General features: G+C 37.3%; 9 protein-coding genes across 11 annotated transcripts; 5 read left to right on the plus strand and 4 right to left on the minus strand.

The window, feature by feature from the left end:
- Positions 1–33,788: 33,788 nt before the first annotated feature.
- LOC145036256 (putative arabinosyltransferase ARAD1) lies at positions 33,789–35,874 on the minus strand. The gene has a single exon (XM_078984712.1). The coding sequence runs from the start codon at positions 35,405–35,407 to the stop codon at positions 33,995–33,997; it is 1,413 nt and encodes a 470-aa protein (XP_078840838.1). The 5' UTR covers positions 35,408–35,874; the 3' UTR covers positions 33,789–33,994.
- A 7,750-nt stretch (positions 35,875–43,624) lies between these two features.
- Positions 43,625–45,801, plus strand: LOC144998221 (F-box/LRR-repeat protein At2g42720-like). Its single transcript, XM_078958037.1, has 2 exons — positions 43,625–43,694; positions 44,106–45,801. Exon 2 carries the CDS (start codon positions 44,116–44,118, stop codon positions 45,691–45,693), a length of 1,578 nt encoding a protein of 525 aa, XP_078814163.1. The 5' UTR covers positions 43,625–43,694; positions 44,106–44,115; the 3' UTR covers positions 45,694–45,801.
- A 1,588-nt stretch (positions 45,802–47,389) lies between these two features.
- On the minus strand, positions 47,390–62,446 carry LOC144998229 (uncharacterized). The gene is made up of 5 exons (XM_078958045.1): positions 62,242–62,446; positions 49,169–49,930; positions 48,959–49,090; positions 48,391–48,860; positions 47,390–48,111 (listed from the first exon to the last, which is right to left on the minus strand). The coding sequence occupies exons 2-5, from the start codon at positions 49,614–49,616 to the stop codon at positions 47,479–47,481; spliced, it is 1,683 nt and encodes a 560-aa protein (XP_078814171.1). The 5' UTR covers positions 49,617–49,930; positions 62,242–62,446; the 3' UTR covers positions 47,390–47,478.
- Positions 62,447–80,726: 18,280 nt separating this feature from the next.
- LOC145036262 (putative nucleolar protein 5-2) lies at positions 80,727–83,432 on the plus strand. The gene is made up of 9 exons (XM_078984719.1): positions 80,727–80,862; positions 80,975–81,078; positions 81,166–81,207; positions 81,299–81,478; positions 81,573–81,737; positions 81,825–82,025; positions 82,100–82,597; positions 82,679–82,813; positions 82,907–83,432. Exons 2-9 carry the CDS (start codon positions 81,001–81,003, stop codon positions 83,243–83,245), a joined length of 1,638 nt encoding a protein of 545 aa, XP_078840845.1. The 5' UTR covers positions 80,727–80,862; positions 80,975–81,000; the 3' UTR covers positions 83,246–83,432.
- A 4,553-nt stretch (positions 83,433–87,985) lies between these two features.
- Positions 87,986–88,994, plus strand: LOC145036270 (large ribosomal subunit protein P2B-like). 2 transcript variants are annotated; one of them, XM_078984726.1, is made up of 4 exons: positions 87,986–88,107; positions 88,221–88,309; positions 88,469–88,695; positions 88,796–88,994. In XM_078984726.1, exons 2-4 carry the CDS (start codon positions 88,222–88,224, stop codon positions 88,823–88,825), a joined length of 345 nt encoding a protein of 114 aa, XP_078840852.1. In that variant the 5' UTR covers positions 87,986–88,107; position 88,221; the 3' UTR covers positions 88,826–88,994. The 2 variants fall into 2 exon arrangements, with proteins under 2 accessions (XP_078840852.1, XP_078840854.1); XM_078984728.1 differs by having other exon boundaries at positions 88,020–88,107; positions 88,218–88,309.
- Positions 88,995–94,178: 5,184 nt separating this feature from the next.
- On the plus strand, positions 94,179–95,741 carry LOC145036287 (uncharacterized). Its single transcript, XM_078984737.1, has 5 exons — positions 94,179–94,612; positions 94,755–94,890; positions 94,988–95,055; positions 95,144–95,230; positions 95,546–95,741. Exons 1-5 carry the CDS (start codon positions 94,247–94,249, stop codon positions 95,612–95,614), a joined length of 726 nt encoding a protein of 241 aa, XP_078840863.1. The 5' UTR covers positions 94,179–94,246; the 3' UTR covers positions 95,615–95,741.
- A 49-nt stretch (positions 95,742–95,790) lies between these two features.
- On the minus strand, positions 95,791–98,642 carry HDA9 (histone deacetylase 9). Its single transcript, XM_078984732.1, has 13 exons — positions 98,423–98,642; positions 98,034–98,146; positions 97,824–97,941; positions 97,669–97,743; positions 97,319–97,602; positions 97,123–97,215; positions 96,944–97,052; positions 96,825–96,874; positions 96,657–96,747; positions 96,486–96,556; positions 96,287–96,385; positions 96,133–96,199; positions 95,791–96,043 (listed from the first exon to the last, which is right to left on the minus strand). The coding sequence occupies exons 1-13, from the start codon at positions 98,457–98,459 to the stop codon at positions 95,958–95,960; spliced, it is 1,293 nt and encodes a 430-aa protein (XP_078840858.1). The 5' UTR covers positions 98,460–98,642; the 3' UTR covers positions 95,791–95,957.
- Positions 98,643–100,800: 2,158 nt separating this feature from the next.
- Positions 100,801–101,802, minus strand: LOC145036289 (uncharacterized). Its single transcript, XM_078984741.1, has 3 exons — positions 101,685–101,802; positions 101,121–101,280; positions 100,801–101,034 (listed from the first exon to the last, which is right to left on the minus strand). Exons 2-3 carry the CDS (start codon positions 101,277–101,279, stop codon positions 100,987–100,989), a joined length of 207 nt encoding a protein of 68 aa, XP_078840867.1. The 5' UTR covers position 101,280; positions 101,685–101,802; the 3' UTR covers positions 100,801–100,986.
- A 5,576-nt stretch (positions 101,803–107,378) lies between these two features.
- On the plus strand, positions 107,379–110,139 carry IPT2 (tRNAisopentenyltransferase 2). Of its 2 annotated transcripts, none has more exons than XR_013678436.1 (11): positions 107,379–107,699; positions 107,790–107,844; positions 107,970–108,049; positions 108,180–108,248; positions 108,357–108,429; positions 108,511–108,632; positions 108,722–108,796; positions 108,984–109,358; positions 109,442–109,537; positions 109,620–109,786; positions 109,862–110,139. XR_013678436.1 is itself a non-coding variant. In XM_078984749.1 (11 exons), the coding sequence occupies exons 1-11, from the start codon at positions 107,511–107,513 to the stop codon at positions 109,979–109,981; spliced, it is 1,401 nt and encodes a 466-aa protein (XP_078840875.1). In that variant the 5' UTR covers positions 107,386–107,510; the 3' UTR covers positions 109,982–110,139. The 2 variants fall into 2 exon arrangements, 1 of the variants encoding a protein (XP_078840875.1); XM_078984749.1 differs by having other exon boundaries at positions 107,386–107,699; positions 109,442–109,517.
- Positions 110,140–144,179: the final 34,040 nt, after the last annotated feature.

Raw genomic sequence — 144,179 nt, forward strand, 5'->3', positions numbered from 1 at the left:
CTTGGTCAATGACATCGGCTTAGGAATGGATTGAAAAGATTATCTTTCGTATGACATGTTGACTATGATGTCTTTACATTTGACTCACTATCAAATGTGTTGGAACTTACTGAGTATGTGTAATGTGATCTTGTGTAAATTTGGGATCCATACTCAAGGTAAGTTCACCGAAAGTCACAAGAAACTTCATAAGGACCATCAATGATTGAATTTCAACAGAGATGTCACTAACGAATCTCTTTTAGTCACATTGTCTTCTTTGCAATTTAACCAACTGCAACATATTCTAAGGTTGCAAATCCATGATGGTGTTATACTTGGTACTCTTCCAAGCTAAAACTTCACCATTCAAAGAAGCACCAAATCCGACTGTAAACAGAATCATCTCTATTGTTATGGAAATTAGCATCAATGTAACTCTTACAATGATCTCTTCCATACTATCAAGATCATACCTCTTGTACTCCAAGGATACTTAAGAATGTTCTTGATCTTCGTTCATTGATTCATGCCAAATTGACCTAATCCAACTTGTGATGCACGAAGCATACAAGTCATTAGATGTGGTACATTTCATGACATGTATGATTGATCCCATAGCAGAAGCATGTGGGACTCGAATCAGTTGCTTTAGCTCAATAGTAGAACAAGAACATTAGCATTGCTCAATGTCATGCCAGTCTAAACTCCTTTTTGAGTTCTGCATATCGAGTTTCCTCAACATTCCATGTACTTTGGCTTAATCCAATGGATCACTTTGATCTATCTCCATAGATACTTATTATTTACGTGTTTTGTATCTCCCATGTATATCATAGTGAAACGATTCTCATACCAAGACAAGTTTTTACACTTGCTAAGTTAGAATATAGTTTCTTATGAATTGTACATTATCTATGTACAATACACGGATGACTAAAGTGCTCCTACTAGCACTAACATATATATGGCTTATCTGTGTTTCTCGAAATTCAAACTCCTTGAACTTTTCTCATTGAAACAAAGATTCCAATTACTCCCACTAGCTTTAACATATATATGGCTTATCTTTATTTCTCAAAATTCAAACTCCTTGAACTTTCTCATTGAAATAATGATCCCACTTGCGAGATGCTTATTTCGGTCCATAAATGTACTTATTAAGCTTACACATCATTCAAAGCCTATCTTGGTTTAATTATGTGTTTGTTCCTATCCATGATTTTCTTTAATTGAAGACCCACTTGCACCTAAGGGTTAAGGTCAGGTGCTAGGTCTACCAAATAACAACATACATGGATTGAATCTCGCTTTCCAATTCCTCTTTCTATGTTGTTGCTACCATAGCTTCCGATAGTTGGTACACTCTGATTGCTATCTACTAATGACTCAAATACCTTAGCAATATAAACTCTAATATAACTAGGTCCATGATGTCTTCCATCAGATCTATAAGGAAAAATGGAAATAAGTCAGTTTCCTTAATAGCTCTTTCAATTCCAAATTGAATGCTATGTCCAACTTTAGGCTCTTCGTTGGTTGACTCTTGAATCTTATCAAGATCAGTATGGCTCCCACTAGCCGTTTTGGAAACCAGCTCCCTCTCTTGGAAGACTGCCCTTTGAGCAACATACACTTTGTTCTTAGAAGGTTGTTAAACAATTATCCAAAATGCTTGATGGCCTCTCCAACGAGATAACACATCTTTAATCAAGGTCCTAGATTTTCGAGCGCTTCACGACAAGTGTTAGCCTAATAATTGTAGACTTACATATATGGCAGTGAGGATAGAATCCCACTTCACATATCATAGAGTGTTTTAGGAACCTACTTAGTTGGCACAAGAACAAAGGACTTCTTGTAACACTATTCATGGTACAATCCACGAATTGTTAGAAAACACAGTGCGACTCATCTAGTACAAAATCAATGAACGATTTGTTTCTATATCCAACTAACACTTCCTAGTGGTAGTGTTTTAGGCGGATATAGATCATGAAACTCTTTCATGATCACTTAGATGTTCGATAAAGTTTGGACTAAGATGATGGGTTTTGTACATAAGAACATTCCTAAGTGCGCATACAAACCCTAATGCTCGGATCTAGGTTTCTCTATTAAACATGCTTTCAATCCAAGGCTTCTAATGACTTATTAGGTGTAAGAACAACACAAAAACAGATCTAGAAACATACCTTTGATTCTCGTGTTTGATCTTGTTGTCTTGGAGCTCTAGAGTCACAATTGTCACTCCTCTAATGGCTTACAAACACCAACTAGCAAAGAGGATGATTTGAGAGAGAGGAGAGGGGATGGAATTCGACTAGAGTATCCTTACTTTAGAAGATGTGTCGAATTCCTTCAGCCATAGGGTCTATTTATACTTGTAGACTCCTTAAGGGTTACAGCTTAAACCCTAGTTGGATAACTTAGACTTTAAGTTAATCCATATCCTTACCTTAGATATCCTTTGGACGATTTTGGCTTATCCAAGCCCTAGAAATCGTCCACCCTATCTCCCATAAGGATTTACAGTCTAAAGTGTAACTATAAAACAACTGATAGTTTATACCCTCTTATTTAATTAATCTCCTTAAGTCACCAAATTAATACTAATTAATCTATGACTTATATTAATCAAATAACTATATTATTATTCCTTATATTATTTTAATAATATCTATTCTCTCATAATAAATCATCCTACCAAGTTGCTATGGTGAAGGCAACCCAAAAGGACCATGCACAATCGGGTCAAATACTTGCATAATATAGTTGCAGCCTTAGACACTATTCCAACATGAGATTCTCACTATGACTGTCTCATCCTATTGCAACTTCGCTAAATGAGAACTCTAAACACCTAAGAGGTTTCAGACTCACATTCATACGAAGTTAGTCTCACTATGTATCATGGTTAATCTGAACTGTCCATTAGTGTGAACTAATTCCAACAGATACTCACATCACCCAGTGATGCATTCATCATCTTTCTTGATAAACAATATTTTCATTTATCATAATACTCGAGGTCAAATGTAACGCCCGTAGATCCGGGCTAGTCAATTTAGAGGTAATAGGGGTCGAAACCAACATTTTGACAAAATATTATTTAGAATAAGTAATCTTAACCAAGTTGTAGAATATGTTACAAGGTTTCCGTACATCTAAAGAACGCCGAAATCCGAGTTATAACGAAGAAGTTATGACCCATTGAAGTTTCGTGACAGAACCAGCACGATACCGGGAAACGTAAATAGTGAATTAACGATAGAGCGAGATTTAGCCTTATCGATCTAAATGAAAGTTGTATAATATGTTAAACTAAGAACATCGATAAAAAGAATGCCCAAATCTGACTTCGTATGAAGAAGTTATGATTTTTCGAAGTTTCGGATTAGCATTGTACAGCCCGAAATTCGAATGTTAGATTGAGCGGTTTTTAGCCGACACGACCTAAACGAGAATCGATGAACTCGTTAAGAGTAGCGTAACAAGAAAAAGATGGGAGAAAACGGACATCGGATGAAGAAGTTATGAGAATTTAACGGACCAATCCTGTCCCGACCTGTTAATAATATAAAATTTAAAATCAAGTCAAAATTAGCCAACGAAGTCTAAACGAAAGTTGTAGAGTACATTCCAACCTTCGCGTGGATATAAAGAACGTCGAAAACGGAGCTCGTATGCGAAATTTACGAATTTTTAAAGTTAGAAAGTGAAATTTGCGAAGCTGATGCATGGACTGATGACGTGGCTTAATCTTGACCGTCGCTTGCTGATCACGGCTTGCTTCGGATGGCCGACATGTGGTCCTCGCATACACCCCACGTCTGGAGTCGGACGCCCTGCGTACCCTCGCCTTACCTCTTCCGATGTTGCAAGCCAGCTGGTGCGAAGCTGGCACCCTTATCCGAACTTACACCCAGCGTAAGGCTTCGGTACGCCCAACGTAAGTCCAAAGTCTGGGCTATAAATAGAAGGCCAAGGCTGCCATTCTTCTTCACTCCAAAATCTATTCTTTCTCTCACTAATTTCTCTCTCTACAACCCCAAGCCCCCCCCCCTAAACCCTAGGAAACCCCCTTAGCTCCCGAGGGAAGCCCCGAGGCTCCCGGAGTCCTGAGATAAAGAGCCTTTCGGTTTCGAAACGCTGCTTCAATTAAGTTCCGGTTTTCGATAAAATTCGCTGTAAGTTTGCTACCCTTACGCAATTTTTAATATAGCTTTCAAATAATTATAGGAATGTTATTAGGTCCTTAAAATAATTATTTGGGCTATTATTATGAGTTATATTGAGTGTTATTAACGCTTATATAATAATAATAATAATAGTCAGACTAATTAAATTGTCGCGGTTATCGTTAGACTAAACCCTAGTGGCATTGGTACTAGGTTTTATCGAAGGAAAATCGTTTTGAGAGTATCGAAGCACTGTTCGAGTGCTGAGTCACCACCTTTCAAGTGAGTGCATAGTTACTTTCAGCTTACACATAGATATGAAGTATTTTATATAAATTACGTGCTATGTGTGCATATTATCCGAATACTTGCTATCTACGCTGGGTGAACAATTTTATACATGTTTTAAATGATTTAAACTGTATATGTATTTTATATCTACAGATATGTTGGGATAAAACATGGGTAGATGAAATAGTTTGTGTGTGACAAAAATAAAATGAGGAAGAGGTAATATAGACCATGAGGTAAGGGTGAGAGGTGAACCATGACAGAAGCCTTTTTCCCAATTGATGGCCCCGTCATCCAGCAGAGTATGGATGACAACCACGGACTATTCTAGACAGTCCAGTGGACACTAGCTGGCTCGCAACCTGTAGGTGTTTTGAACTGTGTATTCACCAGGTGTACTCTAAAAACCCATCAACATGTATTACGAGTAGAGTCTCGAAAATGATACCGTCGATAAACGAGATAAAACCCATTGACCTGTATTGCGAGAGGAGTCTCGGAAACGATACTGTCAATAAACGAGATAAACCTTGGGAACTATGGATTTAGTACCCGTTGAGTAAACTTTGGCAACGATGGATTTCGTGTCTATTCCTTAGGATAACCCTTAGGAATAAATAAATGAGGAATAGCTGAATTCTTAGAGTAGAATAAAGAAGAGAATGGGGATGGGTAATTGGATTGATTGCTTAAATATTTAAACATAATAATTTATATTATTGTGGGTTGAAAACCCTATGTACTCACCAGGTTTCCCAACCTGACCCACTCAATTTATTTACATCACAGGTATTGATATGAAGTCACATTACACTGAGAGATTAAAGAGATGTAGATCACTAGTGTAAATAAATGTAAGTTCCGTTTATGCTTATGTTTCTGTATTGACGATGACATCCCAAACGTTTTAACATAAATAAAAATACGTTTCTTCGAAAATGTTTTGATAACGTGTTTATCGTATTTTTCTGGGAACAAATTCCGCAACATTTTTAGTCCTTTTCTCGTTTTAGAAACAAGCAGCTATCAGAACATGTTTTAGAATAAGCCTTCCTTTGTCCTAGGTATTAGGGCCAAGATTAGGTATACCAATCGCCTTTTAACCATGGGTAATTGGCTTTCTTCAACTTGACACTTCTATTCATGGGAGTGTTTTGAAGTATGAGTTTCTATGATTGTCCACGCTGGTTTCAAAAGGAAACCTCAACATGCTACAAAACTCCTTAATGGACATTCCAAGTTGTTTATATCAAAATCATAATGAACTGATCATATGTTCATGTTAGCTAGTCGACTAACCATAGTCAACTCCTAACTCAAGGAAATTCCATTTTAATTCAATATGTCAATTTACAACGTACATTTGATAATTGCTCTTTCTAACAATTTAGAATGCAATGTTTGAAGCAACCTACGAAGAGCAAAGGCATGATCTTTCCTTTTGTTTATGAGAACTATTCCCAAACTATGAATTTGACAAGATTGATCATCCTCATAGCTAATCCTCTCAAAGGTTTATAGCAGTAGATTTTAGTGGATAAGGTTATAGGCATCATTCAATGACAAATTCCATTACAGTTTGTTTTACTTATCCTTAGAAAATAATCACCCTAAATTATTTTAGAAGGCTAGGATCCATATTTGGCTCCATGATGTGTAAAGGGATGTCGTAAACACACCATAAAGTTATTTAGGTAGGCAAAGCCCTTTGCCAATTTCAATCACTACGAAACTCCTAAATCTTTGAGATTCATTGACTATCAATGGCATGTTAATCTCGGATTATGTTCATCTCAAATTCAATGACGGAGTCGCCGCAGTTCACTGAACAGATGGTGAATCGACCATACAAAATCACGTCGTCCGTGGCTCAAGTTACGCTTGAGATTCGCGAGTTCCACATCATTCTCTACTTATACTCTCAAATTGGCGTGTCGGTTAACCACGCGAGCTCCATCAACAAGTTATAAAGAGAATGTGCAATTTTTATGGATAACATAAGATTCACATTAAATAGATTGAGAGTTAACCTTGCAAAATCGCATGGTCGTCGGCTCAAGTTACGCTTGAGATTCGCGAGTTCCATATCATTTTCGACTATATTCTAGATTGATGTGCCAGTTAACCACACGAGGTCCACCAACAGAATATAAAGAGAATGTGCAATTTTCATTGATAATATAAACTCACATTCTATTAATGAAATGGGATTTTGTTTTATACTTGTATATAGAATACTTTTAGATTGACCATTATCACTATTAAACCTTTTCGGTAACTCCATTCTCAAAATGCAATAGGGCAGTGAGGGTGGTAAGCGCGGAACATATTAAAAATCGACCTCATTAAGAATCATAGAGACCTCATTAAACCCCTACATTAGAATGGGTGAGCCTAGTCGAGGTAAGACTAACAATGTTAATATTTAAACATGCGAGGGCGCATGTTGTAACTTTCTTATACATATAGTAGACACGATTCTAATATATATATATATATATATATATATATATATATATATATATATATATATATATATATATATATATATATATATATATATATATATATATATATATATATATATATATATATATAAATTCAAGGGGTAAATTTAAAACTTTTTCAATTTAGTTTTCTATTATTAATTCTAATTAAGTACGAGGACGCAATGTAACAATTAATAAATCATGAGGGGTTAATATTCAAATTTATGATTCTCTATTACAATTAATATTAAATATTAAAATTCACTTAAATAATAATAAATATTCAAATTTAAAATATGATTAAATAATATTTATCCATAAATATTCAAATTTAAATAAACACATTTAAATAGTATTTAATTTTCCAGATTTAATCCAATTAGATATTTATCCATGTAAGATAAAGGTTGAATTTGAAAAATAAGCAAGATTAAAATTCGATAATCCTGATCTACTGAGTTCACGTCGTGAACTACTAGTTCACGTCATGAACCCAAATCATGGTTTCATCACATTACAAATTTTCCAATTAAACTTTCTTCATTCAGTTCCAAAATAATATTTTCAGAAAACATGGATGTAGGGTGAGGGTAACCATGAACCAATGGCTCTGATACCACTGTTGGGTTTTCTATGCATCAAATACACTCTAAAACTAGGTAGCGAAAAAATCAAAACAACGATATACCTAAGTGTACATGCATCCTATGGATCTATGGCTTCATTCTAATTACATCAACCCTAGAAAACTAAAACCTAAGTAAGAAAACATACCTCTTATGTATTCGTTGATCTCCATGCTCGAGATCTTGAACCTCCACAAAGTTACTTGGATGAAAGGACCCAAACCAAAATCCCTCTAATGGTATCACATCCAATGACACCAAAGAGTGGAATAAAAATAACTAGGAGAAGGGTCAATTTCACAAACCCAAATGGGTTAGAAATCATCCCTAAGAGGGGAGGGATAAGGGTTGGTGAATACTTCAAGCCAATGTTCAAGGAGGAATGAAATCCCTAAGGCCCTATTTATAGCCTTGGATGTCTCCTAGGATTTAGTACTCCTTCCCATGTGGGATGGAGGCCTAACCACGAAATTTCACTCCTTTCCCATGTGGGATGGAGTGATTTTCATCCAACCCTAATTTCATAAGGTTCTGGAACATTCCTGATTAACCAACTATCGATTAATGAACATTCAACCCTTTAATTAACTAAACTGTTAATTAATTCCCATAATATACTTCTAAAATATAATTCCAATTAGTTTCTAATTAATTATTAACCATAATAATTAATAAACTAATTTCTCCTTTAGTTATTCTACTCAATTTGGGTCTTGAGGGCAACCCAAAAGGACCCTGCTATTATTATAAATTTTACCAATAGTTAATGACCTTGGATACTATTCCAACACCATGTTCTCGATCGCAAGCCAACAATCAAACAAGAACATGACAAGAGACCGAGTCCATGTCCCTAACCCCACCATTTTTGTAACATCCCAATTTTCATGTATAAATTTAAAAGCTCATATATGTATTTCAGGGCAACTCGACGAGTTGGAAGGCTCCAACTCGTCGTGTAGAGTATTTAATGTTTGCGTATATTTCAAGGTGTACTCGATGAGTTGGAAGGCCCCACCTTGACGAGTTGAGGGCTGAACATGAAACCCTAATTTTCAGGGTTTTGTGCCCTATTTAAAGACCTTATAACCCATTGTTACCGTCCCTCATCGTCCTCTCAGTCCATAGAAAACCCTAATCGTGCCTCTTTCCCCATTTTGAGTGTGTGAAAGCTTAAAGAGCGTTCGTTGGTTCTTTTCTTGAAGGAGTGTGAAGTTGGTGGTGAAAAGTTGAAGGGTGAAGCTTTAGATCTGGGATTTTCAGTGTTATTGCAACCATTTGGAGGTATAAAGTCATTATCTTGATCATCCCTTTGGTAGATCTTTTCTTTTGAGAGTTTATGGCTAATATTAGCTTATTTTGGGACCATTTTAAGATTTCAGCATGTTATGAAGCAATGGTTTCAGATCTAGACATCCCATGGCCTCCATGGACTTAAAGTCGCCAACTTTATCAAGTATTGGCCATCCTTCATGTCCTATGTCCCTTGATAAGCCTTATTTGAGTGTTTTAGACCTTTTGATGCCATGCATGGATGTAAAGTTAGAAACTTTACATGGTATCTCAGTCCTAGGGGACCAAATCTATAGTTTGGGGATTGGTTTCGCTTGGAAGTGTCTGAATGCATTAAGACATGGAAAACTCAACGAGTTGCTCTACCAACTCGGCGAGTTGGTTAGGGTTTTCCCGCTTGAAGAACTCGACGAGTTGCTATGGTAACTCGGCGAGTTGCCTCGAGCTTTTCACGATTCTCTGAACACTATAGGAATTTGAAAAGTTGCTAGATGCACTCGACGAGCTGGGTCAACGTGGACAGTTGACCTTGACTATTGATTGTTGACTGTTGACTTTGACCATGGTTGACCAATCTGAATTTAAGGGTATTTTGGTAATTCGGGATTTTGATGAGGTTAGTCACTTGGTGATTGTAGGCAGTTGAGTTGGAGCTGTGAGTTGGGATTGATATTACCGGTTCAACGCTACCTTTGAGGTGATTTTTCATCACTATACTATTAGGGTTGAAGGCACCAAGGCCAACCCTTTTGGATTGTTATCTTGTTTTATTACTGTTGTGATATGTTAGATCGGTATCCTGGTAGATAGGATGTTTCTATGTGGTTATTATATGTTACGTTGGTATCCCGGTAGATAGGATGTTGCTATGCTTAGTGATCTGTACATCGGTTTGACTGTCTGTAGACTGGTTATGTGCTTAATTGTTATTTTTATGTCGACATGTATGTGTGTGTGGTTGGGTTAAGGAAGTCCTGCTTTGTGTTGTAGGCCAACGGACCTTGGGTGGTCCGGATAGACAATTATAGGCCCTGTGAGGCGATGCAGTCAGGCCGAAGGCCCGACGAGCGGTTGTGACATCCCCAATTTCACGGCCAGAAAAGACCAATTTGTTTATGCTTTGTTTTTAAAATCAGAGTAATCGTTTAAAGAAAATTGTTGCGAAATTTGTCCCCAAAACAAAATATGATAAGAATTTATCAAAGCACTTCTTAAAGAAAAGTATTTTCATTATATAACAAAATCTCGGGATGTCATGTTCCGATACAGACACATGAGCATAAACAGAACTTACATTTATTTACACTAATGATTTACATCTCCTTTAATCTCTCAGTGAAATATGTCTTCGTATTGATACATGTGATACAAAGAAAATTGAGTGGGTCAGGCTTGGGAGCCTAATATAGGGTTTTCAACTGTGACATCCCCAATTTCACAGCCAGAAAAGAACAATTTGTTTATGCTTTGTTTTTATAAAATCAAAGTAATCCTTTGATTAAAAGAGTTGCAGAATTTGTTCCCAAAATAAAATATGATAAAATAAAATTTATCAAAGCATTTCTTAAAGAAATCTATTTTCATTAAATAACAAAATCTCGGGATGTCATGTCCCGATACCGACCAAAAGTATAAACAATATAAAATAGACCTTACAACAGTTATTTATAACTACTGATCTATAATCCAAAATCTCTCGTCAGGTCCACCAACTGATACTCTTGTGCCATTACATGTAATGCAAAGAAAACTGAGTGGGTTAAGCTTGCGAGCCTGGTGAGCATATAGGGTTTTCAACCCACAATAATACATTTATTATATTCAATTATCAAACAATCAACCCAAATACCCATCTTCATATCTCCTTTATTTTCTCACGGGTTTATCCTAAGAATCCACTATCCTTCTTTCATTTATTCCTAAGGATTTACCTAAGGAATTGGCATAAAGTCCATTTGCTACCACGGTTTATACAACATGCACTACGTCACATAGTCACCAGGGTTCATACAATAGGCACTACGTCTCATAGTCACCAAGGTTTACACAATAGGCACTACATCGCATAGTCACCAGGGTCTACACAACGGGCACGAAGTCACATCGTCACCAAGGTTTATCAAATAGGCACGAAGTCGCATCGTCACCAAGGCTTACTCAATAGGCACGACGTCACATCGTCACCAACTATTTTATCTACCCATGTTCTACCCAACATTTGTGTAGATATAAATACAAATGCAGTTTAAATCATTTAAAACCCGTATAAAAACATCAATTCCAAGCCCATCTTAAATAGACAAATCATATATAACACATAGCACATATTTCATAGCTAATACTTTATATTTATGTGTTAGAAGAAAGTAACTATACACTCATTTGATCAGAAGATGATCGGACAGCACTACGGCTTGTAAAAGTAGTATTCTTCGGTAGATCTGGAAGATCTTCACAAAAACCTTGCTCCTCGCGGGCAGACCTTCGGCTTGGGAATTTCACTTCTCGGGATCTTCGAGGCTTTGGGACTTGCTTCGGGTCTCAGGAATGATATCGGGGCTTCGGGATATTTCTTGCACGAAAAATGATGCAAAAACGCGAGCAAAATGGAAGAAATAAGCAAAGAACTCGGCTGCCTTCGCATCCCTTTTATAGGTGCTGAACCACTGAATTACGTTGGGCGTAATTATGGTTACGCTGGGCGTAACCTGGATAAGCTCGCTGACTCCCCCCCTTTGGATAATATCGGAAATTTATATTTAAATTTAATATCGAATATATTTAATAAAGTTCAAAAATTCATATCTCCCTCATACGAGCTCCGTTTTCGATGTTCTTTATATCCCCGCGTAGGTGAGACTACGCTTTACAACTTTCGTTTAGACTCCGTCGGCTAATTTTGAATTTATTTTTTATTATTTATTTTTAGTAGGCCGGGATAGGAAAACTCCGTTATAAATTCATAACTTCTTCATCCGGCGTCCGTTTTCGCCTATCTTTTTATCGTTTCACTATTATTAACGAGATCTTCAATTCTAGTTTAGATTGTTTCGGCTAAAAACCGCTCGATCTCAAATCGAGTATTCGGGCTGCATACCGCTAAGTCGAAACTTAGAAAAATCATAAGTTCCTCATATGAAGTCGGATTTGGACGTTCTTTTTATGCATGCTCACGGTTTAACGTATTCTACGACTTTCATTTAGATCGCTAAGGCTAAATATCACCCTAATGTAAATTCACTTTTTACGTCGCACTGTGTCGTGTCGGTTTTGTCGCGAAACTTCGACAGGTCATAACTTCTTCGTTATAACTCGGATTTCGGCGTTCTTTATATGTACGGAATCCTTGTAACATATACTATAACTTAGTTAAGATTACTCATTATAAATAATCTTTCATCAAAAAGTTATTTTTGACGCTTATCGTCTCTAAATTGACTAGCCCTGATCTACGGCCGTTACATCAACCCACAATAATACATTTATTATATTCAATCATTAAACAATCAACCCAAATACCCATCCCCATTATCTCCTTTGTTTCTTAAGGTTTTACCCTAAGAACTAATTATCCTTTATTCATTCGTTCCTAAGGATTTACCTAAGAAATTGGCCCGAAGTCCATTGCTGCCAAAAATTTATCCATCAAATGCTAAATCCATAGCTATCCGGCGCTAACTCCGTAGTCACCAAGGTTTATTCAACAGGCACGAAGTCACATCGTCACCAAAGCTTACTCAATAGGCACGAAGTCGCATCGTCACCAAGGCTTTACTCAATAGGTACGAAGTCACATCGTCACCAAGGTTTATCAAATAGGCACGAAGTCGCATCATCACCAAAGCTTACTCTATAGGCACGAAGTCGCATCATCACCAAGGCTTTACTCAATAGACACGAATTCGCATCGTCACCAACTATTCCATCTGCCCATGTTCTACCCAACATTTTTGTAGATATAAATACAAACACAGTTTAAATCATTTAACACCCGTATAAGAACATCAACTCCAAGCCTATCTCAAATAGACAAATAATATATAATACATAGCACGTATTTCATAGCTAATACATTATATTTATGTGTTAGAAGAAAGTAACTATACACTCACTTGATCAGAAGATGATCGGATAGCACTACGACTTGTAGAAGTAGTATTCTTGGGTAGATCCGGAAGATCTTCAAAAAAACCGGGCTTCTTGCGGGTAGAGCTTCGGTTTGGAAATTTCACTTCTCGGGATCTTCGGGGTTTCGGGACTTGCTTCAGGCTCGGGAATGGTATTGGGGCTTCAGGATATTTCTTACATGAAAATCAAGGCAAAATGGGAGAGAGAGGGAGAGAGAGAGAGAGAGAGAGAGAGAGAGAGAGAGAGAGAGAAGAGAAAATGAGCAAAGGAATCGGCTACCCTCGCATTCTATTTATAGGGTGTTGAATCTGGGATTACGTTGGGCGTAAATCTTGGTACGTTGGGCGTACTTAGTACGCTAGGCATACTAAGCCTTACGCTAGGCGTACGTGAGGTCATTGCATGCGTATGCACTTGAGTGACATCATTGCATGAGTAACTGAGGCGGTTCCAAGTACGCTGGGCGTACTCCAAAATTACGTTGGGCGTACTCGATTAAGCAGACTTCAAACTTGCGTAACTTTTTCATATGAGCTCTGTTTTTGACGTGCGTTATATCCACGTGTAGGTGAGACTAAGCTCTACAACTTTCATTTAGACTCCGTCAGCTAATTTTGAATTTATTTTTATTATTATATTTTCAACAGGCCGGGATAGGAAGTGTCCGTTAAAAATTCATAACTTCTTCCTCCGACATATGTTTTCATCTGTCTTTTCACCATTGCACTAGTAATAACAAGATCTTCGATTCTCATTTTGATTGCTTCGGCTAGAACTCACTCGATCTCATAATCGAACTTCGGGTTGCACACTGCAAAGCTGAAACTTAGAAAAATCATAACTTCCTCATACGAAGTCATATTTGGACGTTCTTTTTATGCACGCTCTCAGTTTAACGACCTCTACGTGTAACATCCGGATTCCCAGGTATATTATTTATTCATAAATTTTTTTAGAGTTTGTGGAGGAACTCGGCGAGTTGGAGCCAAGACTCGCCGAGTAGGGACGCGGATGTTCATTCTAGTTCATGCTCGGACTCGGCGAGTCCATTTGTGGACTCGTCGAGTCCACGCAGTTTAGTGAATCCCTAATTTCCAGGGCTTGGGACTTATTTAAAGGCCCTTATGGCCGTCCATTTTGGCTACTACCCCCCAAAGAGAGAGTCTCAGATCGTTTGAGAAGCAAGGAGTGACCATTGTTGATCTTTGTGGTATCATTTAGTAAGAAGAAGGAGGCTCTAGCCAAGGGAAAGCAAAGGAGGTTGCTATTCTAAGAACTAAAAGCTAAGATCATTCATTTGAGGTATTATTTCGACTCTTCTTCTATTTTGGGAAGGATATGTGGTTTTAGGGTTTCTTGTACCCTTGACTAAGTTGTTTTGAGGTCCAAATAGTCCCTTCTAAAGATAAGGCTTTGTACCTGGACCCATAGAGGTCCAGAGAGCCTTATTCTTCAAGCTTTATGAAGAATAATGGAGGTCATGACCTTGGGTTAAGGTATTTGGGACAAAATCACCATTTGATGCCTATTGGTTGAGTTATAAGCATCAAGATTCAGACTTTACGTGACATTTATGCTTGGGAAGGCCAGATCTATGGATTAGGGGCACAAATCTGACCACAGAAGGTCAATAGAGTTTGTGCATGGCATGAACTCGCCGAGTTGTTCTTAGGACTCGGCGAGTAGGGTTAAGGTCCACGCAGATCACTCAGTGAGTAGACTTGCTAAGTTGGGTGATAACTCAGTGAGTCAGAAGGGGGTTAAAAGACTGGAGTTCAAGGCGATACTCGCCGAGTTGTTCTTGAGACTCGACGAGTTGAGTCGAGGTAGCCCCGCGATTCATGCCAGGTGTGACTCGTCGAGCACAGGGTAGGACTCGATGTACCAAGAGGGACAGATAGTTAGTGGACATGTGTGTACTCGCCGAGTCATCGGAGTGCACTCGGCGAGTTGGGTCGAAATTGATCGTTGACTTTTGTTGCTTTTAGGGTTTGGTCAACAATGGGGTCCTTGAGTCAAGAGGGGGGTAAAATAGTCTTTTACCCTTCTGAGGGTGAAAATAGAGGGTCGAGTCTAGCCTCGAGTATTATGTTTATGCGGGTATTTACCTTCTGTGACTAGGCGGAGGCTAGGCAATACTTCTGCCGAGTCAGAGATTTACGAGACGTCTGAGGTGAGTCTTCTCACTATGCCTTACCCGATGGGGTAATTATATGTGACCGGAGGGTCTTATATGTATGATGTATATGTGATGTAATTTATATGTGATATGTTATGTGATATGAGCATGACGTGGGCCAGAAGGTCAAGATGATACGGACCGGAAGGTCAACAGAGTCTGGGATGGAAATCCCCTGAGACACTTGGATCGGAAGGTCCTATGGCCTAGAAAGGCGTATGTGATATATGTGGTATTTTGGGGAACTCACTAAGCATTTATGCTTACAGTGTTATGTGATATGTGTTTCAGGTACTAGCGATGATCGCGGGAAGGCGCCGCCATGACTCGTACACATGCATATTGGAGAATAAACATTTTGATCTTGGGGTTTTGTACTGATACAATGTTGATACAAGGTTTTTATTTATGAATGCAAACTATATTTCATGGTTTTTCAAAAGTGAAAAATTGTTCAAATTTTTACGGTGTTACAAGTTAGTATCAAAGCCTTGGTTTGAGGGATTCGGATACATCTTCGGGCGTATCTGAACTCAAAGTGGGGATTTGAAGAATTTTTTTTATAATAAAGTAAAATTTTTGAAAAAGAGAAAAAAGGTTTTGAGATAAACGGAGCAGAGCCGTGTGTACAATCAGCCAGCGCCCGAACGGTGATTTCCCAAAATACTCTCATAATAAGTGTTATCAGATATGCTATGTTATGCTATATGATGAATTACGATATGCATGCTAGAGTAGACTAGGTATTCTTATTAGGACTAGAGTGGCCTGATATATGATGCCTTAGTCTAGTGGTTTTGTTGCTAGAAATGCTTAAGAGTGTTTAGGTAGCAGCGAGGTGCTTATAAGAGAATTGCTAGCGAGTAGCACGTGATAGTAAGAGTAGAGCACTTGGGATTTGGGGCTCAAGGAGGAGGACATGGGATGAATGCCGATGCGGTATGGACGGTAGTATTGGGCCCGTACTACTGAAGATACCGGGTTGGTGTGCAGTCCAAGTAAGAATCCTTAGGGCACTAAGGAACCAGTGGAGTGGAGTTATCGAGTGTGATTATACTCGAGTAGGTCCCTAATATTCTTATGTTGTATTTCAGAGGGAGATCATGGTTGGGACGCGCCACACACCAGAGGTCAACGGGACGAGTGATGAGGAGATCCGTAGGATCATCCACGAGGAGGTGGTTGCGGCCATCAGGGCTGAGATTCCAAAGATGTTCAGGTTTATTAAGACCACTTTGATTGAGACTTTTGATGAGCGGTATGCTGCTCTTTCTGATGCTGCTATTGCTGCAACCACTGCGACCGTTGCTGTTGCCAGGCCGCAAGGGGGTGACTCGTTGTTGTAACGAGAGTTCAGCAATATGAAGCCACCAGAATTTGATGGAACTTAGGATCTGATAGCCGCGATGAGGTGGGTTTCTGACATAGAGGGGTGCTTTTACACATGTTCCGGTCCGGAGCATCTGAGATTTCGGTTCGCGCTGAACCAGCTTCGCTTGGGAGCGAAGGACTGGTGGAAGTTTGTGACGGAACACTACACCCCTGCTGAGCTTGTTGCAGTAACCTAGGAGAGGTTCACTACTATGTTCCGAGATGAGTACGTTCCCTAGGTGGAGAGGGAGCGATTGGCACAGAAGTTTCTAACCCTTAAGCAGGGTACTGAGTGAGTTGCAGAGATTACACGGAGGTTTCACGAGAGGGTGATGTTCTGCCCTGAGCACGTGTCGACCGAGCAGGCACGTATGTGTCGATATCTAATCATTTTGAGGAGAGACATCCGTGAGTTTGTGGCAAACTCATCATACCGGACATTTGCTGAGCTTCAGGAAAATGCCCGGAAGAGGGAGATCGAATTGGAGACGCAGGCCAAGGAGCAGGCTGAGTCTCAGAGGATGGATCGGTGGCCGGTACAGTCTCAACCGGCAGCCAAGCGGGCCAAGCCCGCCGATTCGAGGACTGGGGGTCAAAAGGGTCTCACTTACGGAAAGTGCGGCAAGGGTCGTGATGGAGTTTGTAGGGTTGGTGCTTGCTACAAGTGTGGTAAGGAGGGGCATATCACCAAGGATTGCCCCAAGGGATTCATGGTCTGTTTTCAATGCAACCAAACCGGGCACCGAAAGGCGGAATGTCCACAGTTGTGAGGGACGGCGCAAGGAGCACCTCAGGAATCTGCCCCTACTATTGCAAGAGCTAGTGAGAGTCGGCCTATGAAGCCGAGGTGCCAAAGGCGCGAGGGAGAGCATTTCAGCTGATAGCGGAGGAGGTCCGTACAGCACCTGACGTCATGGTTGGTATGTATGTTATCATGTATTCATTTTATGTTGAGATATTGTGCTCATATTATGTTATGCGTAGGTACTTTTCTTGTGAATTCCGTACCTGCTCTAGTGTTATTTGACTTGGGTGCGAGTCGATCTTTTGTGTCGTTGGCATTTAGCGGACACATCAGTATGAGTAGAGAGGCATTGAGTCAACCTCTGAGAGTTTCCATAGCGGATGAGAGAGCAGTCTATGCCACCGAGGTGATTCGAGGTTGTGTGCTTGAGATTTTCGGGGTTAAGTTTTTGATCAATTTGGTCCCCATTGCGATGGGGGATGTCTGTGTCATCGTGGGCATGGACTGGTTGAGCAGATTTGGAGCGACCATCAACTGCGAGCGGCAGCTGGTGACCATGCGAGACCCTAGTGGGGGAGTTCTTATAGTGTACGTCGAAGGTACACGTTCTAGGTCGGCGTTTTGTTCAGCCGCCAGGGCGAGACAAAGTCTTCAGCGGGGATGTAAGGGATTTATAGCGTATGTGATGGACGCGAGGGTTGATTCAGAGAGACCGAGGTCAGTGGAAGAGGTCCTGATAGTGCATGAGTTCCCAGATGTATTTCCGAAGGAGTTGTCGGGTGTGCCTCCCGCGAGGCAGGTAGAGTTTAGTATCGATCTGGTCCCGGGGGCTGCGCCTATCGCCAAGACGCCCTATCGCCTTACGCCTCCCGAGATGCAGGAGTTGTCCTCGTAGCTTCAGGAGTTGTTGGGGAAGGTATTTATTCGGTCGAGTAGTTCGCCGTGGGGAGCACCGATCCTCTTCGTCAAGAAAAAGGATGGTTCACACCGGATGTGCGTAGATTACCAGGAGTAGAACAAGTTGATAGTCAAGAACCATTATTCGTTGCCGAGGATTGATGATTTGTTCGATCAGTTGCAGGGAGCATCTTGGTTCTCCAAGATCGATTTGAGGTCTGGATATCATCAGGTAAGGGTGCGGGATGAGGATATCCAGAAGATGTCGTTCAAGACTCGTTACGGGCATTACGCGTTTGTGGTGATGCCTTTCGGGCTCACCAACGCACCATCGGTGTTCATGGATCTAATGAACAGGGTGTTCAGACCGATGTTGGATCGCTAGGTGATCATATTCATTGATGACATTTTGGTGTATTTGAGATCTAGACAGCAGCATGAGGAGCATTTGAGGGAGGTCCTCGGGATTTTGAGATCGGAGATGCTTTATGCCAAATTCTCCAAGTGTGATTTCTGGTTGCGAGAGGTCCTGTTCCTGGGACATCTCGTTAACCAGAAAGGGATATTGGTCGACCCGGCCAAGATTGAGGCGGTGATGAGTTGGGAGGTGCCGAGGTCACCAACGGAGATCAGGAGTTTCCTAGGACTGGCAGGCTATTATCAGAGGTTTATCATGGATTTCTCTAAGATCGTCGTTCCACTCACTAAATTGACCCGGAAGGGTGTAGCTTTTGCTTGTGGTCCAGAGCAGCAGGCCTCCTTCGAGACACTTCGTCAGACGCTATGCGAAGCCCCGGTGTTAGCCCTTCCGGAGGGAATGGAGGATTTTGTGGTATATTGTGACATGTCGATATCAGGGTTGGGAGCAGTGCTTATGCAGAGGGGGCATGTGATAGCGTATGCATCAAGGCAGCTGAAGCCTCATGAGGCGAGGTATCCTACCCACGATTTGGAGTTGGGGGGCAGTAGTTTTCTCCCTCAAGATCTGGCATCACTATCTGTATGGAGTCTGATGTACCATTTGTTGGGTTTTGAGCAATCTAACACTTCCTAAGTGTGCATGCAACCCTAATAAACCTTGGATCTATGTTTGTCTAAATACATGCAAAATAATAATTTTCCAAGGTTTATAACATATCTAACATGGCATGGGGAACATTTCAACATAAAAGAGTTAGAAGAGATTACATACCTTTTGGTGAGTTTGGTTCTAAGGAGTTTGAGGGCCAAGCACCAATAGTGTGAATACCTCAAATGGAATCACAAAACACCACAAACTCTTGGAAAACTTTGAGAGAGTATACACCCTTGTATAAAATCGGCCACACACATGCATACACACACACTAGTTCACTAGTTTTCTCTTAGGCTCCATTTCATGCTCCATAAGCATGCTTATATAGTGTGCATGGTTAGGGTGAAACCCTAATAACCCATGTCTTTTCCTTTCCAAGGATCCATGGGTTAAAAGCTCCATGGATCATCCATGGACTTCCATACAAGCCTAGCCCATTAACAAATGAGTATTAGCCCACACTATATAAAACAAATAGCCCATAATCTAATTAGTCTTCCTTTTAATCTCTAAATTAATTCATAATTAATTTAAGACTAAAACTAATTAAATAACGTAACTTCATATTAATATATTATAACTCATAATATATTAATAAACATATGTGTATAACTCTCATAAAATTATCCATAATAGTTTGGATGAGATGCAACCCAAATGGACCATGCCGGTCGGGTCAAGTATATACCAAATAAGTTATGGACTTAGACACCTTATCCAACAGACTCCCACTTGGATAAGTCTAATAACTATATTTGCCTATAACTTCAGGAACCAACCAGCAATCGTAGCTCTCGAAAACTCCCTCGAACTATGAAGACTTTGTTGAACTATGAAGCGCCATTTTAGATAAGTGATCACATAATCCTCTGTTCTCATGATATCAGCCGGACAAACACATGGAACTATGTCTTGCTTATTGTCTAGCAGTTGTTTCTCGATTTTCCGATTTGTTTGACGAAGAACTTCACTGAACACATCGGTTTAGTTCTGACCAGGCCTGGTACATGGATCAACACAAAATCATCGAGGGGCCCAGATATCGCTTCTATTTCTAGAAGGAACATATAAACTTCGACTGATATGCTTGTTCTACTACTTATTGAATTGTACACAAAGGCACGTTTTATAACATCAAGTTACTAATGCGTTTACGTGCAATCAATGCACAACCAACTCATAGGTAACAACTCATATCTCTAGGTTTAAAGATTTATATGATGTTATCGTCTCACGATCACTCAAGATAAATTCCATGAAGTGATACAAGTGAGCGTGGGTTTATACCAATACTCATAACTTATGAGTACTCATGAATGTTGCAGCAACCATTGCTATGTCTAAACACCTTTAAGGCATCTACAAACCCAATTCATGACAATCTTGATTCATACCTACTTCCGACGTATGATCGATTGTGGAGGTTTGAATAAATTAATTATTCTGGAAGTCAAAACATGCAAAACTGAAACAATAGTAAATAATTGACAATGATAGTAAAATTTTACTCATAAATAAATCACAAATTTTATTCATCATCAAATGTCGATTACATTTTACAAGTTTCAGGAAAACTATCTAATCTGAAAAACTAATATCGTCCCTCAGCCCGATGCGTCTCGCATGCTGAAAATGCTTAACCCTCGTCAGTCCCTTCGTAAGGGGATCTGCAGGATTCTCATCCGACGATATCCTCCTTGTCACAAGGAGTCCTTCTTCAATCTTGTGTCTTATGAAGTGATATTTTCTGTCAATGTGTCGGGATCTGCCATGATCTCTTGGTTCCTTGGCTAAGGTAACCGCACTATTGTTGTCACAGAAAATCTCTATAGGTTCCTTAATAGCTGGTACAACTCCAAGGTCTCCGATGAAGTTCTTTAGCCATATCGCCTCTTCTGCTGCTTCACTCGCTGCTATATACTCTGATTCACAAGTAGAATCAGCCACCGTCTCCTGCTTGGAACTCTTCCAAGAAATTGCCCCTCCATTTAAGGTAAAGATCCAGCCCGACTGAGAGCGGAAATTATCCCTATCAGTCTGAAAACCAGCATCACTATACCCTAATACTTTCAAGTCATCACTGCCACCAAGGTTAAGGACCCAATCCTTAGTCCTCCACAGGTACTTGAGAATGTTCTTTACCGTGGTCCACTGAGCCTTGCCAGGGTTCCCCTGATACCTGCTGACCATGCTCAGAGTAAATGCCACATCAGGACGGGTACAAGTCATAGCATACATGACCGAGCCAACTGCGGAAGCATACGGTAATTGGCTCATCTCAGCTATCTCTGCCTCTGTACTCGGACTCTGAGTCTTACTCAGTTTGGTATTGCTTTGGATTGGTAAATCTCCTTTCTTGGAATTCTCCATGTTGAACCTTTTCAACACCTTGTCCAAGTAGATACTCTGACTAAGTCCAATTAGTCTTCTACTCCTTTCTCTTAATATCCTTATCCCTAGGATATAGGTAGCCTCCCCTAGGTCCTTCATAGCAAAGCACTTCCCAAGCCAGGACTTAACCTCCTGCAAGGTTGGGATGTCATTTCCTATGAGTAGTATGTCATCCATATACAGTACCAAGAAGCTAACTATACTCCCACTAGCTCTGACATACACGCAAGACTCATCTTCGCTTCTCGAGAAGCCAAACTCTTTTACCTTCTTATCAAAATAAAGATTCCAGGTACGAGATGCTTGTTTTAATCCATAAATGGATTTCTCAAGCTTGTATACTCTATTAGGGTACTCTGCACTGACAAAACCCTCTGGCTTATTCATGTACACATCCTCAGCCAACTTTCCATTAAGGAAAGCGGTTTTGACATCCATTTGCCATATTTCATAATCATGAAATGCTGCAATGGCTAACATAACCCTAATAGACTTAATCTTTGCTACCGGCGAGAAGGTTTCATCATAATCAATACCTTGAGATTGAGTAAAACCCTTCGCAACCAGTCGAGCCTTATAAGTATGCACTTTTCCTTCCATGTATGTCTTCTTCTTGAAGATCCATTTGCACCCGACTGTTTTACGGCCTGGTACATGGTCAACCAAGTTCCAAACTTGATTGTCATACATGGATTGCATCTCGCTGTCCATAGCCTCCTTCCATTTAGCAGACTTCGGGCCTGCCATGGCTTCCTTAACACTGCTAGGTTCATCCAAATTTACCAGTGTACTATCACTGATGAACGTATCACCTTCCGTAGTAATATGAAAGCCATAATAAAACGAAGTTGTGCTCCTAACCCGTGTGGAACGCCTCGGAGGTACAGACTCGTCAGCTGGATCAACAGGAGTTTCCTCCTCAGGTTGATTGCTAGTGTCTGAGGTTCCTTCACCAATTGATTCTTGAATTTCTTCAAGATCAATCCGCCTCCCACTGTCTCCTTGGCTTATAAATTCTTTCTCGCGAAAGATCCCTCTTCGTGCTACAAAGACCACAATCTCACTGGGTCTGTAGAAGAGGTAGCCGAAGGATTTCTGTGGGTAGCCGATGAAAATACACCTTTCACTTCGGGGTTCAAGCTTATCATGAGTTTCACGCCTCACGAAAGCTTCGCAACCCCAAATTTTGATGTGGTCCAAATTGGGAACCTTCCCAGTCCACATCTCATGAGGTGTTTTGGTAACCTTCTTTGTAGGGACTAGATTAAGGATATGGGCGGCAGTCTCTAAGGCATACCCCCAAAAAGAGATTGGTAACGAAACTTGACTCATCATAGAGCGAACCATGTCCAACAAGGTTCGATTATGCCTCTCAGCTACACCATTCAGCTGTGGTGTCCTGGGAGGAGTCAATTGTGAGACAATCCCACACTCCTTAAGATAGTCAAGGAACTCGGTACTAAGATACTCACCACCTCGATCGGATCGAAGCATCTTAATGTTCCTGCACAATTGATTTTCTACTTCCTGTTTGAATTCCTTAAACCTTTCAAAGGTTTCTGACTTATGTTTGATTAAGTAGACATACCCATATCTACTAAAATCATCAATAAAAGTCACATAATACCGATTAGCATCCCTTGTGGCGGTTTTGAATGGCCCACATACATCAGTATGTATTAGGTCCAACAAACCCTCACCCCTCTCACAAGTTCCAGTGAAGGGTAATTTTGTCATCTTTCCAAGTAGACAAGATTCACAATTATCATCCGATTTAAGGTCAAATGATTCCAAGACTCCACTCTTTTGGAGTTGGCCTATGCGTTTCTTGTTTACATGTCCAAGACGACAATGCCACAATGATGCTTTATCTAGGCTTGTAGAAGAATCAATATACAACACATTATTTCCTAAGTTGTCTACAATCGACACAGTTTCATACACACCATCACAAGGTAATGCTTTAAAATAAAACACATTATTAAAGAAAGCATTAATACCACCACATTCATTATCAAACGAAAAGGTAAAACCTTGTTTGTACAAAGCATGAAAAGAAATAATATTCCTCGCCATTTCAGACGAGTACACACATTTATTCAAATCTAATTTTAACCCATTATTAAGCAACAAAGTATAAACTCCAATCTTGGAAACAGGTGAAGCCTTCCTATTCCCCATGATTAAGTTTATCTTCCCGTGCTCCACATCCTCACTTCTTCTTAGGCCCTGCAAATCAGAACATATGTGAATACCACATCATGTATCAAGTACCCCAAGAGTTAGAATATGTTGAGTAATTAGACAATACAGTGTAAATACCTGCATGGGTGGGTTTCACTTTCCCATCCTTTAGATCCTGTAAGTACTTAGGGTAGTTTCGCTTCCAGTGTGCCTTTTCATGGCAATAAAAGCATTCAGCATCCTTGGGAATGGCAGAAGGAGTGACAGAACCGCTCTTGGTCTTTGATGAGGAGCCTTCAAGAGCCTTTCCCTTGGTACCCTTCGAAGGGTGCTTCCTCTTCTTCCCTTTGCCTTGCCCAATAGCTAAAACAGGGGTAGATGTTAGAGTAGGAGTAGTAGAGGTAACAACCGCCTTACCCTTAAGACCGGATTCCGCGGTCTTCAAGAGTCCTTGAAGCTTGCTGAGGATAACTTCCTCCTTGTTCATATGATATGTCATTCGAAAATGATCATAACAAGAAGGCAAGGAGTGCAAAATGATGTCAATTGCCAACTCCTCAGGGATGTTAACATTCAGCTTCAGCAAACGGTCCACATACCTTTGCATCTTTTGCATGTGGCCCGTGACGGATTCACCGTCCTTCATGCGGGTAGTTATTATGGAGGAGATTATTTCATACCGCTCCTGACGAGCACTCTGATGGTACCTTTCCATCAGGTCTTGGTGCATCTCAAAAGGGTAGAAATCTTCATACGACTTTTGGAGCTCGGCTGTCATCGTGGCCATCATGATACATGCCACCTTAGTAGCATCTCTCTCATGAGTCCTGAATTCAGCGATCTCCTCAGGAGTAGCAGTAGACTTATCAAGTTCTTTTAACTCCTTATCGAGGATATATTCTTTGTCCTCATAATGAGTAACCATCCTGATGTTCCTAATCCAATCCATGAAGTTGGAACCATCAAAGATGACCCTCCCACAAAGATTCATGAGAGAGAAAGAACCAGTTGGGTTAGAGCCTGAAGCATTAGTGTTGGAAGACATCTAAAAAAGAGAGTAAGTTTAGATTAGATATATAGAATCCTTAATAAGACACCCAAATGTAATATTGAGGCTAGGATCCAATCAAAATATATTACACTTAGAAGAGGGATGCCGTAATCTAAGTAATAATATATTTGAAAGGTAGGTGAATGGCGATTCACCAATTTCCACCATGAAAACGAAATGATTTATTAGGTTTAATTGAATTTGAAATTCCTAGATTCTTTTGAGATTCATTGAACTTTTCAATGGCATGTCTCAATCTCGATTGTGCCCTTCAAGTTTTGTGACTGGGATGCCGATGATCACAAAACAAGGTGTGAATAACCATGCTAATTCACTTGGTACCCTTAATATTATCACCTAATCAATGTGCCGGTTAACCACACACGCTCCATTGATCTATGACAAACATTAAGTCACCCTTCGTGATCCTTACTAGTCCTAGTTAGTGTGTCTGTTAACCACACACGCTCCACCAACGACTTGGTAAGGTACAAAGTGTGAATTCCATGGACTAGCACCATGTTCACATTTTCTTAAAATAACTAAGATTGGGAATTAAAAGAGTTTAGTTATTTTATAATATTCATTATACTTTTAATGAGGATTTAAAGTCATTTTTCTACCCATTCGGCTAACGACCCTCCACCGATCAAGCAAGCGGTGGGTGAGAGTATACACCCATTAAGTCGCCATTTTATAGGCAACAACCTTATACCCACCTTATAGACCGGCTTCGTGAATGAGGCCTACTAACGGTAAAACGACTTGTTCTTATACATATATATAATAATTAACCATTAATGTTATAAATAGCATAAGGGTTGAATTTTAACTATTAAAACTCTAAGGGTTGGAATTAAAGTTTATTAAAGTGTGTGAAACTTTACAAATTCCAAAACTTGAGGGCAAGTTTTGTAACTTTGCAAAACTCTTCATTTCATAACTTATGAATTAAAGGTTCATAAAAATGAAGACTCTTCATTTTCATGTAACTTATGTGTTTTAAGTGTGTGTTAAATAAGAGTGACCTTTGGAAATCCATAACTTGAGGACAAATTATGGACTCCATTAAACACATAAATGATTAAGAATTAATTCTAAACAATTTAGCAAATAATTCCTATCATTTTCTAAATTCATAAGAACATGAACATGATCATCAAAAATTCAAGAATTATATGAACACATAAAATCATGGAATTTTGATATATGCTATTGCAAATGGATTAGAACAACCATTACACCAACTAAAATAAGTTTTATAACACCAAAACAGTTTAGGGTAATGTTTCTAGTCCATTTCCAGCAGCAAAAGTCGAAAAACTACACTCTTTCGATCCTACTCGTCGAGTGCATGAACTTACTCGTCGAGTAGGTTGAAGTTTGCCTTGGACTCGTCGAGTCCACCATGTAGACAGCAATGATTTCGACTTTTTTCACTATTTTGCATCAAGTATCAAACAAGCAAGCCTAGGCTCTGATACCACTGTTGGGTTTTGAGCAATCTAACACTTCCTAAGTGTGCATGCAACCCTAATAAACCTTGGATCTATGTTTGTCTAAATACATGCAAAATAATAATTTTCCAAGGTTTATAACCTATCTAACATGGCATGGGGAACATTTCAACATAAAAGAGTTAGAAGAGATTACATACCTTTTGGTGAGTTTGGTTCTAAGGAGTTTGAGGGCCAAGCACCAATAGTGTGAATGCCTCAAATGGAATCACAAAACACCACAAACTCTTGGAAAACTTTGAGAGAGTATACACCCTTGTAGAAAATCGGCCACACACATGCACACACACACTAGTTCACTAGTTTTCTCTTAGGCTCCATTTCATGCTCCATAAGCATGCTTATATAGTGTGCATGGTTAGGGTGAAACCCTAATAACCCATGTCTTTTCCTTTCCAAGGATCCATGGGTTAAAAGCTCCATGGATCATCCATGGACTTCCATACAAGCCTAGCCCATTAACAAATGAGTATAGCCCACACTATATAAAACAAATAGCCCATAATCTAATTAGTCTTCCTTTTAATCTCTAAATTAATTCATAATTAATTTAAGACTAAAACTAATTAAATAACGTAACTTCATATTAATATATTATAACTCATAATATATTAATAAACATATGTGTATAACTCTCATAAAATTATCCATAATAGTTTGGATGAGATGCAACCCAAATGGACCATGCCGGTCAGGTCAAGTATATACCAAATAAGTTATGGACTTAGACACCTTATCCAACACCATTTACACGGATCATAAGATCCTGAAGTACTTGATGGATCAGCCCAACCTGAATATGCGTCAGGGGAGATGGCTGGATGTGGTAAAGGATTATGATTGCGAGATCCTGTATCACCCGGGTAAGGCTAACGTGGTAGCCGATGCCCTGAGTCGTAGGGTGGAGAGCGTTCTGATGCAAGACGTTTGTATGAGATTGACAGTGATGACTCCGGTGTTGGACACCATCCGAGGAGCCCAGGCCGAGGCCGTGAGACCGGAAAACCAGAAGAGGTAGCGAGTGATCGGTCATGTATCGAAGTTCGTTACCGATAACCGAGGGCTTATGACTTTTCAGGGACGGATTTGGGTACCGTTTGTGGGCAGAACGCGTACCGTTTTGATGGAGGAGGCACATAGAACGAAGTTCTCAATCCATTCCGGTGCCACTAAGATGTACTTGGATATGAAGAGGGAATATTGGTGGCCCTATATGAAGAGGGACGTCGCGTGGTTCGTTGAGAGGTGCCTAACTTGTCGCAAGGTTAAGGCTGAGCACCAGTGTCCACATGGCAAGTTGCATCCATTGGAGGTTCCCGAGTGGAAGTGGGAACAAATCACCATGGATTTTATCACCAAGTTTTCGAGGACTGCTAGGGGTGCCGATGCAATTTGGGTGATTATGGACAGGTTGACGAAGAGCGCTCACTTCCTTTCCATCAGTGAGAGCTCTTCTGCTAAGAGGCTGGCAGAATTGTATGTGAGAGAGGTGGTCTCGCGACATGGAGTGTCAATCTCGATTGTCTCAAATCGAGATGTGCGTTTCACTTCCAGATTTTGGAAGAAATTCCATGAGGAGTTGGGTACGAGGTTGCATTTTAGTACCGCATACCACCCGTAGACTGACGGATAGAGTGAGCGGATGATTTAGACGCTCAAGGACATGCTTCGAGCATGTGTGCTAGATTTCGGCGGGTGTTGGGACACGTATTTGCCCTTAGCGGAGTTTTCCTACAACAACAGCCATCATTCGAGCATTGGTATGCCACCCTTTGAGCTGTTGTATGGGAGGAGGTGTCGGACCCCCATTTACTGGGGAGAAGTAGGGCAGCGTGTGATGGGAAGTACAGAGATCGTGCTTCAGACGACTGAGAAGATTCAGTAGGTTTGGCAGAGGTTGCTAACCGCTCAGAGTCACCAGAAGATTTATGCGGATAGGCGACGATCTGAGTTCGAGTTTCAGGTTGGTGACTTCGTGCTCCTGAAGGTAGGGTAGCGTATCGTTTGGAGTTACCTGCGGAGTTGGACCAAATTCATGATACCTTCCATGTGTCGCAGCTGTGAAAGTGTATAGCTGACGAGTCGACGGTGGTGCCATTAGAGGATATTCAGGTGGATGTGGGCCTGAACTACATTGAGAAACCAGTGGCGATGCGGGATCGAAAGATCAAGGTCCTGAGGAACAAGGAAGTGCCTCTTGTGTAGGTCCAGTGGCAGCATCGGAAAGGGTTAGAGATTACTTGGGAGCCGCAGCGTGAGATGCGTGAGCAGCATCCAAAGTTGTTTTCAGAGTGAGACTTCGAGGGCAAAGTCTGATTCTAGTGGGGGAGAATTGTAACATCCAGATTCCCAGGTATATTATTTATTCATTAATTTTTTAGAGTTTGTGGAGGAACTCGGCGAGTTGGCACCAAGACTCACCGAATAGGGACACGGATGTTCATTCTAGTTCATGCCCAAACTCGGCGAGTCCATTCGTGGACTCGGCTAGTCCACGTTGTTTAGTGAATCCCTAATTTCCAGGGCTTGGGACCTATTTAAAGACCCTTATGGCCATCCATTTTGGCTACTACCCCCCAAAGAGAGAGTCTCAGATCGTTTGAGAAGCAAGGAGTGACCATTGTTGATCTTTGTGGTGTCATTTAGTAAGAAGAAGGAGGCTCTAGCCAAGGGAAAGCAAAGGAGGTTGCTATTCTAAGGACTAAAAGCTAAGATCATTCATTTGAGGTATTATTTCGACTCTTCTTCTATTTTGGGAAGGATATGTGGTTTTAGGGTTTCTTGTACCCTTGACTAAGTTGTTTTGAGGTCTAAATAGTCCCTTCTAGAGATAAGGCTTTGTACCTGGACCCATAGAGGTCTAGAGAGCCTTATTCTTCAAGATTTATGAAGAATAATGGAGGTCATGACCTTGGGTTAAGGTATTTGGGACAAAATCACCATTTGATGCCTATTGGTTGAGTTATAAGCATCAAGATTCAGACTTTACATGACATTTATGCTTGGGAAGGCCAGATCTATGGATTAGGGGCAAAAATCTGACCACAGGAGGTCAATAGAGTTTGTGCATGGCATGAACTCGGCGAGTAGGGTTAAGGTCCACGTAGATCACTCATTGAGCAGACCTGCCGAGTTGGGGGATAACTCAGTGAGTCAGAAGGGGGTTAAAAGACTGGAGTTCAAGGCGGTACTCGCCGATTTGTTCTTGAGACTCGACGAGTTGAGTTGAGGTAGCCCCGCGATTCATGCCAGGTGTGACTCGTCGAGCACAGGGTAGGACTCGACGTACCAAGAGGGGCAAAGAGTTAGTGGACATGTGTGTACTCGTCGAGTCACCAGAGTGCACTCGGTGAGTTGGGTCAAAGTTGATCGTTGACTTTTAGGGTTTGGTCAACAATGGGGTCCTTTAGTCAAGAGGGGGGTAAAATAGTCTTTTACCCTTCTGAGGGTGACAATAGAGGGTCGAGTCTAGCCTCGAGTGTTATGTTTATGAGGGTATTTACCTTGTGTGACTAGGCGGAGGCTAGGCAATACTTCTACCGAGTTAGAGATTTACGAGACGTCTGAGGTGAGTCTTCTCATTATGCCTTACCCGATGGGGTAATTATATGTGACCGAAGGGTCTTATATGTATGATGTATATGTGATGTAAGTTATATGTGATATGTTATGTGATATGAGCATGATGTGGGCCGGAAGGTCAAGATGATACGTACCGAAAAGTCAACAGAGTCTGGGATGGAAATCCCCTGAGACACTTGGATCGGAAGGTCCTATGGCCTGGAAAGGCGTATGGCTATATGTGGTATTTTGGGGAACTCACTAAGCATTCATGCTTACAGTGTTATGTGATATGTGTTTCAGGTACTAGCGATGATCGCGGGAAGTCACCGGCATGACTCGTACACATGCCTATTGGAGAATAAACATTTTGATCTTGGGGTTTTGTACTGATACAATGTTGATATAATGTTTTTATTTATGAATGCAAACTATATTTCATGGTTTTTCAAAAGTGAAAAATTGTTCAAATTTTTACAGTGTTACACTACGACTTTCGTTTAGATCACTAAGGCTAGATATCGCTCTAACATAAATTCACATTTTACGTCATTCAGCATCGCGATAGGTCATAACTTCTTCATTATAACTCGAATTTCGGCATTCTTTATATGCATGGAAACCTTGTGACATATACTACAACTTAGTTAAGATTATTCATTCTAAATAATCTTCTATCAACAAGTCATTTTTGACGCTTATCGTCTCTAAATTGACTAGCCCTAATCTACGGGCGTTACAGCGGTCCAGATAGGTTGTAGGCCCTGCGAGGCTGTATAGTCATGTCGAAGGCTCGGGAGCAGTCTAGATAGGCTGATGGCCTGCGTGGCGGTCCAGTCAGGCTAAAGGCTCATTATGCATGTTGTTATTGGTTATGTTATGTGGTGGTATCTTGGGTAAGACTCACTAAGCTTTGGGCTTACAATTTTTGGTTATGTTTCAGGTACTTTAGATGATCGCAGGAAGGCGATGACTTGATTATGCACCTCCTTATACTTTATGTTATGATTTCTAGGATTTTCTCTGATGTTAAACTATTTTGAAAACAATTGTAAGCAATGGATGGTTTTGGAAAGTTTGAAAAGTTTAAAATTTTTATGAATTTTATGGATCTTATACTTTTATTATAAATTTCTCTGTCAAAAACGGTGTGTAAAAAATTCTCAGATCTTAGTTTGAGTTTCGATTCACACAAGTGTTCCTCGAAATCCCTCAAACCAGGGCTCTGATACCAACTTGTAACATCTCATTTTCACATCAAAATTTTTCATTTTTAATTGAGGTAAAACTACTCATTTTTAAAATACAAGTTAAGAAAACCATTTTTTCCAAGGTACATTATTTAAAATCAAGTATTATAGTAAACGCGAAATCTTCATTGTTGCAGATGCATGTGTATAGTCATGCATTCATCTCCCCACGATAATTGATGATACCGGAAAACAATAACAACTGGGTAAGTGCAAAGCTTAGTGAGTTATCCCAAAATACCACACACAATAGAACATATACAAACATGCATATTGATCCCACAATCATCGGACTAGATTACCTCGGGTATGTTGGCCTACCACCTGAAACTAACCACTCTTCCCGAGCCTCCATGCCTATGGCTTACATCTGGCCCACACCTGGTATCTTGTCCTACAACATACAACATGTAACAATCATCAATTTCTGGTCAAGTCAAAGTTAAACAAAGTCAATGAGTCAAATCGGTAAACTCAACTAGTTCTTGTATGATAGGACTCACTCTATGTTTACTAATGTACAAACTCTTTATCTTAATATAAAGTATCACTTGGAAGTTTCATATGTTCATAAATTCTAAACCCTAACCAGGGTGAGTGATGTAACAACTCTATAAAGCACGATTATGTACCCTTCGGGGGTGTGAAACACTCATAACAAAGCATAATAATAGGGTTTACGAACCTTGCCTTATAGGGCCAAATTAAATCAAAGGCTACAGACAAAATCTCTCAAAATCTCTCCCACTCTATCTCTATCTCTCGCAAAAATCTCTCCAAATCTCTCTCAAATTTCTTGGTAATAAAAATCACCTTTTCCAATGTGTATATGAACATTCATGCCATCTCGAACCTCCCCTTAGTCGAAAACAACTTAAAACGAAAGAAGAAAGTCAAAAAGAGGCTTGAAGGTTCGCAGGTTACTGTTCACCTGCTAACCTTCGTAGGCATTCACAACCTCCTTGCCCAAGTTCGTTTTTGGTAAGAGGTTCACTTCTAGACGAGAGGTTTCTCTTCTGACCCTCTCGCAAGCAAAGTCGGGCACATTGGCACCCTACCCGATTCCATTCGTTTCTGGTCGGCATCGTTCGCATCTTCTCGACTAGGTTCGCATCGGACACTCTCACAGAGAGCCTCACCTTCGCTAAAACAAGTAAGGAAGCTGTGGAGTACACACTTGTTTAAGTTTGATCAAGTTTTCAAAGTACATTATCATTTAGTGGTAAAGCCGCTAAACGAACGGGGGTCCGGGGCAGCGCCCCTGGGAGCGGGGTCCAAGGGCCGACAGCTCCTGGCGGGGTCCAACGGGCAGAGCCCTTGAGCGGGGTCCAAGGGACAGTTTTCTGACAAAGATCCTAAAGTAAATTTTTGTCTCATTTCTCGTATATACGAAACTATCATCAAAACATTCTAAATTCTTATCTCTCTGAGTCTTGTCCAATCAAAGATTAGGGAGTGCCACCCCCAATACTTTGATTTGATAGTGAAATCACAATTCGCAGAATTTCCAAGGCTATTATTATCCTATTTTTCTAACAAAAAATTGGGTTGATTTTGTGTGTGTATTTGTAGGGGAAGGTAGTTGGTAATGGTTTCAGAATAAATGGTTGAAGTTCACCAATGATAGAAAGTAGAAAATGGTTGAAGTTCATCAATGATAGAAAGTGGGGGAGTGAAAGGGGTATGAGGGGGTGATCTTTCTCAAATCCATCAAAAAAGAAGTGGGAAACTCAACAGTAAGTTCATTAAGGGGTTGGACATGGTTAGGGCAAGGTGGGCAAGGTAATGTGTGATCGTTTGTTATTGAATAGTAACATATTTTTAATTAAATGATAAAATGGTAAAAAAAAGTTTTAGCTAATACAAAATTGTCATTTTTATATATAGGGGGGTGTTAGATTGGGATAATATGTGGCCGTTTGTTATTGAATACCAACATATTTTTAATTAAATGATAAAATGGTAAGAAAAAGTTTAGCTAATACCAAATAGTCATTTTTATATTACATACTATAAGCCAAAACCACAACAAACTTATACTCTAAAGATATTTTTGCAAAAAAAATAAAAATAAATAACTAAAATAAATAAATAAAACTTTTTTGGACGTAAGATTGTCGGTACAACCCTTAATGATGATTTATACATGAGATTGTATAAGATGTACAGTTTGGGTATCTTTGTTTGTTAGAAGTTGTTAGTCAAAAGATGTAAAGTAAGAAATTAAAAGCTCTAAAAATCAACTTGAATAGTTTTGGATTAAGTGTATATTTGACAAAAACTAGTTTATTGTCTTTATTATATGAGTGTTTAATAAAATAAAATGAAAGCTTTTAAAATGTAAAATTACAAAAATAGAAACAACAGTTTAAAAGCTATATATGAAACATAATAAATAGAAGGGTGATTATAAAAATTGATTAAAAAGTTTAAGAGGCTTTTTTCTTAAACGTTACATAAAATAACTTTTAGATTTTTGAACGTTTCGTTTAAACTAAAAATTAAAAACATGCATTGACAAATAAAGTTTTTTTGTTTAAATCGAACATTTTATCAAAAGCTAACTAAAAGCGACCTCAAACGTTTCGTACAAAACTCGTTCTATGAGTTTTTGTTTTAAATAAAGGATTATTATCATGCAAACTAACAACCGTCATAAGCTAAACATCATATCAAATTACAAAACTGTGAACGATTCATGAATTCCTAAACACTTTTCCATCTACAAATTCTATTTGTATTCCTTATATTCTAACAATTCTATCTTCTAACTCCAACGTCTTCTTTCAAACTGTTAAATTTCTAGGCAATTGGAAAAACTTCCGGTCCGGTTTTCCAAATCTTGAAAACCGGTTTGCAACATGTAACCGCCTCTTTATAACCGGAACTTTCTTCAAAACCCCTCTCCATATCATCTGCACTGCATCACCTTTCACAGAAGGATACCGATAGTCAAAATAATGTTTGACTTCTTGAAGCTTCTTCCATTTTCGAGTCCACTCATCTCTCCCAATACTTCTAATAAAATTGATCAAAAACCCCTCTTTTATAGCATCAGACGTCTTCACAAAAACACAAAACTCCGAGTAATCAAGAACATCTTCAAATGGTAGTTCAATTTCATCGCTAATAATCACAGGAACACAGTGGCTAACAATGGCGTCAAACAAACGGTTGGAAGACGGGGTGTCACCTGCGATGTTTAAACAGAATTTTGAAGATCGCATTCCTTTTGTAGCAGAAGGAACCCCTTGCTTTTGAACACTTCCGAATTTGAAATGAACGTCTTTTTCTTTCTGTAAAAGGTAGAAGATTTCTTGACGGATGAAACCTCCGTCTTTTCTGTAAATGGCGCCTTGGAAGAACAGTAAAATGGGCCGGGTATCGAAAGTTGATGAATCGTTGGTGTAGCTTTTGATTATGTGTTTGTAAGGTGCGATTAGATCTTTATCGATGTTTGCAATAGTTGGTGGATACCTTCCGAAATCTGAAAGGATAAACATGGCGGGCCATAGCTGATATCTCGCATCGAGTAAGCTGTTGGGATGATGAGCGACAATAATGTGGTCTATGCCGCCGGATCTTTTCCATTCGGGTTGACCCGTTAGGTATTTGACTAACTTCTGTTGTAGTTCTTTGTTCCTGTTGGTTTTTTGATGAGGGTTTAACCTAGAAAATCGATTGAAGCATACGGAAGAGAAGAAGGGGACGAAGATGACGTCAGCTTCACTCGAGTTATAAACTCTAATGGCGGTTTGAGTGTTTGAGGATAAAAGGTCTAGAGTGAGCCAGTACGCTACGCTATGTTGCAGGTTTAATCCGCCGGGGTACTCCGGCACTTTTGAACGGAGATCCGGCCATATATTCTTACCCTCTGGTTTCCAGTACAGGATCTCGAAATGGAATTCTGGTGGTAAATCGTACATGAAGACTCTAAGAATTTCTGGTTGTTGATGATGGATTGATTGTGCATTGTGGGTCGGAGAATTTGGGGTGGGATTGTGATTGTCGATGGTGGAATGTTGCCTTGAATGGGGTAATAGATTGTGATCGATGAGTCGAGATCGGCCGTCGGAGGTTAAGAGTAAGAACCATGATAACACGAACACCATTAATGCAATTGACAACAAACCGAATAATGATTTCATTGATAGAAACCCAGTTGAAGACGAAGAAGAACCTGTATTTCTTTCAGCCATTTCGTTGAACAGGTTCTGGGAAATAACATGTAGCGTTACTTCATGTTGAATTCGATCTCGAGGGGTCAAAGATTGAAGAAAGTTCAACCCCAAGAACCGAAGAAGATTAAAAAGCCTCCATCGATGGTTTACATTGACGATAATACTTTTGAATTTTCGTCAACCAGGGTTCAGAATCTGAAATAAACATAAACCCTTTTGAAATTGGAGGAAAAAATGGAGAAATCGAAAGAAACCCAGTTGAAAATTTGAATCAAATTTCAATGCCCAACAATGAAGGAAAGAATCAAAGAGCGAAAAGGAGGAAACAAAACAGATTGTTGCTTGATGCAATGCAACTTCTTTCTTTCTCCAATTTTCTCTCTCTCTTTCTTTTTCTCTCCGAATCTCACTATGTCTTTGCCTTCTCACCCTCCAACCAAGTCTGGCAAAAATTCAAGTCGGCTGAAAATGGGGGGATCCATCCTTTTTTTTTCACTTTTTATTATTGTTGCAACTCATTTTCCCTTTCTTTTAAATAAATATCATATATTTTAAATATTTGAATTATATAATTAATTGTGTTGGACTTTTAGATATTACAAAAGTAACATGTACTCGATTGGTGTGATCGGACAATCCTCTGGTTTACCGGAAATTCCTAGTCACCACTTACCAAAACTAGAAATGGGCCAAGCTTTTGGGTCCCAACTCCCAACCCTAAAAGGATATTTAATAGTTAATACATTGTAGGGCTTGCCCTAGGCCCTAAGGTGGATGTAACTTGTAAGTTTATATTGTACTATCTTACTAAAAGTGTGTTAAAAAAGAGTTATTTACTAAAATTGATCTTAGTTGTTAATTACTAAAAATCGAGAAAATTGTAAATGTAGCAAAATATGTTAATTATTTTGTAGAAAATACCCCAAAAAAAAAAACTTCAATTATACTTTAAATCATCAAAATCGTAGATGAACTAAGCTCATCTGCGAACGTAGAAGTCGCTAATGCATAATCATATGCTTTAGTGATTTGTACGTTCGTAGATGGCTGTTTTATTTTTTTATTTTTTATTTTTTTATTTTTGTTGTATAAATACTTGTTTTGAATGCTTAAAATCATAGATGAACTAAGTTCATTTGCGATTTCCTTTGGTTCCAACTGTGATTTTTGGATTTTTTTATTATTATTATTTTGATTACGAAATTGATAGGGTTTGATTACGAAAAAATTTAATTATATATAAAGTTTGTAAAATATTATCACTTTAGTTATTTCTTTGGAAAAAAAATTTTAAACCTCTCTAATAAAATGAATGAATATTTAGTTTGCATTATAACTAGTGGGAGATGGAAAGTTATGGAAACAAATCTTGAATATGTATATCCACAGGAAGGTATCTTTGAAGTCACTTGGATATTTTCTGAGTATATTAGTTATATTGAGTCTGTATCTTTGGTGAGAAGGAAAACCGGTTTGTTAGACAAATATAAAATTAATCTTCATTTACATCATCCTGAATTGAATCATTATATAGCCATAGTTGAATACATGAATGTTAAAATGTTGATCAATGTAATCAAATCGATTGGAGGAAGGGATGTGAAAGTCTTTGTAGTGGCTGATGAAGCTGATGCGGTTATTGTTAGGGTCAGGATCCTTACAATTTTCAGGATCCCCAAAATATCCAGGATCCTCGGCTACATCAGGATCCCGGTTAATTACCGTTATTATTTTTATTAATATTTAACCATCATATTTTGTCTATAACTAATACGTGTGCAGAAGTAGTCAAGAGAAGACCAATTATCACCGAAGAACCATCTCAACTATGTTAAAGACCCGAAATACTTTGTCAAATAATGTTTATGAAGCTGGTCATAGAGGATCCCGGAAATATCGGACATCTTGTTGGCTAGATTAGACTATAAATTGACACTTGTAATCCGCACATAACACACTGTTCTCTAGTCTAAGCTCACCTTATGAAATTCTATACTCATTCTTACTAAGAACTCGTTGTAATTTTTATTTTATATCACTAAAATCATCAAGGCAGGTGATCATTATCACCTCCCAAGGTTTTATGCCGGAGATCCTAACAAGGATCAAGGGTTTTCCTTGCAAAACATTGTGTAATTTTTCTTTTACTACTTGATATTACACAATCTGAACATCGCCTCTTATTCAATTTGGTTTATTAGTACTTGTGTAATTATTGACCAAAACAGTTTGGCACCCACCGTGGGGCAGTGGTGTTCAAAATTTTCGAAAAAATCATGTCTACAAAACCGATCCTCTCTTCGTTCTCTGCTCCTTCCATTACAACCAAAAACCTACCACCTCCTCCGAGTGGACCCCTTACTTAGACGAAAACGCCTGACACTTCCATGAAAAGCACCCGCTCAATCGTTAATCCATGAAGTTTGGGATCCTCAAGACTCCATGATTTAACTGCCTCGGTCACCATTACAGATGTCTTCACTATGATGAGGAAAATGACGCAACAGGTGACCCAACATCAGGAGGAGAATAGAGCACTACTCAAAGAAGTGGAGATGATGAAGGCGGAATTCTAGAAATCCCAGGAAACTACGCCCACTGTTGTGCAACCAAGGATCCTGGGCTTAATGCAGGATCCTCGGAAAATCGCCAAAAGGACGTGATTCCTACCACTGTGTCGTCACCCTGGGGGGGGGGGGGGAGGGGACTATGGAAAACTGAGCGTACATGATCAATGATCTCAATGAGCCCTTCAACACTCTAGAAACCTTGATTCAGGTAACTTCTTAAACAAGAATACTATTAATACTAACTCTGCTAACGTTGATGCAGGAATAAACCCAAACATGGCCAAGGAACTTCTACAATTAAGACAAATGATCTCTAGTGTACCCAGACTGGTCCAACCAATACTAGAAGCATCTCCTACAAGCCACAGGAACTCAAGATTTTCTCTCACGATAGCCGATACCGAAGTTCCTAAACGTTTCCAAACTCCCATCATGAAGCTATACGATGAAACCACGTACAGATCCTGAAGAGCATATAGCCCGATACAAAGAAAGGATAGAGATCATTCCAATCTCAGGGCATTTGAAGGAAGCTTGCCTATGCAAAGGCTCTGGTTCAACCCTTATAGGATTATCCCTCAAATGGCTACTAAACGTTCCGCCATACTCTATTACTTCTTTTGCACACTTAGTTATGTAACATCCCGAAATAGCAAGAGTTGTGTGGAAGGGCTAAAAGTGTAATTTGGGAAAGAGTGACTCGTCGAGTCCATGGATGGACTCGGCGAGTAGAGTCGCGACTTGGTTGCGTGTTAAATAGCCGACTCGGCGAGTCATTGAGATGGACTCGGCGAGTAGGCGCTGAGTGGAGAAAACCCTAATTCCCGGGGTTGAGCCCTATATAAAGAGCCTTATGTTTCCTCCCCAGCCTCTTTATCACCCCTTTGAGTCCTTGAAGCCCTAAAATCGTGGAGAAGCACCATTGTTGAGTGGATTGGAGCTTGGAGAAGTAATTGTTGAGGAAAGTTTGGAAGTTTGAAGGTGTGGAGCAAGGGGTTTTGCTTGGATTCGAGTTTCCTTGCAGTTTAGGGCACCCTTTGAAGGTAAAATCTCGTTCTTAAGCTGCTTTTGTCTTGTCTCTTCATTTTGGGGTTTGGGGGGAAACTTATCTTGGGTTATTTTGGAGTCTAAAGGTTGGATCTGAGGTTGCTACCTCAGATCTGGAATGGAGGAGGGTTAGAATGCAGGAAAGCCCTTGTATTGAGTGTTAGATGAAGCTATCTTGTCCCAAACCTTAGCCCTAATGTGCAAAATGCATAGATCTCTGTGGATTCACGTAAAGATTGCCACTTTACGTGATGGATGAGTTGTATGTCACACCCCAAAACCAAGAATGGCGGAAACGTTCTGGGGCGGAGGACGTCATGTAAAGTATCACAACACAGTAAATGTAAATAAGCAAACAACATCATCCATTGCATTAAATATAAAATTTTAATACAAACGTGTTCCGTACAGTTTTAGACACCAAAAATATAATTTAAATCAAAATAGTATGATGAGTCTTGAATGCGCTCCATCTTCTCAAAAGCTAGCATCGGTACCTGACTACTGATGACCTGAGAATACAAGTTATTTTGAAAGAGTTTATCAGCATTAAGCTGGTGAATTCATAAATATTTTAGTGTCAAGGTTTGTTATCAAAACGTTTGAACCTGTTGCCAATATGAGTTGTAAATGTATGTAAGTGTTTGTAAAAGTTTGAATCTCTCAGAAAAACCTATATTTTCTGTTAAAGTAGCCCTCTACCAAGGCTTAACTGTTTTGTATGCTCGTTTGATGTAAAAGTGTGTAATTTCCCAAGTGTAACTATCATTTAACAAAATATAGCTTGTACATTAAAGTTTAAGTGAGGTTATCACCAAAATGTAATGGGTAAATTATTGTAGTACGGTAGTTTTGTTTTATATGAACTACTGCTGTACTAACTACCTTAAACCGGGTTTATATTAAGGTATCGTGTGATAAATTGCACCATACTATCGACTGGTAACATCGACAACGTATAGTCGAAAAATAAGGTATGACGTTTGGCACCCGCAGACCTATCGGTCCCACTGTAGCTAACAACGAGGTGTAGGATAGTCAATCCAGTATAGATCTATACGCAAACTCACGCTCTCCCTCCAAGAGACTCTGGCTACAACTCGGGTCATGACAATTAAGACATGCTCCCATACAGTGGATCACAATTGTTAACGTATTCGTGTATATGCAATAAAATGTTACTTGTTCTAGTATCGTTGTATATGTTCTCTTAGTAATAAGTATTGACTCCTAAATGAACTGACTCGTTGATCTAGAAATTATAGTAGTATGATCCCGTGTTACCCCGATGGTAACTTACTAACGAGGTGCTGATAAGTATGAATATGGAAGTACTTTTATGTCAATACATGTATATATGATATATAACTAATATTGAAACGACCCTCAGATGGTCACCCAAAATTCCACCAGACCACATCCAAATCGAGGAAAAGGAAATAGGACAGGTGGCTTTCCTAAGCCCTTTAAACATTATTTATACAGCTATACATATATGGGCATGCAAATTTATAGGTAGTAAAACAAAGTTTACAATAAAGCATTTGATAAGTAAAAGAGTTTGTAAAACATTTTGAAGTAAAACAGTTTGAACAGTGATAAAATCATTGGTTTCCTAGTTATTAATCACATGTGATTAATGCAATCACATGTGATCGAAGCAATAACTATAAGTGTTTAACGTGTATTTCCCCCCCCCCCCCCATAAAGTATTTAAAACATTTAAAAGCATTTCAAAGGTTGAATAAAGGGGTATGGTCCATTTGGGTTGCATGGCATTGCAACGTTTGGATAGACTAAATGAGAGAAAGGACACTTAAGGATTATTAATATATTATAAGTTCTAATATATTAATAATATTATTTAATTAGTATTGATCAAAGAATTAATTTGGAATTAATTAAGTGATCAAAATGAGACTAATTAAATATATAGGGTTGATTGTGTAAATGATCTATTCTTGTATAGTGGGCTGATGATCCATGGTTTGTATGGATTGGGTTAAAACCCATAAGGTGCTCCATGGATAGTCCATGGAGATTACAAACTCATGGATCATGGAATATGGAAATCCATGGCAATTAGGGTCTACATGGTGTAACCTTACTCGTGTCACAACTATAGTCGATTTTGAGGTGTTAGTGAACTTCTCTCAAGGTTATTCCAAGTATTGTGGTGTTGTGTGAGGCATTTGAGGCATCACACTTGAGGTGCTAGGCTCACAAGGTTCTCAAGGAATCCAAACAACAAAATGTATGTTCTTCTTCTAGCATTTATGTTTAAAAGTTCCCCATGTTATGCTAGATAAGTTAAGAACCTTGGAAAAACAATTTTGCATGTATCTTAGTAAAACATAGATCCAAGGTTTATAGGGTTGCATGTGCGCCTTAGGAGTGTTAGAATTCTCAAAACCCTTCAATAATACACCTGAATAATGCATTTTATCCTCAAACACCAGGAGTGTACACTACAATATGTTAATCATCAGGACCAAGGGCTTTCACCTCTTTTCCAACCTCTTGAACCCCACCATTATAATCAATTGATAACATTTTTGCCACCACAATTAAGGAATGAGCCACAACCAATTAAAAAAATTACTTATTGATTCTTTCTTTCTCAGATGAAAGAAGTTATTACACTGCTTACGTCGTGAGACGAGGCTTCTCACGTCGTGAACTCGGTTATAATCCATATTGGACACAGACTCTAGCCTCCGGGTGCTTATCTTCTGGAAAGTTATCACTTACGTCGTGAGATATGGTTCCTCACGTCGTGAGGTCGTCTTTTGGCTGAAAAATTCATCTTTTAAGCTCCAATTGTCCAAAGTTATGATCATTAATTGTCGCTTTTTGTCCTTATTCCTCAAGATTGCTCATTTTTGGCGGCACATAACAATTAAATCTTATAAGTGCCATATAACTTTGCAAATAACCATATATTAATAAAAATGTATTAAAATATTGCCTGAAAATATGTTTAAATGTGGCAATATCAAAGAAGTTTATTAAAGCAAAAAATAGTAAGTAAGGTATGTAACTTACATCAGTCAAATTCCTTTTTCTCTTCAATCTTCTCCTCTTTCTTTACCTAAGCATCTGAATATCTGAACTGTGTATATGATGAGAAAACGTCAGCAACTTAGATTTTAAATCAACCATGGTTATCTTCTTTTGCTTGTTAGTTTCCATGAAATGAAATCTTTGATTTATCCCCACTAGTTGTTCCACAGTTAAAATTCACTAATTATCTAGATTCAAGATATACAACATTTAAAATGTTTAAAAAGAAAACCTAAAGTTTTTCATCTTTATATAATTGTACCATAATGCACCACCATCTATCTATACATAATAACAGAGGCGGACATAAAAGTGTCACATACATGAGTGGACACCACACCGGCAACCACATTACAACACTCCAAAACAACATACAACATCAAACAACTAAAACATTAGCTATCACATTGTTATATGTTTTTTTGACCAATTTACATAAAAAAAAAATCAAATTCAAACGTAGAATATATTATCACCTGCTATATCAAATTTGGTAAAATTTTCATAAAAATACCTTGGAAAACAAACCATCAAACATTTGTAGCATCAGTTGATTACGGTTCTATAATAGAAATTCCAAAGAGAAACTACATACCATCGATACCTGAAATAGTTAAGCCCAAAATTGAAGAAAAGAAACCATGGTGGAGGGAAAGCAACTGGAATTTTAAGGGGTTTGGTAGGAGAATCGGTGAGGAACGATAGTAAAGACTATAATATGTACTAACCATCTCTAAGAAATCGATTTCCCTCATCGGTGAGGAATGATGTTATTCAAAACCCTACATTTGAAAAATAGGAGAAGGTGGAAGCAGACCAGAAGAAAAGTGGTACAAGGAGATAAAATCAATCGTTTTCAGAATCGATGGTGCATGGTGGTTCGCCGACTTCTTCCGACGCAGGAGGCGACGACCTATGTGCACCGGTTCCCAGACAGCCATGATTCCTCAAAAATGACAGTACTTTGTCTTCTGTTTCCCAAACCGATGATACATGGTATGCTTCATGATGGGTGGTGGTATTAGACCAGTGAAGGTGGAACATAATAGAAAGGAGAAGGAAAGCGGTTGAAGAAACAAAGTAAAATGAGTTTTGAGGTATTGAGGCGATGTATTGTATGTTCTATGCGTCTGATTGGAAGCATTGGGCGGTGGCATCAGACCAGTGAACAGTGGAACATAACACATATCCAGAACGTGGGAGGCAGTGGAGACATTTGAGGCGGTGGATGGGTGTGTGTAGAAACATAACACGTAGCCAACACTGATAACACGTAGCCAACACTTACCGATAATAAAAAATAAAATAAAAAAATAAAAAAATTGGTTTTGGTCCAACAGAAAAAATATTGTTCCTAAGGAAACATATATATATATATATATATATATATATATATATATATATATATATATATATATATATATATATATATATATATATATATATTATTTAAAGAAGTTTATTAACTATATATATTTTATTTAAAGAAGTTTATTAACTATATAAAAAAAAATCTAACACTAAAATCTACAAACGAGGAATATAAAGGTACGTATCTCACCGTCTGCCTGCCTGCCTGCCGCTAGCCTTACCCTATCGCTTGTATCTCGATCTTTGTTATCAAGGTAAATCCTAGTATCTGTTTTGCATGTTATTGAGTAGATGTAAATCGTCCATATGAACAATCGAAAGCGAAGCACAACCCTAGATTTGAAGAATGTGTGGGGGCGGTATTTGGAAGAAATATAAAAAGTATTCGGGGGATGAAATTCATTGTGTAAATTTGAGTAACTGTGCAGCCAAACATGATTGCAAGCTGTGTGTAATGTAGGATTTTATTTATATGGTGGAGGTATTGTTGACAAAACCCCTAAATCTGTTCGTCATTCTATGTATATGGATGGATTTGCAAATCAGTATTAGTTATTGAAGTTGAAAATCCATATCGACATGCAAAATTTTAGGCATCGTTTGGATTCGTTTTTTCTTGTTAAATTGTTAGAATGAAATCTAATATTGTTATGATTATGAATCAGGCAGTTGGCGATGAGGAGTGTAGAAGACGTCGAGGAGTTGATGCAGCATATACAATCGCGGTTGCCGATAGAAGAGGCAGCACGCACGAGCGTGTTGTCAAAGCCATGGCTACACGCTTGGTCAACCCTCCCTACCCTCAGGTTTCATGTCGACGAAACAAAGCATTTAAACATGGTCGACCTCACCCTGAGCAGGTATCTCCGTGACAACATACCGATCGAAAGGTTAGAGCTTGATATATACATTAATGACGTGGAGTCGTCTTCTCTTGCTGAAAAGTGGATCCGGTCAGTAGTGACAAGTAGTAGCCTTAAAGAACTTTCCCTCTCAGTCTCACTTACGGGGGCCTCGCTTACATTGCCAGATGAGATACTCTCCGCCGCTAAAAACCTAAGTAAGTTAAGGGTTACTTCAGCTTCTAGGCAGGGGGTCCATTCTGTTTGGATGAAGAGCAATAGCATCATGAATTGTGTCTGTGTGTCTCTACGAGAAGTTGTGTTGAGTGGTGTGCGCTTAAGTCAAGAGGTACTTGATGCCATATTCTCGTCTTGCAGCTTTCTCGAGAAAATAGATCTTTATCTTGATAAGCAGGAGGAGGGCCGGGGTCGCAGCATTATCAAGATCAAAAACCTTGCTCGTCTTCACGAAATAAGAATATATTCACACGATGGAGACTCGACTGATTTGGAAATCAGTGATCTTCGGTTGTTTAGATGCAACTTGTTTTTTGGGCAGTTTGGACGACCGGACCCTCGTCCATTCAGCGCGTATTCAATATCATTAGGAAGCAGCGTGACTGAATTATGGTTAGGGGGTCTCATCACAGACGAGTCATCTCTAGAGATGATCAAGTCGGGGTTTCCTTTTCTTGAGAGTTTGACCCTTGATATGAGATGTTGGACATTGGGAATCTTCCATTTCACATGTGAGTCTCTCAAGACGTTGTCCCTTATGTGGTCATCCCCACGCAGGCAGATCATCGACATACAAATTTATGCTCCAAAGTTACTTGATTTCGTCTTCGTTGGCTACACATTGCCTAGCTTTAAGTTTCCGGACTCTACTCTCCTTGTTCAAACCAAGTTCGTGCTCACACTCGACACACCCCTTGATGCATCCTTTTTTCTTAAGATGAGGGAAGCACTCACGTTATCGGCCAAGTGCCATGTTAGTATAACAATTAAGAACTATAAGCCATCATTGGATATCGACCTTGATGATCTAAGAACAAGGCTCCTGTTTCCCCCTGCTAACAATGTGCAACAGCTGGAGTTTCAAATGGTTGAGGTTGAGGATGAATGCCGCTCCCCGTTTTTCGATGCATTTTTTGAAATTTGCCATCCCAAGCACGTATTTGCAAAGCCAGAGGTGGCTTCTGGACACACCAACCACTTCTTTCTGCTCATGCTCAGGGAGGTCTTGGAGAAGAAGAAGAAGAAGACGACAACAACAACCAGAAGAGGCCCGTATTGGCCTCGTTACCTCAAACATGTTCGGATAAGACGTCATCATCAATGGGAAACCCTCACAAATTCCCACCGGACGTTTCTGGACAAGCCCACCCACTTCAAACTCAACTGGCGCTAATCCTTACTTATTTTCCTTTTTGCTTATCTTTTTCTTTTTATTGTTTAAAGTATGTTTATGAATATGTCATGTTTTATCTTTATGTGTTGCTACAAACATACAATAATCATGAATGCAAGTTTATTTGAATAAACATATAATACTCCTAACGCTTTCACCAAGTGAGAGTTTTGCTGGCGTGATCATACTCATTGGCCATGTGAGGTTATTCCCACTCAAATGATCAAATCTAACTCATTTAACACCAACGAATCATCTTTCAGAAGATCAGTCGGAATAAAACCCAAAAACTTGTTGTTTGAGAGCTTAAGAACTTGAAGATCACAGGGGAAATTAAAACTTGGAATTGTAGCTCAAATCAACATAACTGATTAAGCTTGTAAATCAAACATAACTAAGCTGATTGTAAAAGAATTTTAACAATTGAAACTAGGAACCTAAAAATGGAATCTGCATTCCAGATGATTGTAAAAGAATTTGAACAATCGAACAAGTCCTTGGTAGTTGATCGATGTATACACGATTGGTTGATCGATCTAATTGATAAAGGGGCTGGATTGGTGGCAGTGAAAAATCGAATGTACATTATGTATATATGAAGCCTAGCTAGAAATAACGTTCAAAGATTCAAATTGAATATTATATGTGGGTTAGACGCTTAAGATAATCGGCTAAAGAAAAAAAAATTACTCTTTAAAGTGTCTAAAAAACTACCAAGGATGAAAAACGGGTCAAGAAAAATACCTTTTAGGATTCAATAAAATCTAATCAGTTGCTGTTTTTTTTTTTTTTTTAATCTTAATAACGTTTTGAGATGAACGCAAAAACAATCGAAATAACACCGGGAGATAAAGTGGACAACCATAATCCGGAAAAACACGAAGTGCACTATATTTCAAATTTGGGAGAATTTCATATATGTCCTTCTTAAACCTCAAAATATCATATTTGTCCAGCTTAATTTCTTAATATCATATTTACCCTTCATAAACCTTCAAAATATCATATTTGCCCAAATCCTTTTTTATAATGTTTTTAATATTTTATAATCATTTTTTATAACTTAAAATTACTATAATAATTAAAAAATTTAACGATATTATCCTTACGTCTATGATAATGGAATGTAAACTTCTAAATTGTTGGAATGTCGTCCTCTTGACAAACAAAAATATTCATCTTCAACCCTCTCTATGGAATGTATATTTTGATTGTTTAGTTTTTTTGTTGATTATGTTGTAGATGAAGAATATTTTAGATATTACCACTGATATTTTGATGTTTAAAAAGTACATATACGATATTTTGATATTTAAGAAGGGTATATATGATATTATGATGTTTAAAAAGGACATATATGATATTTTGAAATTTTATGAATGGTAAATATGATATTTAAAAATTTTATGAAGGGTAAATATGATATTTAGAAATTAAGTTGGATAAATATGATATTTTGATGTTTAAGAAGGGCATATATGAAATTCTCCCTTAAAATTTCGTAAATTCTTGAAATGGCTATGGAAGACCGGAAGAGACAGAAAATAAAAACGGTAATCTAATATATATCCCCAATATATACTAATCAAAATAACATTGCAACAGCTCTGGTGACATATTTAGAAAGACTGCAAAACGTCAAAATCTCATTCATGCATTTGAGGTTTGGAGCATATTCAACTCAACAAATACCATAAATACATACTTTAACAATAACTACATGATCATGAAAAATATCTTTAAACTGAACTTGAAATTAAGAACTAAACACAAACCAACAACTAGCTAGAACCTTGGATTATGATAGTAAAGCATTTGTTCCTTCGGCCTAAAGAGAAACTTGGAACCATAAGTCGAGCGAAATGCATCCTTCAAAAGAGGGTATTGAAGATAAGCATATGAAACGATAGGTATAATGGCAACTAAGCTAACAAAGATTGCTAACGTGATAAAACGGTGACGATACAACACGAAGAAACTGACACTAAAAGAAATCATCATGGTCACTATGGAGAGGAAAAGCATTGAGAGACCTACCAATAGTTTTTCAGGTAATGAATTTCTGAAATCCTCTTGAGTGTAACGACAAGTAAGTATGGATAGGAATACAAGGATTGAAATCGAAGACAAGATAAAAGAAATGGCATCTAACACAACAAACAGTAGGAAGGGTCCATTGTGAAGGAACATAGGAAACCCATCATTTTGGTCATAGCCACCTGGTATTGTATAAGCGACTGCAAATACAATGGTGGCTATTAATGTAGCAACCAATGTGCATTTACTAGCGGTTCCTTTCATCCATTTTTCACCATCGATAACTGAAGTTGTGTGGTTGAGAGTGAATAGTTCATACGGTGTTAAGCCACTTGTGTTCTTCTGCTCCTTGTAAAGAGGGGGGATCATAGACTCTACTTCCTACAACACAACATTTGAGATTATTAATATCCTCCCTTACAAGCATTATGAAAGGCATAATGTTCTATGTGGCATAAAATAGCTACTTGTGTGCTTAGTTGATTCTTACAGAATATTGTTTTGACTCGATAACCAAACTATAATCTAATCATTGGTCACCTAACTCGAGTAATGCACATAATCAATTCATGGACAAAAGAAAGGAAGGAAACATATAGAAGATAATCAAGATATAATTAATTAAAGAAATGTGCACATGTGTTTAAGAGATTAATGTACCTTGAACCATATTAAATCAAGTTGCATCTGGAAGACTACCCCCGACACATCTTGATCTCGGCGTTTCTCTGCCTTCTTTCCAACCAAATGCAACATATTATTGCCATCTTTATCTGCCAGAGAAATTATTAAAGCCTTCATTGAGCCTATCTCATATAACAGATTATAGATATCCTCATGACGATGAGACACAGCAACGTGGAAAATACTTTGATTATTCTCATTTTTCTTCCACATAAGATCAGGGTATCTAGAAATGAGCTCGACCAAAAATTTAGTGTTGCCCATTTCTGCAGCAACAAATAGTATTCTTGATGGGTATGTTTGAATTCCATCTTTAAGAACCTTGGGGCCTCTAAGTATTTTATCTATTTCAGCCTTGGGTTTTTCCTCGATCCTTGTCCAAATCTTTCTTAGTATTTGCATGGCTTTACTATCTGTTTCAACATGTTCCCTTTTCAAACAAATGACTACAAAAAGAAAAAAAATTCGTCAAGTAGATGAACCACAAGGACACTTATAACAAAATCAAAATGTTAAAGTGTGAAAAATGTAGAATGAAGTATACTTGGATTGATGATTCTCCAGATGCAATGTTGTTTTGATTCATTAAATGCGGAAGGCTTTCGAGCCAAAGCACCGAGTGCACTCCCACATTGAGCTAGGAGTGGGTAGTCTTTTAATATTTTTAGTGCGAAATCTGAAAAAGATTGATTGAGAATTATATAATGAATTAATAATGAAATCTATGTACAACAACTCCCAACAAAATACCTACCCCAGAGATCAAGTTCAATGCACCTTAAGAAAACCCACTTCCTATCTTTAGGTGTCCAATCAGGAGCACCCATTCGCTGAGATTGGTGATAGAGATAATTTACCATTTCGTGGTGTCTAAATAACACAACAATAAACAATGGTCTCATTGCTTCGCCATTAGCGATTGTGGGTAAGTCCTTGTTACTTTTCACCATAATTTTAGCAATTTCAACATTTCCAGCTGCTGCTGCTAAGCAAAGGGCAGTGTTACCCTGTCTATTTTGAAGTTGCAAGTCTGCCTTTTCCATCTTTCCAACAAGATGTTGCACGAAGTTGATGCTTTTTGTGTTCCTTTGAGCTGCCGCTGCAATGTGAACTGCTGTTTCACAATTTTCAGTGATACTATAACGTACTAGATGTTCCTGACAATTGAGGATGGATTTTGCAGTTTTCCAATCTCCTTTCATCGATGCTTTACTTAGAGGAACACAAATATTGATGAAGTCCCTTCTTTTGTTATCTAAAGTATTTCAAAGGGATGTTAATGCAGTGTCAACTTCCTAACTAGTAAAGAGAAGTTTTCAGGGCTGTGAAGTTCAAATTGTGTGCTTGAATCACCAATCGTACAGGAGAGTTTTGATGTAAAGATTGTACTTACCATCAAGTAGATCTTGAACAGGAAGATTGTAAATTGATGGTGACAACGATATTGGATGAAACTGGTCTATGTCATTTGGCTCACCCATTAGAACTTAGTTATGTTGTCCGACTTCTTAGTGCCCTGTGCAATAAATTTAGTAACTACTGAGTGTAAATATGATAGCTTGCATGATTGAAAATAAAAAATAAAAGAATATAAATAACAATATATAATGGGCCTTAAGCTAAACCCTATACACTTTTAAACTTCACATACCAACATCCCATACAGTTTTATCGGGAGGACCTGGATGATTAAATTTATTGGGTATCTAACTTTTTTTTGTATATGTGTATGTGTTTATTTCTTGTTTTTAATTGTGTGTATAAGATATTAGGATATATTTTTCAGTCATGGATCCGGAGAGTTTTTTATTCTATTTATAGATGTATAGGTTGAAGATAAGTGATGAAAATGCAGGTGCTTGAAAATGATGGTGGTGGTGGGCGACATGGGGTGGGGTGGGGTATGTATGTTGGGGTGTAACACTCGTTTTTAGGTATGAACGTTAATTATTAATTCAAGATTTGGGGGTGACCACGGCATGGTGAATACATCACTATGACATAGCAAAATCAATTGGCACACGCCGATCATTAAGGTCACCATGGTGTGGTCATGTGTAGGTCACGACGTGACGACATCTTTTTGAAGAAACCCTAATTTTTGGTCCTTGAACCCTATTTAAGGGAAGTGATTGTTGAGATTTCTTCTATTTTCATCCTCCATTGCTCTCCAAACTCATAAACCAAAACCATAGCCTCCCTTTGAAGTTCTTGATTTATTTTGGTGTTTTTGTGGTCTTGGAAGGAAGAAGTAGGAACTCTTGTGTATAGATCAAGCAAGCCACTCATCTCTACTCCTTGTGTGTATCTTTTGGACCATTTGTAAGCTCTTAAGTTCTCATCTTGTTGATGTCTTCCTTATAGATCAAGATTCATGGCATGTTTTAGTCCTTATTGAATTTTTGGATGGTTGAAAGAGATAAAGTTTGCAACTTTGTGGCTCATATTGGCCTTTTCGTCATTATATCTCCTGGATCTAGGAGTTGGTATTGTTTTGGTATCCATGCATGAGTTTTAGGTCACTTTTCCCATATTTTGACCTAGTTTTAAGGAGGACATGCATGGTTCATGCATGTCCATAAAGTTTGGATTTTTATGGACCATTAGGGTCCCAATAAGCTTATCGAAAAGTATGAGCAAGGATCTTTTCGGATAAAGTACTCAATCCATTGAGTTGTTCATGTGCAGTAGCCACAGTGCGGCTGGATGGATGCCACAACATAGCGAAGGAGAATCTCACAACTGTTTTGTATGGACTCAACCACTATATGGTAGCTATTTTAGATCGCAACTAAGTTGGATGGCCACTATATGGTAGCTATTTTAGATCGCAACTAAGTTGGATGGCCACAACGTGGTGGTTACATGAGTTGACTTTGACTTGACTTTGTATGTTGGCTTTTTGACTTTTGGTTGGAATGCTAGTTTTAGAAGGTAGACTAAGGTTTTACCATGAATGTTTCGATAGGTGGGGCGTAACACTAGTTTCTCGTCTCTACAAGCAGTTGTATTCGATATCGAGTGTGAGGTGAGTCTTCTCACTATACTATGTAGGATGCTAGATTGTCTTTGTGACTCTTGCATGTATGTTGGGAGAGGCTCGTTTTGTATGTTGGGTGAGGCCCGTTGGGTGAGATCCATATTAATTATTGGGCGAGGCTCGTTTATATACTTGTGGGCGAGGCTCGTTTATATACTTGTGGGCAAGGCTCGTTATATATATATGGTATGTAGTATTCTGGGAACACACTAAGCTTTATTTTTACGGTTTTATGTCTAAATGCTCAGGTACTTCTGGTTCCAAAGGGAAGGTCCCGACTTGATCGCACTGCATCCCCTGGAGTTTTATTCCGCTGTATCTTTTTATGTTTCACTCTGATGTTTTGAGAATACATTACGCTTGATTATCCTTTGAAGCAATGAATGAATGATTTTGGTTGAATTAATAATGAAATTTGTACTTAGTATTTTCATGACGTTACAAGTTGGTATTAGAGTCTTGGCTTGAGAGAGTCGGACACGTGTTATGGTTTGTTTGAACTCAAAATGAGGACTAATAAAATCTTTTAAAAAGAAAATAAATTTTCTAAAAAAAGTATTACAAGGAAAGGGGTGCGATGCGTGCAATCAGTCGAGCTCACGTAAGTATTCCCAAAATACTCATACATGAATGTTATTCTTTAGTATGTTATGATATGAGGTGCATGGTACAATAGGAATAAGGATCTTCTCAGGATTACATGATTAGAATGCTTGTTAGGAGAAATGCCTTTCATGCCTATTATGGGTATTACTATAAATGCATGATAGAGAATGGATAGGGATCTTCAGGGACTGTTTGTCAGGATTGCCTGATCTTCTTGATACCTTAGTGCTTAGTAGTTTCACTGCTCGAATGTTTCTTTCTTTGTGTTATGTGAAATATATATTGAATTTAATTTACTATTAAAAATACATTAGTTTGCATGCCACAAGGATTAAATAGTCTTAGAATGCTTGATTTGGCTCTATTACGCAGCTCTTGTTTGAGTCTAACCGTTCTAGTGTTGGATCTTTCGGTCGAAATATTATTTGATGTTTGTTGCATGTGATTGTATTTGTAAGGAAATTGGTCGACATTGGTAGAAGTTTCTTACGCAACTGATGGCAGTGTGGGATGGGAATTCCTAGTGACTAAGGAAGTATTTTAGTAGTATGTTGTTTTGTGTTATAACTCGTGTTAAGAAAGTTTGTAAGAGAGTACCTTACAAGATTTGGGACGATTCTTGATGAAATTACGGATAATCGTAGATGGTAGTATGGGCTCATATTACTGGAATCACAGGATCTATACTCAAAATAAGGAAAGTCACGGAAATTCTAAGGAGCTTGTAGTATATGGGATTTTCAGGTATGTTCTAATATCATGTTTGTTGTTTTCAGCATGGTGGTGATTACCCATAATGGTGGTATCGAAGGATCTGGGTTTGTTTCCGGTTCAGGGTCCGGCGCTGAGTCAATCGATGAAAGGCTACATCAGTATATTGCAACTGAGATTTAGTGTGGTATCTTGGATTCAACTCCTTTAATGTTCAGTACCATTAAGAAAGGGATTATGGAGTTCTTGGAAAAGTGCTTCACAGCCTTTCACTTGGAGTTGACAGCTAGCCAACGAGGAGCACACATTGTTGCCTACAAGGATGTTCGTGCTTGTGGAGCTCCCGAGTTCTTCGGGAAGAAAGACACTATTTCTATTCGACAGTGGACCGCTAATATGGAGAGTGCTTTTCGGACTAGATCATGTACGAAAGGGTCGAAGATGATGTTTGTTGTCGATCTTCTAAGAGGGATAGCTCGTGATTGGTGGGCAGAGATTGACCATGCTCTGGGTGAGCCAAGCATTGAGGCTAAGACCTCGCCAGACATTGTTACAAGAATCAAGACTGATTTCATAACTATGATTGAGGTACATCAGCTTGCAAGGGAGTTTTAAGACCTCCGGAAGACGAAGAAGACCGTGGTGGAGATTACCACCAACTTCAAGGAGAGGGCTTTGGTGGTTCCACTGTATGTGGCGGTCGAGGAGATGAAGAGGACAAGATATCATGATATGTTGAGAGATGACATTGGGGAGTTTGTTAGCATTTCAGCTTGCCGGACCCTACATGATATGACTAACAGAGCCCATGAGCGATAGATTGATTTGGAGCTTCTAAGGAAGTGGAGGCGAGTTCAACTCCATGCATTGGAGGGTCCGACGAAGAGACCCAAGATTTTTTATTTTTAATCCAGAGGCCAGCAGGGCTGGAGCCGGTTTGGAAAATCTGGTAGGGTACACAATGGGGATTGTTATGTGGGTGGATATGGTTGCTTTAAGTGCAGATAGATAGGACACATTAGTAAAGATTGCACTCATCTATCATTGATATGCTTCCACTACAATCAGATTAACCACAAGAAGGCCGATTTTCCTAGTTTTTCAGGAAGATCAGTGAGGATGCCTACTCTAGCTACATTAAGGATCCTTGATTTCTGCCAGGATAAATCTGAGGATCCTGTGTTAAGGAGCTGAGCATTCTAGTTGACGGCTAGGAGACCCGAGCAGCACCAAATGTGGTTAACAATATGTATTCTTTTTATCATTTTGTTACTGCTTTCGTTATTTATGATTATGATTCATATGATTATGTTTAGGGATGTTTTTAGTGAATGGTGTATCTTCTCTTGTTCTTTTCAATTTGGGTACTACTCGATCATTTGTATCTCTTGCGCTTAGCGAGATGTTGACTCTTCGGGAGTGTTGGATTTCCCATTGGATGTAGAGATTGTAGATGATTGCACGGTTAGTTCTTCGAGAGTTCACTAGGGTTGCATTCTTAATATGTTCTATGAGAGGTATCCATTTGATCTATTCCTATTTCCTTACAAGAGACAAAGATCATTATGGGTATGGATGTGTTGATCCGATATGGGGTGATGATTGATTGTGAGCATCAGCTGGTGAGAGTTTGTACCCCAAGTGGGGGAGAACTAGTTATACGCGGTGAGGCTGCACAACATGGACCGACTATCTGTTCAGTTGCTAGAGCTAGGAGATATCTTTAGCATGAGTGCATGTTGTAGATACTTGTGATGTAGAAGAAGATTGTAGATGGTGTACCTATCGTTCGAGAGTTCCCTAATGTGTTTCCTGAGGACTTGTCAGGAGTGCCTCCTGAGAGGCAGGTAGAGTTTCAGATCGAATTGGTTCTGGGTACAGTTTTGATAGCTAAGGCACCATATTGCCTATCACCACCAGAGATACAAGAGTTGTCTACATAGTTGCAAGATATGTTAGACAATGAATATATCAGGCCAATCAGTTCATCGTGGGGAGCATTGATTTTGTTTGTGAAAAAAGAAGGACGGTTCACATAGGATGTATTGATTACTGAGAGTTGAACAAGTTAATGGCGAAGAACCGTTATCCACTTCCAAGGATCGATGACTTATTAGATCAACTTCAGGGGAATCTTGGTTTTCCAAGATTGATTTGCAATTGGGCTATAATCATATGAGGGTTAGGGATGAGGATGTAACAAAGACATATTTCAGAACTTTTTATGGTCATTATGAGTTTGTGGTGATGCCTTTTATGCTCACCAATGCATCGACAGTGTTCATGGATCTCATGAACTGAGTCTGCAGGCCGATGTTGGATCTATAATTGTGTTTATTGATGAAATCTTGATTTATTCCAAGACCAAGGAGAAGCATGGGAAGCACTTACAAGAGGTTTTGGAGATCTTGAGGAGGGAGAGGTTGTATGCCAAGTTCCCCAAGTGCAAATTCTGGTTGCGTGAGGTGCGATTTCTGGGTCACCTTGTCAACCAGGACGGTATATTGGTTGATCCAGCCAAGATCTAGGTCATGATGCAATGGGAGGTTTCAAAGTTTCCATTTGAGATTCATAGTTTCTTGGGATTAGCATGTTATTACCGGAGATTCATTTAGGACTTCTCGAAGACTCTTGTACCCTTGACTCACCTAACGAAGAAGAGTGTCACTTTCCATTAGGAGCCTGATCAATATGCAACGTTTGAGGTATTGAGACAAAAGTTGTGTGAAGCACCGATACTAACCCTACCCGAGGGTGTGGATGATTTTGAGGCTTACTGTGATGTATCGATTATATGTTTGGGGTCATGCTTATACAAAAAGGCAACATGATTACTTACGCTTCGAGGTAGCTGAAGCCTCATGAGGAGAATTATCCTACACATGATTTGGAGTTGGGGCTGTAGTTTTTTCCCTCAAGAATTGGTGTCACTACCTATATAGAGTTCGGTGCACTATTTTCATGGATCCCAAGAGCTTGAAATACTTTATCGATCATCCAAACTTGAATATACGATAACGCATGTGGCTCAAAGTTGTGAAAGATTATAAATGTGAGATCTTATATCATCTAAGTAAGGCCAATGTCATGGACGACACCTTAAGTCACAAGTCAACTAGTACTCCTATCTAAGATTGACAGTTGTTACTCCACTTATGGAGCGGATCAGAGGGGTTCAGGTTGAGGAAATGAAGGAGAAGAATCGAAAGAGTGAATGGATTATGGGTCAGACATCCTTTTTTAATTATGATAGTTGGGGTTTATTGACTCTGCATAGGATGGTTTAGGTTTCTTATCTGGGAGGAACTCGGAAGACATTGATGGATTAAGGGCACAAGTTGAAGTTTTCGATTCATCCTGGTGTGACGAAGATGTACAGGGATCTCATAATGGATTATTGATGTCCCTGCATGAAGCAATATGTGGCTTGGTATGTGGAGAGGTGCTTGACTTGTCAGAAAGTCAAGGTCGAACATCAGATACCTGACGACTTTTTGCAACCGTTAGATATTACATGTGGAAATGGGAACAAATCGTCATGGATTTCATCACCGGGATATTGAGGACAATTTGTGGGGTTGATTTGATATGGTTCATTGATGATAGATTGATCAAGAGTGTTTATTTCATCCCTATTCAGGAAAGCATTTCCGCTGAGAAATTACCTGATATTTACATCAGGGAGATAGTTGGATGACATGGTGTGCCTGTTTCAGTTATTTTTTATAGAGATGTTTGTTTCACTTCTAGGTTTTGAAAGAAGTTTCATGAGGAGTTAGGAACTTAACTGCATTTCAGTATGACTTATCACCCTTAGACGAACAGGCAGAGCGAGAGGACTATTCAGATGCTTGAGGATATGGTTAGGGCATGCATGTTAGATTTTGGTAGGAGTTGGGATGCTTATATTCCACTGGAAAAGTTCTCCTATAACAATAGTTACCACACCAGTATTGATTGACGTTTATTTGAGATACTCTATGGGAGAAAGTGTAGGACCCCGATTTGTTGGGGCCAGATCGAATAGCGACTAATGGGGAGTACTAAGGTAGTACTCAAGACAACTGAGTTGATTCAACAGGTGTGTGGTAGGCTCTAGACCATGCAAATTCGCCGGAAAAATTATGTTGATAAGCAACATTTCGATCTCAAGTTTCGTGTTGGGTATTTTGTGCATTTGAAGGTATCACCTTGGAAAGGTGTCATTTGATTTCGGAAGCAGGGAAAGTTGGGTCCTTGTAACAGCCCGGAATTTCAGGTATTACTTTAAATTAATTTGGGGAATATTTAGGGGGGGGACTCGGCGAGTTGATGCCTGACTCGCCGAGTAGGACCACGGTCTTGGTCACAGATTCGCGACTGGACTCGACGAGTCCATTAGGGACTCGGCGAGTCGACGCTGTTCAGCTGAAACCCTAGCCGTTTTGATTCTGGATCGTATATAATGTCTTTAGGGCCGTCATGTCTCGTCTTTTGGCCGATTGAAGATAACCTAAAAGTCTGGGAACATCTGGAGCGAGGGTGAAGGCTAGTGGAAGCTTGAAGAGGTTGTTAGGCAAGAAGAGGCAAGGTTGTGGTCAAAGGAGGATCAAGGGGATTGAGCTCTGAAGGTTGGGGACGCAGGGAAACGTTTTCCAGGTAATCCTTGGATCATTTCTGTAGTTTTGGTGTTGTACACGAATTTAGGGTTTAGGAAACCCATTTAATGATTAGTTAGGTTATAGTGTTGTTACAAGTGTTTAAATCCCAGTAGCAGTATGTGTAAAGGTCCAGGAAGTCCCATATTTATATATTACGGAACCATGCGAATTACAGGAGGCAGTTGATTGACTGCATGGCGTGGACTCGCCGAGTCCAATGATCAGACTCGGCGAGTAGCTTGAAGATCCGCTTGGACTCGCCGAGTTGTTCGTCAGACTCGGCGAGTAGCCTGAAGATTTACTAGGACTCGCCGAGTTGTTCTTCAGACTCGGCGAGTAGCTTGAAGACTTACTGGGACTCGTCGAGTCGTTCTTTAGACTCGGCGAGTGGAGTTGGGGTGGCCCCGCGATTCTTTCACAAGGACCTCGTCGAGTCAAGGGGGGGTACTCGACGGGTAGAAAGGGAATAACAGGGATGTTGGGGAGGACGTCTAGACTCGACGAGTCCGGTCAAGTTGACCGTTGACCTGTATGTAATTTCGTAGGGTCAGTGTCTTGTTTGATAAGATCATTAATAAAGGTATGTGGTATTATGGGAGTCTACAGATTAACGGATCGAGTACGAGTAGCTCCAAGGGTTTATAGCTTGCATACTACGAGGTGAGTTTTCTCACTATACTTCACCCGGAAGGGTTTGACTGTGTGACCGGAAGGTCGTATGTGATATATGTGATTTATGCTATAACTGGAAAGGTAGATGCTATACATGTTATGTATGTTTAACCGGGCCGGAAGGCAATATGTTATGTGATATCAGGAACAGGTATGATGTATGATATATGTGCTATGTGTGTTATGATATATGTGTTATGCTTTGTAAATGTTATGGGACGGAAGGCAATATACTATGGGCCGGAAGGCAATATAATACGGGCCGGAAGGCGATAAGTTATGGGCCGGAAGGCAATTATGTTACGGGCCGGAAGGTAATGTTATATGGACCGGAAGGTCAGGGCCTGGAAAGGCGTATGTGTGTAAGTCGTATACTGGGGAACTCAATAAGCATTTATGCTTACTAGTTGTGTTTATGTGTTTCAGGTACTAGTGATGACCGTGGGAAGGCGCCGGCGTGACACGTACACACTGCCATGGTTGGAGATCTTGGGGATTTGTTATTTGTATTTTTGAAATGAACTTGGAATAAATGCTTTTGTCGAATAATGTTGTTCTATTTTAAATGAAAATTTTATTTGAAAATTTGAGCTGTTACAGTCCTAAATTCATTGGTTCGTTCAGAGTGTTATCCCGGGTGGGTAAGGTTGCAACTGCAGCACTAGAAGGGTTCCGAATGGACTTGGGAACCCGAGGAGCATACGAGGAAGAATTATCCCGAGTTGTTTGCAGTGGCAGATTTCGATGATAAAATCTTATTCAAGTGGGGGAGAATTGTAACACCCGTTTTTAGCTATGAACTTTAATTATTAATTTGAGATTTAGGGGTGGCCACGGCATGGAGAAGGCATCACCATGGCGTGGCAAAATCAATTGGCACGTACTAATCATTAAGGTCACCATGGTGGGGTCGTGTGTTGGCCACGACATGGCAACGTCTTTATGGAGAAACCCTAATTCCAGGCCTTGGGCCTTATTAAAAGGAAGTGATAGTTGAGATTTCATCCACTCTCATCCTTCATCACTTTCCAAACTCATAAACCAAAACCTTAGCTTCCCTTTTGAAGTTCTTGACTCATTTTGGTGTTTTATGGTCTTAGAAGAAGGAACAAGGAACTCTTGTACGTAGATCAAGCAAGCTACTCATTTCTACTCCTTATGTATCTTCTGGATCATTTGTAAGCTCTAAAGTTCTCATCTTGTTGATGTATTCCTTATGGATCTAGCTTTATTGGCATGTTTTAGTCCTTAGTGAATCTTTGGATGGTTGAAAGAGATAAAGTTTGCAATTTTATGGTTCACCTTGGTCCCTTGGTCATTATATCTTCTGGATCTTAGAGTTGGTATAGTTTTGGTAGACATGCATGAGTTTTAGGTCACTTTTCCCATATTTTAACCTAGTTTGAAGGAGGACATGCATGGGTTCTGCATGTCCATAAAGTTTGTATTTTTATGGAGTATTATGGTCCCAATAAGCTTACTGGAAAGTACGAGCAAAGAGATTTTCAGATTAAGGACTCAATCCATTAAATTGTTCAAGTACAATAGCCACGACATGAGATTATGGATGCCACGACGTGGCAAAGGAGAATCTCATGACTGTTTTGCATGGACTCTACCACGACGTGGTAGCAGTTTTAGATCATAATTGGGTTTGATGGCCACAACGTGCATGGTGGTCACTTGAGTTGACTTTAACCATTGACTTTGATTGTTGAATTTTTGAATTTTGGTCAGAATAAGGTTGTATAATAAGGTTTTAGTTTTAGATTGTATAATAAGGTTCTACCTTGTATGTGTCGATAGGTGGGGCATAGCACCAGTTTTTCATCTCTATGAGTGATTGTATTTGATATCGAGTGTGAGGTAAGTCTTCTCACTATACTGTGTAGGATGTTAGACTGTCTTTGTGACTCTTGCATGTATGTTGGATGAGGATCATTTTATATGTTGGGTGAGGCTCGTTGAGTAAGACTCATATTATTGGGTGAGGCTAGTTAATAGCTATTTGGGTAAGGCCCGTGGCGAGGCTTATTTATATACTTGTGGGTGATACTTGTTTTATGTATGGTATGTGGTATTTTGGAGAACTAATTAAGCTTAGTGCTTACGGTTTTATGTTTAAGTGTTCAAGTGCTTTGGGTTCCAAAGGAAATGACCCAGCTTGATCACACTGCATCCCCTAAGTTTTATTCCACATGATATTTTTTATGTTTCACTGTGATGTTTTGAGAATACATTACACTTGATTATCCTTTGAAAGTAATGAATGAATGATTTTGGTTTAATTAAAAATAAAATTTTTACTTAGTATTTTTAGGAAGTTAAATGGGGCATTTTTAACTGTTTTTTTTTTTGAAAAAAAAAATGATGAAAAGAGTATAAAGGATATTTTACATGGATTAAGGACCAACTATGTAAGAAATTAAACATGCCATTACAAAAAGACTAAACAAATCACTTTTTGTAAAACGCATAAACTTATCCTGATATTTTGTCTTAACATGATTAATAAAAAAAAATCAAATAAACTGCAAAATTATCATTCTGTCTAAAATCTTTTCAGTCTAATCATTCCAAAACTAAAAAAAATAATAAATATGATAATATGATGGATCTATTGAGACTAGGATTGAGACTATTGATCCAAAAACTAAAACTTTTTAGTGACAATATGATGGGTGTATTGGTACCCATGTGTAAGTGGATGATGTATGTTTGATCTTTTATTAGTATGAGGTATATAGGATATAGCACCTTTAAAATAATTCAATAGATAAATTAAAATGGCAAAAAGTTATTTTCAAAATTTTCAAGAGTCAAAACCAAAATAATAATAATAATAATAATAATAATAATTTTCAAACCAATTGTGCAAGTTGAAAAATCTCATTCATAGTTTTTTCTGTTAAAACTTGGACCAATCTGTGTACCAAGTTATTAACACTAAATTTGGATTTTACTAGAGTAATTAGTTGTATGAATGTTTAAAGTAAAGTTAACCTCGAAAATATAGGAAATACTAAACCTAAAAAAATTGCGTGAAAGAAAGAACTTTATAACACACTTATATCTTAAAAGACTTACATATTTATAAACTTTGGTTTGCAAGAAATTTATGAAAATACCAAATAAATAATATTAATTGGGACTTTTATATATATATATATATATAAAAGACTGGAGGGAGTGGTATCATACTCCCTCATTTTAACATATATTTTTACCACATATAAGGAGTGGTATTCCATGTGTGTGTGAGAGAGAAGAAAAAACGCTTCAATTTTCTATGGCACACCCCAAACCGCATAAGGGGACGGTGCTCACTACGGTTTCACATGCCATATAAACCGAAACCCACTCTACTCCTTCTGATCTAATATTTTAGTCGGTTAACTATTTTCATAGTTAACTATTTTCATCACCAAGATAATAGATAATTAATTGACTAGATCGTTTTTAATAAATTATGTCATGTCTTTTTGTATTTATCTTTTGGTATCGGAACAGATAACGAAGTTTTTTAATAAGCTTAACAAACGTAATGATTAATCATCAATTCATAGAAGTTAATTAGATGGAAATTTTTGACATAAATGGTATGCAAAATTTCATAAAACAGTAGTTATTAATTTGTTTTGAAAAAATATTTTTCTGTTTTAAACATTAATTTTTTTGTGTGTGTTTTTTTAAACGGAATACGAGTCTTTTGTAATGAATTGCAAAGAGAGAAGTTGGAAACAAAGGGTAGAAGTTGGAAAAAAAAAAAAAAAAACAAAGTTATTGTACTTCAAAATGATCTGCATCTTAAACAGCCAAATATAACTAGTATTTAAAGCAAAATAAGACAAAATAACAAATCTAAACCATCAAAAGTGTGGGTCACTTAAATCAGATCTGCAGAAGTGAAGGCAGAAATAGTTTTTTAATTGTTGTTGACTTTAAAGTTTAATCATCACAAATACACAAAGTAACCTAAGACACCATTTGCGGTTGTATGTTGCAGTGTATAACACTGGCCACACCCACTGATCTAGTGATCAACCTAAATCAAGATCTTGCTCAAATGGTTGAATTGTATATTTTGTCTTCATTCATTTAAATAAAACATTCAATCATAATTTGGATTCGGTTACAGCAAATTTAACGAACACATACCTTGTCAAAAGTCAAAACCCGGTAGATGTTGTTTTGCTGGTCTTCCGGTGTTTAATGTTGAGCCTCGCCACAAACGAAGAAGTCAACAATCAACAAAGAAGCTTCATGAAAAGCTGGAATGCGAGGAATATGGTGAGAGGAACATCGAGAAGAATCAATTGCATTACAAAAGTAGAAGTGGCTAATGAAGAACAAAGAAATAAAGTTTCACTATGCGACTGAAAATCAAGAAGATCAATCGAGGCAACCTTGCATAAATATGGTCGACCTGATTTATTATTAAAAGGGGGGTGGGCCCTATGTTTCATATACAAAATGACACAAATGGTCCTATACGAGAAAAAATGACTGATATGGCCCCTCTTTCACAAAATTAAAATTGTCTAAATAAAATTACATAAATTGTTAGAAAACAACGGAATTATAGAAATAAGACAAAATTGCAAGAATGATTATTGTTGTTAGGTGGAAATTATCACTTTAGGTCAAAAATATTTAGACTAAAGTTTTTTATTTTCTTGTCTCTTTAATCCAATTTACTTTAAACTTTTTATAATGACGATTTTGCCTCATGTTTTAGTTTTTTTAATCTATTTTAATACTTTTATAATTAAATGAAAATACCTCTCACTCAAAATCTTTCATCCACTTCTTCTTCTTCCCAGATTTCTATGCTTTCTCTCACTACCGACATTCCCCTTCTTTACTGATCCATTCTTGGTTGTTCTTAAACATAAACACACACCCGGTTTTACATAAAAACACACGCCATATGAACCAAAATGAATATGAACACAATATATCTTACAAACATGAAACCAAATGTTCAAGAACTCAAGAACTTGGATTCAAGATGTTTGTTCTTTAAGGATTTTGTAGATTTCGACTTTGATCATAAACACAAAAAAAATACATACAACCCATATCTAACGTAGAACGACACCTCTTTCACCGTCTCTCTTACAAATAGGGTTTCAGATCCTGAAACTAAAACGTAACCCTAACAATGCATTGTCGCCATTCGACGAACGTTAGGATTTCCGAAGACATCGATGTTCAGAAAAGTAGGCCTCCACCCATGCGATCACAAGTTGTTTCGTTCATGATCATCATCTCATCGCCGTCTCAATCTCGAATCCATAGAAAAACAAACCAGTGAAAAAGTTTTTACCAATTAAATCTAGTAATCGGTTGGTCCCTTTACTCGAAAGTTATAAGTCCAGATCCACTTTGGGGGAATTGGACAGCTAGTGCCATAAATGCCAATTAAACCTAAGAACATTACCCAGATTTGAAGCTAAAAAGTCCCAAGTAGCGATCTTCATCTAAACTGAAGCTCATAAAGGAGGAAATGTAGACGAAAAGGAGAGAATAGCGAAAGGTTACAAGAAGCAACCATGAATTGGAAACTTTTGAGGGTATAATCTTTGCTCTCGATGAGAAAATTATAGAATCAAGGGGTTTACATTCTCAACTGAGATATATATATATATATATATATATATATATATATATATATATATATATATATATATATATATATACGTATTTTCTTTTTTATTTTTCTTTTAATTATAAAAGTTTTAAATAAATAAATAATTTGAAAAGGCACAAACCAATTGCAAAATTGTCATTACAAAAGAAGTTTAAAGTAAATTGGACCGAAGTGGCAAGAAAATAAAAACATTTTGATCATGAGTGCTAGTCCAAACTTTTTTGGCCCAAACTAGCAATTTACACCTAACCACAGGGACTATTCTTACAATTTTGTCTAGAAATAATTACTATGTAATACAAAGGAAACGATCCTACTAACAAAGTTATGGAAATAGTTCATATATAAGACAAACTTACATAAATGATCTACATATGTAAAACAAAATTTAAAAAAAATGGTCCATGTTTAACAAAATTATCGAATGGTTTCACTTACTACAACATGAAGGCTTAAAACTCTCATTATCTTACAAAGGCCAAAGTGGAAAGCATCCCACATCAATAGAAAACTAAAGTGGGAGGCATTTAAGAATTTTATTAACACAAAGGAAATGCATATCAATTAAGAAAAGAAAGGCATGAATTTAGGATATTATGGATGCTTTAACATCCAAATTTTCATTTTTAAAATAATAGAAAAACAGTTTTCATAATAACCATCCCAAGAAAAGTCATAATATCAAATACAATTCCAAAAGGATGGACTTTTGGAATCATTTGACCTAAAGTCAAATGATAGTTGTGAATCATGCTTACTTGGAAAAATGACAAAGTCACCCTTCACTGGTTCTTGTGAGAGGGGTGAAGGTTTGTTGAATCTTGTACACACAGATGTATGTGGACCCTTCAAAACAGCCACAAGGGATGCTAATCGTTATTATGTGACTTTCACAGATGATTATAGTAGATATGGATATGTCTACTTAATCAAGAATAAGTCAGAGACTTTTGAAAGGTTTAAAGAGTTTAAACAGGAAGCCGAGAATCAATTGGACATGAACATTAAGATGCTTCGATCTGATCGTGGTGGTGAGTATCTTAGTACTGAGTTCATCAACTATCTAAGGGAATGTGGGGTTGTCTCACAATTGACACCTCCCAGGACACCACTGTTGAATGGTGTAGCTGAGAGGCGTAATCGAACCTTGTTGGACATGGTTCGTTCCATGATGAGTCGAACTATACTACCAATCTCATTTTGGGGGTATGCCTTAGAGACTGCCACCCATATCCTTAATCTGGTCCTTACAAAGAAGGTTGCCAAAACACCTCACGAGATGTGGACTGGAAAAGTTCCTAGTCTATCCCACATCAAGGTTTGGGGTTGCGAGGCTTTCGTGAGATGCGAAACTCATGACAAGCTCGAACCTTGAAGTGAGAGGTGTATTTTCATCTGCTACCCACAAAAATTCTTTGGTTACCTCTTCTACAGACCTAGTGAGAATGTGGTCTTTGTAGCAAGGAGGGCTATCTTTTGAGAGAGAGAGAGAGTTCATAAGCCAAGGAGACAGTGGGATGCTAATTGACCTTGAAAAACTTCAAGAGTCAAGTGGTGAAGGAACCTCAAACCCTAGCAGTCAACTTGAGGAGGAAACTCCTGTTGATCCAATTATACCTCCAATTGTACCTCTAAGGCGTTCCACAAGGGTTAGGAATGAACTTGAGCATTACTATGGTTTCTATATTACTACGGAAGGTGAGACACTTATAAGTGATGGGACACTGGTAAGTCTGGATGAACCTAACAACTATGTGGAAGCCATGGCAGGCCCCGAGTCTACTAAATGGAAAGAGGCAATGGATAGCGAGATACAATCCATGTATGACAATCAGGTCTGGGACCTGGTTGTCAATGTTCCAGGTCGTAAGACAGTTGGGTGCAAATGGATCTTCAAGAAGAAGACCGACATGGATGGTAATGTACACACTTATAAGGCACGATTGGTTGCAAAGGGCTTTTCTCAAACTTCAGGAGTTGATTATGATGAGACCTTTTCACCAGTAGCCAAGATTAAGTATATTAGGGTATTGTTAGCCATAGTTGCATTTCATGACTATGAAATATGGCAAATGGATGTCAAAATCGCTTTCCTTAATGGAAAGTTTGTTGAGGATGTTTACATGAATCAGCCAGAGGGTTTTGTCAGCACATAATACCCTAATAGAGTGTGTAAGCTTGAGAAATCCATCTATGGATTAAAGTAAGCACCTCGCAGATGGAATCTTTGCTTTGATGAGAAGGTCAAAGAGTTTGGCTTTTCTAGGAGTGAAGATGAATCTTGTGTATATGTCAAGGCTACTGGGAGTATAGTTAGCTTTTTGGTGTTGTATGTGGATGACATACTACTCATAGAAAATGACATCCCAACTCTGTAGGAAGTTAAGTCTCGTGTAGCACCTGGTTTCCGGTATGTGAATTTTATTTGAGCATTGCCCTAATTTAGCCTTGGACTCGGCGAGTCATAGGGTCCGACTCGCCGAGTAGGGACGAGACTCAGGACACGTTTTAAGTAGGCGACTCGGCGAGTCCACATCCTGGACTCGGCGAGTCACTGCTGCTGGATGAAACCCTAAGTTTCAAGGGTTTGCACCCTATTTAAACTCTCATTCCGCCCCAACTCGTCCCCATTCACCCCCAGAACTCCCCCAACATCGTTTTCCCTTGTTTCCTTGAGAGATTGAGGTGTTCTTGGTGTGTTCTTGAAGGTTTTGAGGAGAAAGAGGAGTAGATCAAGAAGAGGAGAAGGAGATCGGCCATCTTTGTGTCATTTCAACATTTTCCTTGAGGTATATCTCGTTTTCCCCTGTTTCTATGCTTAGGATGTCATTTGGGACACTCTTGAGCAATTCTCCAAGCTTGTTTGTGCTTAAGGACTCGTAATAAGTGGACTAACCTTTAGATCTAGGCAATATTGAGCTTCAGGAGCTCAGATCTGTGAGCTTTATGGCCCCATGTGGCTTGTTCATCCTAGATCTACCCTTTTGAGGCATTTTGCACCCTAAAATCCACATTAGTGAATATCCACACGTAAAGTTGGAAACTTTACGTGTGATTTGTGTCCTAGAAGTCCAGATCTATGAATGGCATGGACTGAAACCGAGTAAATCTGTGTATTTGGTGGATGCATGGCGACGACTCGGTGAGTCGCATAGGTGACTCGGCGAGTCTGGTCACGAGTCACCGATTTGGTCCCTTCATCATGTGTCGAGTTGAGCCATGAGTCACAGGGGGTGACTCTGTGAGTTGGGAGTTGAACTCACCCATGTTAGGACTCGGCGAGTCAATGCCCTGACTCGGCGAGTCCAAGGCAATCTTCATAGATCAAGAACAGACTCGGCGAGTTGTTCATACAACTCAGCGAGTCTTAGCATAAAGTGTTCATCGGATGAAGATGAACTCGACGAGTTGTTCATGCAACTCGGCGAGTAGGATGAAGGAGTTGAACGACAGTTAGAAGGTGAACTCGTCGAGTCATAGCCCGACTCGACGAGTAGAACCAGGGACCCAGGACATTGGTTTGCTAGGGACTCGGCGAGTGGTGATCCACTCGGCGAGTCGGGTCAACTGAAAGTTGACTCTAGCTTTGGCTTAGAGCTAGACCGGGGGTAAGATGGTCATTTTACCTAAAGGTCAGTTAGCAGTGTTTGATTGAGTATGTTTTGGGAATTGCAGTCGGAGGACTCCCGGAGCAGCAGCAGTCAGTTAGTTCCCGATCAGTTCAGCAGCTACTTTGAGGTGAGTTACCATCCAGTAGCAGTGGGTCTAAGGCCACAATGCCGACCCACCAATAGGAGATGTATGATAGATGATTGTCTTTGTGATATCATCTAAGTTTGCTACTACCTGATATGTTATATGCTAGCATGATATGTTGTATGTGATAGTAGTAGAGTTTGGTTGTTAGGACCAAAGGGTAGTCAGACACCCCAGATACGTCTGACAGTATGTGATGATATGTTTGCATGCTGGCTTGTTATGTTACATGTGATCGTAGTAGTAGGGGGTGAAATAGTCCCCGAGGATCGGTTGTTAGGACCGATGGGTAGTCAGCACCCCATAATGGCTTGACATGGGTAGTCAGCACCCCAGAATGGCTTGACACGGGTAAGACGGCACCCCAGAATGGCCGTATGGGTAGGTCGGCACCCCAGAATGGCCGTACCGGGTAGTCAGGCACCCCAGAATAGCCTGGCAGTACGTATGTTATGTGTTTGTATGGTATGCGGTACGTTGGGGGAACTCACTAAGCTGTGTGCTTACGTTTACAGTTTTGTTTTCAGGTACCTCTGCATCGAAGGGGAAGGAGCCGGCGTGGTAGCGGCACGTCATACACACACTCTTCGGTTTCCGCATTTATAAGATTTACTGGGATTGTACTCTGATATTTTGATGGGATGTATGGTTTGACTTTTTAGAACATGGTTGCGATGTGTTATGGTGTGAACAAACAATGCTTTTATTTATTAATGTTTTCTAAAGTAATACCTTAAAAATGAAATTTTCGGACGTAAAAATTGGGTCGTTTCAAGTTGGTATCAGAGCCCTGGTTTGAGGGATTCGGACACGCCTTCGGGAGTGTTTGGACTCAAATCGAGGGATTGAAAGATTTTTCCAAAAGAAATTGTTCTTTAAAACCCGGAAAAGAGTCACAAGAAAGAGTAAAGTATGTGACGTGCGCGACCGGCCGAGCTCAAGTAAGTATTCCCCATAGTACCCATACAAGTTTATGTTATGTTTATCAGCTTTATGAATATTGCATGCTAGAATAGGCTAAGGATCTAGGAGTGATGCCTTATGTGCCTATTTATTTGCTACAGCTTTATGAATATTGCATGCTAGAATTGAGTAGACAGCAGTAGGATAGCCTGTTTAGGTTATGCCTGATAGTATGAGCTTAGTATCCTATGTTAAGTGTCGTTTCTTGTTCTAAGAACAGTTTTGGCTTGAGTCTGTTTTTCCTTATCCGAATGCTGCTTGCTTCGTGCTTGGTGGGATTCTGAGTAATGGGAGTGAGCCACTAGGTAAACACGTCACACCACATGTAATCAGGGTTGAATAATCCCAAAGTGTTGGAACTGGCCCTATTGCGCAGCTCTTGTTTGAGTCCAACCGTTGTAGGGACGGATCTTTTACTTGAAGGATTATCTAATCCTCATCACATGTGATGGTGTTTAGGTGGTGGCTAACTGGCATTATGAGGAGACCTACAGCAGCTGAGGACCAGTTGTGTTGAACTTGGGTTTTCCCTAGGGCAAGCCTAGGATGAGAATAACAGAGAGTAGCAGTAGTAAAGGGGAGCTGGTGGAGTCGAGGAATTCCTCGGAGAAGGTACGGATAGATGTGGAAGGTAGTATGGGCCCGTACTACTGAAAGCAGAGGATCCGTACCCGAGCTGAGGAAGGCCAAGACGAGACCAAGGAACCTGTAAGTAGTTGAGATCCCTCAGAAAGTAGCAGTACCACTAATGATTATTATGATGTTTTGCAGAATGGTGGTACTTCGACCGAGACCGACGGATGGCGGGTTAGGAGAGGGGTCAGGTTCGAGATCTGGCACTGAGCCGATTGAGGAGAGGCTACGTGAGTTCATCACGTCGGAGATCACTAGGGGCATCCTTGAGTCGACCCCCATCATCTTTGGGTCGATCAAGGAAGGGATCGTGGAGTTGATGGAGGATCGCCTACGGGCATTCAGGAGCGACTTGGCCTCTAGCCAGTCGGGATCTCGCACACTGTCCTTCAAGGACTTCAGAGGCAGTGGTGCGCCGGATTTCCATGGGGTGAAGGACCCCATAGTCGCCAGGCGGTGGATTGCGGATATCGAGTCCGCCCAGTTGACCAGCTTCTGCCCCGAGGGGTCGAAGGTGAGGTACGCAGCAGGGTGTTTACGGGACCGGGCCCGAGATTGGTGGGAGTCAGTGGGTGACTCGTTGGGAGCCTCGGCTATCGAGGCAATGACTTGATCGGACTTTGCGGCTAGGTTCAGGGCAGAGTTTGCGCCAGCGGTCGAGCTTCAGCAGCTGGCCAGGGAGTTTTTAGACATGAGGCAGACGACAGAGACCGTGGCGGAGATCACCGCCAAGTTTCGGGAGAGGGCTTTATTGGTGCCCCAGTATGCAGGTGACGAGGATATGAGGAGGACTCGTTACCATGATATGCTACGAGCTGACATTCGGGAGCATGTTAGCTTTTCGGCTTGCCCTACCCTGGACTCCATGATTGCCAGGGCTAGGGAGAGAGAGATAAATTTGGAGCACATTCGGAAACGGAAACTTGAGGATGGTCAGGCATCAGGGGCTTCGGGGAAGAAGCCCAAGGGATCAGATGGGAGGCCAAAAGGCCAGTCGGGACCGAGCCGCTGCAGGAGGTGCGACAAGCCGCACGAGGGGGCGTGCAGGATGGGATCGTCAGGCTGCTACAAGTGCGGCAAGTTTGGGCATATCAGCAGGGATTGCACTGCTCCTACGACAGTTATTCAGACATCGGAGTTGCTGTGTTTCCACTGCAACCAGAGGGGCCACAAGAAGGCCAATTGCCCCATGTTGACAGTTTCAGCGCCAGTGAAGGCGCCAGCTCCAGCAACCCTGCGGATCACGGATGGCCGTCAGGGCAAGGCAGAGGCTCCAGTGGTGAGGAGTCGGGCATTTCAGTTGACTGCTGAGGAGGCACGCGCCGCGCCCGATGTGGTGACGGGTATGATTCCTTCCTTCTATCTTTTATTTTACGTTGTTATGATATTGATATGTGCTCCGTGTGTATACATGTGTATTAGGATCGTTCCATGTGAACGGCATCCCGGTTCAGGTATTGTTCGACTCGGGTGCATCCCGATCGTTCGTTTCTCTTGCTCTTAGCAAGAGATTTCATGAGACTTCAGGCGAGTTAGATTGCCCGTTAGAGGTAGAGATTGCTGACGATCGATCAGTTCGAGCGTCGATGGTGTTTCGAGATTGTGTCCTACGACTGTTTGAGGAGCGTTACCTGGTAGACTTGGTTCCCATTCCATTGCGTGGGAACAAGGTGATTATTGGTATGGATTGGTTGAGCCCTAATGGGGCAGTGATAGATTGCGCACAGCAGCTAGTGCGAGTCAGGACCCCAAGCGGGGGAGAGTTAGTGATTCATGGAGAGCGGCCGCAGTGTGGACCCACTGTGTGTTCAGCAGCGAGGGCTAGGCGCTACCTTCAGCAGGGATGCGTGGGTTATGTCGCGTATGTGATGGATACCCGGGAGGCGGGTAAGGAGACCGTGAGCGAGGTCCCGGTGGTTCGAGATTTTGCTGATGTTTTCCCGGAGGAACTACCTGGGATACCTCCGGAGCGACAGGTGGAGTTCAGGATTGACCTCATTCCCGGTGCGGCTCCGATAGCCAAAGCACCATATCGGTTGGCTCCTCCCGAGATGCAGGAGTTGTCTACGCAGCTGCAGGAGCTGCTGGACAAGGGATTTATTCGGCCGAGCAGTTCACCCTGGGGAGCCCCGATTCTGTTCGTAAGAAAGAAGGACGGGTCGCATCGGATGTGTATAGATTATCGGGAGCTGAACAAGGTAACGGTGAAGAACCGATACCCGCTTCCAAGGATTGACGACCTATTTTACCAGCTTCAGGGAGCATCTTGGTTCTCCAAGATTGACTTGCGTTCGGGGTATCATCAGATGAGGGTCAGGGAGGAGGATATGCAGAAGACTGCGTTTCGGACGCGCTATGGTCATTACGAGTTCGTGGTGATGCCGTTTGGGCTCACCAATGCTCCTGCCGCGTTCATGGACCTCATGAACCGCGTGTGCAGACCGATGCTGGATCGGTCTGTGATAGTCTTTATCGATGATATCTTGGTCTATTCCAAGACTCGGGAGGAACACGAGGAGCATCTGAGGGAGGTATTGGAGACCCTGAGGAGGGAGAGCTTGTATGCCAAGTTCTCCAAGTGTGAGTTTTGGTTGCGCGAGGTGCAATTTCTTGGACACCTCGTCAACCAGAACGGGATTCTGGTTGATCCGGCCAAGGTCGAGGCCGTGATGAGATGGGAGGTCCCGAAGTCTCCATCCGAGATTCGGAGCTTCCTGGGATTGGCGGGTTACTATCGGAGATTTATCCAGGATTTCTCCAAGATAGCCGTACCCCTGACACGACTGACGAAGAAAGCCGTGGTCTTTCGGTGGGGACCCGAGCAGCAGGCTGCGTTTGAGATGCTGAGACATAAATTGTGTGAGGCACCAATCCTAGCCCTACCTGAGGGCGTAGAGGATTTTGTGGTTTACTGCGATGCGTCCATTTCGGGGTTGGGCGCAGTCCTGATGCAGAGGGGGCATGTCATTGCCTACGCTTCGCGGCAGCTCAAGCCTCACGAGGCAAATTACCCGACGCACGACTTGGAGTTGGGGGCGGTGGTCTTTGCCCTCAAGATTTGGCGGCATTACCTCTATGGGGTTCGGTGTACCATCTACACGGACCACAAGAGTTTGAGGTACCTCATGGACCAGCCGAATCTGAATATGAGGCAGCGGTGGTGGTTGGACGTGGTGAAGGATTATGATTGCGAGATCCTTTACCACCCGGGGAAGGCCAATGTGGTGGCCGATGCGCTTAGCCGCAAGACGGTGCCGATCAGGGACGTCTATTTGAGGATGACTGTGGTGACTCCCCTGTTGGAACAGATTCGGGAGGCTCAACAGGAGGCTATCAAGGAGGAGCATCGGAAGAACGAGCGTGTGGTGGGTCAGGTTTCCTCCTTTGATTATGATGGCAGAGGACTTTTGACATTACACCGTAGGGTGTGGGTGCCGTATCACGGTGGTGTGCGTCAGATTTTAATGGAGGAGGCGCACAAGTCCCGATTTTCTATTCATCCCGGGGCGACGAAGATGTATAGGGATCTTCGTCCGGATTATTGGTGGCCTTGCATGAAGCGGGATGTGGCATGGTACGTCGAGCGGTGCTTGACCTACAGGAAGGTCAAGGCCGAACATCAGAGGCCGCATGGCAAGATGCAGTCATTGGACATTCCACTGTGGAAATGGGAAGATATCACGATGGATTTTATCACAAAGCTTCCCAGGACCGCACGGGGAGTGGATTCGATTTGGGTCATCGTGGATAGATTGACCAAGAGTGCTCACTTTCTTCCGATTCAGGAGAGCATATCGGCCGAAAAATTGGCCGACATCTATATCAGAGAGATTGTGGCACGGCACGGGGTGCCAGTATCGGTAATCTCGGACAGGGATGTGCGTTTTACTTCCAGATTCTGGAAGAAATTTCATGACGAGTTAGGCACTCGTCTGCATTTCAGCACTGCCTTTCACCCGCAGACAGATGGTCAGAGTGAGCGGACCATCCAGACTTTGGAGGACATGTTGCGGGCGTGTGTTCTGGATTTCGGTGGTAGCTGGGATACCTATCTTCCTTTGGCTGAGTTCTCCTACAACAACAGCTATCACGCGAGTATTGATCGACCCCCGTTCGAGATGTTGTATGGGCGGAAGTGCAGAACCCCGATATGTTGGGGGGAGGTTGGCCAGAGAGTCATGGGAAGCACCGAGGTGGTGCTAGAGACGACCGAGAAAATCCAGCAGGTTCGGAGCAGACTTCAGACTGCACAGAGTCGGCAGAAGAGCTACGCCGATAGACGCCGATCCGACTTGGAGTTCCAAGTCGGGGATATGGTCCTCCTGAAAGTGTCGCCTTGGAAAGGTGTCATTCGATTCAGGAAGCGGGGCAAGTTGGGCCCAAGGTTCATCGGGCCGTTCAGGGTTGCAGCCCGGGTGGGCAAGGTGGCGTATAGGCTGGATCTGCCAGCCGAGCTCAGTCAGATCCACATCACCTTCCATGTTTCGCAGCTGCGGAAGTGTCTGGTGGACGATTCAGCAGTAGTACCGTTGGAGGATATTCAGGTTGATGACAGCTTGAATTACATTGAGTGCCCAGTCGCAATACTTGATAGAAAGACCAAGACGTTGAGAAACAAGAGGGTAGAGCTAGTAAAGGTGCAATGGCAGCACCGCAAGGGTTCGGAATGGACTTGGGAACCGATGGACGAGATGATGGAGCATTACCCCGAGCTGTTTCAGGACCAGGCAGCAGACTTCGAGGACGAAGTCTAAAATAAGTGGGGGAGATTTGTAGCACCTGGTTTCCGGTATGTGAATTTTATTTGAGCATTGCCCTAATTTAGCCTTGGACTCGGCGAGTCATAGGGTCCGACTCGCCGAGTAGGGACGAGACTCAGGACACGTTTTAAGTAGGCGACTCGGCGAGTCCACATCCTGGACTCGGCGAGTCACCGCTGCTGGATGAAACCCTAAGTTTCAAGGGTTTGCACCCTATTTAAACTCTCATTCCGCCCCAACTCGTCCCCATTCACCCCCAGAACTCCCCCAACATCGTTTTCCCTTGTTTCCTTGAGAGATTGAGGTGTTCTTGGTGTGTTCTTGAAGGTTTTGAGGAGAAAGAGGAGTAGATCAAGAAGAGGAGAAGGAGATCGGCCATCTTTGTGTCATTTCAACATTTTCCTTGAGGTATATCTCGTTTTCCCCTGTTTCTATGCTTAGGATGTCATTTGGGACACTCTTGAGCAATTCTCCAAGCTTGTTTGTGCTTAAGGACTTGTAATAAGTGGACTAACCTTTAGATCTAGGCAATATTGAGCTCCAGGAGCTCAGATCTGTGAGCTTTATGGCCCCATGTGGCTTGTTCATCCTAGATCTACCCTTTTGAGGCATTTTGCACCCTAAAATCCACATTAGTGAATATCCACACGTAAAGTTGGAAACTTTACGTGTGATTTGTGTCCTAGAAGTCCAGATCTATGAATGGCATGGACTGAAACCGAGTAAATCTGTGTATTTGGTGGATGCATGGCGACGACTCGGCGAGTCGCATAGGTGACTCGGCGAGTCTGGTCGCGAGTCACCGATTTGGTCCCTTCATCATGTGTCGAGTTGAGCCATGAGTCACAGGGGGTGACTCGGTGAGTTGGGAGCTGAACTCACCCATGTTAGGACTCGGCGAGTCAATGCCCTGACTCGGCGAGTCCAAGGCAATCTTCATAGATCAAGAACAGACTCGGCGAGTTGTTCATACAACTCAGCGAGTCTTAGCATAAAGTGTTCATCGGATGAAGATGAACTCGACGAGTTGTTCATGCAACTCGGCGAGTAGGATGAAGGAGTTGAACGACAGTTAGAAGGTGAACTCGTCGAGTCATAGCCCGACTCGACGAGTAGAACCAGGGACCCAGGACATTGGTTTGCTAGGGACTCGGCGAGTGGTGATCCACTCGGCGAGTCGGGTCAACTGAAAGTTGACTCTAGCTTTGGCTTAGAGCTAGACCGGGCGTAAGATGGTCATTTTACCTAAAGGTCAGTTAGCAGTGTTTGATTGAGTATGTTTTGGGAATTGCAGCCGGAGGACTCCCGGAGCAGCAGCAGTCAGTTAGTTCCCGATCAGTTCAGCAGCTACTTTGAGGTGAGTTACCATCCAGTAGCAGTGGGTCTAAGGCCACAATGCCGACCCACCAATAGGAGATGTATGATAGATGATTGTCTTTGTGATATCATCTAAGTTTGCTACTACCTGATATGTTATATGCTAGCATGATATGTTGTATGTGATAGTAGTAGAGTTTGGTTGTTAGGACCAAAGGGTAGTCAGACACCCCAGATACGTCTGACAGTATGTGATGATATGTTTGCATGCTGGCTTGTTATGTTACATGTGATCGTAGTAGTAGGGGGTGAAATAGTCCCCGAGGATCGGTTGTTAGGACCGATGGGTAGTCAGCACCCCAGAATGGCTTGACATGGGTAGTCAGCACCCCAGAATGGCTTGACACGGGTAAGACGGCACCCCAGAATAGCCGTATGGGTAGGTCGGCACCCCAGAATGGCCGTACCGGGTAGTCAGGCACCCCAGAATAGCCTGACAGTACGTATGTTATGTGTTTGTATGGTATGCGGTACGTTGGGGGAACTCACTAAGCTTTGTGCTTACGTTTACAGTTTTGTTTTCAGGTACCTCTGCATCGAAGGGGAAGGAGCCGGCGCGGTAGCGGCACGTCATACACACACTCTTCGGTTTCCGCATTTATAAGATTTACTGGGATTGTACTCTGATATTTTGATGGGATGTATGGTTTGACTTTTTAGAACATGGTTGCGATGTGTTATGGTGTGAACAAACAATGCTTTTATTTATTAATGTTTTCTAAAGTAATACCTTAAAAATGAAATTTTCGGACGTAAAAATTGGGTCGTTTCATCCCGGCTTGGGAAGTGTTTCACTATGAAGGACTTAGGAGAAGCTGCCTATATTTTAGGGATAAGGATCATGAGAGACCGGAGTAAAATACTAATTGGACTTAGTCATAGTACATACTTGGATAAGGTGTTGAAGAGATTCAGCATGCAAGATTCCAAGAAAGGAGAGTTACCCATCCAAAGTAACACTACGCTGAGTAAGACTCAGAGCCCGAGTACTAAGGATGAGATAGCAGAAATGAGTCAGGTACCTTATGCTTCGGCAGTAGGCTCGATCATGTATGCTATGACATGTACTCGTCCTGATGTAGCCTTTGCTTTAAGCATGGTTAGCAGGTATCAGGGAAATCCTGGTAAGGCTCACTGGACAGTGGTAAAGAAGATTCTCAAGTACCTATGGAGGACTAAGGACTGGGTCCTTACCCTTGGTGGGAGTGATGACTTGAGAGTTGTAGGGTATAGTGATGCTAGCTTCCGGACTGATAGGGATAATTTCCACTCTCAGTCGGACTGGGTCTTTACCTTAAACGGAGGAGCAATCTCTTGGAAAAGTTCAAAGCAGGAGACAATAGCTGATTCAACTTGCGAATCAGAGTATATAGCGGCAAGCGAGGCAGAAAAAGAGGCTATGTGGCTAAAGAACTTCATTGGAGACCTTGGAGTTGTACCTGTTATATCGAAGCCCATAGAGATTTTTTGTGATGGTGAAAGTGCAGTTGCCTTAGCAAAGGAACCAATGGATCATGGGAGATCTAGACACATTGACAGAAAATATCATTTCATCAGACATCGTATAGAAGAAGGACTCATCTTGGCAAAGAGGGTATCATCGGATGAGAACCCGAAAGATCCCCTCACGAAGGGACTGGGTAGGGTTAAGCATCTCCAGCATGCTAGAAGCATAGGGTCGAAGGATGATATTAGTCTTAGTAGTTAGATAATTTTGAAATTTGTAAAATGTAATTGACATTTAATGATGAATAAAAATTGTGTTTATTTATGAGTAAAGTGTTGTTATCCCTTGTCAATCGTTTACTATTATTTCTTTTGATGATGAATAAAAGTTGTGTTTATTTATGAGTAAAGTGTTGCTAAAATCCTTAATCAATGAAAGACCCGAACCATCACTTTTACCATTATACCCTCGGGATCTGAAGCACAAACCGAACTCTTGGTACCCACAACCTACCTTATCCACAACCAAATGGGTCTAAACCTCTATTTCTCAAATGACCAGATCCTTATGATAATTGATCCTTGGGTCATAGCCCCGAATTATGATTCGACTAGAAATAGGGTGTTACAAAAATTGTTCACATATCATTCTTATAACATGCAACAGTCACAAGGGTAAAATGTGAACATGTTCAACGAGTTGGGTGATATATAGTTTACAAAAAGGAAAGTGACTAATGTGAATAAAATCAAAAACTTATTACCTTTCTGAGTCATTTTGCTTCTTTCTATCTATTATTTCCAATGAAGTAACTATCAAACTTAGTTTCCCATACACTTGATTGAGCATAAATACTTTAATTCTTTATGAATTGAAAGTTTGTTCGTCTAAAATTCATAGGTATTGTGATGATTAAGAGCGACAAATGAAGATTAAGAGTTGTTACCACATCTTACCATATTTAGTCAAACCTTAACTTGATTTTAAGTAATTTTTATTTTGTTTTCATATTATATATTATATATTCATATTTTTTGGTTTTATTTTTCATCAATTTGATAAAAAAATTGACATTTTTTCAAAAAATGTATGATTATTTTAGAGTATATTATAATTGTGTCCTTTGAGTTATTTTTCTATTTTTTATAATTTGATTTTTTATGTTTTTTTTTAATTAAAGTAATATGGCTAATTCTCTCATTTATATATTTTTCTGCTAAAAATATGTCAATAAAAGACAAAAAATAAAAAAAGTTACAACTTAAAAAAAAAATGAAAAAATATAAATAAAAACAATGTTTAACAAAAATTACAAATATAAATATAGTAAGGGTTCAAATATATAGGTTACTCAATTTTAATTAATTAGGAGACTTAATATAAGGAAATGCTAAACATTGTTATACATAATAATACTAGATGTAAGACTCATGTATTATATGAATTTATTTAAAGGAAAAATAAAATATTAGATTCTAAACATTTAAAGTTTGAATTTATAAAAAATAAGAAAAATATTGAAGTATTAAAATTAAAGTATTTTTTTTAATTTAAACTGATAATTTAGATAAATAAAGAAACGAAACTAATGAGACATTAATTTAGTAAATTTAAAATTAAAAGAAAAATCCATTAATGAAATTAATTTGCATTTATTTATTATTGCATTTAAATATGATGTGGAATTGAATAAAATAGAAAAACCAAAAAATAACATTTGTAAAAAAATAAAATGAAAATTAAAAGAAAAAACCATGTGGCAAAATGCGAAAACAAATGACAAAACTGTTTTCATTTACCAGGAAGAATAACCGTAATATATGTTTTCAAATTCTTAAAAGTATATGTACTCACCACATCATTAATATCCTTTTATTTCAAATTAAATGACATTAAGGGAGTGCTTGGATTAGATTTTTAGCTTATTACTTATAACTTATTTGTGGTGGGAATAAGCAATAAGCAATAAGCATGGGAAGGAATGCTTATTAAAATTAGTCTATTTAGCCTAATAAGCTGAATTTTATCCAAACACTTAAATTAGCTTATTGTGGGAATAAGCAATAAACACCTCTTTTTTTCTTATCCAAACACCCCCTAATTGTGTGTAATAAGTGATTTTGACAACCAATATACATTGTTTGTTATAAAACTATAATAAATAGATTTTCATATAAATGATTATTCAATTTATTATATTCTGTGAACCTCACGTTCGATGATGCACGGAAAGAAATTGACTCAAAGAAATCGGTCACAAAGCTTATATTCTGGAGATAAATAAAAAAATATGAAAAAAATATAAATTCAAAAAAAATTAAAACTGAGTATAGTTTTGTCTAAAAAAATGAAAACTAAAAAAAAAAAAAAAAAAAAAAAAAAAAAAAAAAAAAAACCCTTAAAAGTGAGTTTAGTTCTATTAAAAATGATTAAAAAAATTAAAGTTCAAAGTGTAAAAACATGATGAAAAGTTTAATGACAAAATCAAATCGTCTTTCCGATATTTAGGTCATGTAGGATGGCAAGTAGCCAGGAATGACAAAAACGAACACAAATTAAGACTTTGAAATCTAATTTAACATGAGAAATAATTATTCTTTAAAAAATAATGACCATTTAAACAAAAACTCCTCTAAAGTTTAACCTAAAAGTTAATATTCAAACCATAATTGAAGAGATTAGGGTGAGCATGTATTGGAACCGTGTCTAAAACGTCTGAAACCAGAACTGTTTCAGAACCGATGTCACTGGTTCCGGTTCTTAAAAATGAGAATCGTCAAGGATCGATTTCAGTTCTTGTTTCCATTTTTTAAAAACAATTATCCATTGGGTAACCGTCAGAACCGATTCCGAAAAATTAAAATTTTAAAATACTTAATACTTAAACGAATTAGGCGTAACAACGTTGATGACTATTTGTTGGGATTATCTAGTTGGATGTCAGAAGTAACATGCTAATAAGTCAGATTTGCAATTTTTTTTTTTTTTCAAAACCAATAGTCGAATATGAATGTGAATATACAATAGTAAAACAATTTAAAGATAGTAATATCGAAAAGATAACATTAAATAATATTAATTTTTTGATTTATATTTAACAACTTAGATTTATATTAAAACGATTATTTTTTTTTGCCGTTTGTTAACTTGTATCATAATGAGTTGGGTATAATATTTTTTTTTTTTGTTTTAATGGATAAAAATCATTTTGTATTAGCAAAATTAAAAAATTAACCTAATTACTAATTAGGTTGCCTGGTCTCGAAATTGGATCCGCCGGTTCTGAGTAGAGGTGACAATCGTGTCGTGTCGTGTCAAAACACTAAACGGGTTGAAAGTATTTGACCCTAACCCGACCCATTTAATTAATGTGTCGTGTCGTGTCAACCCGTTTATTTTCGTGTCGAGTTCGTGTCGGGTTTCGGGTTAGGGCTATACCTTGAAATATGTCGTGTCATGTGAGGTTAAAAAATTAAGCATGTTGAAAGAGTAAGCGTTAGGTAGGCGGAGAGGAAAAACTAAGAGTTTGGAGGCAGAATAGATGAAGTCATAGCATAGCAAGTTCATATGACAAAATTAAAAGAGTGGGAGTTGGAGAGGTGGATGAAAAAATCGCGAGGATGTGAGATTGGTGAAAGAGACTGGATAGTTTTTGAGATAATGGAAAAACTGAAATTAAGTCTTCATCTAGACAGCTAAGTCATTTCAACATTACAAAACGACTCAATTAGAAGGTTTTCTTTTACTTATGGTTTTGGTTTTGCATATTTCTAATTTATTTAAATAATTCAAAAAATTTGCATATAAATAAACGGGTTATTTTCGAGTCATATTCGAGTTGAAATTCTCAACCCTAACCTTACCCGTTTAATTTTCATGTCGTGTCGTGTCAACCCGTTTATTTAAACGGGTTGAAATATCTTACTCAAACCGTTTATTTCGTGTCGGGTTTCGTATCGTGTTAATTTTTACCACCTCTAGTTCTGAGATCGGTTTTCAAAAATTTAAAAACCGCGTTCCAATGAAAAGAGACAAATATAACTAATGATTTTTTTTTCTTTGCTTTCACAAAATTTTCTATTTCGTTTTACATTTTTAGGTTTCAATGCGATTTCGACTATTTAAACGTAACACTCTTTCTTCCGCCTTTCTTAAACCCTAGACCCTCTTCTTCACCTCTTCCTCCCAAGGTAACACTCCTCCCTGCTATGGTTCCATAGTTTTTTCGAACATCGATCTTCTTCTTTAATGAAAAAGAGAACATAAAACATCTCTAAGCTTGCTTTTGCTTGTTTTCTTTAGGTCTAACTGTTCAGAGGATCGAGAAAATGTTAGTACTGTTCGAAACCCCAGCGGGGTTCGCCCTTTTCAAAGTATTGGATGAAGGAAAGCTCTCCAAAGTCGACGTGAGTATATATTCATACAATCCCATACCTATTCTAACTCTGTGTATATGACTATATGCAATTGATTTATCGATTTTACGCTTACAGGATTTATGGAAGGATTTCTCATCAGCCGACACAGCCAGACAGGTAGGTTTAAATTCTTTAACGATCCTATCGTCTTCAAAAATCTTCTCTATTATGAATCACTAATTGTCTACATGAACTCATCAAACAACAGGTGGTGAAGCTAAAAGCTTTCTCCAAATTTGAGAACACATCAGAGGCACTTTCAGCAGCCACTCTGTTAATCGACAGCAAGCCCAGCAAAGGCTTGCGCAAGTTTCTTCGTGCTCATTGTGACGGCGAAACACTAGCTGTTGCAGACTCCAAACTTGGAAACGCAATCAAGGAAAAGCTCGTAAGTTGTATTTCCGACTTAAACCCTAGTTGTATCTTTCCAACATTAACTTTCTACATGTTCAAATAACACTCAAATCGGATCATTTTCACAGCAAATCGATTGTGTTCACAACCAAACTGTAATGGAACTTATGAGAGGAGTCAGAAGTCAATTGACTGAACTCATAACCGGTTTAGGATCACAGGATTTAGCTCCAATGAGCTTGGGGCTATCTCATAGCTTGTCAAGATACAAACTAAAATTCAGTCCTGATAAGGTTAGTTTCTAACTTTCTTCTCAAACATCATCACTTCATTATTCAAATTGGATTTAATGACATTAGTAAAACATGATTCTTATACAGGTGGATACAATGATCATTCAAGCTATTGGACTTCTAGATGACCTTGATAAAGAACTTAACACCTATGCAATGAGAGTTAGAGAATGGTATGGTTGGCATTTTCCAGAGCTTGCAAAGATTGTTTCAGACAACATTCTTTATGCTAAAGCTGTTAAGCTCATGGGTTATCGAACAAATGCTGCAAAACTTGATTTCTCTGAGGTACCTAAATGTTATCCTTTTTATTCAAAGTTGTATTGATTTAGACACTAAACAATTTTTATAATTCATAACAGATACTTTCAGAAGAGATTGAAACAGAACTAAAAGAATCAGCTGTAGTATCCATGGGAACAGAAGTCAGTGAACTTGATTTAACAAACATCAAAGATTTATGTGATCAAGTTCTTTCTCTTTCAGAATACAGAGCTCAACTATACGATTACTTAAAAAGCAGGATGAACACAATTGCTCCAAATCTAACAGCTCTTGTTGGAGAACTAGTGGGGGCCCGCTTAATTGCCCATGGTGGCAGCTTATTAAACCTTGCAAAACAGCCTGGAAGCACTGTGCAAATTCTTGGAGCTGAAAAAGCTCTTTTCAGGGCTTTGAAAACTAAACATGCAACACCTAAATATGGGCTTATTTATCATGCAAGTTTGATAGGTCAAGCTGCACCTAAACATAAAGGGAAAATTTCAAGATCTCTTGCTTCCAAAACTGCCCTTGCTATTCGTTATGATGCCCTTGGAGAAAACCAAGATAATTCTATGGGCATGGAGAATCGTCTCAAGGTAATGTTTTTTATGTGTATTATAAAATTCCAAAACTGCCCCTTTTGTTTTTATGTTTATTTATTGTTTTTGGGAGTTTAGATTGAAGCAAGATTAAGGAATCTTGAAGGGAGAGAGCTTAATAAGACAGCTGGATCGACTAAAGGGAAGCCTAAGATTGAATTTTATAACAAGGATCAGAAAACAGGAGGTGGGGCCATGATTACTCCTGCAAAGGTAAGCAAGAAATAGCAATATACTTTTTTTTTTAATTTAATTTTTTTTAAAGAACATTGTCTTAATTAGAAATAAAATTGTTTTGTTTGGCAGACTTACAATGTGGCAGCAGATTCTGTACTTGGGCGGATTGAAGCTGAAGCTGATGTGGATGCTGACGTGGCAACTGAAGGAAAGAAAGATAAAAAGAAGAAGAAAAAGAAGGGTGGAGTTGAGGAGGAAGTGAGTGTGGTGGATGATGGTGAAGAGAAGGAGAAAAAGAAAAAGGAAAAGAAAAAGAAAAAAGAGGTGGAAGAAGTTGCTGAGGTGGAGAAAGAGGAGGAGAAGAAGAAGAAGAAGAAGAGGAAACATGTGGAGGATGAGGTGGAGGAGACTGAAACGCCAAGTAAGAAGAAAGAGAAGAAGAAGAAGAAGAAGAAAACAGAAGAATGATTGGTGGAGTTGTAAAACTATTTATTGGTAGGGGTTGATTTTGCCATTTGTAAGTTTCAGAGGGGCTGCCAATGCCATCGCTTGGTTTTTGTAGGAATTGAATTATGTAATCTTTTTGTTGACTTTATGTGAAAGTGAACACCATATTTTATTTTCTTAAGTTATTTTAAAAGTATGTTGTTGCTTATGGTTTTATTGTTTGTATTCATATTTTTCCTTTTTAAGAAAGAGATCGATCGGTGGGTTAAATACACAATAAACACTATGCATTTACAAGAATATTTATTGTTAAATATGTATGAATGTGAATTGAATACATTGTTGGGTAAATGTTTGAGGAAGAAAAGGTTGTGGTGGTTTGGAAATGTCCAAATTGTTAGGACTTAGGATGGTTCATAGTCATAATGAAAAATGACTTGTAAGGGCAACGAAGTATTAGATTTGTATAAAAAATACCACTATATATTTTTTTATACACATATCACCAATCAACTATAGCTTTTGTATACATATGACTATTAAATTTTACATTTATTCAAAAAACACCATTATGTTAGGATTTAGGATGGTTGACATAGTCATAAGGGAAAATGACTTGTAAGAGTAATGAAGTATTAGATTTGTATAAAAAAATACAATTGAACTGTTTTTTTGTACACATATCACCAATCAACTATAGCTTTTGTACACATATGACTATTAAACTTCACATTTGTTCAAAAAATACCATTATGTTACCGGTAATAGTAGGTCACTAGCCACGTGACATGCCATGTGACTGCTGACATGGATTTTATTATATATTATGTACACATTATACCATTAAACTTTTTTTTTGTGTACATTTTACCATTAAACTTTTTGTACACATTTTACCATTGATCTTATATAATTTATTCAAAAAATATCATTTCAAAAAATACATATTTTTACATAAAATGGGTTTCCATCACCTATTGTGACCCCCCTGATTTTGTAAGGTTTAGGGGAAAGGGTTTGTTTTTGACAATATGTTTGGCGGACTAGCTGAAAAGGTAGCTGTTAGCTGAAAAGCTAGCTGATTGCTGAAAAACTAGTTGTTAAATAAAAAATTAGCTGATAGCTGAAAAGCTAGCTGATAAAAAATAACGTTTGGTAAAACTAGCTGAAAAGCTAGCTGAAATATATAAAATTACATAAAAGGACATGTAAGAATATGTGTTTCTATAATTAATTAAGGAGTGTATTTGGAAAATTTTAAAAAAGCTCCTAAAAAGCTAGTCTAAGTAGTTTTTCAAAAAGCTAACTTATAAGCTACTTTTTGGCTTACCAAACACGACAACATAAAAAAGCTCGAAAAATAAGCTAGCTGTGGCGCGCCAAACACAGCTTAAGCACTTTCTTTTACACCTACATTGTGAATTTATGTTGGTCATACATTGATTGAAAGTCACAAGATTTGAACTTGAGACTTCTATCTGGAGTGGCGAAGAAATACTCAATTGTTCATTATTTTAGCTAATGTCTAATAAACATATTCTTATAAGTCATTTTCTTAGGAAACTACGTTTGAGACACACTTATAAACTCATGAAACATTTTGTACATGTTACCTTATTATAATCCCCCCTCTTCTTGATTATGGTTGATGATTAAAAAAGTGCATTGAAATTATGTCGTTGTTTATTGATAGGAAAATGAATTATAATGATAAGTTTACTAAAATTTAGAAAATCAGTAAAATCCACATCACGTGATGGGAAACCTACTTTTATGTAATAATTTGTATTTTTTAAAATGATATTTTTTTTCAATAAATTATATAACATTAATGGTAAAATATGTACAAAAAAGTTTAATGGTAAAATGTGTACAAAAAAAAAGTTTAATGGTATAATGTGTACAAAAAATAGTTTAATGGTAAAATGTGTACATAATAAATAGTAAAATCCACGTCAGCAGCCACATGGCATGCCGCGTGGCATGCTACGTGGTTGATGACCTATTATTACCGATAATATAATGGTATTTTTTGAACAAATGTGAAGTTTAATGGTCATATATGTACGTTATAGTTGATTGGTGATATGTGTACAAAAAAAAGTTCAATAATATTTTTTTATACAAGCCTAATACTTTGTTACCCTTAGAAGTCATTTTCCCTAGTCATAACTCATAACCTCCCTTACCTCATTTTGTATTGGGTTGGTTTTATTGTTAAAAAAAAATGCTTTAGGAGAGTACTTAAATTTTAAAATTGTTTAAAAAAATATCATTTGAGTTTAGATAATATAAAAAATACCAGTGAATATGTTAACTAAGCATTAAATATGCTAACTAAGCAATATATACGCCAAGTCAGCCACTTATTTAAAGCATTCATTTAGCATAAGGTTTGCACGGTGTGGACTCGGCACATCCTCGACAGTGGTGACTTGGACTAGGGGTGAACCTTTGGACCTGTGGACCGGACTAGACCGTTTTTTTGGACCCCCGGGCTGATTCTCAGTTTTAGGGTTTGAGCAAAACCGGTTCAGTCCAATTGGTTCCAATTAAAATCCAGTTTTGAACTGGCATATATATATATATATATATATATATATATATATATATATATATATATATATATATATATATATATTATAAAAAAATGTATTATGTGAAGTTCTCTAAACAACCATGTCTCATTCGTTTTAAGTCAGATTGACATACAGTTTTTTCCAAGGTGTAATTTAGAGTTTGTAGATCATATTAAAATATAATTTTATTGTTTTTTGTGTTATATTCGATAAGTTACAATATTTCAAATATGATATATTAAAGCTGAAATATTTTAGCTTTTCAGCAGGAAATTTAAACTTTTGTATTCTGTAAAATTCTTTAAACAAACATATTTTATTTGTTTTAAGTCAAATTGACATACTGTTTTTTCCAACGTGTAATGTATAGTTTGTAGATGAGTTTATACTATACTTTTGTTCTTTTTAATGTTATAGTCAATGAGTTACAATCCTTTAATTAAATGATATAAAGTTTAAGCAATCAAAGTTTGACTGGTCCAAAGGGCACAAGAAGCGGAAATATATTCATTTTTACAAGTTGTACTGTATCAAACCCAAAAAAATATTCATTTTAACGAGTTGTAATGTATCAAACCCAACAACATATTCGTTTTAACGAGTTGTATCAAACCCAAAAACGCGTTTTAACAAGTTATACCGTATGCATGTAAGTTATACCGGTCCAAACGGGTCCAAGAACCAGAAAACCCGAACATGGACTTGAACCCGGTAAGTCTCATCCGATCCGGTCCACGGTGCACAATAGTCTTCGAAACAGGTTTGGTTCTGTTCGGTTAGGTCCAAATGCTCACCCCTAACTTGGACTCAACAAACACCGAGTCTGACCTCGGCAAGCAAAGCTCAACAATGGTTCTTGGCAATGACATGTCAAGTCTCTCTTTTTCTTCCTCCATTCGCCCCCTTTCTTCTCCGCCACTTAGCACCCTACACCATTTCTTCTTCTTTCTCCGTTCTTCCCTGTTTCTTCCTTGATGGAGTTGTAGTGGAGCTCAATCAGTGGCGGACTCAAAATCTTTTGGTAGTAGTTGCACAGACAAAATAGTAGTTGCACTTATATGTATAGTCGTTGCACCTTAATAGAAAAACATTTTTTTTTACATTGCGGGTCTGAAGCGGAGTAATAGCCTGGGACCCTGTAAAAACCACATAGCTCCGCCACTGAGCTCGGTGAGCTCACCACCACCCCCTCGGCCTAAGGTGTGATTTAAACATAACGTGTACTTAAAAGGTATTATTATACAAAAGGTCTTACTTTACTGTTATTTTTTTTATACCTACTAAACTTGAATGATGTTTTTTTGAACAAATTTGAAACATTATTATCACCATAAGTCATTTTCCCAATCAGTCCAAGCCATATAATTCATAATTTTCCATTTAATTTGTTTACCAATAATAGGTTACCATAAGTTGTAATTTGAACACACATACACTTTGATGATATTTTGTGTACAAAGACCTTGGTTCATTAATATATTTTGTGCTGACTAAATTTGAATGATATTTTTTGAACAATTTTAAAACGTAATTACCTTTCTAAGTCATTTATCCTTATTGTTATTGTTTTATGTTTTTAATTCGAATTCATACCATACCTTCAACTCGCAATGGCTTTTTTACGACTATCTGACTACCGAGTTGATTTGTGTCGTACTTTATCTTAATTATATAAATGTATATCAGTGTTTTAGAATAATTTTTTTTAATTGTTTTTATTACATCAAAGCAGGGCATAGCTACACTATGTGAAGGTGGGTCCTAGGACCTACATTTTTTCCTTTTTAATACAATAATTCTATATAAAAAATATAAGGAATTACCGTATTTTTGCCAAAAAACCTATATTTTCATATTTTTTTTTCCATTTCATTTATATAAGAAATGACGTTGATTTTGGTTCTAAATTCGCCACTGCATGAAAGCATAAAAAAAATTGAAAAACAGTTATAAAAAAAGTTAACTAGTCAGAACACAAATTAATATTTATTTGTTTCGATCCAAACTAGTATACTTATTATACTTATTCATGATATTATTATACTTATTCTTGATAAAATAGTAAAAATAAAAATAAACATCCTTATTCATCTTATTTCCAATCTAGAAAGTTTTTGTTATCATCAGGCTATAATAAAGAATAAGTCCGGCCCATAACCAATGCATCAATCGTAGCCCACTAAAGAACACCGGGAAGGCCGAAGCTATTAATACTTATAAATCGAGTTAGGGTTTCAACAAGTCTGCTGAACCCTAAACACACAAAGGAGGCAAGAGATACAGATCGGCTTCAACGCAATACAGGTATCGTCGTCTTCCTCATTCTCATCCCTTCTCCATCTCAAAATCAGCGTTTGTTTTACTTTAGAGGAGGATATTCGATTTGTTTGTTGAAATTTTTTGTTTCGTTGTAGCAGAATGAAGGTTGTTGCTGCTTATTTGTTGGCTCTATTGGGAGGTAACACCTCCCCATCTGCCGAAGATTTGAAGAAAATCCTCGGTTCAGGTATGGGTTATAAATAGTGCTATTGTATGAACCTATTCCGTTTGATAATTAGATAATCAACACATCAATTAGGGAGCTATATTACTCCAGTATTCTTGTATACATTTCGTTTTTTGTGAAATGTGAAGTAACAAATGTGTTATGAACTGTGATTTGCAGTTGGAGCCGAAGCAGAAGAAGATAGAATTGAATTGCTCTTGTCTGAAGTCAAGGGTAAAGACATCACAGAACTGATTGCCTCTGGCCGAGAAAAGTTGGCTTCAGTTCCTTCAGGAGGTGGTGGTGTTGCTGTTGCCGCCGCAGCTGGTGGTGGTGCTGCACCTGCTGCTGCCGCAGCTGAGCCAAAGAAAGAGGAGAAGGTTGAAGAGAAAGAGGAATCTGATGATGTAAGTTGTCTTACTTACATTCTCTTGGTTTAATCAACTTGTTTCATTTCAAGATGTTTTCTTGGATCATATGCTTACATTTTCGTTTCTTTGTTTTCAGGAAATGGGGTTCAGTCTCTTTGATGATTAAGGAATTATGGTTTTGTCACTTTGTGAGAAGCATACTTTCATTTTGCTATCGTTGTTTATGTATTTTTCGTAATGATCCCTTAGTTTTGTCCTAAATTTTCAGAATTTATAGACTGTGCACAATTTTTGAAGTTCTAATTTTTAGTTAAAGATCTGAGTCTATTAGCCAATTGATTTTGTTTCAACATATCTGCTTGAATTGCTTGTTATAATCCTGTCTCCTTTGTTCTATTGTTTTGAATGATCATCACATTGTCTTTTGTTCAAAATCCTACATCCTATGCTTCTCAAATTTTGGGTTGTCATCAAATTTTGTTATATATATGATCACAAGAGTGGAATGAAAACATAAAGGAATTGAGTGAACATTGTTATGGAATGGAATAGATCATTACATTCCATTGGCTTGAAAGATGGAATGATTTGCTTTATTTGGTTTATAGTTGAAGTCATCTAGAAAGTAGAGATTTCAAAGAGTTAATCATCGATAAGTTAAGTTTTGTCGTTAGTTTAGACGGTTTTCTTTTGATTTTGGAAACCATGTGATAAAATTGTGAATTTTAAGGTTTATATGATAAAACGAAAAGAGTTTTTTTGGCATCCCACATTCCAACTTTGATCAAGAACATGAAAATAGGTGTTGATTGTGCCGAAAATTGGAAGCCTTAGAAAACTTCTTAGATGGTATTACAAAATTTGTACGTAGGTTTTAGGGCTCGTTTGTTTTTTTGGCAAAAAGACTTTTTGGGCACTTACATCTATAGGCGGGTAGATGTTTAGCAAAAAAACTGTTTTCTGGAAGACAAAAGAACTCAAAAAGATTTCTTTATCGCTTCTTGTATGAAGACATAGAAAAATACTTTTGGTCAACGTCTTCTACCGTAAATACGAAAAAAGACTAAAGATGTTTACCACTTCCAAAACAAACACCACCTTAGTATTCAAGTTGCATGTCTAATACATTTAGGTGCTTTTATTGTTTTATGAAGCCTACAAGCACGTGTGGAGGATAATTTTGTTGCAATAAATGATGTTACTTAGGGTGTTTGGATAAATTAGATTATAACTAATTGTTTATTAACTTATTTGCGGTGGGAATGAATAATAATCAATAAGCAAAAAATGCTTATTAAAATCAACTTATTTAGTTTATCCTTACTATAATAAGTTGATTTTTAAGAATTCTATCCAAACACCCTCTTAGGGGCTGTTTGTTTCCCCTCTTAACGATCTCATCAAGAGAATGCCTCTAGATCATTAAGATTCAGACTCTTTGGTTGAACCCTTTTTCCCATCTTAATGGGTAAGATGTGCCAAAAAATGATCTGATTTGGTAAGACAAGAAAACGAGTCCAAATAAAAAAAATTCCATCAGTCGTCCTTAGCCTACCAACAAGCATCCGCCTCTTTTCTTTCTTCTCCTTCTTTCTACATATCGAGCGCTTCTCCGAGCCTCCTTCATTCTCCCTCTTCCTCAGGCGTCGGTGGCTTCCATGCCAGCCTCTAGCTTCGTCACTGCCTCCACCTGCCAGCCTCCGGCAATGCTGCTCCATCTCCGCCTTTGTCGCCTCCCCTCCCCTCCTCCCACTTTCATCGGTAAGTTTTTTGATTTGTTTTTCTTCCTTGAAATTGGTGTTGCAATCGTGTTCTTGCTACTCGTTTTTTTCTTTATTCTAGTCGATTTTGTATGAAATTGGTGTTGCATCAAGTGTAATTTACAAAGACGACTTTTCGATTGGTCTGATATCAGTCGAATAGTAAAGAACTGATCCAATAAGTTAATAGGTATAAATGGATCGATGCTTGGATCCATAAATCCTTCAAATTTAAGAGTTATTTGTGAACTTTATGTTAGAGAGTTGATGATTGAAGTTATCTGCAGATGTTTTTTTTATCCATAATCAAATTCCAAACCATTTCCTCTTTAATGAGTTTATTGCCAAATTGATTGAGTGCAGGTGGTTAAAATGATAACACCAATTCCTATTTAACGAGTTTATTGTCGAATTGATTGAATGCTGGTGGCTAAATTGATTGTAGGTGTCTGCATTGACATAGCAAAATTGATTGCAGGTGTCATTGACATATATAAACTTTACATAAATGCTGTTGCTATAGAGAGAATAATGTGATCTCAGGATGTATATATGACATATTTGGATGTTGGATGATGTGTTTGTTATATATGCAAAAAAATAGTTTAGAGGGTTAAAATAGTCATTTTCCTTGTTAAGTGGCAGACATTCAGTGACTAACCAAACATCAATTTATTGTTCAGATACAGATTCATAAAGAGCCTCTACATCATCCAGACATTTGCATCATTCATATATGAATCTTCAAGATGCTACCAAACAGCCCCTTAATGTTTTAAAAGCACATGTCTCTTAAAAAGGAAAAACTTGTATCATATGATATATTGTTAATTTGTTATGCATGGTTTTTATACTATTTTGATTTATTAGGCCTTCCGTTATACTTATTATTAACCATTATAGTGGTCGGTGTCAACTTATCATTACATTCAACCACTAAAAGGTTGGACCAGTCACTATTATATCCTTCTTATTTTTTATTATTAAAATAAAAAATATTTTTTTATTAATTAAACTTTAGAGAGAGATGGAGAAAGGTAGAGAGAGATATGAAGAGAAATAGAGAGAAACAAAGTAATTGGGTGTGGTGGTCAGTGTTCCCCACCACAATTGACCATGGAAATGCTTTACCACTAACTACCACAAACACCTGTGATATAGTGTTCACATTTGTGGTTAGTAGCTACATAGACTACAAATGGTTTGTGGCAAGCAAGCCAGATGGTCTTAGGGCATCTACAGTCCATTGAACTCTAAGGATTTCAATAGATTACCATATCACTGCCACATCGACATTTCACTTTTTATTAAACTTTACTCTTTAACATTCACACTCCATTAAACCTTCAAGGTTTAATGAAATTCACATCATCATTGTTATATTTTTAAATATAATTATACATATAAAAATCAAGTTTGTAAAAGTCGTTCGACATTATCTAGACGGTGGACAGGGGTCAAGGGATTAATCAGTTAGGCGGAGATTAATCGGGGGATTAATCAGAGATCATTAATTGCTAATTTGTTAAATTTTAAAAAATTAAATATGACTAATATCATATAAAATATCATAAATACTATTAATATCATAACAAAATAGGTTAATATGATAAATACAACACTAATCATACCTCAAATAGTTTCTACTGAGATATAATTTCTTCAAAGTGTTAAAATTTTATCGGGTTCTACTATTTTAGTCATTTTGTATTCATGGATCAATTGGTAGGCGCTCTCTAATCGGTCAAGTAGCGCTTAGGGATTAATTGGAGATTAATCGGGATTTTTACAACACTGATAAAAATAAAAGATTTAATAATTAAAAAAGAGTACAATACTTAAAAATACCTTAATTAAAAATTATGATACCTAAAAATTTAATACCTAAAAATACATTAATTAATAAACATGAAACATAAAAATACATTAATAAAAAATGATACCTACAAATTTTATTTTATCTTGATCTCTTCACAACGGTTCATCCAAATTTGTTGTCCCAAATCCAACATGCTACTAATCTATAATAGTCGCAATTAATGTGTAATAGTTCAATTAATGTAATATTTTTTTCAAAATTAGTTTGTATTAGATTTGTAATGAATATATTTACTTTTAAGAGTGTTTTTACTTTAATACTTCATTTGTATTATTTATTTGAAAAAATAAGACCTAAAAATTGATAAAATAATATAATACCTAAAAATATGGTTAATTTTATTTATGGTTTAATTTAAAAAAAAATATAAGAATCAAATATAAAAATATAAGAAAATATGATTACATATATATTTGGTTTGAAATTTAACTGAAAAAAAAAAGATTAATTTCATTCAACCACTCAATTATCATACAACTCTTCCATTCAACCATCTTTCATGTCATCACCCACACTTCATTCAACATCTATTCAATCTTAATCACCGTCTATTTAACTCCTATTAAACTCCCACTGTGGATGCCCTTACGTTACGTTGTATTATGAAACATTCGGTTTTTCATTTTTGATCACCTCTTATCATTGGTTATGTATGAGTTGAATTGTTAAGAGTCGTGCTTTGCGGTAATGAGTGTGTTGTGATGACAACCTTTGACTATTTGAGAAAGATCAGGACATTGGGTTGATGGATAACAAGCGTCACTCTAAAGAGTTATTTATTAGTGGACTTATCCGAATGATTTAGCCATGTTTGTATGAATCTCATTAAGGGCGTGTTTGGCACGGAGCTTTTGGAAGCGTTTGGAAGCTTCTAGCTTTTAGCTTTTGACAAAACACTCTAGTTTAAACAAAAAGCTTTGTTTGGCAGTACGAGCGTTTAGCTTTTAGTTTTATCAAAACGCTCCGATTCTAAAAGCTACTTCATGTAGCTTTTAACAAAACGCTCCGAAGCTTTTGAAATCAATTTCCATAATTACCCTTAAAAATATATTTATATACTTTTTTATTTTTAATCAATTATCCTTTTATGTAATTTTATATATTTCAAAAGCTTCCAGCTCCTTTTGCCAAACATTCATATAACAAATTAAAGCTACAGCTTCCCGCTACCAGCTACTAGCTAACCGCTACCCGCTTCCAGCTAACAGCTAACAGCTACTTTTACCAAACACGCCCTAAAACTTATGTGTTTGAGTTGTCAATATTTCTAGCCTTATCTCATTTAAATTTTGATAGTACAAAAATACATACATAAATATGTATTGTTGGATTTTGACTTATACTTCGTCTCCAAGAAAATATGTGTTGGAGGATTATTTACCCAAAATTAAAAACCTCTCCTTTCCAAGGTGTATTTATAAACATGTTTCACTGTATTTTATTTCAAAAAAAAAAAAAAAAAAGTAGGAAGATAAAACAAATCTAAAATTGTTTTTTTCACAAGATTATCATTTTTGCAGTTGTATAGCAGTTAACTTTCTTATGTTATAAACACATTAATAAATTATAGACGTGTACGATAAAACTAGCTGGAAGTTGTAGTTTTTATTTGCATTAGTGATCAACAAAAATAATTGAAAGCTTTTAAAATATATAAATTACATAAAATAATTTATCTAAAAATTTAAAAAAAAAAAAAAAAAAAAAAAAAAAAAAAAAAAAAAAAAAAAAGGTAATTGAGTCTGAAAAGTGCTTTATGAAAAACATGTTAATAGATATCATATTTTATAATTTTTTGTAAGTTAAGAAATTCCAGTTATCAAAAGTTTATTCAAGTCTATTTTGTGGTGAAAATGTAATCATACAAATAAAAATCTAACAAAAGCATCTTTCGAACCTTATTCTTTGGGCTCACCTCACCCCTTTTCTACCAAAATCGCAGGCAGCAATGAGGTCACTATGCACCAGTAGCCTCCCTAAGTTGCCATTTTGCCATTGCGACACCAAATCCCCCTTTCTTCCAACCCTTCTTCCTCTAAATCCATCACCACATTTTCAAACTTCAAATATCTTTCATCGAATATCACAAATTAAACAAAACCCAATAACAGTAATCACATCATCATCATCGTCAATGGCTTCCACAACTCAGACAGATAAAACTACAGAAAAACCCTTCTCTGTTCTCTTCGTCTGTTTGGGAAACATCTGTCGAAGCCCAGCTGCCGAAGGCGTCTTCACTGATTTGGTCAAAAAACGAGATCTTTCTTCCAAGTTTATCATCGATTCTGCTGGCACAATCAACTATCACGAGGTTTATAGATTATTCCATCATGGGTTTTTCCTCAATTAATTGAATTGCTTTTAGGAGAATTTCAAGAGTACCCATTCATGATTCGATGTTCAATTTCTTAGATTTCATTCTGAATTTTGTGATGATTTATCTTTTATTGAAGGGAGGTCCAGCGGACTCGCGAATGAGAGCTGCATCTAAAAGAAGAGGAATTGAAATCACATCGATATCAAGGCCAATAAGGCCATCCGATTTCAAAGAATTTGATCTCATTCTTGCCATGGACAAGCAAAATAAAGGTGTGATTTATTTAGATTAAGTCGTAAGACATTGATTTTTGAGTTAAATGTAAGTAATTTTCTTCATCATTTCGTTGAATTTTTGTATGGATTGCAGAGGATATACTTGCAGCTTTGGAAAGATGGAGTTTTAAGGAAGCCTTACCAGCTGATGCATACAAGAAGGTCTGTAGAAAGATTTAAAGAATCTTTTTTTATTTTTAATGCATTTGCAATTCTTGTTGTTTAATTCATTAATTGGGTGTGAATTTAGGTTAAGTTAATGTGTTCTTACTGTAAAAAACATGATGAAACTGAAGTGCCTGATCCTTACTATGGTGGAGCACAAGGTTTTGAGAAGGTAAACATAAACTCTGTTGAATTTAATTTAAGTGTTGTTTCTTTTTTACTTATATATTGGTCATTGGTGTCTTAAAACATAATTTATCAAGATAACACGTTATAATTGGGAAATTATCCTTTCCTCATTAAGTCCTTAATGTAATAATTTACAGAGTTGATGTGTTTGTGCTCAAACATACGCTAGAAATGCAATTCTGAATGTAATAATGTTTACTTGAGCTATTGCATGTCTTAGATGCTCCAAAACTCTTGAACTTTTCTTCCATTTTGTCAATCTCATTAAGTTCTTAATGGCTGTTTCTACTTTCTATAGGTGTTGGATTTGCTTGAGGATGCATGTGAATCGCTATTGGATACCATTTTGGCAGAAAACAGCTCATAGATTTCCTCCATTCATCTCATCATATTACTTGACATAATGAACAAAAACTCTTAAATGTAACACTTCATTGTCATTGTATCATATTTAGTATTTATTAATGGGGTAAAATGGATATTTTGGTTTTCCACTATCCTACAAGGAACATAATCCATATATGTATCTTTTTAAATTAGAGATTAACTAACAAGACTTTGTGTGGATTGATTCTTTTCTTTGTAGTGAGTGTTCCAAAACAGTTAGTTAAAAAGAAGCATAATTTTGTAATATCTACTCTACATATAGTCTACCCTAAAACGAAATACTAGAATAAATGTCGTCCATTGTGAGTAGTAGTAGTATCTAACTAAACATCATCCATGTTATGATCATTGTCATTATCTCCTTCATAGTACTCATCATCACGTTGGATATGCTTGTCTTGCGTATGTTCTGAATAAAAAAAAGACAATAAAAGTTAACCTAATTAATCTCCAATTATAAAAACAACAAAGTTATTTATTTATTTTTTATACACTCACGATCGTTTCTTTCATCAGGGTTCTTCTCATCTTCATCAAAATCAGGAATATAAAAATCCGGTGGAACCTAAAACATACCAAAATATATAAAAAGCCATGTTTAAAAAATTAATAAAAAACACTTGGTAAAAACTTAAAGTATTATATTTGTAACCTCTTGCATTTGTACACTTGGGGCATGTTGAATGGAACGTAGATTTTCCAAAACTTGCATCTTTATAGTTCCTAAATAAGACTTGCTATTGAAATTTTCCTGTCCAAACATCAATAAATATTTATTTTTATAACGTTATAAAATTAAATATTATCAATGTAATTAATCCAAATTCAAAGTATAAAAAATAATTACATACAATATGACCAGTTGGAATCCTTAAAGAACACTCTGGTGCAAAATACTTGATATAGTCATTATCCGGGATCTCTGTAATTAGTTGTTATGCAATATGCATAATTAAATTAACAAACCTATATGAAATTAAAATAATAAATTAATAAATTAATAACATAATATATATATATACCATTAGGAAGCTCTGTGTCTAAAAGAACTCCTGTTTCAACAGTCCAACACCTGGCAACATTCTCTTTTGTATATCCTCCACCTCCAGTTACCTTAAAGTAAAATAAAATCTAAAACTTTAAAAAAAAAAATGTAAGCTACTTTTTATTTAATTTAAAAATAAACTCACCAGTAGAGGCAAATTGAACTTTTTAACAAATCTAACACATTCAGCATGTCCTGGAAGAAATTCAAAAGTAAGTATTTCAAAATAAATATAATAATAAATTAAAAATTAAAAATTATCACCATCTATTGAGAGATTAAAGCATCCCAATCGATCTCCAGCAAGTGAATCTGCTCCACATTGGAGAACTATTACACCTGGTTGATATGTTTCAACAACTTTCGCAATAATCTACAAAAAAAAAATACATTAAATATAATTAAAAAATAAAAATAAAAGACATCTAATTTTTAATACATACTGTTTTAAACAATCGAGTAAAGCTTCCATCATCTATACCATCCTTCAAAGGTACATTAATCGCATAAAATTTTCCTTCTTTTTCCCCAATTTCCTATATGAATAAGAAAAATTAGAATATAATCAGGTCCCACTTTGTGTGAAAAAAAAAAAAAGAAGGAAGGAAGGAAGGAAAGAACATATAAATATGTAAATACCTTAACATCACCTGATCCAGGAAAGAACATATTTCCATATTTGTGAAAACTAACAGTCATCACTCTATCAGTGAAATAAAAGGCTTCTTCTACACCATCTCCATGATGAACATCAATGTCAATGTAAAGAACTCTTGCATGATATTTAAGAAGCTCCAAGATTCCCAAAACCAAGTCATTGATGTAACAAAATCCAGATGCTTCACATTTTTTTGCATGGTGTAATCCTCCAGCCCAGTTTATTGCAATGTCACAAAGTTGATTGTTTAATCTGCGTGCAGCATCTGCTTGTATGTGTTAATGTGATGTGTTGATGAAGAATGACTAAAATACCCTTTTGAGAAACTTACCGATTGTTCCACCAGCATATATTTGGCAAAATTCAAATAAGTCATCAAATACAGGGCAGTCTTCTCCAAGTTTAACTGAAGATTAGATAGAAGTTAAGAACAAGATAAAGTCTTGTATATTTGGTGAAAGGGATTTGAGCATTGAGATGTTTTACATTTTGCCATTTCTTCTGGAAACAACTGTTGTGTGTCTGGGTTTATACGCTGTAAGAACTCCACATAATCGGCTGAGTGAAATTGAGCTAGCTCAACTGGATATGCCTTATGAGGCCTCTGTATTAAACACCAGAGATCATAGATTATTAAGAAAGTTTATCAGTCTTTTAGAGATGAAACCAAAGAGGGAAAAGATAGAGAAAGCTAACATAGATTTCCATCTTCTTGTGTAGATCATATGAAAGCACCAAATGATGAGTCATACATAATCTATGCGGCTTCATTGGATGATTAGGTCCGAAGTAAACATTACCAACATCCCCTGCAAAAGTCAATCGCCTCCAATTTTCACAATCATTTCTCAATTTCGTAACCAAATTTTAGAAAGGTAATCTATTATGTTATAAGAAGAGTATTCTATTTATTAGCAGATAGTCATCTCGAAAGTTCATAAGCTTCTAGGGTTTGAGATTGTAAGGAAGAAACAAGTAAAAATAAGTTAAAAGGGATCGAGAACTGGAAATATAATGCAATGATATTTCATCAATAATCGCATGAGCATTTACATATAGAAGCAACGGAGCAGAAGAACACATACCATCGTAGAAGTAGGAAATTCTGTCTTTTGACCGCATGTTATCGGATTGAAACCAAGTTTTCAGAGATAAATCAAAGTTTCAAGGAGAAATCAGTGAGATCTCGGTGTTGAAGCTTAAAACAACCATTGATAAGGTTTTCTTCACCTCTATGGAGAGCTTTGTTGCTGTGTAAAAATGGTTGAGTCGGGCACTGTCGTGTGTTCTATCAGGTGATGGGTATTTGCCATTTGGTTATAGCGCGAGCTAATTGAGCATCTTTGGACATGTCAACATTTTAGTCCCTGTATTTTTACTTGTTTGTTAAATGTGGGTACTAACTTTAAAGAATCTACTCGTTGCCCCATAATATTATAAAACAAAAAACAATATCACAATGAAATTGAGAATTTATAGTCTCAAATTTCAATGCAAAAGAGGAGTTATTCCCATCTCATTTTTTCTATCTTTTTTATAATAAACTAATATTAGTTGGTATTTTATGAATATGTTTTACTAATTACAAAATAAATTTGTACATTAGGTATTTAGTTATTTCAGTTATAAAGAGTTTAGCCTTAAATCTAACAAATCTTTGCAACTTATTTTTTACTTATTATTTCACGAGCTTAATCGCTTAAGCATTTAATTTGAGCATATATAAATGTTTATTAATTCTTATTTAGTTTGGACAATATGATTTAAAGTGTTTAGCCAAAAAAAACTTGGTTTAATGTATCAAAAACATTAACCTTTTATCTATTTGCTTTTATTATTATTTTTTCCAACTCCTTATAGACATTGTTAAAATGACTGAATATCTTAAAATTTGGATTTCATAATTTAATGAGCAAAATAGTCATTTGATCTTACTAGGAAGATTTATTTAGTTTAGAAAAAAAAATTATGTATAAATCACTCTAAGGAACATTATAATTCAATTAGCCACTTCATTACACATAAGTTAATGGAGAGAAAAAAAAAAGGAAAAAAAAAAACTTAAAAATTGTATCTTAAATTTGAAAATGATAAAGACTCGTAACATTCATTATGAATTATGAATTTGTTTAGAATAAAAGTCATAACTATTGGAACTTTGCTTGTAGTATAAATTTTTTTATCCCACATAAGAGAAACAAAGAATTTTGACTAGCTTTATAAATTTTTGTCTCTAAATATTTTTCAATGGATAAAATAAGACAAAAATGCATTTGGATTAGAATTGTGGTATTTGGTTATTAAATTAATCTTGGATTGGTCTCCTGTTAACTGATTAATTAATTTTTATTAATAAATTCCGAAAATCTATTAATTGCTCATTAACTAATTGATAGTTAATTTCAATTTTTGAACATGTATGATGGTTGACAATTTTAATTGTTATTTGACAGCCTATAAATATACATATTGAGAGTTGATCACAATACACAAAAACATTCTTTCTCTCTCGTTTTTCTAGGAAATCAAGGAAGCATGGAGAATTTCAATATATTCGAGGCTTGTTCTTAAATTGATTGTTGTATTCTCAAGACAAACCCATACCAGAGCAATTTCTATCTTAAAACACTGCAATTTACAGACCTCAATCTACAATTTCGAGTTTGTATTGTGTTTTGTATAACACATTCAAATATGTTTTTCTTATGACTTACTTCTTGTATTTATATATATATATATATATATATATATATATATATATATATATATATATATATATATATATATATCATAATAGTAACAAAGTTCACATCATAGGAAATGTAACATACAAATTATTAAAGCCCCTATATTTTTTAAATGTAACATACAAATTATTAAAGCCCCTATATTTTTTAAATGTAACATACAAATTAATAAAGTCCCTATATTTTTTGTTATTTGCGTGGTTTAATCAATATATTTTAATTTAATCAATGAAAATAACCCAATTTTGATATTTTTTGAATTGACCTTGCTATAACATGCCATAAAATGTTAAAAACGTCGCAATATAAAATTTTGTCAAACTTTAGTAGCTTTAATGGAACATTTAACGATGAAATATTCAATGACTTAAGTGAAATATTAAGTGTAAAAAGTTTCACTAAACCGACTAAACTTTGGCAAAAAAATAAATTATTGTGACCACTACACGTCATAGCAGTAGACATAAAAAAAAAAATTATAAAACTTGAGTCACTTTTATTGAATAAATAAAAATATAGTGGTTCGACCATACAAATAGCCAAATTATAGTGGCTTTTATGTAAATTACCTAAATGTAAATAACAAACAAAACAACCATTTGATGAATGATATTGTATAAATCTTTTAAATTGATCACTGCTACCTCTTTTAAATCCCAAACTTCAAAATATTAGATAGATGCCAATTAAATTTGATAAAATCATGCTAAAAAACATCCAACAATCAAGAATTTCTCCATAACAGAAAGTAGAATGTCAAAATGCAGTGGTTCAACCTACTGCAAAGTGCAAACAAATTATTTAAACTTCATAAAAGCATAAAAACTTGAACAATACAAAGGTCTAAATTCAAAGAAGAATAACTTCAAAAACTGTAAGCATTTCCTGTGTGCCTTCAGTTTTCATTCATTCTTTCCAATCCCATGAGACATGTTATAGATACCTCGACCCTATAAACAAATGCAAGCTACTTAAAAAAAAAAAAGAACTGCAAATTTATATACAAAAAAGAAAATGTTTTGAGAAATGAACTTACAATGAGAAAAAGGCAAGAACCAGCAAGAGCAACAGGAATGGCAACTGAGGTAAGTTTGTCCATTGGACTTTTCAAATGAGTGTGTTTGTGGATGCTTTGAAACAATCTTTGCTTCTCAAGGAGTTGTTCTCTTGGTCTAAAAGGTGCTTCTGCCACCATCCTGCAAACAAATGTTTTTAACTTTAGGGCAATAGAATCTACCTAAGCTCTCATCATGTTCAAAAACTTCAATTCTATTGCCAGATTCAATACCAGACTCTAAATCAAATACAAAAAAGGAAATTTCGACAATCAAAATACTGTATAGTGTATACAGATCGAGAAACAAGTAATACATGTTGATATGCCAATTGTACAGAAAAAAATCGATTCGAATCATTAATCAGATGAAGCGTCAGGTGATATATCCTCTAAAAAAGGAACTATGAGTCAAGACGTGGCATAGACTCGTTGCGTAATTTACATCTAACTCTACGAATCAAGAAAACCTAGAAACCTATAAAATCAGATCAAATTAATACGATGCAATTGACAAAGGCATCGAATTGAGACGAATGGACTTACTTGGACGTTTATAAAGTCAAGGTATTCGCGAGAGCAGAAATGGAGGAGAATCGATAACCTAGTCACCACAGAAGAGAGAAAGGATTCAGATCGATGTATTGAAATAACTTCTTGCGGAGTCAGAATTGGGGGTGATGTATTGGGCTTCGGTTAGTGGACCTCCACACCCGGCCCAATCTGGTTGAAGAAGTTGTAGTGTTATACACACGCGGTATTTGTTTTATAGTAAACTAGTTTATAATGGGGATAGTAAAAATTAATAAATTATTTATTAATTATTTTAAATAAATTATTAATTATAAAATATATCAAAATTTTAAATTTCTTATAACTTTAAATTTAAAATATAATTAGAAAAAGTAAATTTGAATTTTGAAAGGTTACCTAATATATTTTAGTTTAATTTTTAATTATTTAATATGGTTTTTTTAACGGGAAATGCATTATAAACTAGCAAGACGCTAGCATAAAAACGAGTTGCAAATTACAAGCATATAAAGGAGAAATACATCAATTAAACCACGATATAAAATTAAGAATTAATCTATTTTTTACCCAATTGAACGTAAGAATTTAAATATCATCCGCTGCCTTGAGAATGGAGCATCTATTCTTCTTAAAAACCAAGTCATTACGAGTTCTTCAAATACTCCACAATACAAAGTATATTAACATCAACTGGAGCTTCAATCTCTTCTTAGTAATGCCCGAGAAAATCAAAACAATTTTAAGCTCATCAAAAGGAATGCAAGGCACTAAACCACTCCAATTCAAATTGTATCAACCAAGACCTTATCTTCCTTGAGAACGAGCGGTGCATGCATATATGCTCAATAGTTACATGGTTTGTCTTTGTGGTTTTCAATAAATTTAATATAATTTGTTTTTGTGGTTTTCAATAGTTACACAGTCCCTAAAAATGCTATCGAAATCTGTAAAAACTTGTAAGATGATAAATATATTCTAGTTTTGTACTTTTTATTTTAGTTGTTATCATTTTGAGTGGCCTTAGGCATAGGGTGGTCCTTATTGCATTTTTGTGAAAATAGCAAAATGGTCACTTGAATTTTAAAAATGACAAAATAAAAAAAAATGGACAAAATTAGAAATGACAAAAACAAAAGCATCTTTGTCATTTTGTATGTACTTCAACGGATGACAATTAATAGGAGTTAGTTTCAAGGACCATGCATTCAATTAGAGATGAAAACGGATACGTGTATACTCAATTTTGTATTTTCCATCCCCATACCTTCGTTCCCATACCTAATACCATCTCCATCGGGAATTAAAAATCTATCATCATCCTCACCCCCAATGGGGAACAGGTTCCCGATGGGTAATCAAGTATTTTTCTCCATTATAAAGTTTTGAACTTTTTTGAAAACTAACACATATTTATATATTAACCAACAAAACAAAAACTAATAGAAATAATATAAAACAATATAACACTGAATCCATTAAACATGAACAATAGCATTCAAGTTTATAAATTAAACGATTTTTTTTGCAAAAAAAAAAAAAAAAAAAATCTTCCAAAAAGTAAAACCTTACTATGACTACTCGCGTACTTTCACTTATGCATTATGATTTATGGATTGATTAAAAATAAAAACATATATATATATATATATATATATATATATATATATATATATATATATATATATATATATATATATATCAGGTACCCATCGGGGTCGGGTTTGGGTACGGGTATGTGTACCCAATAGGTAGAACCATCCCTATCCACATCCCCGATTTTTGCATTCGAATAATACGCATCTCCATCCCGGTCAAATCGAAGATTTACCCGATCAACTCGGGTTAGGGTTTCGGGTACCCATCCAGTACGGGTTTTTTTTTCCATCTCTACATGCAATTTTTGGAAACCGAGTTTTGTCAAAAAAAATACAAAATTAGATTAAAAAGTGTAAACCACAAGTGATGAAACTTTAATTTACTTTTTGTTTTATTAAAATAATATTTTGGGTAAATTACACCAATCGTCCATCGTGCACATGTCAGAAAGCGTGTTTAGTCCCTATTTTCAAAAATTAACTCGGACCGTCCCTTTTTTGGTTAAAAGTTGCATGTTTCATCCCTCATCAATTTAAATCTACATGTTTCATCCCTTATGAGACTTGAAAAGACTATATTACCCTTGTTTATTTTCTTTTTGATTTTCTTTTTGATTGTTTAATTTTTTTAATTATATTATATAAAAAAAATAAAGTGGGCCCTCACCTTACACACCCCATCCCCACTTAACTAGATACCCTAAATCTCCCATCCGTTCTTTATCTTCGTCTCAAAACTCATCTCTCCGGTGAAGCAAAAATTCGGCCATCGGAGGTAATCATCATCATCTTCAAACCACCGGGGTCCTCCCCTTCGCACCAATGATGTCATCCCGTGCAAGTAAGCGTTGCTATCTCCTCCAATCCACCATCGTCACATCCAAGCCACCTCCACCTCCTCACTTGTGCGCTGCCACTGTGGAGATCGGTTATGGAGCTCAAAGGATCACAACCATTCTCTCTATCTCTCCTCCTTCTCTAATCTGAATACTTTATCTTCCAACCTTCACCTTCATCGTCTTAGATCATCGTCGCCTAGGGTTTCTTCTCAGATTGTGATCACCACCTAGGGTTTTATCTCAGATCGCTTAACCTTCTCGAGCATCAAACGTGATAAAATATGTGGATCTTTAGCGACTTCGTCCCTACAAGCTTCTCTTCTTGTTCCCTTCATTATTGTTTGTGAAGAAGATATATGTTGTTGGTGATCTACGGTGGTCCTGGAGAGATATGATGGTGATGGTATTGATCGGTGGTGTTGTTAATCTGCCTAATTTTCATCTTAATTGTCTTAATCAGTTAAGTAATTCCCAACACATGTATATTGGCCATATAACTAGTCTCTTATGTATGTATGTCCTTCAATCCACATAAATTCGTGTAATTTACTTTTTTTTCGGAGAAAGGAAGAGGACGGGTGGTTTTTGGTGATTCTGGTGGTGCTGGTTTCCCGGAAAAGTAAAAGGAAAAGGGAAAGAGAAGGGGAGGGGACACTTAGATTTTTTTTATAATATAAAACTGATAAAGTAATAAAAGAAAATGAAAAAAGGAATTATTAAGGGTAAAGTAGTCATTTCATGTCAATAGGGACTAAGCGTGCAAGAAAAAACAAAGTCAGGGATGGTCCAAGTTAATTTTTGAAAATAGGGACTAAACACGCTTTCTGGCATATGCATGAGGGACGATTGGTGTAATTTACCCTAATATTTTTATCATTTATATATGGACGAACACCTCTTGCTTTCAGTGGATTTTGTTAAGGGTGGCAATTATTGACATGACATGACAAAAATACACGACACGAAACAAAATTGGGACGAAAATGAAATTTGAATTCGTGTTCATGTTAAGTGTAAAAAACACGATGTCGTGTCGTGTTCATGTTTAAAATTCGACACGAAATTGACACGATTTAACATTTATTTGTCGTGTTTTCGTGTTATGTATGATTAAATATTAATTAAATAAACTAATTTTTTATTATGTTATCTTTATCGTGTCGTGTCGTATTTGTCGTTTTTTAATTGGTTTGTTTTCGTTTTAGTTAAAAAAAACACAACATCGTGTCGTATCGTGTTTGTGTTACATAAAACATTGTCGTGTTGTGTCGTGTCAGACAAAAACACGACACGATGGCCCGATTTGCCACCCCTAGATTTTGTGCTTTTATTTGAACATGATTCTTATTGATTTTTAGAACATGATGCTATTTTAATATGATGAGTAAACTATACGAATCGTCCCTTGTAAACGTGTTAAAAAACATGTTTAATCCCTATTTTCAAAAATTAACCCGACATATCCTTGCAATGTTTTCTTCTCACTCGAATCGTCCCGATGGACATAAAATGACTATGTTACCCTTTTCATTTTTTTTATTATTTTTTTTAAAGTTTGTTTATTATTGACAATTTAAAAGAAAAACAAAAATAGTGCGACCACCATAAAACCCTTAACCTTTACCTCCACCCACAACCTTCATCTTCATTCTTTTGTTATCAGATCTATAGAGAGAGAGAGAGAGAGAGAGAGAGAGAGAGAGAGAGAGAGAGAGAGAGAGAGAGAGAGAGAGAGAGAGCTGTCATCGTCACCACAACCGTCACCGAAGATACCAAGAAAGAAGCCCATCGCTTCATTCCACCTGTGCATCACTATTGCCAGAGTTACCCGATCATATTTTATTTGTAGGTTTGCTTGCCACCATCTCCGACATAACCATTGTCTTCTCCATTCGATTATCACCACCTACGCCCCGCCATCCCGCACAATTTAGTGTTTACATATCCACATTTGTGAAACAACTCATCTCACTTCTCCGTTCTTAGATCTGCACTCCATGGATTTGAACAACGTGGATTTGTACTTCGTCGATATGCACGTTGAAGATCGTCTCTTTGAACACTTTTGGGTGGTGGTGTTGGAGAATTAAATCACACCCATTATTTGGAGGTGAATGGTGATGTTTTTCGAAGGTGACTGGTGGCCAGTGATGGCTGGTGATCGAAGGTGGTTGGTTGCCGAAGATGACCTGTAGTCGGAGGTGGTGGATGGATGGGGGTTGGAACTTGGAAGCAATTTATGAAGTTTATTTTTCTAACAATTATAATTAATAAAAAAATATTAGATAAATAAAAAATAGTTGAAAATAAATGAAAAAATAAAAGGAAATCGCAAAATAGTCATTTTATACCTACGAGGGATGTAACGTACAACTTTTAACGATATGAAAGACGGTCCAAGTTAAATTTTAAAAATAAAAACTAAATGCACCACTTAACACTTGAACAAGGATGAATCATGTAATTTACTCTTTTATGATAAAGGTGGTGATGATAATGACTGTGATATTGTTGCTAGGAGATAAATATTTCATTTGATTTTATTTCATTTAGACAATAACAAATAAATTTTAGGTTGCACAAAACATACAATTTTCTTTATGTATACTACATATTTAAGGTAAACATCTTATTTTGAAAACATGGAAAATACTGCACACATTTTATATATTCGATATCAGTTACCAACCAAGAAAAAGAAAAAAAAACAACCCAATTAGTAGAAGTGTAGGACTGTAAATATACCAAACTTCATCGAACCATTTGACGAAAAATTCATTTATGTCCGTTTATTCATAAGGAGAAAACATGAACAAAACAATTCCTTCATTTAGTTGAACGAATTAAACGAATTAAACGAATAAACACGATAAATGATCTAGTTCTCTTATTTACATTCATATATCTCAATGTGGAGCTTATAATAATGATTTAAGTCTTACTTCTAAATTTCATAAAAATATTATAAGTAGTACTATTAATTACGATTAACATATATAAATGTTGACAATTAGCTATTAAGATTTATTAAGATTTTCTTGATTTGGATGTTTATGTCATTTATGTTCGTTTGTTTTTTTTTTTTTTTTTCTTTTTTGTGTTTGTTATTATCATTTAGCACCTTAACATAAAGTAATTTGTAAACAAACAAATACTAATAATGAAACAATTTATTATTTGTTATGTTTGTTCATTTGTTCGGTACTTCCGTGAGCTTGAAAACAAACACTTGTTCGTGCTCGTTCGATTCGTTCGATTCATTTACAATGGGTATAATCAGAAATGTTTCTAAACTATAGGGTTGCCCGAGTAATAAAGAGAAACTTTGAGGGGGCGTTCCATCCCCTTGATCTCTTTCCACTCATCTCCGGCGGCCGCATCGGAGGAGAGAGGGCGAGCGCGAGATGGAGCGTGACAGTTGCAGAGACCCGAATGGCATTCCGAACCCGAAAGAAGAAGAAAACCCAAAAATTTCGAATTCCAAGCCAAAAGTAGTAGTGATAATGGGAGCAACAGGTTCTGGAAAATCTCGTCTCGCCATTGACCTAGCTTCACAATTCCCTATCGAAATCATTAACGCCGATTCCATGCAGGTTTGAACACAAGCATACAAGCACACAAGTACGGACATATATGTATTGGTATTACCTTATTTGTTCTTGTCTCGTGAACTCTTTGATTAGGTGTACGAAGGATTGGATGTTCTCACTAATAAAGTTCCACTTCACGATCAGAAAGGTTCGATTGATTTCTCGCATGAAAACAAATTGATCAAACATCCATATCATTTCACCATACAATGTCTTCGTTCTTTCTTCCTCAATGTATCATCACTAATCATCTGTGATTCTCTGTCTATGTAGGAGTGCCACACCATCTCTTGGGTACAATCAGCCCTACGGTCGAGTTCACTGCAAAGGATTTTAGGGATTCTGCAATTTCCGTGAGTACTTATCCTCTCTACATAATAAACAAAGATTGTCACTTTAATGCTTCATTGATATTTTATGATTGTTTCTCCATATTTTTCCACTTGAATGTCCTTGTGATCATAACAAGTTTGCTACTTTCAGCTTATCAACGACATAACATCCAGGAATCATTTGCCAGTCATTGTTGGAGGCACAAATTACTATATTCAGGTATAACATTACTTAGTGTTTTCATTAAGATCTAAAGCTTATAGAATTTCAATCTCTAAATGTAGTGTAACATGTAGTTTTGTTCCTTGTTCTCCTTGCTATTTTCAGGCACTTGTGAGTCGATTTCTTTTAGATGATTCACCTGTGGATACTGATGAACTCAGCTTAGATGAAACATATGGTAAACAACATTTTTTTACTTCAAACTCTTATCCACTCTTTTAACAATCAGACATGAAATTAGTCAATTACCGATGAACAGGAGATAAACAACAACCTAATGAACTTATGCAAGAACAAGAGAATTTTAGTTATAGTTATGATAATCTTAAAGATCTTGATCCAGTTGCAGCAAATAGAATCCATCCAAATGACCAAAGAAAGGTAAGGACTAAGTGGCATCCTTTCAAAAGTCCTTAATTTTGCAAATCTTTCATAAACATTCAATAATAATTAATATTTCCATATTGCAGATTAATCAGTACCTTCATATATACGCTTCCTCTGGTGTTCTTCCTAGCAAATATCTTCAGGAAAAGACTATGGAGGTTAGTATCCCATATTCTTCCAAAACAATACTTGAATAATCCAAACAGGTTAAATACAAGAAATAGCAACATACTTTGATTGATTTGTTTATTATAGCAATATCATTTAAATACAAACTGAAAGTAGAATGCTATTTTTTGCAATTATTTACTTGACTGAGTTATAATCTTGTATATGTCAGAACAGAACTGGGGAAATGCAGATAATTTGAGATACAATTGTTGTTTTATATGTGTGGATGCTTCTCTCCATGTTATAGACAAATATGTGGACAAAAGGGTAGATCAAATGATCGATTCAGGTTTACTTCTAGAAGTTTATGACATTTTTAACCCTGATGCTGATTACACTCGAGGCTTACGCCAAGCAATCGGTGTCAGGGAGTTTGAGGTCTTTTTAAAAACTTATCTCTCCAAAGGGCAAAATGGTAATTTTGAGAGTCCCATTGACAAGTCAAAATTAAACATGAATGAAATCTTGAGTACCCCTGGTGAGAAAGAGCTTCTTCAAGATGCAATTGATAAAGTCAAATTAAATACCAGAAGACTTGTTCGAAGACAGGTAAAATTAAAATAATATTTTTTAATAATCATACATATATAATTGTTATTAATTTAAAAGATGTAATTCTCTTATTTTTCCAGAAAAGAAGGCTTATTCGGCTCCAGACATTGTTTGGGTGGAACATACATTATGTCGATGCAACAGAATGTCTTTCATGTATGATAAAGGGCAAATATGTAATTTTCAATTCTTGAAAAGGAAAGTGAAGATCTATTCATCTTAACTTCTTAATGATATTAGGTTTGTTTTTATTTTCAGGTTTTACAGAAGAGTCATGGACTACAAATGTGGTTGGGCCTTCAATCCAGATAATAAAATCTTGTTTTGAAAAAGATATAAATTTGGTCCCTAATTTTGATGCAACAAATGGTATTAAAGGATTAAAATTAAATGAAAGAGATTTATGGACACAACACATATGCAAGGTTAGATTTTATGTATTTCAGGTTAAAAAAAAAAATGTAATTTGTTCAGTTTCTGAAAATATATATTACTTGTAGGCATGTGGGAATAAGGTGCTTAGAGGGGGATATGAGTGGGAACAACATAAACAAGGCCGGAATCATCGGAAAAGAGTATGCCGGCTTAGGAAGTCCGGAATCACTGCCTTGGATGAGTAACGGAATCGCTGATTCCGGTTTTTATTTTTGGAAATGTGAAACTATGGTTATGTTTAAAGACTTTAAGTGAAGTCAACTAGTTAACACATTGTTCTATGTGAAGTATCAAAATATATCTATAAAGTTATAAACTTATCATTATTGTAATTAACTAATTATATTACTGTTTTTAACATAGTAGTTATCTATTTTAACTTTTTTTTTTTTTTTTTTTTTTTTTTTTTTTGAAAATGCTGCCATTTGTGAAAACAGTGTTTACATGTATTCTAGAAAGGAATATTATGAAAGTTAGCATTATGTTGTGCCAAGGATGTTTCACCTTTGTTTGTGGGAAACATAATAATTGAGTACTCGACGTGAGCCCATTTCAAATTGTTACACGAATACGCCACACACGTGAGACCAATAATAATTCATTAATTCTATTGTTACTATAGTTGGTATTTTATGTAAATGAATTATAAGACAGTTAATTTTAGAGCCATTGAACCTTTAGAAAAGAGTAAATTAACAAGTATAATTTATTTGTTTTAGAATTTGAAAAAATGACAACTTTCTTTTGGAATCCCCAATTTCGGATTAGTTATGAGTGTTTTGGAATGGGTGGGTGGTTAGTGAGATTTGACGTAAAGGTGCTACGTTTTAGACTATGATTGTGCATTTCGGACTCATATACAGTTTATAATCTATATTATTGTAAAGTGATATTCAGGAATAACAAAAAAAGCTTTCGTATGTAATTTCTTGTTCTATTTTGTAGTGTGATTGGTTTACATATTGTTTAGAGGACTTTAATGTCTAGATTTTTATTATTTAAATTGAATTGTAATTAGTTTTTTAGAGTATGTATTTGTAGTGGAGGATAATGGTACTAAAAAACTACCTTATGAATTAAGTTACTTCAGATTATACATGTTTTGGTGTAGATTTAACCAAGGATATCAACCTCTATATGTTGCTTAAGTTGGTGGTTTCAAAGTCCATATGACATACTAATCAGATTTATCACTTAATTATGCAAATTATTGACTACACTAATATCAAATATTTTATTAATATTGTAAATAATATGGTTCATAATACAGTTATATTGTATGTTGTTAATCGAATCACATGGGATTTAACCTTACTTTTTTTTGACTTATTCTAACTTCTACTTTTATTAAATTTCGGTGTTATAATAAAAAGGCAAACAAAGTTCATTTATTAATGTAGCATAAATATGTAGGGTCTCAAATTTCAAATCAAAATTTTCGTCTTAAAAATATAATATAATGTCATATTGTGCTCCTAAAAGTAATGTAAAAGCATTTTTGTCCAATAATTGTAAAATATAATTTCCAAAACAGAGTAACATAATAAAATTAACATAAATCTAATTCATAAATCAACAGTGATGCACCGCGGTACAATCAAGTTGGACCTTCCTCCTAACAACAAATGTAACACCTTAATTTTAAACCATTTTTTCATTTTTAATTTAACAAAGATTAGGGTTTGACAAATCAAGTTCTCAAATATATATAATTATTCAAAACAACATTGTCACAGAATGTAAGAGTTCATAAACTGTCTCAACAACAAATCCCCCGACGAGTGTGTACAATCAGACATTCGCCTTCTTGCGGTCCTCAAAAGTACCTGTAATACATAAATCAACAACCGTAAGCACAAAGCTTAGTGAGTTCCCCAAAACACCACACACAACATAACACAAATAAACAACTATGAGTTATCAGCAACCTTAGGTACTGTCAGTAGTCCCAATGGGCTAACAGCATGCTCAATGGGTTATCGGTAACCCTGGAGACTATCAACAGTCTTAGTCACATACAAACAACATAACATAATAATAATAACTAGACCCAACTGGTCGTCACAGATACAACTATCCTACCACACATGTAAGAATAAGTAAAGAGACTCACCTGACACCGTCGACAAGTAAATCTCACACCCCGAACTGCCGGAACTAGACTCCGCTTAGTTAACGGAATAATTAACCCTAATTAATAATTAAGGTCTAAAACTATATTCGAGAGTCCATATCCCACAACTAAGTCCTCTAAGGGAAAAAATACCATTTTGCCCTTCACATGGTCCAAAACCCTAAATCTTGACCAAAGGTCAAAAAGTCAATGAAAGTCAATTGCCTAGCGCGTATGTTGGGCGTACAACTCAATCAGAAGCCATCGGGGGGCGAACCGGCTACACGGGGAGTAGCTAGGAGTACACCCAACGTACTCAATCTACTTCCTTTTTCACTAACTTTGTGTCTTAATCCTTTAAGACAACTAACCAAACCTTAGATCTGACCCATCTAAGATGTCTTAGTCCATAAAGTCGTTGACTTTAAGCCTTTGCATGGATAGGAAGGACTCAATGCAACAAACCTTAAGTTCTAACACACTCTAAGGTACTTTACTCATGCATGAGCCATAAGGAGTGATCAAACACCCATTTTTATGAATCTACAGGTCCTAAAATGCATTAAGAGATAGCTACAATTCCCTGTAGTGCTCCAAAATCATAAAGGTCCAATCTTGGGGACAAAAACTCATAAAACTTCAACCATGTAGATCAAATAGAAAACACATCAAGGTATAAACTTTATACCTTAAAAAGATGCACAAGGTGGAAAGGTTCCTGGATTTACAAGCTTGCAAGCAAACACTTATTCTTCTCTAGACTCTTTCATCAACAAAATGCACCAAAACACTCAGTAAACTCACAAAATTCACACAAACAACTGAGACTTGGATTTAGGGTTTGGGGAGGGAATGGTGGCTGATAAGGATGATCAAATGGGGATATAATGTTGTTTAAATAGAGAGTAACCCTTAATATTAGGGTTTGGAGTATGGGCTAGTATGTCGGGCGTACCACACATACACCCAACATACTAGCAGATCATCTGCGATTTCATGTTGCACAAGTACGCTGCGCGTACTCTTAAGTACGCCCTACGTACGACCAAAAATGCAAACCTTTTCCTTAAGGGATCAATTATGTAACTTTTGATAAAAATAAAAACAATAATAAACATACCTGAAATTGGGATGTTACAACATAACAACTTGAAAAAAATTTAATCCATAACTATAAGCATAAAGCTTAGTGAGTTCCTCAATATACCACATATAACATCACATATACAATATATATATATATATATATATATATATATATATATATATATATATATATATATATATATATATATATATATATATAAGGCTCACAGTCAACACCTCCATAGGCTTATAGGCTTATATCCATCATCCCAAAGACCTGTTATACTTCCATCTGACATAGACTTCCATTTGATTTATAATCAACACCTTAATGGACCTATAGGTATAAAGCCATCATCCCAAAGACCTGTTAAAATTCCTATAATCATTAGATTATAGTCAAAATCTTAGTAGACCTATAAGCACATGACCATCATCCTAAAGACCTGTTGAACTTCCAACTACATCTCCTAGTGGACTTGAAGGCTTACAACCAACTTCCCCTATGATCCTACACATAATAAAAAACAAATTAACCAACCTAAACATACAATAATACCCTAACAACACCCATAAAAGTTATTACACTACACATACAATGTCACACATAGTACAATGAGAAAACTCGCCTGAGTCTACTAGCAGTGTCCCAACAACAAACTTTGCAAAAAAACAACTAGCAAAACCAACTGATACCAAATCAAGACTAAACCTCAGTCTAATACTGACATCCAATAAAGTTTGAACAAAAGTCAAAATGGTTGAAAGTTAATAGTCAACGATTAATGTGTCGCAACCCAGCTCCTGGTCGCGTCACAATTACTAGGCGACAAAATAGTCGCAAATCTGGATGAAGGCTCATGTCACGCCCATTCCATGGTCGTCCCGTGCTTTCCAAGGAAGAGTACTTATTCCATTAAATGCTTAATCCAACAAGTCAGAGGCTAACATTCTCAGATCTTATCTACACAAGGTTCTTATCAACTTTATCCATTCACAAGTGCCAAACAAGCAAGAACTCAAGCCCTAGGTTTAACATAGTCCAAAAAGCTAACAATCTCATGCATGGATCAAAAAGGAAGTCCAAAATGCCTTCAAAATGACATAATGGTCGCAAAACATCAATCAAAATCATCTTTGGACCTGAAGTTCTCCAAAATCCATATAAATCACGACATAAATGACCAAAAACCAACAAGATGATAGATATAAGATCAATCAATTAAAAAGCTTGAGTCTTGATCACTAACACAACTTGAGGAGGCCACAAGAAGGTAGAAAGTCTATGGAGTTTGCTTCTCCTGACACAAACTAGCAACCAACTCTTCAATCTCTCTCTTTAAGGTATCAAACACAAGGAAAGAAGGAAAAGGACACTAGGGCTTTAGAAGTGAAGGGTTTCTGGGTTCGAGGTTGAGCAATAAGGGAAACCTTAGAAGTTAGTGTCATTGAATAAGGCTCAAGATTAGGGTTTGGGCTTATTGCGACTTTACGTCACAATCTATACATGGTCGCATCGCAACTTGTGACGTGGCATGCACTGTAACACTCCATTTTACGAGTCGTTATCTAGGGTTTTTTTTTTTTCAAAACCCTATTCTCGATTTCCCTGAAAAACTCATAAAAATAAATTTAAAAACACATATGTTATAACTATCCCCCACTTATCTGGATTTCGTTGTTGAAATCAGTCTTGGCGAAACACTTTAGATATGTTTCTTGCAATTCCTCGAATAGATTTTCCAAATCCAGTCCCTATTTCATTTGAGATGTCACTACATCTTTCTATCCCAAACACCTTTGCTTCACGACTTAGAATTACAAGGTCAGAAGGTCTCCATGTCCAAATAACATAACCCATCATTTCATGATAATCTTCCAAAATTGGGAAGTCGTCGGGTTGAACCTCTGAAACTAACACTGTAACACAAACAACGATTCCCCTAAAAAGGCAACACTTTCTCATAGAATGGACGAGCATACCTCCTAACGACTCACAACTTCACACCGCAACCGATCATTTGATGGGTTTTGAGTACTATAACAATCCTATGGTGCACATAAAACCCTAATGCTTTGGATCTAAGTTTTCTCAAGTTATACGTGTAATTTTCATTTTTCTAAAGCATGAACCCTAACTAGCATACAATTTAGAGATTTACAACATAAAACAAGTTAGATGAATACTCATTGTTGTAGCTTGTAGGACTTGGCCTTTCAAGAGGTTAGTACCTCAAGTGTGATACCTCAAATAAGTCACAAACACCAAAAGCAAAAGGATGCTTATGAGAGAGAGGTTAGGAAGCACCAAAATCGGCTAGGGTTTCCCCTTGGAAGAGATAGGCTGATTTTGGGAAGTCTAGGGATTCAATTTATAGTGTGGAATTCTTAGGGTTTCTTACATAAAACCCTAATTTACTTAAGCCTTTAGGGATTCGAATGATCCACATGATAGACCCTTTGGACTAACTCTTCATGGACTCTCACATAGATTTAGCCTATCCCTAATCAACATGGATCATTAGCCCAAACTATAGATATTACTGATTTACTTAATCAGTCCTTGTAAATTTAATCAGTCTCTTTTGATCACTAAATTAATTTGAAATTAATTCTTGATCAGTACCAATTAAATAATATGATTTCTCAATTAATATATTATTCTTATAATATATTAATAAATCACAAATAACCTCTTTCTCAAATATCCATCCTATTAAATTGCTCCGGTGAAAGCAACGCAAAAGGACCATGCTATAATCGGGTCAAGTACATACCAACTATAGTTATGGGCTTAGACACCTAATCCAATAGTCTCCCACTTGGATAACTATAATAACTATAACTGCCAATGTGACTTAAAAATCCGATTAGCAATCGTAGCTCTCAAAAGATGTTGTCTTTTAGATAAGCGATCATATAATCCTCTGTTCTTCAAGATATCATGTGGACAAAGACATGGAATAAGGTCATACTCATTGTCAAGCAGTTTGTTTCCCGATTTTAGATTTCTTTTACATAGAACTTAACTAAACACATCAATTGAGTCCTGATCGGGCCCGACACATAAGTCAAAACAAAATCATCGAGGTGCCCAAGATATCACTTTTAATCCTCTTAGGATAAAAGGAACAGATAAACTACGACTTATATGCTTGTACTAATTACTTGTTAAATTATACAAAACAATATGTTTTATAACATCACGTTACTGATGCGTTTTCATATTATCAATGCATAACCAAATCGTAATCAACAACTCATATATATCTTGGTTTGAAGACTATACAATGTTATCGTCTCACAATCACTCATGATAAATTCCCATGAAGTGATTCATGTGAGGCTGGGTTTAATCCAATACTCAAATCTTATTTCAGGAGCACTCATGAACGTTGTAGCAAACCTTTGCTATGTCTAAACACCTTAGAAAATCTACAAGCCAATTCATGACAGTCTAACCTCATAGCTTACTTCTAAAGTATGATTGATTGTGGATAGTTTAAATAATCATATTATTCTGAAAGTCAAAATATGCAAAAGCGAAACATAAAATGAACTATTGACAAAAGATAGTAAACTTTACTTATAAATAAAACCCTTATTATTTAATCGTCAAATGTCAATTACATTTATTTGTTACAAGTTTCTAACTGCCTATCTAATCACTAAAACTAATATCGTCTCTTAGGAAAATGCTCTTAGCATGCTGGAAATGCTTAACCCCACTCAGTCCCTTCGTAGGGGATCTGATGGGTTATCCTTTGACGATACCCTTTTCACTACGAGGAGTCGCTCTTCTACTCGATGTCTTATGAAGTGATATTTTATGTCGATGTGTCTGGATCTGCCATGATCCCTTGGTTCCTTGGTTAAGGTGACCGCACACTCCTTGTCACAACAAATCTCCACAGGTTCCTTTACAACTGGTACAACTCCAAGGTCTACGATGAAGTTCTTTAGCCATATTGCCTCATTCGATGCTTCGCTTGCTGCTATGTAGTCTGATTCACATGTTGAATAAGCTATAGTATCATGTTTGGAACTTTTCCATGTTACTTCTCCTCCATTTAGGGTAAATACCCAACCCGAATGAGAGCGGAAATTATCTCTGTTGGTATGAAATTTGGCATCACTATACCCTGTCACTTTCAATTCATCACTCCCACCGAGGGTAAGGACCCAGTCCTTAGTCCTCTGCAGGTACTTAAGAATGTTCTTTACTGCTATCCAGTGAGTTCTACCAGGATTACCTTGATATTGACTAACCATGCTCAAAGCAAAAGCCAAATCAGGGCGAGTACATGTCATATCATACATGATCGAGCAAACGGTAGAAGCATATGGTACTCGATTGTGACATCCCCAAAATCACGGCCAGAAAAGACCGGTTTTGTTTATACTTTGTTTAAAAATCAGAGTAATATTTTAAATAAAAGAGTTGCGGAATTCATCCCCAAGACAAAAATATGATAAAGATTTATCAAAGCATTTCCGTAGAAATGTATTTCATTAAAAGACTCGGGATGTCATGTTCGATACAGATCAAAAGTATAAACAGTACAATACAAGCCTTACTACATTATTTCATATCTACAGGCCTATATCCGTAATCCCTCATCCAAAACATCACATCTATGCTCGAGCACCACTACCTGTAATACATGAAACTGAGTGGGTCAGACTTGGGAGCCTGTTGAGCACATAGGGGTTTCAACCCACAATAAATAAGTTTATTAATTTAATCAACCAACAATAACCTGATTACCCGTTCCCGTTATCCTCACATTACGTCCCTAAACACCTATCATAAGGGACCTATCCTAAGGATCATCATCGGGATGGAAACTACCGCTAAGGGGGGTCCTAGCAATAAATGTCCTAAAGGCAACCATGTGGGGGATGGAGTACACCAGTGAACACATTGTTCACAAACACCTACAGGTTGTGAGCCTGCTAGCGTTCCACTGGACTGTCTAGAAGAGTCCGTGGTCGTCATCCATACTCCGCTAGATGACAGAATCAACAACAACAACATCGAGGTCTCTTTTCATTTTATCACACATCGTCTTAGTACATCTACCCATGTTTTACCCCAACATTTTTGTAGATATGAAATACTTATACAGTTTAAATCATTTAAAACATGTATAAAATCGTTCATCCAACATAGACAACAAGTATTCAGATAATATGCACACTTAGCATGTAATTTATATATAATACTTCATATCTATTTGTAAGATGAAAGTAACTATGCACTCACCTGAGAAGGTGGTGACTCGGCGTTTGGACAACACTTCGTTACTCTTAACACAATCTTCCTTCGACAAAACCTAGTATCATTACCACTAGGGTTTAGTCTAATATTCACTGAGACTAATTAATAGTCTCGCTATTATTACTATTATATAAGCGTTAAACGATACTTATATAACCCATAATAATAGCCCAAGTACTTATTAGAAGGTCCTAATAACATTACTATATTAAAACATAAGCTAAACTAAAGATAGGTTAGGCGTAGCTCACTTACAGCGGGTTTTTCTCAAAACCAGGCTTCGCTGGAGCAACTTTTCCGAGCCAAAAGGCTCTTTTCTCGGGGCTTCGGGAGCCTCGGGGCTTCCTTCGGGTGCTAGGGGGTTTACCTAGACTTTAGGGGGGGGGGGGGGGAGGCCTTTAAAGAGAGAAACTAGAGAGAGAAAGTGAAGTTGGGAAGGTGTGAAGAATGAGGGAACCTGACACCTCTATTTATAGTCCGGAAATCCCCAAACTCATTGAGTTGGCCTCCAAATCGTCGAGTTCCAGGCCATGTGTCAGAATTCTGGTGGCGAAATGTGTGTGCCCTATATTGTGCCACGTCACCCCTTTTGCAGCAGCACCCTGCTGACTTCTAAATCCCGTAACTTTCGCATACGAGCTCCATTTTTGAGGTTATTTTTTTCCACGCGTAGCTAAAAACAAGATCTACAACTTTCATTTAGACTCCGTCGGCTAATTCTCGACCGATCTTAAATTGAACTGTAGGAGGAGATTAGACTGCTAAATGACCGCGAAGAATTCGTAACTCCTTAATATGGACTCCGTTTTCGTCTGTATTTTTACCATTGAGCTCCTATTAATGAGATATTCAACTCTCATTTAGGTCGCGTAAGCCAAAAACCGCTCGAACTAAAATTCGAGTTTCGGGTTGTACACTGCTAAGCCGAAACTTTGAAAAATCATAACTTCCTCATACGAAATCAGATTTGGGCGTTCTTTTTATGGATTTTATCAATTTAACATACTCTATGACTTTGGTTTAGATTACTAAGGCTAAAAAGTCTTCTATCGTAAATTCACTTTATATGCTTCCTGGTGTCGTGCCGGTTCCGTCGCAAAACTTCGACGGGTCATAACTTTTTCGTTATAACTCGGATTTTGGCGTTCTTTATATCCCCGAAATCCTTGTTTCGACCACTAAAATTTTATGTAAAGATATCGGGCTTATATCACACTTTAATTTTGACGCTTATTTTTATTCTTTTTTAATTCAACCTTTATAATTAAGTATAAAACACATAAATTCACATAATACTCAAATATTTCATCTTTATTACTTCAAAAAGAGTTACAATAGTTGAACAAGACTATTAAATTGTCTAAAATGCTTAGCCCTGAAGCCCGGATGTTATATCGACTCATTTCTGCTATTTCGGCATCGGTACTCGGACTATGAGTCTTACTCAGTTTGATATTGCTCTGGATTGACAATTCTCCTTTCTTGGAATTCTCCATGTTGAAACGTTTCAACACCTTGTCCAAGTAGGTAATTTGACTAAGTCCTATTAGTATTTTACTCATATTTCTCAATATCCTTATCCCTAGAATGTAAGCAGCTTCCCCGAGGTCCTTCATAACGAAACACTTCCCAAGCCAGGATTTAATGTCCTACAAGGTTGGAACGTCGTTTCCTATATGTCATCCACATACAATAGCAGAAATCTAACTATACTCCCACTAGCTTTGACATATACGCATGACTCATCCTCACTTCTCGAAAACCCAAACTCTTTGACTTTCTCATCGAAACAAAGATTCCATCTGCAAGATGCTTGCTTTAATCCATAAATGGATTTCTCAAGCTTACACACTTTATTACGGTACTTCGCATCTACAAAACCATCTAGATGACTCATGTAAACATCTTCAACCAAATTTCCATTAAGGAAAGTGGTTTTGACATCCATCTTCCATATTTCATAATCATGAAATGCAACTATGGCTAGCATAACCCTTATAGATTTCATATTCGCTACTGGTGAGAAGGTTTCGTCATAGTTAACTCAAGGAGTTTGAGTGAACCCTTCGCAACCAATTGCACCTTATATGTGTGTACATTGCCATCCATGTCGGTCTTCTTCTTGAAGATCCATTTGCACCCGACCGTATTACGACCTGGTACATTTTTAACCAAGTTCCAAACTTGATTGTCATACATGGACTGAATCTCGCTATCCATCGCCTTTTTCCACTTTGCAGAATCTTGGCCCGCCATGGCTTCCTTGTAGCTGTTAGGTTCATCCAAATTTATCAATGTACTATCACTGATAAACGTATCACCTTCAGTTGTTATTTGAAAACCATATAACACAGGTAGAACACTAACTCTACTGGAACGTCTCAGAGGTATGGACTCGTCAACTGGTTCAATAGGAGTCTCATCCTCAGGTTGATTGCTAGTGTTAGAGGTTCCTTCATCGCTTAACTCTTAAATCTCTTCAAGGTTAATTTTCCTCCCACTATCCTCTTGGCATATGAGTTCTCTTTCACGAAAGACACCCCTTCGCGCTACGAAGAGCACGTTCTCACTAGGTCTATAGAACAAATATCCAAGGATTTCTGTGGGTAGCCGATGAAAATACAACACTCAATACAACGTTGGATCTTGTCGTGAGTCTCTCGTCTTACAAAAGCCTCGCAACCCCAAACCTTGATATGTGCTAACGAGGGAACCTTCCCTGTCCACATTTCGTGAGGTGTTTTGGCAACCTTCTTAGTTAGGACTAGATTAAGGATATGGGTGGCAATTTCTAAGGAATGCCCCCAGAATGAGATAGGTAATGAAGCTTGACTCATCATGGGACGGACCATGTCCAACAAGGTTCGATTGCGCCTCTCAGCCACACCATTAAGATGCGGTGTCCTAGGTGGCATCAATTGTGAAAAAATTCCACATTCTTTAAGATATTCATGGAACTTGATACTAAGATGCTCACCACCACGATCAGATCGTAGCATCTTTATCTTTATGCCCAATTGATTCTACACTTCTTGCTTAAACTCTTTGAACTTTTCAAAGGTTTCCGACTTGTGCTTGATTAAGTAGACATATCCATATCTACTATAATCATTGGTAGAGGTTACATAGAAGCGGTTAGCATCCCTTGTGGCGGATCTGAAGGGTACACACACATCAATGTGTATGAGATCCAACAAACTATCACATCTTTCGCAAGTACCAGTGAAAGATGACTTGGTAATCTTTACAAGCAAACAAGATTTGCACGTGTCATCCGACTTTAAGTCAAATGACTCCAACACTCCATCCTTTTGGATTTGGACTATGCGCTTCCTGTTGACATGTCCAAGACGACAATGCCACAATCATGCCTTGTCCAAACCATTTGACGAATCAATATGCAATACATTATTTCCTAAGTTGTCTACAACCATCACAGTTTCATACATACCATTACAAGACCATGCTTCAAAATTATATTTACCATCACAAAAAGCATCAATAGAACCAATTTCATTGTTAAATGAAAATCTAAAACCTTGTTTATACAAACCATGAAAAGAAATAATGTTTCTCGCCATATCTGGTGAATAACAATAATTGTTCAAATCTAACCCTAACCCATTACTAAGCAATAAAGAATAAACTCCAATCTTGGTGACAAACGATGCTTTCCTATTCCCCATGATCAAGTTCATCTTCCCATGCTCCACATCCCTACTTCTTCTTAAACCCTGCAAATCAGAACAAATGTGAAAACCACATCCTATATCAAGGACCCAAGAACTAGCATGTGATGAGTTATTACATTGAATAGTGTAAATACCTGCGAAGGTGGGGTTTATCTTCCCATCCTTAATGTCCTACAAATATTTAGGGCAGCTTTGTTTCCAGTGCCCTTTTTCATGACAATGGAAGCACTCTGCTTTCTTTGGATTGGATGAGGGAGCAACATAACCACCTTTGGACCCAGTAGAAGAAGATCCATAATGATACTTTCCTTTGTGATTCTTTGAGGAAGCTTTCCTCTTCTTTACCTTCCCATGTCCAATTGTCAGGACTGGGGTAGCAATAGAAGTGGATACAATAGACTTGCCTTATAATCTACTTTCAACAGTTCTCAGTAGGCCTTGAAGCTTGCTCAGAGTGACTTCCTCCTTTTTCATATGATAAGTCATTCTAAACTGATCATAACAAGGAGGCAAGGAGTGTAGGATAATGTCAATAGCCAACTCTTTGTCAAAATTGACATTCAACTTTAGCAAGCGGTCCACGTATCTTTGCATCTTTTGCAAGTAGGCAGTGATGGACTCTCCATCCTTCATTTTTGTTGTTATCATGGAGGTAACGATTTCATACCTTTCTTGTTGAGCACTCTAATGGTACCTTTCCATCAAGTCTTGGTGCATCTCGAAAGGCCAGAAGTCCTCGTAGGACTTCTGAAGCTCAAAAGTCATAGTGGCTAGCATGATACACGACAGCTTTTTCGCGTCATTCTCATGAGCCCTATACTCAGCCAATTGCCCGGGAGTAGCAGTTTCTTCATCAATCTCCTTTAGCTAGTTGTCGATGACTATTCCTTTTCCTCATATCGAATAGCCATGCGGATGTTTCGAATCCAGTCATTGAAATTCGATCCATCGAAAATGACCCTCCCACATAAGTTCATGAGGGAGAAAGAGCCAGAAGCATTTGAGTTTGAAGCGTTGTTAGAAGCAAACATCTGAAAAGAAAGACAAGTTTCATTAGATAGAAATTCCTTAATATAACAACTAAATGAAATATTAAGGCTAAGGCCCAAACACAATATTTCACAATTCAGAAGAGGGATGTCGTAATCCAATTGCAAAATATTTGAAGGTAGGTAAATGACGATTTACCAATTTCACCACCCAAAACTAAAATTTTAAAGAATTAAGTTTTATGAAATTCCTATTTCTTTGAGATTCATTGAACTTTTCAATAGCATGTTTAAATCTCGATTATGCCCTTCAAGTTTGTGACTGGGATACCAAGGATCACAAACAAGGTGTGAATAACCATGTAAATATTCGTGATACTGTTGATGTTATTTATCACCTAATCAATGTGCTGGTGAACCACACACACTCCATTGATCTATGACAAACATTAAGCCACCCTTTGCCACCCTTGTTAGTCCAAATTAGTTTGACGGTTAACCACACACGCTCCACTAACAACTTGGCAATGTGCAAAGTACAATTTCATGGAATAACACCATTTTCATATTTTTCCTAAAGTAACTAAGATTAGGAATTTAGAAAAACATTTAGTTACTTTTATAATTATCATTATATTTTTTAATGAGAATTAATTTCCTATCCTACCCGTTCAGCTAACGACCCTCCACTAGTCAAGAAAGTGGTGGGTGAGAGTGGACACTCATTCAATCGTCATTTTATAGGCAATTTCCTTATACCCCCTTATAGACCAGCTTCGTGAATGAGACTTACTAATGGTAAGACTGACTGTCTTATACATATATATATATATATATATATAATTATTAAGTTATTAATATTATAATAGTATAAGGGTTGAATTTTAAACTTTTAAAACTCTAGGGTTTAGAATTTAAATATTTCAAAATTAAAACTTTTTAATCAATTTTTTAAATTTCAAAACTTGAGGGCAAATTTTGAAACTTTTCAAAACTCTATTGGATCAATTTGAAAATAATTAAATTAATCATATAATTAACTATATCACAAAATTGACGTAATCTAATTTCATATAGCAAGATCAAATTCTACAAATAATTATTTTTTCACAAAATCAAGTAATTATCTTAAATTTTGACAATCATCAATCAATTGGATAAGTATAATCATTACCTTATCAGAAAAATCAAATTTTATCAGTTAAAACAGTTTGTGGTAATGATCCTAATCTAAATTTGGCTAAAAACTCGAAAAAAAACTACCAATAGATGATCCAGCTCGTCGAGTCAGACAATGGACTCATCGAGTTGGCCCAACTCGTCAAGTTCCTTCATAGGACTCGTCGAGTCCAGCAGTCAGAGGTCAAAAATAAAATTGTTTTCAACTTTAAAAACAATACAATTGGATCAATATAACAGAAGACACCCTAAGCTCTGACACCAATGATGGGTTTTGAGCACTATAACAATCCTATGATGCACATACAACCCTAATGATTTGGATCTAAGTTTTCTCAAGTTATACATGCAATTTTCATTTTTACAAAGTATGAACCCTAACTAGCATACAATTTAGAGATTTACAACATAAAACAAGTTAGATGAATACCTCTTGTTGTCGCTTGTAGGACTTGTCCTTTCAAGAGCTTAGTACCTCAAGTGTGATATCTCAAAGGAGGCTTATGAGAGAGAGGCTAGGAAGCACCAAAATCGGCTAGGGTTTCCCCTTGGAAGAGATAAGCCGATTTTAAAAAGGCTAGGGGTTCAGTTTATAGTGTGGAATCCTTAGGGTTTCTTACATAAAACCCTAATTCACTTAAGCCTTTAGGTATTCCAATGATCCACATGATATGCCCTTTGGACTAACTCTTCATGGACTCTCACATAGATTTAGCCCACCCCTAATAAACATGGATCATTAGCCCAAACTATAGATATTACTGATTTACTTAATCAGTCCTTGTAAATTTAATCAGTCTCTTTTGATCACTAAATTAATTTGAAATTAATTCTTGATCAGTACCAATTAAATAATATGACTTCTCAATTAATATATTATTCTTATAATATATTAATAAATCACAAATAACCTCTTTCTCAAATGTTCATCCTATCAAATTGATGTGGTGAAGGCAACTCAAAAGAACCATGCTATAATTGGGTCAAGTACATACCAATTATAGTTATGGGCTTAGACACCTAATCTAACATCATTTAGGGGATACTACGGCGAGTACATCAGTTCGAAATCTCCATAACCAGTAATCGAAGGCTGGAAATCAAACTCATGATAGGATTCTCTCATTTCCATGCGGGTGACCACAAATATTGAAGCTCAACGGGAGACTCCTAAAGTATAACATTGACATTTTGACAAGTCAATCATCTCGCAAAAGTCAAATCATTTCTGGATATACACAAAGCTAACAAAGTATACCATACAGACTAATATAACCACTTTTAATATGGTAATTTATTTTAACATTTTAAAACATGCTCTGCCATTTGTGAACATAATGTTTACATGAGTTTTATCTTGATGTGTTGTTTTGTATGTATTATAGAAAAGAATATTATGAAAGGGTAACATAGTCCTCAACTCCTTACTGTTTTGTTGTGCCAAAGATGTTTTACTTTTGTTGGTGGGAAACACAATAATTTAGTACTCGACGTGATCCCATTCCAAATTGTTGCATTAATACGCTCCACACGTGCGACCAATAGAATAATTCTACTGTTACTAGATTTAGTATTTTATGTAAAATATTTTTTGCGCTTTATAAAAATTCAGTAATTACAAAACAATTAATTTTATAAAAAAATAACTATAATAGCCTTTTTCTAATATTTTTTTTTTCATAAAATAGCCACAATTTTTCGCAGGCCATCATCTACAAAAATCTAGGTGGCATGCGGAAATATTTTTTTAGATTTTTTTTTAGAATTTTGTAGGCCACATTTGTTATTAGGAGAACCCAAATGGTACGAAGATGGTTATGGAGTTTATATGCGAAAACTACGTAGTATTTTTTTCTTCACAATTTTCCACAAGCCATCATTTACAAAAAGTTGTAGTAGTCGTCAAGACGAACACGTCGATATAAATAATGTTGAAAATGAAGTTCGTATAAAGAGGTTATGATTTTTATACGTTTTGATGAAAATAATAACAAATATAATGATGTTAATAAACACTAGGTGACCATTGTTTATTTCTTATGTTTTTTCTTAATATTTTAACATATAACCTTTTTTTTAACAAAAAAATATTAAAAAAAGGCTTTTATATGGAGAAAAGAAAGTTTTTTATGTGAAATTTTTTTTTGTATAAATATGGTTTTATAAAGAAAAAAACATATTTTAAACTAAATTTTGAAAAAAAAAATGTAAAAATACTAAATTTAATATGAATTCATAAGAAAACTTTTAAATCTGGACCAAAAGTGTAAATTTTAGATCAAATTTGTAATAAAATTTAAAATCTAGGCCAAAAGTTTAAATTTTGAAAATGGGTGACCTGTTGATCGGGTTAAAGGGGTCAAAATGAATAAAATTCCCAGGATTCATGACTTAATTAAATATAATTCCCAATATTTAGGACTTAATCAGAAAAAAATAATAATATAGGGATTTAATCGAATATAAGGTAAAATTACAGAGAATTTATTGTAGATTTCCCTTAAAAAAAGAAAAAAGAAATATATTTTTTTAACATAAAAGGGTCTCTCTCTCTCTCTCTCTTTCTCTTTCTCTTTTTCTCTTTCTCTCTCTTTCTTTCACTCACTCACTCACACACACACACCCTCTCTCTCTCTCTCTCTGTCTCTCTCTCTTTCTCTCTCTCTTTCTCACACACACACGCATTCGCCTTCCCGCGATCCTCTGAGGTACCTGAAACATAATCTAAAACTGTAAGACCAAAGCTTAGTGAGTTCCTTCAAAATACCAATACACAAGCAAATAGCACATAACATAATAACAACATGCAATGGGTCCACAAATAACAAACTGGATTACCCCTGAGTCCACATCATATGTCTGGCTTGCCCCCTAGACCCACAACTTATGTCTGGCTTGCTCCCCGATCTGATCAATCCTTAGACTGACTACCACTAAGCCCTTAGTATGAGTCTGGCATGACCTTCCCAACCCTCAACTTGTATCTGAAATGCTCATGAGGCCTCAGTATGAGTCGGACATGCCCTCCCTGGCCCTCAGCTCATAACTGGTATGCTCCAGGATTTGTTAGCTACAACACGGAGTAGTACAACCTCAACCTAACCCACACAATATGTCGACATATAACATATAATATCATATACAGATAAACAGACAGTATCACAGGTAGTCCTACAGATCTACCAGAATAGCATATCAAAACTAGCATGCATATCTATCCCATACTCAACGTATCAACAATATCAGGTTATTAAACCAATGGGCTGAACTTGGTGCCTTCGATCCAAAAGTATAGTGAGGAAAACTCACCTTACAAGTAGCATAGAACTGATAAGGCCCGACTCCGAATCTCAGCTCTCAACAATACCTACAACCACCAAGTGACCCATTCCATCAAAACCCAATAATACCCAAAATACCCTTAAAAGTCAAACTTGGTCAAACATGGTTAACTTAAAGTCAACTGGTCAAAATCCATAAACCTACTGAGTCAACCCAACCGAGTTAACCCAACCGAGTCGATCCAACCGAGTTAACTCGAAAATGGCTGAACCATGCGAGTACGGGAGGCATACTCCGGAGATACGCTCAACTTACACAACCTCATATTAACTGCATTACGGGGACTCTGACCGAGTACGCCGAGTGTACCCTCGCAGAGCCCAAAACTCCAACAAGTACTTAATGGCTTAAGCACTTAAGCCCAAACTTCAGATCCATGGTCCAAATGCACCTTAGAGTCATAAAGTCTCAAACTTTATGACTTTAGACGTCCCTCCTTAATACATGGTCTTAATGTTGGATTAGGTGTCTAAACCCATAACTATAATTGGTATGTACTTAACTCGATAGTAGCATGGTCCTTTTGGGTTGCCTTTACCGGGGCAATTTGATAGGATATATATTTGAGAAAGAGGTTATTTGTGATTTGATATTTGAGAAAGAGGTTATTTGTGATTTATTAATATATTATATGAATAATATATTAATTGAGAAATCATATCATTCAAATCGTATTGATCAAGAATTAATAGATCAAAAGAGACTGATTAAATTTATGGGGAATGATTAGGTAAATCAGTAATACTTATAGTTTGGGCCAATGATTCATGTTTGATTAGGTATGGGATAAATCTATATGAGAGTCCATGAAGGTTTAATCCAAAGGGCCTATGAAATGTGAAGAGTCATGGTGAATTAGGGTTTACATGTAAGAAACTCTAGGAATTCCATACTATAAAAGTAACCCCTAGCTTCATAAAATCGACCACTCTATTCTATAGTGAAACCCTAGTCGATTTTTGGTGCTTCCTAACCTCTCTCTCACAAGTCTCCATTTGATTTTGGTGTTTGTAACTTATTAGAGGTATCACACTTGAGGTACCAATCTCTTGAAAGTCTAAGGATTACAAGCTAAAACAAAGAGGTATTCTTCTAACTAGTTTTTATGTTGTATATCTCCAATTGTATGCTAGCTAGGGTATATGCTTTGGAAAAATGAGTGTTGCATGTATAACTTGAGAAAAACTTAGATCCAAAGCATTAGGGTTGTATGTTCACCATAGGGATGTTATAGTGCTCAAAACTCATCACTTAATCCATTAAGACCTTCTACAAGAAGCATAGAGCCAAACTAGATAAATTGACCTCATTTTTCTGACTTAGAACCCTTCTTAGGGTCTGAAAGGACAACCCAAAACGTCCAAAACCAAATGGAACATCCCAAAAATACGACCCAAAAATTTTGTTTTTAAATAATAATAAAAGTCATAACACTGAATTCCATATAATAAAACCATACATCGGACATCTCAAAAGCCATAATAAAAGTGTTGTATCAAAAACTGTATCAAATCACATCTAAGTATCTGAACAAAACTCCCAGGAATCAAGTTGAAGTTGTGGTGTGTGCGATGCTATCATCCCGAGCTCTTCCCTTTGCTTGCAGAAGTACCTGAAACCAAAACTGAAACTGTAATCACAAAGCTTAGTGAGCTCCCCCAAACTACCACATACCATAAAATAACATATAAACACATACTGGGTCTTGCCCACTGCATCAAACCGAAGTCTGGAACCTGCATCGGACCGAAGTCCGGAACTAACCAGGCCCTTGCCCTCTGCATCAGACAGAAGTTCGGAAACTGCATTGGACCGAAGTCCGGAACTAACCAGGGCCTTGCCCTCTGCATCAGATAGAAGTCCGGAAACTGCATCGGACCAAAGTCTGGAAACTGCATCAGACCGAAGTCTGGAAACTGCATCGGATCGAAGTCCGGAACTGACTGGGACCTTGTCCACTGCATCAGACCAAATTCCGGAACTAACTGCATCGGACCGAAGTCCGGAAACTGAGCATAACATAGCATGGCATAAACATATCAACTAGCATGAACACATAAATTGCATACTGCATCGGGCCGTAGCCCGGAACACATAACACATAACACATAAATCATGTCTAAGCCACGAAGAAATCAAACACACTAAAAACTGCATCGGACTGAAGTCCGGAAACTACTACTAACTAAACGGGCCGGCATTGTGGCCTTAGACCCGTTCCTACTGGAAGGAAACTCACTTCGCACTACTGAAGTCCAGTGAATAACTCCCGGGCTGCTGGCTGACAGATCATCAAGCTATCAACATCAAATTAAACCCAATTAATAATTGGATCCCAAATACATATCCACAAGTCCTTTCTTGGGTAAAAGACTACTTTACCCCTAACTTAGCTTGATTCTAGCCAAAGATCCAATAGTCTGATGATCAATTAAACCCCAACTATTGCCCAATTTTCTAAATTGGGCCCAGATCCCTTACATGATCTTACTTTAAAGGTCCAATCATTTATTTTGATCCAAACCCTTGGAAATCCAATAGTCCAATACCTTATAATTTTCAAGGCCCAAATATGGCCCCTCTATGGCCCAATTTTCCAATTGGGCCCAAGCCTGCCCAACGGGCCTTATCCTAAATCTCAGTCCAATACTCTAGTCCGTATACGTGTTATTAGGTAAACCCACCTACTTATAATTCGCCATCTCCTCATCAATATTCATGTTTAACTCCATGACCTAATATTACCCGGTCTACATTGAATAATCATGTTCGTATAAGTGATTACAACTAGCCGTATTTAATTAAATATGGTCCATCTAATTGTCATATAACAATTCATGTGATAATTGATATATATATATATATATATATATATATATATATATATATATATATAACCGCCCCAAATAAAATTTTGCTAGTGCACTTAGTTTTCGAGTCCAATACTAGATAGCTTCATCATTTAGCCTATTGGTTTACCAGCCCAATAAGCAATTCATTAGCCCAATAAGTAATTATACCTAAGTATCCAAATAGGGGGGGTCAAGGGAGGTGGTACCTTCATCGCTTCCAGCTTTGATGCCAAACAACTCCTTCCTCCTTGATTGTCTCCGCATTCCCACTCCAGCGATAACCTCACCATCGGCGAAGCTCTCATATCCGGCCCACAATGGTCGTTTGTTGGAAGCACTCAGCAGCCTCCATCTTCGTCCTTGGAAAGGAACAGGTCTATCTAATCCATCTCCTGGTTCTCGATACTTTGAAAGCGCCAACAACGATTTCCTTAAGTGCAAAGCGAAGGTCAAACATCCTGCTAGTCGTCATTGCCATTGATGGCTTTAAGCACCGCCTTCAGTGATATAACTCGCTGGAACCAGGCTTGACTTAGAACCTCACCAGAACTTGAAATCTTCCTGAACATTGCTATAAATATGCGAAGCCCTCGATTAGGAAAGAATAAAACGACTACCGCTTTCAATCGCTCCCTTCTCATTGATATATCACGACTCCTTCCCCCTCCGTATCGCTTCTTTTCTTTTCTTTTTCTCGATTCACTCACAGCTTCCAGAGCTAATGATCGGAAAATTACCGGAGGGCTCCATTCTAATTCTTTTCTCTCTCTCTTTCTTACTACACACACATACACAAATTGTCCCACACAATCAAAATTGGGGCTCTATTTAAGGTGGATGGTGCACGATCGAAGGTAGTAAAGGTGCAGGTCGCAACAATAAACCTTCAGAAATCTCCGATTCACGCTTGTCGGCTATCAGGGGGAACATGGAACCCAATTTCCAGAAATTGGCAAAAGTGGCCCTCGAGGTTTTGGCGCTATTAAAACTTTTCCCCAAAACTTCGATTCCCTCCTTAAAAGAAGTTTCCCATAATTACTATGTGGACCCTGGACTTAAAATATATACAAACCATTTATTAAAATTAATAAATCTCACTCACTTACCTTATTAATTACGAACACGAAGCATTACTCTTACAAATACCCCCAACTTTTAGAATCGTGACAATTAACCCTCGAGACCAACACCCTGCTACATAATCATTATTGATTTTAGGGCTACTATACATTTATTTATTTATTTATGAACGGGGTGTTACACCAAACATGCATAACAATGGGACTTTTGAGACAAGAAGAACATCATAAAGCTACCAAAATGAGATCCAAGCAAGCAAAGCATAAAAGTAGCAACTTTTTACCTTCTGGAGCTTCCTAAGAAGGTGATGATCCAAGATCCACAAGCTTGCTTCAACTTCTAATATCCTTGATGCAACTCCTTCTTCCTTACGCACACAAAGAACACACTTTAAGCTTAAAACACTCTCTTATGGGGTTAGGGTTTGCTAAAAATGACTCAAGGGCTTAGAGGCTTAAAGGATGAGGCTAAATGATCCATAAAGGTATTTAAATACCCCTCAAATTAGGGTTTCACTCAGACATAAGTACGCCCAACGTACTAGGGTGCGCCCTAGTACGCTTGGCATACTCACATGTACGCCCAACGTACAACTCCTGCACCTAAAATTACCATTTTGCCACTAGGGCTTTTTGGGGCTACATCTTTACAATCCAAGGACCAAAATGACATAATTTAAAACCAAAGGAATGATTTGAAAATACATGAAAACCCAGGATGTTACACCTTACAGTGAGGTTTCTTTGGTTCGACCTGCAAGCAAAATGAAATCAAATATGTTGTTATCAAAGTGGGGGTAGCAGTTAAAGTAATTGTGATTTATCCAATCCATCACATTCCATACAGAAGCGAATTCGACAATCTTCTGGTTCTCTTAATCGGTGGAATACCAATTGCTATGTCAACTGTTCTTTTTGTCATCATCGTAATCAGATCTCATAGGCTTTCATAAAAAGGTGTGATTACCAAAAGAATGATTGTAATTGAAGAAAGGGGGGAAATGGACATGCTTTGCAGCAATAAAACAAGGACACTTAAGCTCATCAACCTTTTTGTGGATAAAAATTAATTTAGGTGAGAGTTGGGATTAGAGAGGTCTATTTCTTCCTATTTAACCCTATTTTCAAGAGGAAATCGTTGAATTACATTGACATTAGTGACTGCATCGGTTGTATTATATACTAACAATAGTAATGCATAAAAAATGAGTGATTAAGTGTTTACAAAAAATAAAATTAATGATTAAATGTGTACAAAAAATATTAATAAATTAAAGTATACCCAAAAACTTATAATAGTCGGTCATAATAGTATTTTATAAACAATGTTAACAAGTGAAATAGCAACACGTATAATCGGAAACTTTAATAACTAATTGTATACACAAAACAAAATTCATCACTTATTAATTATCAAATAGTGATCAAACCAAAAGTCAAAGTGCATATTTATCTAACAATTTCATTGTGTTTTGTTTGATTAAAATCCAAACACTAGTTAAAAGAGGAAATTTGGGCAACGTGCAACATTCTAGAAAGGTTGAATTAGGCCTAAAAATGTGTTGCTTTTGTTCATTGTGAAACGTTTCTTTCCAAAATCTTTAGCTTTGTACATCATGAAATGCTCCTTTCTAGTAACTCTAGCTAAAAGTCTCAAGAATGCTTATAAAACATATTGAAAATCTGTATATAACACTCGACGATGTGTATATGAAAAAAGTACTAGTGTAGTTTATAATGATATAGAAATGAAATTTAACATCGACATTGCATCGTGTATAATATGTTTGATTGAGACAAATCTATATTATTGTGTAGATAAAAATAAGACTGTGTCAATGATATATTTGGAATTGTATCGAATATTACCTAACAAAAGTTATAATTGAAAATAAGATCTCACAGCTTAAATTAATTATAAATATAAAAAAATTAATATTGTAAAAATAAGATGGTCTCAATGACATTTAAATACAAAAATATCACATATATAAATAATTAAATTTCAAGTAAAACGTTATCAATATTTATTTGGCAAAACAACTAAAATAATAACATATTTTGCTAAAAAAATAATCATATTATATCCAACTCTTTATTTGCTGTTAAAGTTGTAAACTTGCAATACTATCATTATGGGACCTGCAACACGTAAAGGGAAAAAAAAAGAAAAAATTTAAAGAACCCCTTCCAATCTTCCATGTTAGCTGTCTCACGGTATCAATATTATTGTCAAACTCAAATATTCATTTATACACTAATAAAAAGAACCGTTATAAAAATATCATTTTCAAGTGTAAAAAATATATGATAATAATATTAATACTTGCTAAATATTAATGCATAGTAATATCATTTATAACTATAACGTACCAATTTCTCATATATTTTAAACAAACACACAATAGAGTTGTATTTGAATATTAAAGGTTATTGATTAAAATAATCAATTTCTACTCTAGTTCCTTGTCTTTTGATAAATACGGGACTAGTTGTAACAGTACTTCTAATTTAAACCCCATTAATTCATTTGGTTCCAAAGTTCACGAAATGTATACAAAAGGGTCTTAGTGGCATTTTTGTAATATTGGTATTGGGGGAATATGCCATGCGTACATGTGTACGCTGAGCGTACTAGAGCGCGCCCTAGTACGTTGGGCGTACATCAATGTACACGAGGCGTACTTGCCAGATGAGGAAACCTTAATCTTTAGGGTTTGACTCGTATTTAAGCACTCTTATGGTCTCATTTTCTTCACCGCAACTGCCTCCAGCTCTCTCATACGTGTTTGCAACCCTAGTTTCATCTTGAAGAGCCATTTCTAAGCTCGTGTGAGTGTTTTGGTGCTCTTGAAGAAGAAGGACGGAAGAGGAGACCATCTTGAAGGAGTGAAGCTCTCTAGATCCAGGATCACACCACCTTTTGACACCATTTTGAGGTGTTAAGTTCTGAACTTGGTATAGTTTATTGTAGATCTTGTTTTGGGTTAGTTTTAGGTTCTTTTTGTCCCAAATGTGGTGTTTCATGAACAAAGCATGTTCTTGAACCATTAAGCTATCCTTTCAGACCTTTGGGAGGGTCTTGAGTCATAAAAATGGGTTTCAAATGGTTGGTTTTGCTCCATGCATCTTGGAGAATGTCGTAATGGATTAAGAAGTTAAGTTAAGCACTTAATGGGCATGCAAAGTCATAAAGTTGGAAACTTTATGACTCTTGAGTGTATTTTAGCTATGGATCTGAAATATGGACGTAAGTGCTTAAGATATTAAGCACTTAATGAGTTTTGAAGCTTTAGGGAGTACGCCACGCGTACTTGAAGTACGCCCTGCGTATGAGGCAACCACCCTAATGGTGGTCAACATGAGAGGACTATAGCACTTAGTTTCAGATTTGCTTCTTTATTCGGGGTTGCGACCCAATCTTCAGTGGTTATGAGGCTTAGGGCCTTAGGAAAGAAAGGATTTGGCCCTTTTCGGATGTGGGCGTCGTGGTTTGAGTGATCCAAGTGTTCGATGGTGTCTTTGGGTTTTGTTCGAGAAGTTTTAAGGTTTGGGTGTATTTCTAGGAGCGTAGGGCTTCTCGCTACCTTCTCGTGGATATAAGGTCCGTTGGAAACGGATCAAAGATGGGGAAATTATGGCATTTTGAAGATATTGGCAGATTTGACCCCTAATGGAAATAGTTGGCAAATCGGTCCCATGCATGTAAGAAGGGTATGCACGTGTTTGGCTGAGTACGCCCAACGTAAGATTGGAAAGTGGACGTGGGTGTTTGAAGTTGTACGCCCAACATACATACATTACGCCAAACGTAATGAGCTGGATCCCAAAACCTTAAATTTTAGGGTTGACTCACTATTTAAACACCTTAAGTCCTAGGTGTTAGCCTCTCTTTCATCCTCCATTGTCATAAACCCTAATCTCGAGCTTTAGCCTCATCCAAGAGTGTTGTGAGCTTTTTATGTGCATCTTTGGTGGGTTTTAGTGTATATTTAAGAGTGGAAGCTTTGTGCAAGGTGGTGAATCAAGGGGAAGGCTTGTGGATCTTGACTCTTTGCTCCATTTCTAGCTCATAAAAGGTAAAAAGTTTTAACCTTGCTCATTAGAAGTTGAGATCTAAGTTTATGTGGGTTTTGGTCTCATTTTGGCCTTATGTGTGAGATCTAGTGGTTAGACACCATTCTAGGAGCTTTGCATTGCTACTCTTAGCATTTATGAGGTTATAAGTTCATAAAGTTTCAACCTTTAAGGTTAAAAATCATCCATGCATGTTCTAGATGGATTATGTTGGGTCTTAATGGATTAAGTTGGTTATTGGGTCCCATTGAATCATGGAAATGCATAAAGGTGCCGACTTTATGCATTAAGAACTTAGTTGGAAGGTATGGTATGTGGTATTTGGGGAGCTCACTAAGCTTTGTGCTTACAGTTTGTGGTTTTGGTTTCAGGAACTTCCGGTTCAAAAGCAAGGGGACCGACTTGATCGCAGTGCATACACCCGTGTTTTCCGCAATATATGATTTTAGGATTTAACTCTGATAATTGTTTTACTTATAAATGTTTTTAAATTTTTGGATCAAGTTACATCTATGTTTTGATTATAATAAAAATGAATTTTTTATCCTTGATTTTTGGGATGTTACAAGGACGAACTACGCCTCGCATACTCGCATTGGGTCAATTCAGTTGAATTGACTCAGCTGAGTTGACTCAGTTGGCTTTGACTTTGACCAAGTTTGACCTTAAGGGTATTTTGGGATTTTGATTATGATTGGTCATTTGGGTGGATAGGTGACAATTTGAGTTGAGATTCAGAGTCGGGACCTCATCAACTACTGTTCAGTTTGTGAGGTGAGTTTTCCTCATTGTACTTGCCGGTTGAAGGCACCAAGGCCAGCCCATTGGTTTGATATCCTGATATTCATTGATATGTTGAGTATGGAATAGCTATGCATGTTTTTGCTAGTTCTTGATATGTTATTCTGGTAGATTTGTAGGACTATATGTGACTCTGACTGCATGATTATATGTATATGTTATTATCTATTATATGTCGACATGTTGTGTTGGGTTGAGGTTATACTGCTCCGTGCTATAGCCAACAAACCCTATAGTATTCCAGATATGAGCCGAGGATTGGGCAGGGCATGCTAAAATCATACTGAGGACTCTTGAGCATTCCAGTTACGAGCTGAGGACCGGGCGGTATGCCAGACTCGTACTGAGGGCTTGATAGTATTTTAGTCCGATGATTGATTTAGTCGAGGAGCAAGCCAGAGATAAGCTGTGGGCCCGAGGGCATGCCAAACTTATGTTGTGGGCTCATGGTTAATCCATTCTTTTAGTTGTGGACCTATTACATGCTTTTATTGTATATGTTATTTGGTTATGTGTTGGTACTTTAGGGGGACTCACTAATCATTGGCTTATAGTTTTGGGTTATGTTTCAGGTACTTCGGATGACCGCCGAAAGGCGAAGGCGTGACTGTATACATCTTCTTGTTATGATTTATGATTTTGGGAAAACTCTGATGTCGGAAATGTTTGAAAACTATTTTTATAAACACTTTATGGATTTGGGTTGTATATAAAAAGTTTAAAATTTTCATGATTTTTGTGGGTATTACACTAGTCCGGAATGGAGTATTTCGGACCTGATCATGGCCGAATACACGACCAAGTAATATGGTATCCCATATCTATATCCTATTTTCAGAATGTGACAACTAATAGTGACATTTTGGACTTTTTGTTTTTGAAGAATATGGTTTCTGACAATGAAACAATGAATAAATGATAGTGTTGTTAACTGTTGTGGATAAGTTTTCTTCATAATAAGTTTCTTTGAACATATTAGTAATTTAAAATAGTCTAACATGCGAAGATCTTTTCCGGAACATGTAATATAGGTATAAAATATAGTAATCTTTTTATGAAAATATTTCCTTGAAGTAGTTGTCAATATTTAGGCATTCTTACTGGTTAAATTTGTATTAGGAACATTTAAACCTAGTCTAGAAAAAGTCTAATGTGTCAGGAACATGAAGATCATGTCCAAACCAGAATGATAACTTCTTTTCCAGCATGATCGTGTATATGATGTGATATTAAGTATTAACTACAACTTGCAAGCCAGATCTTGGATCAGTTGATTATGTATAGGCTATATCCTATCCCGAAACGAGTGAAACCTTTTATGGTACCTTGTTTTGGTAGGTAGGATTAGGCCTGTCTTAGAGGGTGGGGAAAAGGGACGACCGTCCAGTGCCAATCCTTTAAAGGGGCCCGAAATATGTGTTTTAAGGGCATTTTTTCCTCTCTTTTGTTGGGCCCGAAATATGTTTAGAGCGGCCTGGGTAGGATGAGATACTGATGAGCGTAAAAAGCCACCCTTACCATGCCATTACTTGTTCTACAAGGAGGTCGTGACCAATCTGTTGGGATTATTATGTTGTGTCATGGGCTCGTTCCTTAGCCCAGTTTTGATTGCCGGTATTGGGCCTGTCCAACCATGGTTTAGTATATAAGCTGCTTGCATGCAGTCTTTGTGGTTAACGCTTTAATTATTTTCTCATAGAGTTTTGTAAACCCTAGCTCGCCTCTACAGTGGAAGTTCTTTATCGAGCTCTGCTGAGGCGTGACTTTATTTGAATCATAAGCACATCTTTGATTCCATTCTGTGTTCATATCATTATTGTGTTTGTCTTGTTTGATTTTCATATTCTTACCTGTAACAGATCTAATTTATCTAAGATTTATTCGCATCAATTGGTATCAGAGCAGGAGACTGTGTAATTCATACACATCTCTTTTGTCGAAGAAGTTATTAGGGTTTTTAATTCCGCATTGATTAATATTAATTGAGTCGTCATTCCATATTGACGTATCTCATTAATCGTTGATTAAACCCTAACGATATATTACAAGTCTGATCTTAAACAGGTAATTGATCAAAAGTCATTACAATGTCCATGGATGATTCTCAAACCAATCCAATCAATATCTCCAACAACATTGGTTCTAAGACAAGGATTCCAATCTTGTATACTCAAGATTATGAAGTTTGGACGCATCACTTTGAAGATTATGTGATTAGATTGGAGGATAATGGGTACTTGATCTGGGAAGCAATCACTGTTGGCCCATTCGCTCACTCAAGCACCTCAAAGATTGTCAACACTAAGAAGGAGTACAATCAGCTTGTTAACGATGTCAAAGATATTCCTCAAGACGAGAAAGAAAAGTTTCAATGCAACATCAAGGCCTTAAGGATGATTAGGTTTTCTTTAAAGTCAATTACGTTTCGTTTGGTAAGTTCTTGTGATACTGCTAAAGAGATTTGGGAAAGATTAAAATAATTGTATTCCACTGATGAAGATCTGAAACATTCAATTCAAAGTCTCATGCTTTCTGAATTTGGTGATTTCAAGCAGAAGCCCGAAGAGAAACTAGTTTAAGTTTTTGATCGCTTTAATCACATTTTAAGTAAGATGATAAAGCATGGGATAGAAAGGAAAGTTATTGAACAAAAGGTTACTTTTATGAATGGTCTTAGACCCGAATGGATAGCTGTTGTATCTACTGTTAAAGCACATGAACAGTTCAAGTCGTATTCTCTGGCGAAACTAGTAGGTATTTTGAAATCCCATGAAAGTGCACTGACTAAGGAAACGAGTATGGTTTCCAATTTGGGTTCTTTAGCTCTTGTCTCTAAAGGAAAAAAGCTCTGTTGAAGAAGAAGAAAAGGAATTGGATCTTGCTGATTATGATCTAACCGATGAAGAATGCGCCATGATGGTATCCAATCCTAGAAAATTCATTAAAATAAAATTTCCAGCCAATAAGAACCGAAATTGGCAGGGAAGTTACAACACTGAAAAGATCAAGGAGGAACTGAAGATGGGGTAGAAGTCGGAAGAGTCAAAGAAAGAAGTGAGAGTTGGTGGAGACTCAGGATTTGATTGTCATTATTGTGGAGGCAAGAACCATTTTGAAAAAGACTATATGCTGAAAAAGAAAGCAGAAAAGATAGATGATGACGATGAGGAAGCGAGCCTCCTGAGAAGACTGGAGGAAATCAAGAAAAGAAAGTTTGCTGCTAACAATACTACTATGAATGCTTTGATTGTGAAAGATACAAACAATCGCGATGAATTTAGTGGTGTGGAAGTATGGTCCACAGAGTAAGAGGATGAAGAGGTCAGAAAACCCACTCATGGGAAAGCGATGATGGTGAAGGAAGAACCCATAACAGGAAGGTGTTTTATGGTGACCCAAGGTGTGTCTCAAATGAGAGGATATACAACTGATGGTGTGATAGAAGGCGAGAAGGAGCGAGAGGACAAGTGTTTTGCTGCTAAACCTGTCAGTGCACAGATCAACGAATGTGATGAGTTGATCAAGAAGGTACAAAATATTCTTGTTTCTCTAATTATACCTGTTACTAACTATGAAAAGGAATTAAATAACTTAAAATCTAAATTTTCAAGCATAAGTAGCAGTCTCACCCAAACCCATGTCACAATTCTAACCTAACTGATCAAATTAGTAGGATATCGTCAAAGAGTGAGGAAAGGAGGATGTGGATTGAGCAGAAGAAGAAAGAGTTGATTAGGTCTAAGGATGATTTGATTTATTTGCAAAGAGACGATCTTAAACTTTTAAAACAACGAAATGTGTTTTGTTTGATTGCTAAAAGACTTTATTTTAATATCACTTAGTTGCATCTTGATTGTGAAAGAGGAAAGAAGATACATTGTATGATTTTACCTTTCTTTGAGTTAAAGAAGGATGAAATCCATGTTGAAGCCTACAACTGTGAAAGTGTTGTATCCTCTGATGAAGTCTCTCCTGCATACAAAATTGGACTTGACAAAATTGACTCCTACATAAAATCCAAATACCACAAGGACATGCTTAAAAATTTGTTAGATGAGAATGATAGATTGAAGTTAAGAACCGAAACTGTACAGAAATTTGACTCTTTGAATGCCAAATTAAGTTCAGAAAATAAAATTGATGTTGAAAATGCATTTGAACTTAATGAGGATGATGATCTGAGTGAAATCTCTGTAGAAGATTTGGTGGAGTGTTCAGAATTTGTCAAGAGCGAACCTGAAACACATAAAAATTTGATTTCTGAAAATTCTGTTGAGTTTGCTCGCTCTTCAACAAACAAAACCAAAACTCTTAAAGCAAAAGTTGTTGTATATCAAAAGGTACACACCACTCCAAATCAATTCTACACGGTCTCTGGTGTCACTCCACAACAAACTGCATAATTACAGCTATGGTGGAAGAAGATAATGATGCCGGATGTGACGAGTTCTTCTGGTCAGCACCAATTGACAACGCTGATGAGACGAAGGGCCTATCTCAGAAGACCTCATGGAGAGTGAAAGGTAGATATGTACCCAAACCGCTAAATGAGTCTGCAAGATATGATGTGCCCAACACAAGTAGAACCGAAACTTCATTAGGTGAACCTACGCAAACCCCTTCTAAAATATCCTCCACAAAAAGTGACAACTGTGCTTTTGCTTCGAAGAAAAAGGCTAACATCCATAGAAATCCAAAACAGGTGGCTGATCAAAAACACCAACGAAATCTGAGATACAAGAAGAATCTCTTAGAAAGAAAATAGTTTTGGAGATCGCAAAATCCTCACTATGTAAGGATCAAAAGGAAGCACAAATCTCAAGAGGAATCAAGGAACCGAAAGGGTAGTTTCGGTCCTTCGAACGAAAGGAACCGAAAGGGTAGTTTCGGTCCTTCGACAGAAAGAAACCGAAAGGGTAGTTTCGGTCCCTGGACCCAAAGGAACCGAAAGGAGAGTTTCAGTCCTCAGAGCAATAACAACCGAAAGAACGATTTTGGTTCTCCACCCAACAGCAACCGAAAGAGCAGTTTCGGTCCTCATCCCTACAAGTTTAATCAGACTCACAGAAGCTCCAATGCCACTTCTAAACCCAACACTTATCTTTCTAATTCTCTTCCTTCAAAAGATTTAAAGGGAAAAGGAAAGCTCTTTCCAGAAGATAACAAACGTCTAAAAGAGATCCAAAAGAATGCTGACGTCAATACCACAAATCCCAAGCCTACTAAATCTAAACCAACCAAAATTAAAGTCTTCACCATAAAAAGAAAAGATGAAACAACTTTAATTAAACGTACTTACTTGGTTGATATTTCTCTTACTATTCCCTGTCCTGTAGATGGCTCACTAGGACCCAAGAAACTTTGGGTTCCTAAATCTGCTTAATATTTTGCAGGTTATTCGTGACGATCAGTTTGACGAAGAATGGTATATTGATAGTGGCTGCTCGCGTAACATGACATGGAGGAAGGAAGAACTGAGGGAGTTTCGGTCTCTCAAGGATGGTGGTATTGTGAAGTACATCAACAACTCATTTAGCACTATCAAAGGCTATGGAATGATTACTAATGCCGATTTCTCAATAAGAAAAGTGGCTTATATTGAAGGGCTCCAACACAACCTTATCAGTGTATCACAGGTGGTTAACCTCAACCCAATTCGAGAAGAAATCTAATAACGTTCTGGCTAAAGTAAAAGAGAGAGGGGGAAATTTATCCTTTGAACCTCAACCCAATTCGAGGTAAACCAGTGGTTTGCTTACTCACGAAAGCTCACTCGGATGAAAGCTGGTTATGGTATAGAAGACTCTCATCTGAATTTCAAGGATATCAACAAGCCGGTTTTAGGTGATCATGTTCGAGGTCTTCTAGTTCTAAAATTTGATAAAGAACATCTATGTGCTGCCTGTGAAATGGGATAGCAAAGTAGGCAAAGTCATCCTTCTATTATCAATACAAAGGTAATAGAGCCGTTGGAGCTGTTACATATTGACTCGTGTGGTCCCTCGTCCATTGAAATCATTGGTGGAAACAAGTACATTATGGTGATAGTGGACGATTTCTCTCGATTTACATGGGTATTCTTTTTGAAGCAAAAGTCTGAAGCTACTCCAAAACTTAAGCTCTTCATAAAACAGGTAGAGACTCAACTAAGGAAGGTTGTTTGTAACATAAGAAGAGACAATGGCTTGGAATTCAAGAACAAAGATTTTGAAGATTTTCTTGCTGAGAAGGGAACGACTCATAATTTCTCAACCCCATACACTCCACAGCAGAATGGTATCGTTGAAAGGAGAAACCGATCTCTGTGTGAACTAGCTCGAACGATGCTTTGCTTCGTATCCTTGCCTTTATATTTTTGGGCTGATGCAAGTTTGATGCTAAGGCTAATGAAGGAATATTCTTAGGTTATTCCTTGAAATCTAAGGCGTATAAAGTTCTAAATAAGTGCTCTAAGAAGATAGAAGAAACATACTATGTCACTTTTGATGATAGCTGTGTTAAGAAGATGAAGTCAATAGAAGATGCAACGCAAGATATCTTTCCAAAGAATGGTCACGTTACTACCTCTATTTCAAATCTTTTCGAGAAATATTTGCTTCTATTTGATGAGCCTCAAAAGGTGATTGATTCTGAATCAACGACAAAAGACAACAAAGTTGATGATCTAAAACAAATCATTGACGATGCTGCTCAAAAGATGGTTGATGATCAACCCAAAGAAACCGAAAGGCCAGAAGCAAGCGAACCTTCGAATGACCTTCCTAATGTCCAGGGGGAGGGTCCATCTCTTCATCATGATCAAGGTTCATCGCTCCAGGGGGAGAGTCAATCGACACACTCTTCAAGCTCTTCTGAGAATCCAATCGAAGAAGGTGATACCAGTCCAGATTCTGAACAAGTCTCATCCTTCGAGGGGGAGAACACCAACGTCAATGATGATGACATTCTATAAGAATTGGAAGAAGAAATCAATGTAGAATTGGATCCCACTTGTGATCCAAATTACCCACCTCGTATAAAATGGACCAAAGATCATCCTCAAAGTCAAATTATTGGATAATCTTCAGAAAAGGTGTTAACTCGATCTCAAATCAAAGCGAAACAAGCTCCACTCTTTTCACAAGTAGAGTTTTGTATGTTCGATTCCTTTGTTTCCAAAGTTGAACCAAAGACCGTTAATTCTGCACTTGATCACTCAGACTGGGTTCAAGCCATGCAAGATGAGTTAAATGAGTTTGAAAGAAACAGAGTATGGCGACTTATTCCAACTCCAAAGGATGCTTCGGTTGTCAATCTCAAATGGGTATTCAGAAACAAGATGGATAAGGAGGATTCGTAACAAAGCTCGGCTGGTTGTCAAAGGCTACTTTCAGGAAGAAGGCATCGATTATGAAGAGACCTTCGTTCCCGTTGCAAGATTAGAGTCTGTTTGTATCTTTCTTGCCTATGTAGCACACAAGAACTTTGAAGTCTATCGGATGGACGTCAAATGTGCCTTTCTTAACGGAGAACTTGAAGAGACTGTATATGTTGAGAAACCGCCAGGGTTCGTGAATGAGAAGTATCCAGATCATTGTTACGTCCTTGACAAAGCGGTATATGGCCTAAAACAGGCTCCCAGAGCATGGTATGAAATTCTAACTCGATTCTTAAAAATTTCTAAATTCAAACAAGGTTCGATTGACCCAACCTTCTTTCATAAGAGAGAAGGTAACCACCATATGATAGTCCAAATTTATGTTGATGACATCATCTTTGGCTCCGCGAATCCCAGCTTAACAGCTGAATTCAGGAAGTTGATGGAAACTAAGTTTGAGATGATCTCAATGGGTCCAATTAACTTTTTCCTTGGCTTAAACATTAGACAGGGACCCGAAGGCATTTTTATTAAT

This window comes from Lactuca saligna, chromosome 1, assembly GCF_052625555.1.
Source record: "Lactuca saligna cultivar CGN05327 chromosome 1, ASM5262555v1, whole genome shotgun sequence".
Taxonomy (NCBI): Eukaryota; Viridiplantae; Streptophyta; class Magnoliopsida; order Asterales; family Asteraceae; genus Lactuca; species Lactuca saligna.

Bases quoted from the DNA above. Each gene is read 5' to 3' on its own strand.
- LOC145036256 (XM_078984712.1), bottom strand. From the start codon at position 35,407: ATGGCTGAAAGAAATACAGGTTCTTCTTCGTCTTCAACTGGGTTTCTA.
- LOC144998221 (XM_078958037.1), top strand. From the start codon at position 44,116: ATGAGGAGTGTAGAAGACGTCGAGGAGTTGATGCAGCATATACAATCG.
- LOC144998229 (XM_078958045.1), bottom strand. From the start codon at position 49,616: ATGAAAGGAGATTGGAAAACTGCAAAATCCATCCTCAATTGTCAGGAA. The intron at 49,091-49,168 runs GTAGGTATTTTG...AATCTTTTTCAG, and splicing joins CATTGAACTTGATCTCTGGG to ATTTCGCACTAAAAATATTA. The intron at 48,861-48,958 runs GTATACTTCATT...TTCTTTTTGTAG, and splicing joins CTGGAGAATCATCAATCCAA to TCATTTGTTTGAAAAGGGAA.
- LOC145036262 (XM_078984719.1), top strand. From the start codon at position 81,001: ATGTTAGTACTGTTCGAAACCCCAGCGGGGTTCGCCCTTTTCAAAGTA. The intron at 81,738-81,824 runs GTTAGTTTCTAA...ATTCTTATACAG, and splicing joins TAAAATTCAGTCCTGATAAG to GTGGATACAATGATCATTCA. The intron at 82,598-82,678 runs GTAATGTTTTTT...TTGGGAGTTTAG, and splicing joins GCATGGAGAATCGTCTCAAG to ATTGAAGCAAGATTAAGGAA.
- LOC145036270 (XM_078984726.1), top strand. From the start codon at position 88,222: ATGAAGGTTGTTGCTGCTTATTTGTTGGCTCTATTGGGAGGTAACACC. The intron at 88,310-88,468 runs GTATGGGTTATA...TGTGATTTGCAG, and splicing joins GAAGAAAATCCTCGGTTCAG to TTGGAGCCGAAGCAGAAGAA. The intron at 88,696-88,795 runs GTAAGTTGTCTT...CTTTGTTTTCAG, and splicing joins AGAAAGAGGAATCTGATGAT to GAAATGGGGTTCAGTCTCTT.
- LOC145036287 (XM_078984737.1), top strand. From the start codon at position 94,247: ATGAGGTCACTATGCACCAGTAGCCTCCCTAAGTTGCCATTTTGCCAT. The intron at 95,056-95,143 runs GTCTGTAGAAAG...GTGTGAATTTAG, and splicing joins CAGCTGATGCATACAAGAAG to GTTAAGTTAATGTGTTCTTA. The intron at 95,231-95,545 runs GTAAACATAAAC...TACTTTCTATAG, and splicing joins GAGCACAAGGTTTTGAGAAG to GTGTTGGATTTGCTTGAGGA.
- HDA9 (XM_078984732.1), bottom strand. From the start codon at position 98,459: ATGCGGTCAAAAGACAGAATTTCCTACTTCTACGATG. The intron at 96,200-96,286 runs GTTACAAATATA...GGTATGTTTTAG, and splicing joins CAAGTGTACAAATGCAAGAG to GTTCCACCGGATTTTTATAT. The intron at 96,044-96,132 runs GTGAGTGTATAA...TTTTTTATTCAG, and splicing joins CCCTGATGAAAGAAACGATC to AACATACGCAAGACAAGCAT.
- LOC145036289 (XM_078984741.1), bottom strand. From the start codon at position 101,279: ATGGTGGCAGAAGCACCTTTTAGACCAAGAGAACAACTCCTTGAGAAG. The intron at 101,035-101,120 runs GTAAGTTCATTT...ATTTGTTTATAG, and splicing joins GTTCTTGCCTTTTTCTCATT to GGTCGAGGTATCTATAACAT.
- IPT2 (XM_078984749.1), top strand. From the start codon at position 107,511: ATGGAGCGTGACAGTTGCAGAGACCCGAATGGCATTCCGAACCCGAAA. The intron at 108,050-108,179 runs GTGAGTACTTAT...TGCTACTTTCAG, and splicing joins TTAGGGATTCTGCAATTTCC to CTTATCAACGACATAACATC. The intron at 108,249-108,356 runs GTATAACATTAC...TGCTATTTTCAG, and splicing joins GCACAAATTACTATATTCAG to GCACTTGTGAGTCGATTTCT.